Genomic DNA, 144,179 nt, shown 5'->3' with positions numbered 1-144,179 from the left:
CTGGATAGACTGGTCAGATCAGTCTGTCCTTGTTTTTGACCTTCATGTAATTTTGTTCTCAGCACCGGTGTATTGTGAATGGAGTTCACACAGCAGAGCTCAGCTCAGGAGGTTAGATGTAGTCATCATTTGGGGCGGCAGGCTAGTGGTTACAGCATCTGAGTCTGAAAGGTGAAAAAACTGTCTCTGAGCAGTTAACTCCAGTTGCTACCAAGTTGTTGCTGTAAATGAGAATGAGTTCTCAGTAATATTTCCTGGGAAAATATGTAATAAAATAAAAAGGTTATAAAATCCATCCATGGCAGCAGTGATGAGCAAAATATTCTGTGTTAAACATATTGACCTACTGTATTTCCTTTACTCAAAATATATGGATATGTAACGTTAAATAGATCTGTATATAATTCATATTTTATTGCATTGGTATTTGAAATGTGTTTTAAGACTATAGAATGCTATAACAAGATGCTGCAGTATTTTTGCTCTGCTAATGATATTTCAGATGTACAGTAGACTGCAATGAAACAGTCGGTGGTTGAAAATAATTTCTACTTCTGACTTGACTCGAAGGATCAAAAGGAGTGTTCTAACTAGTTAAAACCACGTCACTGTCCCCCATCTGGGCAGTGTAATAAACATTTCCCCTTGATGGTTTTTATTGTACTCTGTATTTTGGGGTGGAATGTAAGCCTGGTGGTTAGAAGGTCTGACTAGTAACTGAATGGTTGCTAGATTTAATCCCAGAGCCACTAAGGTGAAAAAATATATCGTTCTTATGCTAGGCAGCTAACCTAAAATTAACACCAAACTACACTCACCTAAAGATTATTATTAGGAACACCTGTTCAATTTCTCATTAATGCAATTATCCAATCAACCAATCACATGGCAGTTGCTTCAATGCATTTAGGGGTGTGGTCCTGGTCAAGACAATCTCCTGAACTCCAAACTGAATGTCAGAATGGGAAAGAAAGGTGATTAAAGCAAATTTAACCGTGGCATGGTTGTTGGTGCCAGACGGGCCGGTCTGAGTATTTCACAATCTGCTCAGTTACTGGGATTTTCACGCACAACCATTTCTAGGGTTTACAAAGAATGGTGTGAAAATGGAAAAACATCCAGTATGCGGCAGTCCTGTGGGCGAAAATGCCTTGTTGATGCTAGAGGTCAGAGGAGAATGGGCAGACTGATTCAAGCTGATAGAAGAGCAACTTTGACTGAAATGACCACTCGTTACAACCGAGGTATGCAGGAAAGCATTTGTGAAGCCACAACATGCACAACCTTGAGGTGGATGGGCTACAACAGCAGAAGACCCCAACGGGTACCACTCATCTCCACCACAAATAGGAAAAAGAGGCTACAATTTGCACAAGCTCACCAATATTGGACAGTTGAAGACTGGAAGAATGTTGCCTGGTCTGATGAGTCTCGATTTCTGTTGAGCAGGCTGGTGGTGGTGGTGTAATGGTGTGGGGGATGTTTTCTTGGCACACTTTAGGCCCCTTAGTGCCAATTGGCTATCGTTTTAAATGCCACAGCCTACCTGAGCATTGTTTCTGACCGTGTCCATCCCTTTATGACCACCATGTACCCATCCTCTGATGGCTACTTCCAGCAGGATAATGCACCATGTCACAAAGCTTGAATCATTTCAAATTGGTTTCTTGAACATGACAATGAGTTCACTGTACTGAAATGGCCCCCACAGTCACCAGATCTCAACCCAATAGAGCGTCTTTGGGATGTGGTGGAACGGGAGCTTCGTGCCCTGGATGTGCATCCCACAAATCTCCATCAACTGCAAGATGCTATCCTATCAATATGGGCCAACATTTCTAAAGAATGCTTTCAGCAACTTGTTGAATCAATGCCACGTAGAATTAAGGCAGTTCTGAAGGTGAAAGGGGGTATTAGTATGGTGTTCCTAATAATCCTTTAGGTGAGTGTATGCTTTGTTATTTGACTTGTCCAGTTGTTTGGGAATTCCCGGGTCTTGTCTCTTTCTTGTCTTCTCATTTTCTGATCAGAACAACCGAGGCCCGGCTGTTCTGATTTGTTATTTATCCACACACAGGATTGCACAGTGGTCATCTGGCTAGTCAGCTGATCTGACAAATGTCACTCTGGCCCAGCTGCTCTCACATGACGCAATACTGATGGGTCTATACAGTCAGAAGCCAGGTCATTGAAGTGACATTGTTTTTCTCTGGAATAATACTGAAGGATTTTCTTTACTGTTTAATTTAGAGTAGTTTGTCAAATCTGTTCTCTTTACTGTCTTATCATGCTGGGTTAGAATTAGTCAGCCAGCTGTTTAAAAAAAAAAAAAATAGAATTCAGGAAGGTAGACTCCCTGGCCTGTAGTAAACCAGTGCTGCCATCTGAGACGGGGGGGCGCTGTTCACCTGCTGCCATTAGCACTACCGGCTTTAGTCTGCATTCAGATGGAGCCAGTCTCCATGACAACCGTTCAGAGGAAGGGAAGGGTGAGCAGAGGAGAGAGGAGGGGACAAAATGGCTCTATTGACGAAACCGCTTGGAGGAGGGAGGAGCATGCCCCTGTAGGCTTTGTCTATTGGCTGGTGGTCCTCTACAGGCCCCTCCCTCTGTGGTACAACCTTGACTCACCACGGGGCTGCAACACATCCTGCTGCCTGCCTGGGTTTGGGTTGTGATTTCTGTCTCTCCTCCCCTCCTCCTCGGGTTCTGGTGGTCAATTGTGCATTTTCACGTTGTCTCCTCGGCATGGTTGATTCCCAGAGAAGTCTCCGTTTCAGAAAAGGATGGGCCGGCTGTCACTTGACCTCCGCAGCAGGATTGGAGAAAAAGATGCTCCTCTCAGCTGAAGGGGACTGAGTATGCAGAAATTTGTGGAGGCGGATTACTATGACCTAGACTGGTACTATGAGGAATGCACAGATGGTAAGGCTAATTGTCGCGGCTAATGTGTGGTGTTGTGGTGGCTATAGGGAGATGACACAGGAAAGAGAGGAAGTTCCCGGTAGAGATGGAGAGGGTGTGATTGCATGCCATTGACAGGGTTGGCTGTATGAATGGGCCTCCTTCAGGTCCAGTGTGTATTGCGTCAGTCACATGATGGTGGAGCCCTGGATCTGCTGTGCTGCCTCAGCTGCGCTGCCTCACTGCTGCCTGATTAAGTGTGTGGGTCACAAACTTGACTGTGGTCAGAGACGAAGGCTGTCCCGTGACATTTTGTTGGCGAGCCTGTGGCTCGTCGTTGTCTTCTGTTCACTGCTGCTGGTGCCAGCGTATTTCATCAGTGATCCTGACAGCTTTTGGTGACAGGAACCTGGACGACTTTGTGGGATACTGAAAAAAGAGGCTGCTTATTGAAATTAACTTTGGTGAGCTGTAATTACTGTGACTGCGCGCCACCCTTTAGGATATATTTGCGAGTGTGAGTGTGTCTCTGTGTGAAGAGTGATTCACGAGTGTCCCCTCAGCGTTGAGTCCTGTAGGGTCAGTAGGTGTGGGATAAACGCATGTGAAGCTGTTGGGTGAGTCATGTGACCAGCTGGAAAGCAGCACGTTGCATGGCAGCCACAGCGGCATGTGGACATGGGATAGAACAGCTCCATCTACAGTCAGAGCCAGGCCAATACCCTGCACCCTTTACCTGATCATCAGGGGATCTATGCATTATGTACAACCTGACCTGGGCCATATTCCCCTGGCTGAAGGGGATGTGCTAAAACCTTGATTTAGATTGATGATTGTGGTGTACGCGGGTGGTTATGTTTCAGACGAGGCCTGTTCTGTCAGTGTGGTGATTATGTAATACGGCACAGAGGATGTTCCATGTTCCAGTCCAGCAGAGGATTACATGGTGAGGGCCTCCTGACATACGGTTCTTCTAACGGCCACGCCGAGTCTACACCGGACGGGTTTATATTTAAGTGATGAGCACGCTGCAGTGCTGTACTGTCGATCTATTAGGGCTCCTCTGTAGACGTGCACCCTGATTGGACAGCCAGCCAGAGATGGCGTAGTCACCTGCCAGGTCCCATATTGTTTGGGTTGCAAACAATGGCTCCAGGCCAGGGGTAGCCAAGGACAGCCCAGGCCAGGCTCTTAGATGGACCTAGCATCCTAGTCCCATGCCTGACTGGGGAGGCTGGCTGGCTGGGACAGAGCCCTGGTTGCTGCGAAGGGCAGTGGGTCTGCATATCCCCACAAGAGTTTGGAGGGAAAGCTGCCAACTAAACTCCTTCAGCCCCTCATCTCTCCCCTTCCATCTCCTCTCTGCTCACAAAGCCCATGGCTTCCTGTTCTATTGGCCTAGGTGGGGGTGGTGGGAGGGGCTCCTCCCATGCTGGGAGCTATACAACGTCACACAATAAAGGCCTCAAAGAAAGGAAAGGGGGCAGTGAGGTGAGGGAGATGGGGGGGGGGGGTCAGTAGGTGAGGGAGTTGGGGGGGCTGGGGTCGGGGTCATTCTATTGTTTGTCTGGCTTTGTCGGCGGTACATCCGTAAGAATGGGGTGCATTCAGTATGCCCACACATGCATATAGTACAGCCCAGAATCGCTGGAGGACCTCAAAGAGTTAATTGAAATGAATTAAACTCATTTGGACATTGGATAGTTAGTTATGTGACATATTTGCTGTATTCTTTGTTCATGGAGGGTTACAATGGTTGTTTTATGAATAGGGTTTTTTCTTTGTCTGGCAGTATTGGCATTGGGCTGTATTTTAGTCTGAGGACTGTAATGTTTTAGATTATGTACTTGGTTTGTTGCAAGATGGCGCTTGAATGTTGCTAGTTTTGCTTTTGTTGTGCTCTTACTGTTACCAAAGACACCGGATACCACAGTTGACCAAACTTTAATTGTTAGTCTTTTCAACTGGGTAGGATATTTGACAATGATTTACAGGCAGTGGTTTTCTTTAGTTAAACCAGCAGCAGTTACGATCCTCATTAAGCTGTATTATTTTCTCTCTCTGCCACTTCATCAAGCTCTGTATTTCTTGATGGTTGCCTTTGTGTAGTTTGCATGTGTGTATATTGTCACCTGTGTATGTTAGTGGTAACTCAGGCTGGGCAGCTAGCCCTACAACAGGTGTGCTACGCCTTGTAGTGTTTCCATGGAGCTTTGGGCGGAAGACACCATTTCGACACCTGAAAAGGGGTGGTGAAGGGAGCGTGTTCAGACTTGAGCTTCGGTATAACGAAGATAAAACTGCCACACTGTATTGTTTAGTTCATATTCACATATGTCATTTGATTCCATGCTACAATCTGAACATTCAAAGCTATGTCTGTCTTATAATAGTCCCCTACCACTCCCCTACTCTGGTTCATACTAGTCCTCTGGTCAATAGCCAACGAGCAATGGACCATAAAAAGCAGGAGGGTGTGTCTGAATGACTGTGCTAGCTGTCTGTGAGTGTGTGACAGTCTCCCCTTGCTGTCCACACACTGAGCCATGGTTCTGGACTTGAGACAGCCGGGTTAGCATGGCGCTCCAATGTCCCAGCACCTCTACGGAGTGCTTGGAGTATGTCTGTTCACCTGACCACAGTGATGGAGAGGTGCAGGAAGAGGAAGATGATGAAGAGGAGGAGGTGGATGATGAGCAACGTATCCTGTTTGAAGGTATCCTTTAACTGGACTCCTGCAGGTGATGCTATGCCATTTATTCACACTGTGGTTTGGAACCACAAAAGACTGGTTTTGGTCTCCCGCTCCGTGTTTGTCCTCCCCTGATTTTCAGTGGGTCAGGTCATGTGGATTTGTAGCCTACCAGGAGAACCAGAAAGGCGTGTTTGTTTGTTTTCAGTATCAACATGAACTACAAGTCACTGAATTACCTTCTTAATACCGTGGACATTCACGGAGCCGCCAGGTTAAGTCAGTCACGTTGAGAGGTCTTCCATTGTGGTTGTTCTGCTGGCTGTTTGATCTGTCGGGTACTGTAGTACTTTTGAGTTCCGGTGAGTGTTTCAAGGCTGACACTATCTGGTTCACCAAGACTTGTCAGTTGACTAGGTAGTCCAGTTAGAATCATGGGAAATAATGACTTGCTAGTGAACTGGATCTGTTGTCCTCGTTGGTAGTGTTGAGTTTGACCGTGACTAAAGTGAATATTCTCCAGAAACTCCCCTAAATCTGTGGGAGCCGACACTACCCAGTAACACAGCTGTAGATTAGTTCCTGTTGATTAGTTGCCGAGACAGTCAACCACAGTGTTTCCACACCTTCGAGATAAGGTCCTGTCGATTGTTGTTGAGATTGTGGTTAATAGGATGGTGTATAAAGTCATAAAGGCATTTTCAGTGTGCAAGAATGCGTTTGGTTATGTAACATGGTGTCGTTTGTTTAGCTGTCAAATATGAGATGGCTGCATGCCATGGTGCTCATGGAAATATCTACTTTGCATTGAACTCGTTGTTTTACTGTGTGTTTGCGCTGCTGCAGAAACATATCAGAGATAAGAACTCGCTTAACCACAAGGTTCAAGACCTAGGAGTATGTAGTCAGCAGAAACGAGTCACCATTTTGTCAACATAGGAAGGGTAGGTGTGACCATAGATTTAAGTTGGACTCTGTTAGTCCCTGCTTTGTGTTGCCTCTGAACTGGACTGCCAATCAGTTTTGTCTGTTGGCATGTCTTGGAAGTCTGATATGATACACTCATTAGTAGATAACGTGGATGGAGAGATTTGGAGGAAGAATTTAAAGGGACTGGAGAGCTCATGGCTTCTTGGTAGTTCTACAGTGCTGTGGCTAGTTGTCGCTGATGGTGGTCAGTAGCCTTTTGTTTTTAAAGGTGAATAAATACTGAAACTTCCTAAAGCCACATATAATGCATTTTTATAATATAATGAATATTTTTCCATCACTTTGGATTTGTCTATGACTTCAAAGTGCAAATTATCAGGTTTATTTTGAGGATATTTTCCTATTGCAAACTGTCATTTCTAAACAGTTCATCCACTGTTGAGGAAAATGGCCTCACATTAAAGGTAACCACAACATTTCATAACGAAAGTGGCATACAGAGATAAACAAGCCATGGGTCACTGTTTGAATACTATGGAGTTCACTCTGTATGATGACAATACTTAAGCTGCTTCTCTGGACCACCTCTGCAGTGTCCACAGGATCTGAAACAGTGGGGCAAAAAAGTATTTAGTCAGCCACCAATTGTGCAAGTTCTCCCACTTAAAAAGATGAGAGACGCCTGTAATTTTCATCATAGGTACACTTCAACTATGAGAGACAAAATGAGTTTTTTTTTTCTCACCAGAAAATCACATTGTAGGATTTTTTTATGAATTCATTGGTAGATTCCTCCTGTAAAATAAGTATTTGGTCACCTACAAACAAGCAAGATTTCCAGCTCTCACAGACCTGTAACTTCTTCTTTAAGAGGCTCCTCTGTCCTCCACTCGTTACCTGTATTAATGGCACCTGTTTGAACTTATCAGTATAAAAGACACCTGTCCACAAGCTCAAAAAGTCACACTCCAAACTCCACTATGGCCAAAGACCAAAGAGCTGTCAAAGGACACCAGAAACACAATTGTAGACCTGCACCAGGCTGGGAAGACTGAATCTGCAATAGGTAAGCAGCTTGGTGTGAAGAAATCAACTGTGGGAGCAATTATAACAAAATGGAAGACATACAAGGCCACTGATTCTCCCTTGATTCGGGGCTCCACGCAAGATCTCACCCCGTGGGGTCAAAGTGATCACAAGAACGGTGAGCAAAAATCCCAGAACCACACGGGGGACCTAGTGAATGACATGCAGAGAGCTGGGACCAAAGTAACAAAGGCTACCATTAGTAACACACTACGCTGCCAGGGACTCAAATCCTGTAGTGCCAGAAGTGTTCACCTGTTTAAGCCAGTACATGTCCAGGCCCGTCTGAGGTTTGCTAGAGAGCATTTGGATGGTCCAGAAGAGGATTGGGAGAATGTCATATGGTCAGATGAAACCAAAATAGAACTTTTTGGTAAAAACTCAACTCGTCGTGTTTGGAGGAGAAAGAATGCTGAGTTGCATCCAAAGAACACCATACCTACTGTGAAGCATGTGGGTGGAAACATCATGCTTTGGGGCTGTTTTTCTGCAAAGGGACCAGGATGAGAATGGGGCCATGTTTCATGAGATTTTGAGTGAAAACCTCCTTCCATCAGCAAGGGCATTGAAGATGAAACGTGGCTGGGTCTTTCAGCATGACAATGATCCCAAACACACCGCCCGGGCAACGAAGGAGTGGCTTCGTAAGAAGCATTTCAAGGTCCTGGAGTGGCCTAGCCAGTCACCAGATCTCAACCCCATAGAAAATCTTTGGAGGGAGTTGAAAGTCTGTGTTGCCCAGCGACAGCCCCAAAACATCACTGCTCTAGAGGAGATGCATGGAGGAATGGCCCAAAATACCAGCAACAGTGTGTGAAAACCTTGTGAAGACTTACATTAAATGTTTGACCTCTGTCATTGCCAACAAAGGGTATATAACAAAGTATTGAGATTAACTTTTGTTATTGACCAAATACTTATTTTCCACCATAATTTACCAATAAATTCATAAAAAACCTACAATGTGATTTTCTGGAATTCTTTTTCTCATTTTGTCTCTCATAGTTCAAGTGTACCTATGATGAAAATTACAGGCCTCATCTTTTTAAGTGGGAGAACTTGCACAATTGGTGACTGACTAAATACTTTCTTCCCCCACTGTAGGTGTGGGTTTAGAACAGAGCGCTATATGTGGCGGGATCTAATGCCTCCCTGAGTCATGGCGTTGCTGATCATCTGTTGAGGATTGCAGAATGTAATAACGGAGAATAACTGCATGCTGGCCTGGTGTTACCAGCTGTGTTTGGGTGGTGTTGAGATGAGTCAGATTCTGCTCTGACTCTCTAAATGCCTCCATCACAATAGTCTTTCCTGATGTCTCCTTTTTCAGTTCTACTCTCTGCCGCCTTCTGAGAGGATTTGTACTTTTTTTATTTGTGCTGGCTGCCTAGAGAATTGAACCTACAACCCTGTGCACTACCAAATGAGCTACATGGGAATGAAGACTCTACCTAGAGTCCTGTCCTGTCCTCCCCCTGGTGTTTTGAGCGAGGACATGAGAGCAGTAAAGGACACTGGGGTTTAGCAAAGACTATTAGGGCAGACAGTTTGTCAGTCTGCCTGATCAGAACAACTTGTTTAAGGTCTCTGATATCAGCAGTTCATCTGTGACATGCAGTTGGTTCTCTGATAACTATATCAGCCATTTCAAATATCTACCCTGCTCAGGGTGTTTAGCTGTCCAACATACAGTACATGTGTGGCTGCATTTCCTAGTAATGGTTTCTGTATCTGTTTTTAAAAACTGCAATCTTTCCAACTCCACAGTTCTATGTGCTGAAAGAGTGGGCCAGATGACTAAGACGTACAATGACATAGATGCTGTTACACGTCTGCTTGAAGAGGTAAGAAACATGGGTTATTAATTTACAGTGATAATATTAAAATCTACTCTGATATTATTTCTCTGCCATGCAAAGTTAACCACACCATACAAAACCATAGAACAATGTCTTACGGTAGCCTCGGTTTTCCCTCCGTCTCAAATCCACATCATAACATCTAGCAATATTCAGCCGCTCTAATTGGCCTCCTCTGCCTTCCCTGCAGAAAGAACGGGATTTGGAGCTTGCTGCCCGCATTGGCCAGTCTCTACTGAAGAAAAACAAAACCCTCAGTGAGAGAAACGAATTGCTGGAAGAACAAGTGGAGCACATTCGAGAAGAGGTGAGAATGTTTTCACTCGTGCTTCATCCCCATCTGTTCTCACTCTTGTGTCCCCCGTCTCTCACACTTCTGCCCCCTCTCCTCTTGCAGGTGTCTCAGTTGCGCCATGATCTGTCAATGAAAGATGAGCTTCTCCAGTTCTACACTAGTGCAGCAGAAGAGAGCGAAGGAGAGTCCTGCACCTCCACCCCGTGAGTCAGCTAACTGCCCTGCTGGCCTCTTTCTCTCCTAATGTTGTGGTTTGCCAAGGGAACTCATCCCCTTTTAATTATTGTAACAAGTCTCCTTAATTTTACTGTATTCATTTCCCAGTTCAAAGTTTATTTATCAAATGCACCGAATAACACAGCGTCGTCCTGCACAATGAACTGCTTGTGACATGGCACCCGACATCTTCGTAGGAAGAATTTAAGAAAGAAATAAAGCAGAAATATTGTGATAATATACATAATACTATAAACTTGCAGCAATTTAAAGAGCACTGTAAACTAGCAGCAATATGGGTAGTAGTATTGAATATTATAGATATACAGTTAGGTCCGGAGATATTTGGACACAGACTCAATCCATTTGAAATGAAACAACTGACATGCAAGTGCAGACTTTCAGCTTGAATTCAAGGGGTTGAACAAAAGTATTATATGAAACGTTTAGGAATAGCAACCATTGCCCTTTTTAATTGATGAATATATAATGAAGGAATAGCCCACACCTGTCCATGAAACAGCTTTTGAGTCAATTGTCCAATTACTTTTAGTCCCTTGTAAAAGAGGGGGGCTACATATTAAAGATTTGTAATTCCTAAATCCATCCTCCAATTTGAATGTGAATACCCTCAAATTAAAGCTGAGAGGCTGCAGTTTAAGCAAATATTCATTATTTAACTGTAGCTTGAATATATAAACAGTCAAAATAACAACTTGTGTCAGTGTCAGAAAGAGTAGGATGGGGAATATGAACAGTATGGGTAGAGTATTAAATATTATAGAGACAATCTGAGTGTAATATGCTAATGAATGGTATATGCAAAGGAATATTCTAAAACACACAATGTACATGAAATGACATCAGAGCATCTGGAATGGTCATGTGTGATCAGTATGATCATGGATCAGTGTTGGTGGTTGAGGAAAATGTGCTGTTCTGTTAATTGGACACGTGTTCTGGACACAACAAACTAAAATAGAACACCGCATTGCTCTCAGATTTAATTATTTTCTAGACCTGGAGGTAAAAATTAGATTTTCAATGTGTTCATCCTTTATTTTACCATTACTTCAAGAGGCCTTCTAATATCCCTCTATCCATTTACTCATAAAGACTAACCTTTGATCACCCCACACTTCAACGGGCAGATTTCCTCTGAACCAGACATGTAATCAGGTTAAGAATTGTTACATAAATATTACATAGGCCCCAAGATGGGGGGGGGGGTGTTGGCTCAGGGCTTTTAAACAGACCTGATTACATCACACATACAAAACAGTCAGGTGTAAATCGAGGCTGATTAGTATCATATGGGCACACCCAACCAGTGAGACTCACCCAACCAGTGAGACTCACCCTACCAGTGAGACTCACCCTACCAGTGAGACTCACCCTACCAGTGAGACTCACCCTACCAGTGAGACTCACCCTACCAGTGAGACTCCGTGTAAGCAGCTGGCTCTTGCACACACATTCAGCTGCATCTTGTGCCCCTGTACGGTCCACTGCTCTTTTTCCTCCATCTTTCCACATCGTCCTGTCAAATAAGCATAAAAATCCCTGAAAGTCATAGTGATTTTTTTCCCCCAAAAAAGTCCAGTAATACCAGTGTCCTTTTGCTATAGTGGGAAAACGCCAATCCACTGTGCTGTCTATCCTTGTGGCCTAAATGATGTGGCGGGTCTGAGGACAGCTGGTATGAGTATTGAGTCAGACCCTCTGCCAGCTTTGGACAAAGTCATGTCTCCTTGTGGGATGTGACACCCTGTTCTTACAAATGAATGGCTTTCCCCCAAATTGCACCCTATTTCCGATGTAGTCTGCTGTGTCTCAACAGAGGCCTGCAGGGCCTTGGTAGAAAATAGGGCCCCACTACATGTAGAGAGGGTCTCTTGCTGACCAGACTGTCACCGTGTGTCTCCTCCGCACAGCGTCTGCCACAATGACTCCACGCTGCTGGTGCCAAACTTCTTTCCCCTGGACTCACTGCAGAAGAAACTCAAAGACCTGGAGGCGGAGAATATCTCTCTGAGATCTGAGGTAAACTGAATTCCCCCCCAGCTCCGCTTGAAGCAGCGCCCATTAGGGTGTAGCCCCTGGTGTGGGGGCGACGCTGTCACGGCCTGAACCCCGCGGCGTCGTTCCGCCTGAGATCGCCATGAAGGGGTGGAAACGCATGTCGGTTAGCTTGTTTTCGCCTGCTGTGGATGGCTCTCCCCGCCCAGTCTCCTGCCGTGGCTCGTTGTTGATGCGCGGCTGTGTCCTGTGATCCCTCCCCAGGCCTCTCACCTGGAGACCGAGACCGAGGAGTACGAAGAGAAGGAGCAGCAGTTGGTCAACGATGTCGTCAAGGAGCTGAGTGAGTTCACGTTGTCACGGACCTCTTAGCCTGGGCCTCGTTCAGTAACGCCAGGGTCGTGTTCGCTACAGAGGACTGAAATTCTGTTAGCCCAGTTTGAGCACGCAACGTGTTTTGCTACAGCGTGCCATTCTAAATATAACCCAGAAACAAGCTTTGGTGCCATACCCCATGGTGCCTTGAGGCAGTATGGCTAACTTTGTCACACCCTCCAGGAGATGCCAACCACCAGATGTCCACCCTGGCGGAGGAGCTGGCGAGGAAGACGGATGATGCGTCCCGCCAGCAGGAGGAGATCACACACCTTCTGTCCCAGATTGTGGACCTGCAGAAGAAGTCCAAGTCTGTAAGTGGCCAAACTAAGCCAATGGGAACGTTCCAGGTCGCCATTCTGGCTGTTGCTAAAGAAACTGAAGGTAACGACCTGGAACACAACCAGTGATGGCCATAGCTATCATTTGTCTGTCCCTGTTGTTGTGTGTAGGCCATTAACCCAGGGGACTGGGGGTTGTTTTTTGCAGTATGCAGTGGAAAACGAGGAGCTCACCCAGCACCTAGGGGCTGCCAAAGATGCTCAGCGCCAGCTCACTGCTGAGGTATAGTAAGGCTTGATTAATCAATTACCAGAGGAGTGTTCACTGCCGAGGTACAATAAGGCTTGATTAACCAATTACCCAAGGACTGTAATTACCTCTGAGGTTCAGTAAGGCCTGATTAATCAATTTCTCCAGGAATATGCCTGGCTGAGGTACAGTAAGAACTGATTAATCAATTATCAAAGGGATATAATGATTGCCTAACTAAACCCACAAAGTTGTCTTTAACGTTGTGTTGTTACTGAGGCTGGGTGGGTGAGGCCTGGGAAAGGAGGTAACCAGAACCACAACAGCCGTGTCGTCTGCTGCTTTTGTAATGAGATCATCTGTTTCAAAGTTCTTCCCCACTCGAGTTATATTGTTAGTCCTTTCATAAAAACTGAATAGAAACCGTATTTAATAAATAGATGCTCTGTACACTGTCATCTCATGTTCAGTACTCATGTTCATGTAGTCTCTTGCTCTCTCTCCCCCCATCTCCGTAGCTGAGGGAGTTGGAGGAGAAGTTTGCAGAGTGTATGGAGATGCTCCACGAGGCACAGGAGGAGCTGAAGAACCTCCGGAATAAAACCCTGCCGCTCAGTACACCTCGACGTTTTCACTCCCTGGGACAGTTCCCAATGGTGAGACACACAAATTAACCTGATTTCTCAGTCCAGCTTCCATTCCCTGGTATGTTTGACTAGACGGGAACACTCGCCCATTTTTCCCCAACCAAGAGTGACTGATTAATGACTGCAATGTAGAAATGGGGAAACATTCATGGTTGGGAGGGAAGAGAGAGGCAGCGCTGGTAAGGGGGTGGAAGGTTTGCATTTCATCCGGTTTTGTTTTTAACCCAATCCCTCAGGTGTCAGATGCTAGCAGCATTGTTTGTGCAGAGGGGGTGAGTGGACAATCTACAGTACCTCTATTGACTGCATGTTGAATTACCACACCACTTACCAGTGAGGAGTCAGGAGGGTGCCCAGATCCCAGGGCCTAGTTCGGTGCCGGGCCTTGGCCCTCAAATAACTGCCCCAGATCTCTGGAGGAACTGGAACGTAAAGACAATGACAGAGAGGACCGTCTTAATCTGTTTCTGTAGTGAAAATTGTCTGGTGGGGAAAAGGTGACTTCTGTTGTGGACCCTGGAGAGTGTGTATGCAAGACTACTAATGACCTGGGGTTGGTTCCCATGGTAACCCTGGTGTGTCTGTGTGATGGGGTGCGTCTTGTCCCCGTCCCGTCCCCCTCCCCCTGAATCCATTGGTTGTTTTTTGCGGGGCTGGAAGATTCGCTAAGGAATGAACTTGTGTTTCCAGACTCATGTTCAGTCCCATAGTAGTTATTTGGTCTGTTTGTCTTCCTAGGACTCGCTAGCTGCTGAGATAGAGGGTACCATGAGAAAGGAACTGGCCATGGATGATCCAGAAGTGGAGGAGCAGAAGTATGCCCTTACCTACTTAATGAAGTCTTAATGAAGTGTCCCAGTCTTAGAGCTGCGCTAATATGGTGTGTATTCTTCTGTCTGCGTGCGTGTGCACGTGCACAGGTTGCACCCCAAGCGCGTGTTTGAGACTGTGAAGAACATCAACCTGATGCGTCAGCGCTCCTCTCTGGCTCCATCTCCCATGAACATCCCCGGCTCCAACCGGTCATCTGGGCTGAACTCATGCCGCTCCAGCTGCATGTCGACGCCGCGCTCCAGCCTGTACGGGGACGTGAGCTCCATAGACAACCGCCACAACAGCATCATGCCGGAGACCCCGGATGACAGGTACTGGGATGGACGAGTCGCTCTGCTGGCCTTCCTGTCAATGTCAACTCGTTCTCTGGTCCTCTCTGAATCTCTCAAAATCAATCCACAGGGCTTTATAGGCATGTGGGAAAAAGTGTGCGCGCTAACTAACAAACGAACAAACTTAACCAAAGGCAGACATTGAAAGTAGACATTACCTAAAAACATTTCAGCCTGACTTGGACTTCTAATTGCTTATTCGTTCGCAGTTAAACAATGTGTCCCTCGCCTTCACTCTCTCTAAGTTCTGTCTGTTCAGTCACCTTGGTAAGAGCTCAACTTTCCCTGAGTAGGTTTATAGCATTGTGTCCTGTCCAATTAACCCTGTCAGTGTGAACACACATTGCTTATGGTTCCCTGAATCTTCAGAGACTATAGCAGTAATTTCATGAGAGTTGCTGTTAGAGTTACTAAGCACTTTGCAAGCTGTGCCACAACAAACCTCCCATCAATGGCCTTGGCGTTACTAGTTAACTGGAGATGAGGAAGTTTGTGTTTACTGGTGTCCGATAGCAACCATAGAACAATAAAAGCCAAACAGTACCTATTCATAGAGCCAAATTCTTTGAATGTTAACCATTTGGGGATGTCAGTTAATGGGAAAAAAATAAAGACTGGTCCCTTTTCCTCCCCAGTCAGACTTGATGCTATGAACGTTATGTAAAGACCCAGTGCAATTCATAGAGTCCTACAGACAAGGTATATGTCCTATTTGTCAGACATGATGGTACAACATTTAGTGAATAATTATGTACTAATGATGCACTGATCAACTATCCAGCAATCAGAATTGGATGATTTTCCCTTACAAAAGTCTTCCTTTCTGATGGCCAACTGGATGATCCAATATCTGATCTAAAACATGCAAGCAACAATTGTTCTTTGGTTGCATTTTTTTCAATGTTATTTCTTTAGATTACTGATTTCCTAAAAACAGTAAAACATTTTAGTAGACTATAAAAATAGTTGATTGTAGGTAAATCATTCAGCAATCAAGGCCAGTAAAAGACCCTACGTTAATTGACAAGTAGTAATATTCAACAACATGGCTAATTTTGACCCCATGCCTCCCCCCATAAAAATGTCATCATCCTGTGAATTGCAGGCCCCATTGGCAAACAATTGATCAGTCTCATCCTGAAAAATGGGGGGGGTTGCGGTTGGTGGGTGTCCCTTTGGTTGATGCCTGGCAATGTGGCCTCCCCTGGGTAGGGCCACAGTGTCACCGGACCCCCCCGTCTCAGTTCCAAGGTGTTACGCTGCTATATTATTGTGCTGGGTGATATGAGGAATGCACTTTCTAACTTTTCTTAGTCTCCTCCAGTTTAAAATTTTAGGAGGAGATGAGGTCCTGGTCCACACCTGCGGAGTACCTGGTTTGGGGGGCCCGTTGCCGTCCCTGTCCTTGTCCACCTGGTCATACTTTTGACCTAGTCTAAAATCAAATAGACTCTGGATTTAGCCCAGCGAAATTTATAAATTATTCCAATTGGACTCTTAATATCTCACCCGGCACAGCCAGAAGAGGACTGGTCACCCCTCTGAGCCTGTGTCCTCTCTAGGTTTCTTCCTAAAATTCGGCCTTCTTAGGGAGTTTTTCCTAGCCACTGAAATCCAACACTACTGTTGTTTGCTCCTTGGGGTTTAAGGCCGGGTGTCTCTGTAAAGCACTTTGGGACAACTGCTGTTGTAAAAAGGGCTTTATAAATACATTTGATGGATTGAGTGCATGCTTCATACACAGTTCCTCCCGTCCTCAGTGAATGCAGATTCATAACTAATTTGGCATGATTGTGTATTTTGGTTTTCCTGTTTTCCACTACCTGGGGAAATACTAATATCCTCTCTCTGCCTCTGTCTGTCTTCTCGTGCTCTTTCGGTCTCCCATTTCCTTCCCATCGCTTTCCAGCATCAACGACTCCAACAAGAAACCAGGGACCCCTGGGACGCCGGGCTCCCGGGACCTCGAAGCGGCCCTCCGCCGTCTCTCCCTGCGGCGGGATAACTACCTGAGCGAGCGGCGCTTCTTCGAGGAGGAGAGGGACCGCAAGCTTCAGGGGCTGGCGGAGAAAGGAGAGCTGTACGGCGGCAGCGTGACTCCCACGGACAGCATCATGTCCCTGGGAGGCAGCCACTCCTCCTCCATCTGGTCCGGATACTCCTTCAGCTCCCGCTCCTACCTGCCGGAGAAACTGCAGATCGTCAAGCCGCTAGAAGGTGACTTCCCGTGATGCCGGCTGACACACTGTGGGAGGTGGGGGGGGGAGCCTCTCCCGCACACAGCGCTTGCTCCACTTCTGTCACGGCCACGCCCGCCGCTGGTTTCCAGCCTAGTTGTGGGTTTAAAGCCGCCACCCAGCACCGGACCTGCCCGACAGGCTAGTTCAGCAAGCCACTGGACACGGCGACCTGTCGTTGGCGTTTTCCCCCCTCTCAGGCCAATGAGGTCCCGTGGGGCTCGACCTGTTTAATCGATTACCGCACAGCGTCTTGCTTAGTCTAGTGGCCATTTCAAAATAATATACCTGGGATCAGCAAAAAGCATTTAAAATTGACTGTAAAAGTAAAAACATGTATGCAACTGTTTGAAATATGAGTCTTCTGGATATAGTGTTAGTTTGAGTTCGTCATCTTAAGAGATACTTTAGGTTAAATCCTAAGGTTGTTTTGCAAACATGTTTTGCTAGTAGTAAATAGTTTTAAACATGTAATAGTGCTATATCATCAGACAACATGTAATAAATCCAAGCGTCTATGATTTAGGGACTTCATAACCTATTACCTATATAGTGCTCTACCAAAATGCTCATGGTTTTCTTAAAAAGCTGTGCACTACTGGAAATAGGGTGCCCCAGCTTGGAGAGTATCCTTGTTCTCTAGTGACACCTAGTGACAACACCATAAACATGCACAAACAAAACTAAATTGTGCATTAGAAACATTTGTTTCTGGTCTATTTTAAGGACTTGCTCGTCTTATGCTCTTTATTTATAAGTGGCGTTTGATGATGAATTTGATCGTTTGTATTATCAGATGTTTCACATCCAGATGCATTTCAGCGGTCTGGACAGGAAGGACCCCTCTCTCGCGTTTCTCCAGCCGTCTTTCATCTGATGTGATGTGTGACCATGGAAACCGATATGCGAGGAAGGCAGGGGTGCGTCTAACGTTGTTCCTCTCTTCTCTCCTTCCCCTCGCTGCCTCAGGCTCTGCCACCTTGCACCATTGGCAGCAGCTGGCGCAGCCCCACCTGGGGGGCATCCTGGACGCACGGCCTGGGGTCGTCACCAAGGGCTTCCGGCCTCTAGAACTGGACCTGGAGCATGTCTACCGGTTCACTGACTTTGAGGAGGACTTTGAGGTGGTGGCGGGGCCCGACGACCTGTCACTCCAGAGCCTGCCGACCTCGGACTACGGTGGCGTCGGTGTCCTTAGCCGGCCGGGCCTCCGCTCCCGCTCTTCCTCGTGCTCGTCCTCCTGCAGCGGCGGAGCCGTCACCAACCACCTCCCTGAGGGCGGGCCCGGCGCTAGACATGAAGCCAGGGGGGAGGGCAGGACTCTGGCCCAAGGCGACGGCCCTCTGTCCCCGCCCCGACCTCCCAGCTGTGAAAACCACGGGAACCAGGATCATGCTGCAGTCGCTGATGGGGTGTCCGGTGAGGGAGCCTACTACACGGGTCACACAGGCGGGGGACATCCTTAACCACCCCCCCCCCCCCCAACCCCCCACCACCTACCTCAGGATGTACAGGCGTGCATTGGCCATCGCCATCCCCTCCTGTTCAGCGGTCCCTGACCCCAGGCGCCTCATCCATGCACCTGCACACCGACCTCATCCAGACACCTGCACACCGACCTCATCCAGACACCTGCACACCGACCTCATCCAGACACCTGCACACCGACCTCATCCAGACACCTGCACACCGACCTCATCCAGACACCTGCACACCGACCTCATCCAGACACCTGCACACCGACCTCATCCAGACGTGCTTTTCGGCCAGGCCCCCTTTGAGTATATTGTTTTGATTCATTTCAGTGTTACCTTCAATCTCTGTCTCTCACATTCATAAGTTTCCGATTATCTCAATTTCCTTCCTTAGAATTCCTGATTAACGTTAAATTCTGAATGTTTTTGCAACATCCCGTTCTGACCTTCTCTTCTCTGCACTGCAAGTCATTTGTTCAAAATCCTTCTGGTGTCAAAAACATTTCCTAGATTTTCTTTCGGCACAGGTGTAAACGTCTACCCCCCAAAAACTTCAAGTATCACAGAAGTACCGTCATTTGTTGTTGTCAACGCTCTTTGTAATGTTGTGAAACCCCCCCCCCCCCCCCCCCCTGACACACACACACACACACACACACACACACACACACACACACACTCTCTCTCTCTCTCCAAATTTAGTCTGAACAACCTATGACCTGCACCCCACATGCAGCTGACAGAGGTGTTTGTGTCACAGCATCAGGTGATATGGTTCTATTAATCACACTGTATTCTCGCGGCTGCCGAGGATCTCACAACACTACTGCTAAGATAGGGACCGAAATGGCCCCCTATTCCCCACGTAATACACTACCAGGTCCTATAAGGCTAAGCTCAAATGTAGGGCATGGGGGGGGGGCTCGCTGTTTGCCAGGAGTCATTACTGTGAAGTGGTCTGAGTGTCCGCACCTCTCCTGTCATTGATGTTGATCCTCAGTGAGGATGCAGACCACTTATCCTCAAGAGGTTTAACACAGCAGCAGGTTCCCTCTGCACAATAATCAGGGCTGTGGTATCGGGGGGGGGGGGGGAATTCCACTATCTGTTATTTCCATATCTGATCAGCTTTTCTTATCAGCTTTGGTTGAACTGCATTTGGAGTCAGTTCATGATTGGGACGGATGCCTCTTTAAACTATCTATTCTTTGGGTGTCTTTGGGTGTTGGAATGACATTGTCATGTATTTACCTTTTTGGTGTATCTGTACCCAGTACTAATACTCACCTATTTCGGTCTGCCTCTGTCTCTCCACCCCCCCCCGCCCTCTCTCCCTCCCCCTCTCCCTCCCTCCCCCTGCCCTCTCTCTCTCCCTCCCTCCCCCTGCCCTCCCTCCCTCCATCCCCCTGCCCTCTCTCCCTCCCTCCCCCTGCCCTCTTTGTGTGCGTGTGCGACAGCCCACTATCCTGGTAAATGTATGTCCCATACAGGGTCCACCTACACCTTCACCACCTGTCGAATCATGCACCCCTCGGACGAGCTGACCAGAGTCACCCCCAGGTGAGAAAGCCACCCACCAACTCCCCCCGCGCTAGTTGACCCCCCCCCACCCCACCCCACCCACCGTATTGTAGTGCACCGTTCAGTCCAAATGGATGTTGGGTTAGAGACCATGGGACGCCTCCTGCCGCTGCAGGTTCCCTATGAGGCCACAGGGTGGCAGTGCCTGTCTGAAACACCAACTCTGGCAAACAGGCTCACACTGCTGAAGGGACTGCTTACTACCGAGTCATTCGCAGGGAGGCTGTTTTCTTTTCTTCGTAGTGCTTTTGCAGGTCCCTGGCCTGGCCCAGCCCTCCTGACCATGTTGCCACTGTGACTGCCTGCCATTATTTAGCCTTCTGGGGATGAGTACAGAGTGTTGTTGATTTGAACTGCCCCTCTCCAGGTCATGTGACGAGGAAGAGGAAGCGGCTGTGTATCATGTGGTTCTGAGGGCTGACATAGAGCAGCAGGCCCACTGAAGCCCCCGCCGGGCGGGTGAGACCGGTCACATGACTCATTGTAGGAGCCCCGGGGGAGGGGGGGTCAGCTCCCGAAATCCGGGTGTTCTCACCGGGGAATAACAAAGCCTGCCTCACTTTCTCCTCACTAGCCCCCCTGCTCTCGATCTCTAAACCGTCTAACACTCCTTCTGTTTGCTTGTCAGTCAGACCGATCCAGGAACAGCTCCTACCCAAATGGTTGACCCTGACTGTAATCAATCACAGTCACATCAGAAGGTTTCCCATACTCTTAAGAGCTTCTGGTTCTGGCATTGAAACAAACAACTTGGTTGTATCCCGATTTTGTAACTGAAGCTGAGCTTGTTTGTGTGCTTTGTAACCAACTTTGGAACTGCTTTTGCCACATAATTTTTTATCATTACTGGTCTGTTAGGACTATGGCTCTGATATTAAATTATGCCCAACTCCCTTTGGTGGTTTCCTCGGAAGTAGAATCTTGGTTTGAAATGGCGTGTGTTGGGGCTAACCTCCGGATTACCTCATCCGAGTGACTCACTCATTTCTGTTCATTAGATATAAGCACTGATTTATTTGACATGCACATTTTTAGTTGGAATTTCCACATTATTTTGCTAGTCGGCATGAGAGTGTGGACTAAAAAAAGCTAACTAACAATGGTGACCACTCAGAGATTGTCCTAAAATCAACCTATTAAAACAATTGTGCTCTAGATCCTAGGAGATAATGAGCGTTCTTTTAACTCTCTCTTGACTTTGAACAGCCTGTGCTGAATGAACTAAACGGTTATCATTTGGAGTGCAGAGGAATTCGTATAGCTGAATATGTCATTGAATTAAGTGGTATACTGTAGTTGAATATATAGCTAAACTAACCTTGTCCGTCGTCTTCACCCAGCCTTATGTCCGGCCCTAAGACCTCCTGTGTCGTGACCAGTAGCAGTGTCAGGTCCACTCCCTGCTCCACCCCCTGTACCCCCCGACGCCTCAGCCTCTCCGCCGAGTCCTTCACCAACCTGAGGGACTCCACCAAGACCATGAGCACAAGCGGAGGCCTGGTGCGTCTCCTCCAGGAGCGAGGCATCTCTGCTGCGGTCTACAACCCCCAGAGCTGGGATCGGGCAGGGAGCAGCGCCACCTCCGTCCCTACTTGGGGGACACCATCGATTCTGCCTCCCCCGCCTAGGCCCCCCGACACCCTACCCTCCACGCCGCCAAACTCCCCGACCCGCCGCCCCCGCCCCTCCAAACCGAGCAGCCCCATGGGCCTCTTCGACCTCAGCCCCAGTAGCCCGCCCTATGACAACTTCCTGGCGTCGAAGCCGGCCAGCTCCATATTGAAGGAGGTCCGAGCGGAGGCCCAGAGCAGCGAGTCGTCGGATGGTGGGTGTCAGACTGACGTCAGTGTTTCCAACCTCAAGCTGGTGGACAAGCTGAAGCGCTTCAGCATGGCCGGGGACACCCACTCCCCCTGCCCGGGGAATTCGGGGCTCGCCATGCTGGGGCCCCTCAGTGGCCTCCACCGGCCAGGCCCCGCCTTCGGCCCATCCGCGGGGACCAGCTCCATGGGGGGCATCCCAACTCTGAACACCGGAATCCGCCGCAACCGCAGCTACCCAGCCATGGTTGGGGCCAGCATGGCTATGAAGGGCCCGGGGCCCGACGTCCACACAGACATGCTCCTGGCTTCTTCCTCCACGCGCCCCAGACAGACTAGTCTCAACGACGAATGATGCGTTTTATTCTGTGTCCAATGAATCGTCGTTAATGTCTATATATGGCTACCGTAGGATCCCCTCGTTTTGTGACGAATCGGTTCTGTGCCTGGAAGAGAGTAGCTTTCTTGTTCAGTGGATGTTGGTATCAGTGCTAACTACGTTGTTTTCCTTTCGTGTTACTCCCCATCTCTCTGTCTCCCTTGGCATCCCTGTCCTCAGTTAGTAGGACCATGACATACTATAATTTTATTCTTGATTTGCTCAGCAGATTCAGTCGCCTGAAGGACATGTACTGTAGCACCCATTATCTGTTCAGGGGGGAGAGTTTCCAAGCCCAGGAAAATGCCTATTAAAATGCACTTTTTTTTTTATTCCCAGGTCTAAATATATACGTGTGGTGATAAAACACTTTAAAATACCTGGCAATGGTGTAGCTTTTCAGCACTGATCCTATAAGTCCATAACACTGTGGTCTCTAACTGCTGATTAGCCAATAAGAAAAGCAGTTACAATAAATACACCTTAATGTTATAAGGGTTACAGTGGCATCCATTCAAACTAGCTAGCATTTTACTCTGAAATATTATTCAACCTGAGTTTTTATTCAAAAAGAGGGATGGTTGGGTGTTTGTCGTGAATGATTAGAGTATGGTTCGACTTTGAAAACCCGAGGTTAGAATTTTATTGTAACAGCCCAACATGATATACAGACATGGAATATGGAAACGTGTATGAAGTTGTTGAAGGCCTTACCTACAGGCTGAGATGGTAGCAAATATTTGAATCCGTTTGGTAAACATGCAAGACATTTCACCCAGACTCTAGTAATTGCTCACTCCGAAATTCTAAACCTGTGTATGAGAATCTGTTTAGATGGTGGCCAATCAAGAAACACATCATTTTTACTTTCATCATTTCAGTAATAGTACGGCTTTAGTGATTGAACTGTTAGCTTTAAACTAACAGTACTGTAAAGTACTGTAAAGTACTGTAAACACAATTGGGAAAGAGGGAGAAAATAAGGGGATGCATCCTACTAGTGCCTGATACTTTATTTTATTTCATTATTGTCTGACTCTCTGACCTCTCTGTCCACCATAAGGTCGGCCTTCCTCCAATATAATCCACACTGATATTAGCCATTTAATTGGATTATGTTTAGAAAATATCCTCATCACAGGGTTTTTAACTTTGAAGTTCAAAAAGCAAAGACGATTATTTGATTGTGGATGTCTATATTTTGAGAGAAGCACATGAAGTTGAGTTGTACTGTATGTGTCGAAATGAAGAATACAAGCCGCTTATTTATCTTTTACTGACAAAAGTAGAATATTGTCTGTGCGGATATTCTGTGGGCACTTTGTGTGTAACTTGAATATCCTCTGAATGTATTAATATGAGAAAATGTCTGTGTATATTGATTGAAATGATTACTTTTGCTGCATTTCAACCACAAAGGGAATTATTATGCTACTTGTACATGGTAAGTATGCAATGAATTTAGCAATGTTACCTATTTTTTAATAATCTAGAATATATATATATATATAATATACAGAACAACAGTGTTAAGACAATGAAGTGGTCAGAAAAACATTGTATAAAAAGAAAAAATTGTGTTCTGGAATTTCAAGAGCTCCTTTTTTTGCAGAAACCGACATTATCAATAAAACAGTTTATATGACCTGCATGATTTCATGTTTTATTTATTTAATGCCACAGAACGGAAAAGAGCAAAAGCTATCATAATGATTTGCCATTTTAAACCAAGAATCAAATGTACGAGCCATATAGACTTAAATTAAAGTTAGGAACTTGCAGCACATGTTCAGCATAAGAAAGAGCCTGGCCTCTGATACATGCAATTAGAAGACTAGTTTAGCACTTCAGCTTTGTTGAAACAAAGTGAATTTTGATGAGCTGATATAAACTCACTACTCATTCGGTTGGCAATGTACACCTACGTGCCCTTTATGTCCAAGGAAGTCCTCTATTATTCACAGTGACTGGGTGCTTACTGCATGATCACACCATAGGGAAAAACAAATCACGTCTTATTCATACAAAATCCACATTACTCTTCAATGTAACCGTCTAGGTTATTTGCTCCTGATGTTGAGGCACCTTGCCAGGAAACTTCTTATCAAGGGAAGGGTTTTCATTTCATGGGCTTGATGGTACATAGGGCTCGCTGTGAAGTCCGGTAACAGCGCAAACATTCGGCTGTTGAGATTCGAGAGTTGTAGAGACAAGTGAGAACGTCTAGCTAAGTTAGTTATATGCCAATTAACTTTTTCTGTTTTGTTCGTTTTTGGTTTTGAACTGAACAAATGTGCTTTTGCGTGTTTCCCGGATGCTCAAGCCCCTTTGGACTGCAATGATTTTTGATAACTATACTAAAGTGATTAGCATCATGTTATGTTAAATGTTATGGATGAAGTGTGAGTGGGATGAGACAAGTGGCTGTAGCAATTGTTTGTTTTTATTATCATTGATTGGAAAACGGTACACTGAGTTCAGCTGCCAGACAGCATCCCCGTCACTTAGTGTGATGCGCTGTTTGCTCTGGATAAATGCTAGCAGGTTAAGCTCCACGTCTGTGGCGATGCTGGGGGAGGAGTTGCCCTGTGATGTGTGTAGGGTCAGAGATGAACACCGCACACAGAAACAGGAAACCAAAATGTACTTCCTTTAAAGAGACTAAACTGTTTAACCAACCAAAGGGAAATATTGCTAGATCTAGCGAAAATTAGCGTAATTCGCAACCATTCAATATTGTAGGCATGGGGCAAGTTGTGAGCCATTCCTTCAAACTGTCATTTTTCTCCCCACTGAGATTTAAGCCACACAGTTAGGGTATATCCTGTAGAATCTGAAACATTTTACCCAGCTAGAAATATTTTTAGAGCCATGCCCCACACCCACAACATGTGAAAGGATTTTGTCTTTTCAATATGTCAGACATAGGCCGCGATTGGGTGGAGGGTTAATGAACTATCGTGATGCTCTTGTTATTAAAATGTTCACAGGGGAACATCTGATCTCTTTCTCAGGGCAGGCTCTAGCCTTTTGGGGGCCCTAAGCAAAATTTGATTTCGGGGCCCCCTCTTCCCTGGTGCCCATTAGCGGACTGGGGCCCCCTAGATGTCTGGTGCCCTAAGCGATCGCCTATGTTACTTATGCCTAGGGCCGACCCTGCTCTTGCTAACCTTTGACTGACGTTTGCTTACAGAATGCCCCAGAAAGGGGGATGTATAAGCAGAAGATATTGAAAGTACATATTTTTGGTTAAAACGTTTAAAATAAGTAAAAAATATGATATTGCTGTTACTAGACAATCTGTCTCCTCCCCAAACATGGCATGTCCTGACAGCGGTCCACAGCATTCCGAGCTGAGACTTAACAGAATTATCACACCTGTCATTTCTCAGGACTGTCAAATGAGTGGCTGTCTGAGGGGCCTCACCAACATGCTTGGGAGTAACTGACTGAATGTAACCAGTTACTTGAGTATGTAAGATAGTAAGATAGCCAAAGGCTTCAGGAGGCTTCAGGGTAGGGAATTGCATTCCGTGAGACATACCCGTCAAGCCCTGTAGCTTCTTTCTACACTGAACAAAAATGGGAACAACATGTGAAGCGATGATTCCATGTTTCATGTGCTGAAATGAAAGATCCCATATTTAATTTATTTATTTCAGTTGACTGATATCTTGATATGAACTGTAAGTCAGTAATAATCGTTGCATGTTGTGTTTATATTTACCTGTCTGGACCGATATACTGAGCGATGAATGCTACTCTGGCTGACAACTGCAATTATCTGGCACGCACCAGACTTGCCTGTGGGAGTCACTAGAGCGCAATGAGAAGAGTAATGTTTCACTGCCTAGTTCCCACCTCACTTAGCCCAGAGCGATGTGAGGCTAATTTGCAAAGCTAATGTAACTGGATCCTAAACATGGAATCAGAGGACCAAGTAACTATAATCAGTTACATTACCAACCATAATGGAATGTCACAGGGATATGTACTTTTCATACAACTCGATGATTACTAATGGGATTGCTTTTATTTGAGAAAGGATTTTGAAAACAAAAAACAACATTAAAACACCTGTTTCCATTGACTTTCAATTCAGTATGAAAACAAATAAGTAGGGCCTCGTAAGTGGCCCAGTTGGCGTATGGCACTACATTATAGTGTTGTAGTGCTGCTACACCCCAGGTTCAGTCCCACAGGGTGTCACAGCTAGTCATGACCGGGAGGCTTCAATGCCTCGTCCCGAGCGGATGGAGATGGGAACTAGGCAGCATACACTGCTATCCCGCCTGAATAACGGTGAGGCATTCTGGCGCCTCAGATTAGCCTTCTTATTATCTGCCTAGTTTAAATTATTTGACTCTTTCTCGTGACTCTCTAACACCCTTTTTTACCCACACAATGTTTCATGACCCCTATACCCTGTCTTAAGCCTGTTCTGGTGTGGCTATAAGCAATGCCGAGATCTTTTTCCTGGGTAAATGACCCTTAAGGCGGCAGTCGACCACACTCCGTTGATGAGAGTGGGTTATCTTTCCAAGGAGCCTCAATGTCAAATTTCAGTGACAGTTCTCATTCTCATTGTAGAGTTACTAATACAAATACAATATACATTGAAAAATTACAACTAGAACGGATGTGTTTTAATCACTAAGCCTAATACATCTGGATTAAACTGACAGTACATATTTAAAACCTATAAGTTATATGTAGCTATTCCATACCCTGATCAGCAACACCAACCCAACATCAAACTGCTATCCCTTTGTGAGACAAACCTATTTGTATGGCTGTAAGCAGCCTATATGCAGGGTTTAGTTGTATATGGATTTAGAAGACCAGCTGTGTTAGAATTATGTCAGTGACTGAGCAGGACAACCGAGCTACTCATCATTTGAGCGACTGACTAAATTCAACAAACCACTGAGACTAATGTGGACCCCCAGCCCCTGCCGCGCCGAGCCCCACAACAAACACCTGTTGCTCACAATTAAATCAGCTCATTGACAGACACCTGTGCTAGCATTAGCCCTTTTCCTGTGCTAGCATTATGCTCCCGCCAGTGCAATCCAAGCCATGCTATTGTCTCTCCCATGCGCCCAAGTGGTACTCCAATATTTGTTGAGCTGCATGTGGTTGCCTGATGTAAAAAAATAAAAACAAGCTTTATTTGTCTCCTCCGTGTTTTTGTTTTCCGTTTAGCGACTGGGATGTGATATTGCCTCTGTTATTGCTGCCACCAATCGCCGCCTAAGGCCATGTCTGAAAAATGAGATTTGGAGAACAGCTCATTAACAGTAACGCTCTTGATCTTTAATCCCATCAGTGAGAGTGATGTGATGGGCTTCTGTACTGTGGGTCAATTATTAGAGAATTTGCTCAGGGAGGTATAACTTTCAGGCCAAAATTCATTAAGCTCTTATAGAAACTTTCTCTCGCCATCTACCCCCTTGTACCAACTGAATTCCTCTCGCTGTGGGCTGCGTCTACATTGCTCAGTGATGAGAAGTCCTTGGAACAATGTGCGGTCCAACATAATGGGAGAGCAAATATGAGCCGGACGAACCGTTGAATAACATGCATTTGTCAATGACAAAGAGAGGGAGCAATCGATGGGCAACTAAATGCAGCGCCAGCGCACGTGGCACTTAGGACTGTGATGAACCCAAGGCCTGAGTATGTGGACACACTGTTGAAAGGGATGCGTGTATATGCAATCCTGGTTTATTCTACTACAAAATCTGTCTGATTAGTGATCTCTGTGTACGGTACACATAAGAAAGCATGAAACAGAAAGAAAACAACCCTTCTCTTGATTTTCTTTTCTTCAAAAATCTGTTTACGTACATACAGTTTGAGTGTATATATACACACACATATATATATATATATATATATATATATATTTATATATTGCTTCATATCCGTTAAACAAATTTACATCAAATACATTGTAATAAATATAGCTTTTTGGGACAATAATTTTTGTTTTCCAGTGATGACATTATGATAATAGAAATTAATATAGTAGCTAGCAGTGTATGTGTTTATATCTAGGAGGAGTATTCCTCATACTCCTCTGCACTGCGGCGTCCGAAGTCCATCCAGCCAAGGTAATCCCTGTCCTTTATTCTGTGGCTGGGACCCGGTCCACTGGCTCTGCTGTTCAAGGACAAGTTCTTCTGGAATGAACCTGGAAGCAGAACATTTAAAATATTCACATTTCACCGGCCCAGTCCCTCAGCTTTTAAACAAAGAAGGGGCAGTTGCCAGACAAATTACTATTATCCTTATGACTAACTAATCTGGGACTAATCTGAATATAAACGTGAATACGGACAGAACATGTTATGGTTGACTAAGTGTTTTAATTTCTCATCCGAGACAAGAAATATTGGATTAAAACCAATAAACATGTTAATTGACAAATCAGTCAAGCCTAGCCATCTACTGAACCACTCAGCATTAGCCAAAAGGGGCTGGTGCCCGTCAGTCATTAACAATTCACTGGAGACACTTACTGCTGCATGCTTTGGCATTTACTGGTCATTGTGTTCTGTGTGTGATTGTTCCAGCACTTTAGACCCGTTAATGATACATTAACTGCAAACCGCGCTACAACACACTTCTTCTGAACAGCTAGCAATTTCTTTGACTCTTCACGAAAACCCCTGAACGCAAGTTTAGAGCTGGGCCGGACAACGGCCACATGAGAAATCCAGAAACCGGGTGTTGACAGTAGACAGAGAGACGGATGATGACAATCTTGAGGAGGAAGCATAGAAAGAAAGAACCGAAGAAGGACGGGGGCGAAGGCTTTCTTTCTGTAAAGTTGTCAAGTTTCTTCATCTCTCTGTTGTGATGAAAACCACTGCAGGGCTCTTCTCCATCATATTTCCATTGATCTCCTCCCTGGAGGTCTGCTAGTTATTCTCTTCCCTCACAGAGGAATTGCCATTTTTAACTATAAAGCTACCTGATGGGAGATGATGCCAATCCAAAATGAGTACAGACATTGGGTGTGTGTGTGTGTGTGTGTACTTATTCTCAGACACACAAATGACATTGTCATTGGGTTAGGGATATTTGGATTGGGATAACGTAAAACCCTAGAATACAATATATTTAAAACCAGCCTTTAACTATTTTATTTTAAATAAAATAAAAACATTTAACCAGTGGTATTGCTTACCTTTTCTGGATATCAACCTGGCGAGTAACTCACTCAGACTGGTGCGGGTTTCTCCCTCGTCCTCCGTCGGTTTGGAGAACGTGGTGAGCTGGCTGCTGAGGGGTGCTGAGCGGGCGTGGCGGGTGTGTTGAGGGGACACGGCGCCGTCCAGCCGGGGTAGTGCAGCCTTTCCCTTGTCCTGCGGGTGTGACGGGCGACCCATGCCGCTGCTAGAGAGGGCAGCCAGCAGTACACACACACAGATGCCCACATTCATCGCTGAGGGAGGGGGCCACAGAGATGGAGAGAGGGACAGGACATAAAGACTTGTTAGAATGGAGATAGACCATTTATGAACATCTGGGTGAAGACATATGGAATGTGGACGTCTCACGGTCACATGAAACAGTTACAGCGGCTGCACGTCAAGCTGTAATTTTTGGCATTCGCCATCAGGGACAGAAGAGCTAATTAGACGTTAAGCCTTTCGTTAAGGAAAAGTGCCCTTTCCCGCCCAATATGACCACCAGTAGAACTGATCCTGTCATGATGTAATCCTGGAGGAAACGGCCAACGCGATTAGGCAGCGATCCGTGTTATTGGCACCTTCCGCTTCCAGTCACAAGAGCCTTCACTTTCTTTGCCGTAAAAAAACAGAGCCACGGAGAAAGTAGTCTCCAGGGGGAAGGAGACGTGTGTGGTTTAATACCGCTGTTCTACTAACACATTACTGAATAATTCAAGGGGATACAGCAAACGAAGACTGGGTTGCATAAAATTAACACAGGTATAAAGGGACCTCAATTTAAAGTGAAGTGTCTCTGGGTAGCATTGTAACACGGATAAATGTGACAGGGACAGCAAAGTGATAAAGTATTCAAGACAGGAGATGAGACACAGGATATCATTTCAAAGTATGGGTACAGTGAGTGACTGTTGATACATTCACTCAAGACACACATATACATCCTCACATAATTCAGTGGAACCCGCTCTTATTATTCCATTCCTGGACCTGACCTAAATTCAGTACTTGCTACATTGCAAAGCGTCCATTGTTGCACAGAGGTTCTGCTGTTGCTTGAAATAATACTACAGCTATACAAGTGTTAACTAAACTTATTTAACGACGGCTAAACACAATGTAGATCAATAAAAAAAAGTGAACTAAAATGAATTACCTTCGATTCAGTCAATCCACAGCCTGGGCTCCACAATCAGAGAAGAGGAGTGTGGTCTCCGGTAGAGGCTCCAGTTGAGGGAGGGCTCACTAACAGACAGAGGGAAACTTCTCCAGTGGGTGCAGGAGTGGCACTTATATAACCGGAGTGGGAGGGTCGGCCCCTTGCTCCCTTCTGACCGTGTGCTTGCGCATCTCTGACGCAGTAGCAGACGATAGATGCGCTTACTTGGATAGAAAATAACAGGGCGACGCTATTGACCCAACATTGCTCTCCACGTGACCCCGCCCTCTCAGTCTCTCAGTCTGCCCCTGACACAACCGAAAACAAGAGGTGTCAAAGGTCATAACGTCCACGCCTCCACCCAGAACACAAGCCCCTCGTAATATCTGTCCCAGCACCAAGTGTTTGTGTTTTCTAATTGGGCGCGTACAGGTACAATGGAGCCCCTCACAGTTTCAAACCATTGTCTAACCATTTCGAGACTGCAACACCCTCCAAGCCCCAATGCCGCTTCAGCCACAGTGGCCACTGACTGGTTAATCCTTCTCCTTTGTAAAAGAGATTGCTGCCTGATTAGTATGGGGACGCATGGCATGCTCTGTGTCCGGGAATTAAACACAGGGGACAACCTCTTAAAGGGCTTTTAAAGTTGTCTAACTGAAGCTGAAGGACATGGAGATTCTTTTTTTTTTTTCTTGATTATGTTTGTTAGAGAATGAGTTTTCGATTGGATTTTTCTTCTGATTTGACACTTGCATCTCACATAGATCAACTGGACTGATGTTACTATAGGGTTGTGGTGAAAGGAAGGATTTTGTAATTTGGGTTAGGCTTTGGTCAATTTAATCTTCTTCAGTGTACATCTAGGATTGGGCAAAGCAACATTCTTTCAGTGAAATATTATGGTTACAATTGACACCTTTCCTGTGTACTTCTCAGTAGTTGGTATTCCGACGTACCCAATTCAGGCAGGTAACACATTCTACAGGTGTGGGTACCTTGCCTACACTGAATGCATGTATATGAACCACTGACAACACTCCTACATTCAAAAGGGTTTTCAGTACATTCATTTCAAGAATTTTTTATGTACCTTTAATTTGATTGTTTTTCCACTAAAATATTATTAATAATGAATGAAAGAAAGACATCTAAATAGTAATGAGTCATTTAGCAGAACGTCTTATCAAGAGCAACTTTTAATGGATACATTTTATGAAGCAACTCAGTAATAGCAAGTATACTCTTAATAGGTTTCGGCAAAAATCCTTGCTAGGAGGAAGTCAGAAATATTAATAAACATAGCGTTATTTCACAAAGCCAATAGAAAGGCTTGCTGTCCTTGTCTTATGTACTCTTGAAGAGGGAGGGTATCTGTTTTCTTTGACAGTTTGGCAGAAATTCTGCTATCCAAGCCTCAAGGGGAAGCTGATTTGACCATTGGGGGACAAGGACAGAAAATAATTTTGACTGGGCAGATTGGAAGGTACTTTCCCATAGGGGTGGGACAGCTAAAAGCCCAGAAGTGACAAAATGAAGAACTTACTGCTTTCACAAGTGAATTTGTGTATAGTAAGTAGAGGAGAGGCCCTAGAATAAAGCACTGGGGAACTCTAGATCCTCTCCACATCATCTGGTAAGAGCAGCCTGCCAGGTGGAATGCAATCCAAACATGTGCCATGCCCAGATCTGAAAGGGTGGAGAATAGTATCAGATGGTTCACAGTGTCATGCTGGTATCTGATGGTTCACAGTGTCATGATGGTATCTGATGGTTCACAGTGTCATGATGGTATATGATGGTTCACAGTGTCATGATGGTATCTGATGGTTCATAGTGTCATGATGGTATCTGATGGTTCACAGTGTCACGATGGTATATGATGGTTCACAGTGTCACGATGGTATATGATGGTTCGCAGTGTAATGATGGTATCTGATGGTTCACAGTGTCATGATGGTATCTGATGGTTCACAGTGTCATGATGGTATCTGATGGTTCACAGTGTCATGATGGTATCTGATGGTTCACAGTGTCATGATGGTATCTGATGGTTCACAGTGTCATGATGGTATCTGATGGTTCACAGTGTCATGATGGTATCTGATGGTTCACAGTGTCATGATGGTATCTGATGGTTCACAGTGTCATAGGCAGCGGACTGGTATAGAAGAATAAGAACAGAGGTTTGCTTGAACATTGTGAAGAGTTTCTGTTCCATAGAGCAAAGTAGTCTCAAGTGGCCATCTTGAAGCCTGACTGTCTGGGCTCGAGGAGATTGTTCTGAGAGAGAAACGTGTTGGTTGGAAACGTCACGCTCCAGTGTCTTGGAAAGGAAAGACAGAAAGGAGACTGGGGTGTAGGTGTTCTTGCTTTTGGGTGGGGAGCTCCATCTTGAAACACTCGCACATTCATATCCTTTTCGGCCGGGGAGTGTTATCTTTTTGGCCATTCAAAGTTGATGGCTCTTGCATATGTTGTATTGACATTGTTTGCAACACATGTACCACTTTACAATTTGCCAGGCCACACCCACATGCAGTGGTCAATAAAGGCCATTTTGTTTTTTGGTGCTAATCAGAAAAATATTGTGTTGAGTGACAAGGGAGCAGTCGGTGGGATTCAAACCTATGCTGTAGCAATGCAGGTGCTCAGAAGGGTGCAGCTGAAACCACTGGACCATCCGAAATGTTGACTATGGATGTAGATTATGCTGACCAGGCTTAAAGGATGTCATGGTCATTTACATCAATGTAGTGTCTATTTCTTCTGAAAATCAAATGAGCGCTACAGTTACGCTGTCAACCAAATGTTCTGTCACACATGTGCACTTACTGCACAATGTGTATTTAAAAAAAAAGTTTTTTATTACTTATTGACAGTGGAGAGAAAGTGGGAAAGATAGAGGAGAGAGTGAGCCAGAATAGAACCCACGCTGCTGTATCATATACCTCCAAGGCAGGGGTTTGGTTGCTGGACCACATCAAGCCACTTATTTTGTTGTTTTTTGATTTAATGAGAGGAAGAACTTGAAAAACCAGTAACCTGGAGAGAGGAAAAAAATGTATAAAGTGGGAGAAAACCAAAAAACCTTAAGACACTAGCTTCTGTTCACAGACCGCTCAACACGTAACATGCAATGGGCAGGAGAACTACAAAACTCAACTCTAATTGGACATTTGTCACTTAAGCTGTATCTGTTAACTGTAATTCATCAAGGCACTGAGACCTTGTTAACTTGAATTGAGGAACATGAGACATTTTTCTTGGGACTTGACCATTATTACTTGGTCATCTGTAACAACGATATCACTTGTTGTTGTTGTTGTTGTTGTAGAATTCCTTAATCAGAGGCAACTCAGGCTGACACAACAAAGCAGTGGAAAATAACGGGCAAACGTAACGGGAATAAGACGTGACGTTTCCCTTTAAATTTCAATTATTTCCTAAGCATGTTCGCACTATCTGTGCCCTGACATAAGATGATGAGATCTGTCAGACCTTAGGTGCCAGCCAACCGCCTGGATGGGTTAGGGATGAAGGAATGTGATCTGATTCCCTTTCAGCTGCAGTGATGAAAACATTGCAGATACAAAGAGGCTGTGTCCCAAATAGCACCCGTTTTCCCTATGTAGTACACTCCCTTTGACCAGGCCCCATGTGACTCTAATCAGATGTAGTGGACTGTGTAGGCAACGCACACACAGAGTTGTCTTGGTCATGATGACTCCATCCCCCGCTCACAACAAGTTCCCTGCATCATCACCTCCAGCTTTTCCTCTTGTCAAAGATATCAGACCACGTAGGCCACATCACCTTTGTTTTATACACCCGTGTGTTCCGTCCGAACGATGGTTTGAGAAAGTCGTATTTCTCCGAGGCGGTTATATATTGGAATGCTCTGACATCACTGGGTTGCGTCACCGACGTCCGACTGAATATGTGTAACTGAGTGTCATCAAAGTTGTGGGTGTAGGCGTATGGTTTATGACTATACAGCAGTCATATTCAAATCTGATCCTGGTGGTCTCTAGTGTGCCACCGGTTTACTTTCCTCATAATTCATTGCAGCCACCTGATAACTCATGCCTAAATCAGCAGTGTTACTGACATCGAGGTTCAGATTCGAATGTACTGTATGTTATTCAGAATAGACTGATGTACTGTATATTGCTCTCCTATAGTGCCTGCCCATATCTGATCTTTAAGGGTCCATATTGTCCTACAGTATTGGAATGAGACCGCAGGCCAACAATTAGGTGTCAATGGAGCTGGTCTTAAAGGCCCACGCCGTCCATAATTCATAGTTTTATGACACAAAAAGGATTTATGCATGGTTTAGTACTATGATTCCAAACCTTTTTGTTCGGTATGTGAGGTATACTATTTTATTTACTCTTAAAATGATGGAATAAAGAAAACCTTAGGATTTTCTTTAATGTAACACATTCATTGAGTCTACCTATCATGAATTTAATGCTATACCTACCAATTTCATGATATCAAATTTATGAAGATGTCGCTGCTTCATCACAGCATCTCCCAGGCCACTCAGGATAATCCATGTCCAAATCTTTATCTCCCCAAGTCAAGACACTGCTAGCTCAACCAGAAATCTTTACCGGTATCCTTATGCGCCAGAAGTACACTTTGGCTAACAGGCATGCATGTCGCACTGGGCGTCGCTAGAACCTAGACCGTGCTTGCCAATTTCACCACTCTCTGCTGGGGGTCCTCAGCTAGTTTGCGAGCAGGATTTGAACCCTGGTTTCCCAGTGATACAGCTGAGGCAGGGGCTTTACCACTGCACCATTCAGGGGCTCCTTGATGTGGACAAGACCTTGGTCTTTTATTTGCCTCTTTTGATCAACTATGGAAAACTATCACTTCCTTAGAAGTAACATCTTCAGATATCTACAGATTACATATAGTAATAGGAACGTACACATGGAACAGTCACAGTATGTGTTCAGGGCCCTGGTGGGTGTTTTATTATCCAAAAAAAGGGTTGGGGAGGACATGTAGGAGTAATCACAAATAGAAAACCAACTTCTGTATTAGAGAGCCGTCAATATTTCTGGAGCAACCACCTGGTGGTGGTTTGGCAGTCCTTTCAGGCAGTCCTTTCAGGCAGTCCTTCTCTCACTGGCCTCTCTACACTTCCTCCCCATACTCTCCTACTCCCTCCTTGGCTCCTGTGGCACTGGGGGAGAGCCACGATGAGGGCTTGTAGCTGCCCTCCTTCTGCCTTCCGGAGCCTCTTCTTCAACTCTTTTTCCCCCAATTTTTTCTCAGCTTGCCTTTCAGCTATTCCCCCAAGATTCCTCTTAGGAGCTGTTAAATACCTCCCCAGATGAGGTGCCGATGGGATGCAGCTGTGCAGAGACAGGCCTGCTGGCTGCCCTTGGAAGGTTCCGGAAACTCCAAGCTTTCTTCCATGAGGAGGGGGTTGTGACGCGGATGTAGCAGGTGGGGTTTAGACGTGTTTGCACCACAGCATGTAAACTTCCATGCATTCAAAAATACCCAGACCCTCCAAGTTTGTGACCTGCATAAAGCAAATAAATATTCTGTCTACTGTATAAGACACATTTCAGTCACTCAGCCTGTCCGCAGAATCTTTCAAATCAAATATGTAATATATATATATGTAATAATATGTAATAACCAGGCTATGAAATACGTGTGTCATACTGAATTGATAGTTTGGAATAAAGTCACACCTGCTCAATAAATTCAATTAAATGTCTCATAGAATCTTATATGGTATATGTTACACAACTCTAAGACTAAGCTTTATAACATATTCCCTGGGACCTCTTATATCTATGTCAAGCTTCTAAGGGCACACATAGTACATAACTCCATCAGAGTTGGGGAGTAACGGGTTACAAGTAATCCATTACATGTAACAGTAACTGTAATCCATTACGTTACCATCAGAAATATTGTAATCAGATTTAAAATACTTTTGAAAAAATTTAGAATTACTTTTGGATTATTTTAATTGAAAAAGAATAGGTGCGCGAAATAATTATGACACGTTGCATGTTTGATTTTATTATTTAATGTTTTTAAAACATTGTTATTTGAACCAAAAAAAGAATTGCGCGTTGTGTGTGATCATCATGCACGCAAAGGTCTCGCATAAACAGATTAGTCACGGATGTAGTTACATTTTCTCCGGTTTTGGTTGGTTGGATGGCTGGTAAAAACAGAGTATATCTACGATAATATTAGCCAAGCCATATAAAATGTTATTTAGTTATCTACTCAACGCATCTTTCTCATAACAATAATAGAAGATAGGCCTACATGGTGCTTTTTCATGTTTCAAGGTTTATTTGTCAAATGCACCTAACAACAGCTGGGACGAGTTGCAATACAGTAAGGCCATGCATTGCTTTGCATTCTCTGAAAATTGGGTTCACTGGTTATCATTGGCTATACTGATGTCATTTACTTCAACCTAAGAGTGCAGGTTTATAATCACAGCTTATTTATTTAATTTGCGTTTTGAAAATCCATGGTGGCCCTAATAATCGCAGGTTATGCTCGCGCGGGTAAATCTTATTTCTATTCGGATGTTCACGATTGCAAATGTGCATTGGCATGCCTGGGGTTTCTGCAACATTTTGACAAGGTTGTTGGTTGTGGAGCAAAACATCAGACTACTGCAGGTTTAGTTTAAGCGTGAAAAGCTACGGATATCTTGATTTTTATATACAACAATACCTTTTATGAATAATTTTTCAACAATGTTTTGAAGCAATTAAAAACATGAATAAAACCCAAATAACAGAATAGGCTAACGCATCATTAGATTTTGGGTTATGTTCAGATAAAAAGTCAGATTCTGGATCAAGGGTTATTGAATTAATTGGAATGGATATCTAACAGAACTTTAGCGTGTAATGTAGAGATGTAGCTGAATCATATTCAAGTAGAAAGCAATGGTTTAGAAACCCTTTCCAAAGGTACTGTACACAACCCAAAATGTAAAATGCTAATTCAGTTTTTGGCCAGCTATGTAAACTCTAACATTGATTGATCCTGCAAAAGGTGTTCAATTGGTTATAGGCTACTCCTATTTGTCTTCTAATGCCTCTTAATATGTAATATAAAAGACATTCTTGTTTGAGTATTCAAAACGTTACGTTACCGATTACAAATGTGGACCGCTAACTTGTAACTGTAACGGATTACATTTAAAAAGTTACCTACCCATCCCTGTATGCCATAACCTACACATCTTCTGGTTGGAAAACTTTGGGATCCTCTCTGAGGTCACTAGACTCAGACCCCAAACTGATTATCAGTATAACTGGGTGTAAAGACAGCCAGCCAGCAAACTAGCTAGGCTAGTCCATCAGTATCAGCATTTCCCATTGCTCTGACAATGTTTGGCTGAGCCATGGGGAGCTGAAAATAACTGTCAAAAGACCTGCGTAACAAGGTAATGGAACTTTGTAAAGATTGAAAAGGATAGAAAAATGACAATGATCCTAAGCACAAAGCCGAGTTGACCCTCCAGTGGTTACTGAAGAAAAAGGTGAAAGTTCTCCTCCTCTTCAACTCTTTTCCCCCCTTTTTTCCTCGGCTTGCCTTTCAGCTATTCCCCCAAGATTGGAGACTGTGTTGGAGTGGCCATCACAGTCTCCTGACCTTAATATCATCATGCCACTCTGGGGAGATCTCAAACATGCAGTTGATTCAAGACAACCAAAGGCTTTGCATGACCTGGAGGCATTTTGCTAAGACAAATGGGCAGCTATACCACCTGCAAAAATTCAGGGCCTCATAGGCAACTATTACAAAGGACTGCACGCTTTCATTGATGCTAAAGGGGGCAATGCACAGTATTAAGAACTAATGCAGACTTATGAACAAGGGTCAGTTTATTTTTTTCTTTGTTGCCATGTTTTATTTTATGATTGTGCCATTCTGTTATGACCTACAGTTGAATGTGAATCCAATAAGAAATAAAAGACATGTGTTTTGCCTGCTCACTGTTTTCTTTACAAATGGTACATACTGCTCCAGAAAAAATTAAGAGACCACTGCGCCTTTTTCTTCTTACCAATTCTCCAAGGGTATGCAAATACCATAAATACTGTATAGTCATGAATAGAGTTACAAGTTATAGAGTCATATATGTAGTCACATATAGTCATTATTGTAGAGTCATGTATAAAGAAATATACTGAGTCACAGATAGAGTCATATATAATGTCATACATAGAGATATTAGATATAGAGTCATATAGCCATAAAGATTTCGGTCAACACGTCTGAATGTTTTCTAAGCGACAATGAATGCCACTGGTGTGAGGTGGGAGGTTTGCGAGTGCGTAAAAATGTGAGGTAAAAGGAAAACCACCAAGCGACAACGACACCAAGGTCAGGTTTTAGCTTCTTTTGAATATATTTTGTTGAAAAAAGGCATAGCACCGCGCAGTTGACAAACACAATAATCCGTGAGGTGCCTGTGAAAAGAAGAAACACATATACACGACATAATTGGAGATGGGGAGCAGGTGTGTCCTTGGAGTACTCTGCAGCCATCAGTCTCCTGCCGGTGGTTAGTATGCTGACGAGGTGGAGCGCCGGAGAGGGAGAGGGCCCGCAGCGCCACGCGGGGCAGTCGTTACAGCCCGGGCTGGGTATTTCTGATTGTGTTGAAAACAATGATATCCAGTGAAAGCGTATACGCCAGCTAGCTACTTCTTTGATGCGGAGGTCCCGCAAACAAACAGTAGAGGAAAGTCTGTCACTTACTGAGTTGGAGCTCCGTGTGTTAAATGGATGATCCAGCATCGTTACTCAATGCTTTTGCTCTTTCATTCTTTTTTTCCCCCAGAAAATACTTGATGTCAAATTAGCCGGAGGGGGCTATGAAATGCAACAAAAGATGATTGCTTAATCAATAATGGATGGGCAGAGGCTTAGCAAAGCTGTTTTGGTTCAAAGCTTTGTTAAATTGACGAAGGCTGCATTAAACTGTAGCAATGACCAATTGTTTGTTACACTTTATTGTTGGTGGGTTTTAGTGCGACTGAAAACAACAGCCAGATTAGTTTCCATAAAGATTCCCACCTACACAGAGAGGTTCATACCTGGAGCTTGATGTAAGGACCTCCACTTCACTGGCTGACCCTTAAAAACCTGTCCACATATGCAGTACGTATTTGTTAGTGAAGTACCATAGTTAATGTGTTTTCCACTCCATTGTCCAGTTTTGTATTTCTTCCTAGGACAGCTATGCGTGTACGAAGTACAGGATAAAACCAAGTCTTTGTCCACAATGAGAAATAAAAAAAGCACAATTTGTTTAAATGGTTCTATGGAAACCAATAAATAACTAATCTGGTTCTCTACCCAATTTTTACTACAGTCACATGTGAGGATGGATTCAGGATTGTGATCAGCTTAATGTTTTTCTCGCTTAAAAAATATTTAGTTATACAGTGCTCATTGCGTAGAGTGGACGCAGTTTCAGATTAGTCTACTTAAATCTAGCTAAATATTCTGTTTCATTCTCTTTCATTTTGTTCTTTTCAGAATTCAAATATCAAGAGAGGGCAGCTCTCATTCTGTGACAGCTATTAAAAACCGCCCCCAACACTGCTATTGAACAAAGCCCTGTGGCACAGACACGCAATAGTCCAGCAACCCCCTCAACTTCATTATAATAACACTGCAGTATAGCGACAAGTCCTTAAAGAACACCCAAATGGTCTCGATCAGGAGGGAGTGGGAGAAAAAAATCCAGATTCATTAAAACCCTGATGCCACTGGATACATATTTTTCAAGTGGGTTCAACACGCTGGAACATGAACATTGCCAATTACCTGGAGTGTCTGACTCAGTAGAATAATGGACTTCATATTTGGTAGACATCATAAGCACAGATACATATAGGACTCCACAGATTTGATAAGCACAGGAGTAATTTCTGTGGTAGTGGAACTAGGAGAGCAGTCAGTCCCCCTTATCCAAGATACTCAGGAGACATTGGATAGTTTAAAAGGAGGAGAAATGGACAAAGATGTTATGTTAGACCAGTCATTTTTTCATGACATGGGCAAGTGAAAGGACTTGTTTGAAATATATTTGATTGTAATCTTATTGTAGCAAAATATATTTATTTTTTTTGCGAACTGCTAGATTAGTCTGAGATAATTTAGTCGGACTACTGGGCTTGACACAGTAAAATGTAATAACTACATTTTTAATGAAGAACTGTATATAAAGGTCATTAATACAGCAAAATTAGATCTGTATATAAAATATTTACATCTGACATTTTAGTCATTTAGAAGACGTTATTTTCCAGATGACAAGGTTGAACATTGAAGTATGCAAGTCTGAGATTCTCTACACACGTCTGGTAAATATTTGATTACAGACAGACAATATGCATATACTATGTATTCCAAGTGTTTTTGGTTATTTTGTCTCTTCGTTCCAGGAGTTTGGATTTGAAATGATACAGAAATTGTAGGTACATTTATTTAATGTCCATTATTTTGTATTTTATATATAATATACAATACAATTTATAATACATACTTTTTTATAGTCAATTTCGATAATTTGAAATAAATTTTCATTTTTATTCTGGTTCGATCATGCAAATAGGGAAGTACACAAAATGATTAAATTAAATTGCATTTTTAACTAAGCTATTGTAGGAGAGAATGGGTAAGAGGACTTAGTTTAAGAGGGAAGTCAGCGTACTTGAGATTATGTTGAATGCATCTCCAGACCAGTTGATCTTCCTAACCCGCAAAGCATGAACCACACCTTCCCCAACACTACTAGTTCTCTGCCCATTAAAACATTTAGTCTGATACTACCGTGCTATCTTCCATGAACGACCCAACTCACTTGTCCACAATTAACATAGAGTTTAAGGCTAAATTCTCTGGGGAAATGTATTCACTCAAACACTGAAACATCAAGATAGCATAATTCCGGATGAAGATTACATATGAACTAATGCATTTTCAAAGAAGGTGGAAGAAATATGCTCCAATAAACTTGAAATCAATTATCAGGTGAGGCCCCTGGTAATGTCTGCAGAAGACTGCAGAATAGGATAATTAAGAGACATTGATCATGAAGCCTTCCACTTTTATGTCCGCATTCTAAAGGTATACTGTTGTTATGCACCAACTGGATGTGGAGGACCAAGTAATCAGGAAAACTGCATGAGCTCATAAAACCATCTCAATCACAGACAGAAAAGTACAGACTAATACAGTGTACACACTTCCACTAACTAACTATACTTCACATTGTCTGTAGTAGGCTAACCCTGATTACTCTTGTAACAGCATTTTGTAAGTGTGTTAATTTTTCTTCTGTATTTGCAAATGTTGTAGGCACCACATCAAAGATTTCGAGAACTTTGGTTGTGGCATTGCCATGTGACAACATTATGACAACCAGGTAGTAATATTGGCATGTATTCCAGATTTCCAAATAGGTGTTAGCCTTTTTTCCCAATGTAATATACACATTTGAACTGAAATTTCCTAAATAAATAGGGAATAGGGTGTCATTTTGGACAAAAACATAATTATTACAATATGAATTCCTTCTTGGTGAGAATATTACCATCGGTCACCCTACCACTACCATTCTCCTCAGAAAAGACCAAGCTGATTTCCTCTCAGAGGCGTCGCTAGGATAATATAATATTAGGATCATACCCCCCCCCCCCCAGCGACACAAAGGACAAGGTTTTGAATGTACATGCGGAAAATGTCAATGTACACGCTAGCGATGTCTACATTGCCATAAAGCGCGATTACTACATCAGTAATCAGTAATTAATAGATATGGGGCTATTCATAAAAGAATAGACCCCCAGGGCTAACGACGCCACTGTTTCCTCTTCTTTCCAATTTTAAATTCACAGGAACACCAAAGTCGGCTTTCATCAGGACGATGATGTTCTCTGCAACTAGAAACTTTCTCATGTACCCCTTATTCCTCCAATCCCCCAGACTCAGAGTCTGAATGGAAACTTTAAATCACCTCTCCCTGCGTTTTCATCAAAGTAACCAGAAGAGAAAAGCTCCCACAAAGGAAAATCTGGTAGAAAACTAATCTTGTTTTTTAAGCTTTTTGAAGATGTATCTTATCGTGACATCGTATGAAATACATTATAATAGGGCAAAGCCTATCAGTTTACATGAGCAAAATATTGATGTTGTTGTGTTTTAATTTGAGTTTGTATGAATCATTCTGAGATTAGAGGGGCTTTTATCTGTTGGTCCTGTATCATTGACTGTTACATTATATGGGCCAAACTTCATAGAGGAGTCTTGAAAGAATGAATGCAAACATCAATTGAATGGATTATGTAAGTGAATTACTGTATTATGATGAAATCCACTGTTATCTTTAACACTTTAGAGTAAGCAACTGCCTCTGAGGTTAATTGGTTGAACAAGAAAGCGCAGGTTATGAAAGGCAGTGAGGCAATATACTCCAATTACATTTTTCAAGGTCCAGAAGTGACACATATATTACATGCCAAAAGGCATTTTGTGACTTCCATCATAACAGGAAAAGAAGGCTTGCTGCTTTATGCTTCAACGGAGTACATGCCCATTAGAGTATACACAGACATGGCATTCTCAGACATGTCCTGGGCACCGCTCCCACATAAAGATCAACCTATTCTCAGCTAGGCATCATCACAAATAGACGGAGGCTGTTGTTTGTCATTGTGTGTTTTTACACTCTTGGCTTTCCACAGCCATGGGCTTTTTTCATGTTGATTCTGTTTTCCTACAGGTCATGGTATCACACGTCAGGAAATTGATCTGAGAAATCATCCAGCTTGCTGACTCAGTGAAGGGTAACCCGAGCAAGCGTCTGATCGGCCGCAGGTGAGATGGCTCGGCATTCTCCATAGAGCACTTCTTTTAACCAGGGCCTATGGGGTTTGTGCTGTAAAGGGAACAGAATCGGGGATGGAGCCAGGTTGACCACACAGCCAGAAATAACAGAAAGCAGCAACAAGGAAACAATAGAAACACAGAAAACAACATCAAACACTGACCGTCTGCATACAGTAGTGTTGTATATCTGACTGTTTGTGTTCTCTATCTGGCCCTACTAGCTATGATAATAAAGCTTTGTATGCTGGGACACTGAGGCCAACTGTACTACTGGAACAATTATGCCATCCGAATGGGGCTGGTAATTATCTAGCAGCTGCTGAATACTTGTGATTCATCGTCATGAATCATCCATGGGGAGGGTGTGGGCCACAGTTGAAATGAAGCGTGCGACGTGGAAAAGCAGCATGCGACGTGGAAATGAAGCGCCTGTCAGCTCTCGTTATGTGCATTTCATTGACACGCTCATATCACATCTATTACTGCCCTCTCACAAAAAACACTAGAGGATGACCAGAAAACATCCATCTCTAAAACCTCAAAAGCTTGGTTCTGGTTACGTCCCTGGTTGTGGGCTACTATCGATCCCAAATGTCTAATAACGATGACTGCATGTCAAAAAGACTGACCAGCCAACTGAACAATAATTATTTTTTAACCAATGCATTGAAAGAACAAGTGTTTTTATTATTTATTATTCCATGGGTGTAGTCGAGATATCTGAGGACCATTTTTGCGACAGTGCATACATCTCTATGCAGCAGTAAATCACTTACCTTACGTTATTTGTAGTTTCGAAATCAATAAAGTTTCTCCTGTTTGTGTTCACCATCGCGTGATTCACATCACATGTGTTTCACATTTAAGCTTTTGATAAAGCAAAACAATTCCCATCAGTCAGGAAAACATATACTGTATCTAAAACATTGACTGTAAAATGTAATCAGACTTCTGTACTTTATTTAAGCGTGTGTGTTTGTGAATAATTCATCTTCTTGTGTAATCACACACAAAGTCACAGGAATCCCAGTTTTGACATCAGTAAGTATTCCATAAAGGGCTGCACTCATATTTCTTTGGGTCAGCTGTTAGAAAGTGCACAATAAAAAAGCATTCCTCTTCATCAGAGGAAGCGAGAAGCCGTCTTCCTATTGGCATGCCTTTGTCTTTCCCCTTCCCACACTGTGACAGCCAACCCAATCTGAAACTAAATGTTTCTCTAGCAATCACAAGACTTGACCTAGCATCTGAGAAATATACTGAAACCATAGCTGTTCCCTTCCATTGTTAAACAAAAAATTACAGCATGGGAATACACGTAACATAGAAACTTACAGAAGACAATGAATACAAGAGTGAATATATACTATGACACATCAGAACACATCACTTCATGATTGTTTGCTCCCACTACAACCTGACCATGTAAAGGATCTCATACAGAGGGGTCACACAGTGGAGGAGAGACATTTTATTCAGCGCCCCCTGCTTTGGCTGTTATGAACTCTGTCACAACCGACTCGTGTAGCAACCAACCCCGGTCTCTCCTGGTCCGAAGAATGTGACAAGACAAGACAGCCATGTCTGACAACCACCCAACTCCTCCAGGCGGTGTCAAGATCATTCCAATAAACAGTCAGTAGTTCCCATTTTTTTATTCTGATGTGGAAAATATTGCTTTAAGCATAGATGCACATATAACGTTCTGTGTCTATCAGCCGTTCCATGCAAGAAAGGTAGCATTTTAACAGTTTTTCCCAAAAAACTTTGTTTCGTGTGGGTAATGGGACCATTGTGCAGAATTCGGTGCCCATTGCGAAGCTTGCATTTTAAAATGCTCCTCTGTGGTTCTGTCCCAAGAACAATCAGTGCAACTGTCACACCCTGATGTGTTTCACCTGTTTTGTCCCCGCCCCTCACCAGGTGTTCCCGGTTCCCTATTAGCCCCGTGTATTTAAACCCTGTTCTCTGTTTGGCAGTTGCCAGATCGTCTTGTCCCGTACAGTCGTTTCCAGCGTTCTATGTGTTCATCAGCCAGTCTACCTGTCCTTCTATTCCCCGGTTACGACCCTTGCCTGTTTTCCGGATTACGAGCCTGCCTGCCCTCTCCTGTACCTTCGACCATCCGAACGCCCGAGAACGAACACTGCCTGTCCCCCACCACGAGCCTGCCTGCCCTATCCTGTACCTTCGACCATCTGATCGCCCGACAACAAACCCTGCCTGTCCCCTACCACGAGCCTGCCTGCCCACTCCTGTACCTTCGACCATCTGAACGCCCGATAACGAACCCTGCCTGTCCACCACTACGAGCCTGCCCACTGCCTGGTTGTTCAATAAATACTTTGGACCGCCCTCCTCTGCCTCTGTGTCCGCATTTGGGTCCCCACCCGTTCATCGTTGTGATAGCAACCTCTGTACAGTCTCAGATCTGTACAGCAAAACTATCCCCCAGATTTCATCTAAACCTGGCCAGTGGTATTACACATCAAATATTGTATGCACGCATATACGGAGAACAGTCCACAGTTCCTTACCAATGCAATTGTGGGGGACAACAAAAGATGACAATCTCAAAAGAAAGAGACCAAAACCCTTGGCACAGTACCAGTCAATATAACAAAGACCATACTGCTCCAGTACTGGAGATATGAGCAGATGTGGAGATGACATGTGGTCCACCCTCCAAAGCCCCTTAGGCAACATGAAACCAATGAAAAGTAAAGGGAAGAAGTAAATCACAGGCATAGAAGTAACAAGTGTTGATTGCTCGATTTTCCACCGGGGACTCTGCTATAGCCCTGCCTCAGGAGGCATGGTCATTGTAGACATTGATAATTTCCTCTGTCTAATGTAGCAGAGTGTGAACATAGCAGAGCTGTAATCCCCTAGGAAACAACAAACAAATAAGTTTATTAAAGGGATACTTCACCCATGGCATTTTGTCATTTGTTTTAACTATTCCTTTAACTAATAATAACTAGCCACTTCACTGTCTAGGTGGCACTACTGGTTGTGTAAATCATGCTGGCTCTATCTCTAAACTCTTGGGACAAGGATACAATCAGATGACAGCTAGGTTTATGTGAATGTCTCTTTTGTGATAAATTCTACCTATTGGTAAAAGTTTATATTAAATATATTTCAGTCCTCCCATAGCTGATGGGAGACTACAGAGTAATGGATGCTATTATTGTTGGTAACATCAATTATCCTGAAACTCCCATTAATACAGGTTTTCACATGATTCATACACAATAGATTTTTATTCATTCATTCATAGTTTTCATATTTCAGTCACAGTTCACTTGCCCTGAGCTTCCCATAGTCAACTGAAACCCGGAACTGTCTGTCGTAATCCAAAGCATCAAAGAGAACATAGCTCCCCTGTCCATAAAAAGGAGCAGGATATTTTAATTGGTCACATCTCTCTCCATACACTTGGCTTGTCCTTTATTATTCTCAAGTTGTCTGACAATTAAGTTCAGAAAAATAGGCCCCATACTCAAAATAAAGAGCAAGAAACATTGATCGGACAACCAGAATTGTAAATTGAACGCAAGCAGATTTCTAATTATGTTAATTTATGACCTCTTTGAGTAAAAGGGTCAATGTAAAATCTCTATTTGACTACATCGTAGGATAAGAATATAGGTACCCTTTCTAAATCCTTGAAAACCAATTAAACAACAAGATGTTTACAACAGTTGGACTATGGATTAAGGAGGATTTGAAGTAGGGTTTGTGTCACACTTGTTAGAGTCCTTTCAAGTTTGAGATTTGTGACACGCAGAGTCAGGCTACTGGAGACTTGCCTCTGTTGTGTGGTTATTGGCCAGCCAACATGCGTGATCCAGATACGGCATGAGCTCCAGAGAGCTAACTAGAAGCAATCAAACATCATCTTAGCTCTGCGCATATTGTTTGGACAGACAAGAGCTGTATGTCATTGACAGACAGGTCAACTAGCACTGACAGTTATTTTGCATTATTCCTTATTATACTTAATGTTCACAAATTACATTCAACAGTTAAAACCCTACAGTATACTTCAGTTAGATTTTAATATATTCCCCTTTGGTTCTTAGGGACAATTATGTTATTTGGAAATGTTTAGAATAGGTCAGTATGAGGGTCTGCTAAATTATGTAAAAGGTAATTGTCTCTATTCGCTTTATACCCTGGGGTCCGACCAAGGGGGTGTTTTTGTACTGTACATCAAACTGCCTATCAGAAGAAAGGCTCTCCAGGCTAGTCTGATTCAGACAAGACTCACCTGTACATTAAATAGTTATTTTTGGGAATCAATCAAAAAGAGGCTCTTCCAATGTATATGGATTCTGACCTGAGAGGCTGCGTTCTTTTTTAACACTTCTTTTGCCAGGTAGGTAGACTGAGAACATATATGTTTACATCAATGTCCTGGAAACAATTAGTAGTTAATTAATTGCCTTGCTCAAGAGGAGGATAATAGATATTTCACGTTGCTGGGGAATTTGAATTACCGGTCAGATACTGCAACGCTAGGCTACCCATTGGCCTTATAGACAATACTCTGTGGATGATGACTCTGACTAAATAAACAGTACTCTGTGGATGATGACTCTGACTAAATAGACAATACTATGTGGATGATGACTGACTAAATAGACAATACTCTGTGGAAGATGACTCTGACTATATAGACAATACTCTGCAGATGATGACTGACTAAATAGACAATACTATGTGGGTGATGACTCTGACTATATAGACAATACTCTGCGGATGATGACTCTGACTATACATACAGTACTCTGTGGATGATGACTCTGACTATATAGACAGTACTCTGTGGATGATGACTGACTAAATAGACAATACTATGTGGGTGATGACTCTGACTATATAGACAATACTCTGTGGATGATGACACTGACTACATAGACAATATTCTGTGGATGTCGATGACACTGACTATATAGACAATACTCTGTGGATGATGACTGACTAAATAGACAATACTATGTGGGTGATGACTCTGACTATATAGACAATACTCTGTGGATGATGACTGACTATACAGACAATACTCTGTGGATGATGACTGACTATACAGACAATACTCTGTGGATGATGACTGACTATACAGACAATACTCTATGGATGATGACACTGACTACATAGACAATACTCTGTACATGATGACTGACTAAATAGACAATACTCTGTGGATGATGACTGACTATACAGACAATACTCTGTGGATGATGACACTGACTACATAGACAATATCCTGTGGATGTCGATGACACTGACTATATAGACAATATTCTGTGGATATAGATGGTCACTATCATGATGCAGACTAGATAAGCAGAAGCATGGGACATGTCATGGAGATGTGACTTGAGTTTGACTGGCCATGGTCTCCGCTGTCTCTACTGCTAATTGTTGTGCTGGTTTGAGTGTGTGTAAAAGAGATGACAATCTGACAGGGCTTGCATCGTCAATATTGCTGGGCTTGCAAAATATTGTTCTAGCATCTGTCTTTATGTTCTATCAGCTATGGATTCAAAACTTAAACATTTTACACAAAGGAAATCAGTCCACATTATGAATCTGGTCAGACACCCAATATGTAATTTTATGAGACTGTCTCAGCACATCTTCTCAGCCAGCAATGATTTGGCTTTTGTGTTGTAAATTAATTGTATAAATAAATGGCATTTTGAGAGGGTAAAAGGACTGATGAAGAAGGTATATCATTTAGCCTGCAGTCTGAGTTAAATTGGATTCCAACCTGCAAAGCACATAAAGACAAATAATAATTATCTGACGTCATTATGATACAATAGAAGTGTTCATTACACAAGATAGCTAAGAACATAAATAATACAAAGTGTGATAGTGAAATGCTATGTGTTCATGGCTGGTCAAATGCAGCTGGCATTTGAAAATACTGCAATCATCATACAAACAGACATACAAACAACCATTTATATTTATTGCTCTGCTGAGCAGACCTTCTTATCAACAGTGGCAATAATTAATAAATATGGCCATCACGCTAATGATTTCAGTCTTGCATTGAACTGATTGAAGCACGAGAGGTTTGGTAAAGGCTCAATGTTATCATAGTAATGACTTCCTGGAAAAATAAAGAACGGTATTCTGGGTAAAGGGGATTTTCGGGAGCAGTGCAGCCTAGATGGTAAGTGTAATAAATCACATGTAAACCGACATTGAACATACAGCTCATATTGTGCTTAGAAACTCAAAATTTTGTCTGATGTCCAAGTCTACAGCTCCAGAAAAAGTTAAGAGACCACTGCACCTTTTTCTTTCCTTTCCAAAAAAGTTTAAAAGGAATTTTTGAGTGAGGAAAATACTTCTGGACACTCCAGCTAGGTTGCAGAATATGGTGGCACTGGAGGATAATGGGTTCCTGGTAGCTTCACGTATAATTCTTCTCAAGTCTTTTGCAGTTAATTTGCATATTTTCTTCTCCATACATTTTCTGCACCCCAGTTGACTATTTGCAACAAAATGATTGAGTGTCCAGTGGTCACGCCTCAATAGTTTACCTATTTCAAGAGTATTGCATCTGTCTGAAAGGCATTTTACAATTTATGAGTTTTCAATGTCATTTAAATCTCTTTTTTGGCCCATTTTACCTGAGGTCATGAAGCTGCCTAATAATTATGCACACCTTGATATAAGGTGTTATTCACTGTTGCCACACCCTCCCTCATTACACAAATACATATCACCTGAAAATTATTCAATCCAATGAGCATTCAGGTTTATATGGTTTGGAGTTGGAAAATGTGCATAGAAATAATGATACGATCAGAATACTCAAATGCCTAATAATTGTGCACGCAAGTTCCTCAAACAGTATTCTAATCTCTTTTCCCACAATGCTTTGCATGCCTGCAACATTTGTATTGTGTCAGCTTGTCCAAACAGCCAACGCAAAAATATATTTATCCTCATTATAAATTGGGTTTTATTGTGGCTGACACATTGACATTTGTAAGCCACATCAGAAACAACTATAGCCTTCACTGAAAGTCTGCCTCATCCTCAATAACAGATTTTCCATTGTTTTTCTAGGCTTTAAGCTCACTCACATACAGCGCCTCAGAGGTGGTGTTCTCTTATTAGGAGTGTCACATCCATTTGTGCCTTTTAGCTAACATTATGTCATTCACCACCACCTGGCTTAGAGAATCTGGCCTGATTTAGAGATGTTATTCTTCCAAAACCTCAGACAAGCGTTATTGATGTTTCAAAATGCTGGATGATTGATCTAAGTTTTGACAAAACACACAGCAGCAGTCTAGCACATCTAGTACCTCTAGATCCATTTAATCTAATCTGTGAAAAGCTGAACGTCTCAACAAAGAAGAAAGAGGAGCGGAATAGACAGACGGGCCTTAGGCAAGGCGCAGGTTGTCAGCAGATTACTATTGCCTGCCGATGTCACACATCTAATCGTGACACCCTTGAACTCCAAGAAAGGTAAAGTGCCAACCTTCACGTGTCTCATGTCTAAACTGGCCTAATGTTTTCCTCATAATTGTTCCACTCACATCCTTTATGAAGAATGCCCTTACAAATTACAGCTCACCCACACGCTATTGTTAATTATAGTGTCAAAGCTCATCATGCATCACATACTGGCTTAAGGACACAATTAAACAAGCCCTGAATTCTGGATCAACCCTGGCAGCTAATCTTTGTGAGCGGTCAATTAAATCATCATCTCTAGCTTAAAGCTATAGCAAAAACTATCCTCACGCAAGTCATACATGTTAAAAAGTCTAATTCTGATGTTTTCAGTTGGTATTCATCACTGTTAGGTTGTTAATATATACCCCAAGCATGCAATGAGAGGGAGAATTGAATCCGTTAACATGTGTATAGCTCAGCTCAGAATAATTAATTAGACATTGAAACATCGGTTTCTGGTCTCCAGCAGGCTCCTCATACTCATCTTCTCCATTCTATTTTCATCAGTGACATTCTCATTGGTGATTAAATAGTTATAAAACCATTAGAGCGAATGCCCAGTCATAAACCTGACTCATAAAACCACCCTTGATCATTGGTTATGACTTCAAAATAGAAACAGCCATGATTGCTGCCTGATTTCTATTAACCAAACTGGTTTAAATCAAGTATACATATATTCCAGCTACTTTTTTTACAGTACATTATCTAGGGAATAGGGTGTCATTTGGAACGACTGCCAGGAATTTCTGTGCAATCTGAGGGAGCGGTTAATAACAACACAAACATGAATGCGATTACTATATATTCATGTGGTCTGTTCATTTCCAACAGCTTTCAGGCCTTGTGGACAGACATTATTTCATTGTTCCATGGTACCCTATTGATGACAGAGTGTCCTGTGGAACCTGGTCTAAATTAGAGCACTACATGGGGAACAGTGGGCCATTCCATGTCGTGTCAACTTATCGTACGCAAATAAATACATCCCTTCCTCCAACCTCCAACTACTGATTCATGATAAACATACACAGTGCCCTCCAGAATTATTGGCACTCCGGGAATGCATGAGCAAAAGGCCATGAAGAAATGTTGTTTATCAGCTTGCTCTAACATTATAAAAACGCCATAAATCGAACCTTTAATTCATGTAAAAAAAAAACTAAGAAAACACGAATGTATGATATTACTCTGCAAAATCGGTTACAATTCGATGCCAGAACTTTAACACTTTGCACAGCAGCCACAGAACGGCATCTCCCCCGTGATCAACTATTCTGTTATCATCCTCAGAACGGTCACCTCGACACCAACCACTCAGACGTCGAGACGGATCTGGCAGCCGAGACCGCTCTCCTCTTTCCCCTCTCTTATTATTCTCTTGGATGCATCTACGGCCTTCAACGCTATGAATCATTAGATACTCCTCTCTATAATCTCATGGCTGGCCATCTCAGCCTCTATGCACCCTGGGGTTCCATCACCCCTGGCAGAACCCTGTTTCCAGGTGAGGTGTCCTCTCAGTGGGCTGGTTTCCGCCAGGGCTCAGTTGCCCTTCCTCTTCTCTCTAAACGCCCTGTCACTTGGCTCCATCACAGTCTCTCCTGAAGGCTGGTCTATGGAGCAGCAAGGGAAACTGCCCATCCACAACTGCTCCAATCTAAAGCAGCAATCCCTGACAATTTTCTTAAAATATATTTAGCCAAATGTAGCTTAGAGCAAGAAGGTGGAAACAGGGTATATTTACAGGGTTGCTGGTGTCAGGTCTTGCTGGTACAGGGAATATCTCTACCTTGTATCTATCCATGTAACAATCCATATAAACTCACCTAAAGGATTATTAGGAACTCCATACTAATACTGTGTTTGACCCCCTTTCGCCTTCAGAACTGCCTTAATTCTACGTGGCACTGATTCAACAAGTTGCTGAAAGCATTCTTTAGAAATGTTGGCCCATATTTATAGGATAGCATCTTGCAGTTGATGGAGATTTGTGGGATGCACATCCAGGGCACGAAGCTCCCGTTCCACCACATCACAAAGATGCTCTATTGGGTTGAAATCTGGTGACTGTGGGGGCCATTTCAGTACAGTGAACTCATTGTCATGTTCAAGAAACCAATTTGAAATGATTCGAGCTTTGTGACATGGTGCATTATCCTGCTGGAAGTAGCCATCAGAGGATGGGTACATGGTGGTCATAAAGGGATGGACACGGTCAGAAACAATGCTCAGGTAGGCCGTGGCATTTCAACGATGCCCAATTGGCACTAAGGGGCCTAAAGTGTGCCAAGAAAACATCCCCCACACCATTACACCACCACCACCAGCCTGCACAGTGGTAACAAGGCATGATGGATCCATGTTCTCATTCTGTTTACGCCAAATTCTGACTCTACCATCTGAATGTCTCAACAGAATTCGAGACTCATCAGACCAGGCAACATTCTTCCAGTCTTCAACTGTCCAATTTTGGGGAGCTCGTGCAAATTGTAGCCTCTTTTTCCTATTTGTAGTGGAGATGAATTGTACCTGGTGGGGTCTCCTGCTGTTGTAGCCCATCTGCCTCAAGGTTGTGCGTGTTGTGGCTTCACAAATGCTTTGCTGCATATCTCGGTTGTAACAAGTAGTTATTTCAGTCAAAGTTGCTCTTCTATCAGCTTGAATCAGTCGGCCCATTCTCCTCTAACCTCTAGCATCAACAAGGCATTTTCGCCCACAAAAGCGGAAGAAGATGTATATGTATGTATATGAACAGGTGTTCCTAATAATCCTTTAGGTGAGTGTATATCCTCCATTTTATCTGTAGGCATGTGGGAGACTCTGGGACAAAGTAGAAGAAGATTATGTGGCTAATAAGACCGAAATAGTACTTATTGGCCTTAATGGCGAGCACTATACTTCGCACAGCACACCACAATGAGATGACCATCCCTACTGTGAAGCATGGTTGTAGCAGCGTCATGCTATGGGGATTCTTCTCTGCATCAGGGCCTGGAAAGCTTGTAAATATAGATGTCAAAATGGATACACCAAAATACAGATAAATCCTGGGAAAAATCCTGATGAGGTTTGCAAGAGACCTGAGACTTAGTAGAAGATTAATCTTTCAGCAAGACAAGGACCACATACAGCCAATTATTTTCTATTTTGTGTTTGGGTAACACTTTATTTGAAGGTGTGTCCATAAGAGTGACATGACATTGTCATGATACTGTCATAGCCATGACATGACACATGTAAGAATCATTATGAATGTTTATAAATGTTGTCATTAGGTGTCATTCGGTTGATTATGTCATTTTTTATGGAAAGTTGACATTGTTTGGGATGTCTTTGTTATGACAACTTGATATTAACTAAGTCAACACAACCTGTCAATGTCTTTGTTATGACAACTTGACATTAACTAAGACAAATATCCTGTCAATTTCTTTGTTATGACAACTTGACATTAACCACGACAACAATGAAATTGAAGGAGTAACTGAAATGAAATGCAGGGATAACAGCAATGAGGTTCCCAAGGTAGGCATGTACCTGTAACAACTGAAAACTTCAGACTTTGCAAGGCAGTGTCAGAGTCCAGTAGTAAAAAAGGTGGATATGGTTAGTGATGGGTCACGGAGTTCAGCAAGAATACAGCAGATGGAAAGGAACTGTTCCTGAGACTGCTGGTGCGGGAACGAAGAGATCTGTACAACCTGCCTGTTGGAAGGAGGGCAGTTTGTGGCATGTATGTGAAGGGTCCCTGATGATGTTAGTCAGAAACATTACCTGTCATAAACATGTCATAGCAGGCCTGATTATCAAACTTGAAGAAACTATTTAGGTTTATGTGTTAGCATTAAATATAACTGTCATATGTGGTTGGTTTTGACATTGGTTGTCATGAGACCATTATAATTGTGTCATGAATATTTTTCTTGACCTCAAGTAAAGTGGCACAATTTGGACTTGTCATGACGTGTTATAACACTGTCAAATGCTTTCATAACAGTGTCATTAATATTTTTCTTTACCTCAAGTGAAGTGGTACAATTTGGACTTGTCATAAAGATTTCATGACACGTTATAACACTGTCAAACACATTCATAACAGTATCATATTTTTCTTGACCTCAAGTACAGTGGTACAATTTGGACTTGTCATAAAGATGTCATGACGTGTTATAACACTGTCAAAGACTTTCATAACAGTGTCATGAATATTTTTCTTGACCTCAAGTACAGTGGTACAATTTGGACTTGTCATAAAGATCTCATGACGTGTTGTAACACTGTCAAATGCATTCATAAGAGTGTCATGAATATTTTTCTTGCTCTCAAGTACAGTATTACAATTTGGACTTGTCATTAAGTTTGTCAAATACTGTAAAAAATATGTAATTAATATGTCTGTCAAATGCTTTTAAATACCTTAACAAAAGCAATACATTTCCTTCATTGTTTCACTACTTTCAACAATCCTACTTTGGTAACAATTTCCGATAAGGGTACATGAACAACCATTAATAAATGCAGTAGTTACCTTGGATGAACATTGATGAACAATGACATGAACAAGACATGACATGAACAAATGGTTAACAATGATAACCCTTACTTTATTAATGGTTTACAAATGCATTAACAGAGTGTAGTGTCATTTGTTCATGTTGACACAGGACATAAACTCATGTCGTTTTTTGCAAGAACGCAGTTAGTACTGTAATTTCTTAAGGTTGATACAGGACATCCATTCCTGTACAGTAACTAGTTCTTTGCATGAACAATAACCTAAGTAATATAAACTATTCATAATATAATCACATTGAAAACATGATTTATAAAGTAGGCTAGATTGTGATAGTTTAAGAAATTACCTTCATGTTAACACAAATAGAATGTGGCTGAGCAAGTTAGCTAAGTGCTACCCGGAACTGATAAACACTTGACTGGAGCTAGCATACAGCTAACTGGAGCCAGCTAACAACCAACCGAAGCCAGCTAAAAACAAGGAACAAGGGAACTAGCTAATCGCTAACCAGGGGAAGATCTGTACTCAAGTAAAAGTACTGTTACACATCCTAAAATGTAAGTAAAAGTTGAAGTACCACCTGAAAAAACAACCCAAGAGTAAAAGAATACTTGGTCAAAAGGGTACTTGAACACTCGTTACATATTTTGTTCAAGACATTAGCGCCATAGTAACAACAAGGAAAAATTCTTTAAGAAATAAAAACGCTAACTGCATTTTTTATGTTTGAATAGGCATTTGTTTTATAGTCATGCAGAATAGAAAAAAAATATTTAGCAAAAATAAATATTACTGTATTTCTATGAATCTGTGTTGCAAATAAGATTCTTGCAAATTAAGACCATCATACATGTTACTGGTAAAAAAAAAAAAATAATATATATATATATATATATATATATATATATATATATGGGACAGGTTATGTTGTCTTAGTTTCTGTCATGATGTCATAAAAAAAGACACTGACAGATTATGTTGTCTCAGTTAATGTCAGGTTGTCATAACAAAGACATTGACAGGATATTTTGTCTTGGTTACTGTCAAGTTGTCATAACAAAGACATTGGCTGGTTATGCTGTCTCAGTTAATGTCAGGTTGTCATTATAAAGATATCCCAAACAATGTCAACCTTGCATAAAAAATGACATAATCAACCGAATGACACCTAATGACAACATTCATAAACGTTCAAAATGATTCCTTCATGTGTCATGTCATGGTTATGACAGTATCATTACAGTGTCATGTCACTCTTATGCACACCCCTTCAAATGAAGTGTTACCAGCGTTTGTATTTTATTTAGAACAAATTATAGATATCTATCTACAGTGACAGCCAGAATAATTAGACACTTAAGAGAAGATAATCAAAAAAGACTTGTTTATCAACTTGATCTTACACTCAAATTATAAGAGGAATGTAATTTTCAAAGAAGAAAACTAAAATGAAATGTTCAAAGAAAAATGATTGAATGAAAAATATTTTCTCAGTGATTGTTGGTGATGATTATTGACAACACTAGAAATTCCTATGAACCAAATCTCAATTAAAAGTTAGATTTCTCTCATATTTGAGGTTAAGATCAAGCTGATAAACAAACAACAAAATGAATAGCCCGATGGCGGCCTATAAATCTATTTATTGCTCTATTGAATTCTATATATCAACAATCTATTTATCTTTTTAACATGACTAACGCTTTCATAAATAGTTTTTCTTTACTTTTTTCTTTCAAGGCATACTCTCAAAGAATATATCATGGCACGTCCCTGCCATTGTCTGTGATTACAGTGACTGAAATGTAGAGTATGGCATCTGCCAGTGCTGATATCTGAGACTACAGTGACTGGAACAGGCAGCTTTCCCTTTGGGGCGCATTGACTGGCACCACTCCGCCAATACAAATGGACTTGCGGTGGACTTCACTTCCGCGGCCTGCGGTGTAATGCCAACCTCCCTAACACACTCTCAGACAGGTTAACAGAATACAGAGTGAATGGGGTGGAGAGGGAGGATATCAAAGGAGCCAAAACATTCGAGACTCCTCTTTGATGGTTTTTCCAAGCCACACTTCAGTCAATACTCAGGAGGCCACACTGCACTGGCTGCTTATTAGCCGCTTTCAGCTTCCAGACTTTAATAAAACATTAGCCGCTGCCGGAGACCCCCACAGGCCCTTATGGGTCCCTACAGATGGTCAGTCCCCTGGTGCTGCCCCTGGTCAAAATGCCTGCGTCAGACACCCAACCTCTTCCATCTTTCTTTATACTCTGTCCTCAGAGGATTAAGTCAGTGTCCCTCAGAACAGTAGAACAGTAGATTTTCCATCTCTTCACTTGAATGGTGCAGTTCAGTTGGAGAAGCAGCTTCAATAGCACCCGGGGCATCATAAGTATACTTTGTAGTGAACTGTCTTGAATCCTATATTGATGTATCGGAGCCTTTCCCCTTCTTCATGTATAGGGGAAGGTTTTAATCAGGCTGACCTGACTTTCACAAGACAGCCGGAAATTAGATCTTGCACATTGTTGGGAAAGGCTTTTGCACAATGAATTGCTTCTATCTATGAATTGTGCTATATAAATTAACTTGCTTGCTTGACGGACCTACGGTATGACGGACCAACGGTATGACGGATCAACGGTATGATGGACCAACGGTATGAAGGACCAACGGTATGAAGGACCAACGGTATGATGGACCAACGGTATGAAGGACCAACGGTATGAAGGACCAACGGTATGACGTCCCAACGGTATGAAGGACCAACGGTATGACGTCCCAACGGTATGAAGGACCAACGGTATGACGGACCAACGGTATGACGGACCAACGGTATGACGGATTAACGGTATGACGGACCAACGGTATGACGGACCAACGGTATGACGGACTAACGGTATGACGGACCAACGGTATGACGGACCAACGGTATGAAGGACGGTATGGGGCCACCCTCATGCTCAGTTGGTGACGGGATTGTGATTTGCTGGTGACGGGATGTGTTGAACTAGAGCAGAGGAGATGGATCACATTCTCCAGGAGTATTCCTTACTGAAGGAATCCAAACATACTACCAAATCATTCAGATTTTACGTACAGTGAATCACAAATAAGTGACTGTTATTTACACTTTGGAATGTCTTAAAGCACTTTCTTGTAACTAGCTGTTGCACATAATTAATTTCCATTGCCGTGAAAAAAAGGTGAGGGGTCACAAGCAGGTACATTTCCAATTTAACCTCAGACAGTTATTATTTTATTATAAAGCTCTGCACACAAATCCACCTCTTGTGTGAAGATGGCAGGGCTGACCTATTACTGGTAAACTGTTTGACTTCAATAAATGCTTTTTTTGTATTTTACTAAAATGTGAGTTTATTTCTTATTACTTTCAAGTCTTTGACAACAGGTCCATACTTATGTATAAGTGTTGTGTATTTGTAAAACATAAACTTTACAGTATGAAATTTCCACAAGCTAATTTGGAAAACAGCGGAGTGCTTGCAAATCAGGCACTGTCTGTGCCTATGTCTTAATTAATAAGTGATTATTTCTCTATAGGTCTGTGCTTCTTTCAGGAATAGCTTGCTAGTGCCCTATTAAATGTACCCTTGTTAAAGTTGGACAGCCTACAGAGGGTCATGTGGACGCCTTAATGGCAAAGCAGTAAACACAGAAACACACCATCTCTATTAAACAACAACTGTCAGTTATGTTTGATCAAAGCACTTGTTCTATGGAGACGTGTTTTAATGGAAAATTTTACTGGAACACTTACTAATGGCTGAAGCCGTGCACAGATTCTCCCCGGTGTAGTGTGTGTTTCTGTGTGTGTGCATGTGTGTGTGTGTGCCTTCTCAGTTCAAATACCCTCTGTGCCCAATAAAAATGTCACCTCTGTTCCATAATGACTTCCTTGTATTTTGCAGATGACCATCATTCCGTGCAATTGCCTAGATTGTAAATTACAACAGAAGTTGTTTGTTGGCCACGCTTAGCCTAGAGGATTATCTGCCGTCATTGATTTAATATCGTAACAGTCACACGTTCAAGTGTAAGGCAAAGCATTTATTAGGTTGGATAAATATCATCTGATACGAGTGTTGTCCTGGAAAAACTGTTTCCCTCTTCCCGAAAAATGTGCAATTACTCAGGAACATACAAATCCAATTAGACTTTAATGAAACGTATAAAACAATGACAATCACAAAAGCCCTTCTGCAGATACACCCATTGTTTTAAGACCTGGACCATTACTTTTATACAGTAGCATCTTACATGCCGTGTTCTTACCATCCCATTAGGTTAATCCCCTGGGCGTGTGCCTCCTTTGTTCCACAACTTTTAGGGGTCCATCCTCCAAACCATTAAATCATCAAACACTGGTGGCTCAGGACACATCCACAAAAACAAAAGAGCTGTTAGGGCCATTGACTTTAAGGCACATGATGGTTTGCTGCTGATATTTTCCAATACAAGACATATACATTATATATTGATGGTTATACCGTTTACCATACTGATTATCTGTGTATGTGATTGACATATTGATATATTCAGTGTGAGAGTATAATGCATTCTTATAAAAATCCATCCACAGTATCTACCCCCTTCAATTAACTGTGTATAATGTAATTTTGTAGATACACACATTTTCACCTATTCTGTGCTTTTTCGAACAGGAAAGTGTTGAAGGATAAAGGACAGATGTTTTTGTGCAAAGAGAAGTTGGTGGGATTCAATCCGGAATCTACAGCTCAGACTTCCCAACCACCCTAGGCCACCACATAATGCCATTTTCATGTTGTATGCACGTTCACACCAAGTTATAACCCATAATAATCATAGGTGACATAAAGGAGATCTGTTTATGTGGTCAGAGTGATTGAAAACATTCTCCAAAGGTGGTCCAGCAGTCTAAACCATGGCTTCTAGTGCAGGAAGGATCTAAATGCAGACAATAATTTTTTAGGAAAACCTCTTTTCATCTTCCCCTACTTTATGTCCAATAACGCATAAAGAATGCCTTAAAAATATATAAAATCACTGATAAATGTCCTCCTCCTCCCTTTGATGATGTGAATAAACCTGGATTCAGAGGAATACTTTTTTAGATTTGCCACAGAGTAACTACTTTCAGGAGAATACACATCAATACATCTGCGTATATAGATTCAGAGGGTTGCACAACAGTTCTATCAAGCCTTTCACTGACTTTGTATATCACTGGTGGGTTTTACATATGCAGAAATTAGACATGTTGTATGGAAAGTACAATCATATGTAAGTAGATGGGGTGTCATATCTCAGCAGGGCACTTATCTGTCAGAATCCCTGTCACAGGTCCCCTTCACTCGGATAATATGGAGAGCTTTCAATTATGTCTCCAGAGAAACCTAGTTTAAAATAAAAGAAAATTAAAATTAAAATGACCCCCAAAAGGACCTATTGATACTTAAACACAACTCTATATTAATACATCAACAACAGAAAACAACAGTTTAGTTTGGTTAACAACAATTTGACTGACATTTCCTAATGTTACGGACATTGAAGATTAAGTGCATGCTTCAACACGGGAGTGTTTCACAGGAACTGAAGCTGTGCTGGCAGCTTGTGCAGGCCCAGCACACTAGGTGTTCGTTTTGTACATTACCAGTTGAAAACCGATCAAAATAATAATTTTCAGTAGAACACAATATTCTTTTTGACTTTGCCAGCCTTTGGGGAACATATATAAGCCTATATAAATAGGGAGCATATGTAAAGTTTCTTTTTGGTGTACATAAAAGCAGATTTTGCTAGATTTCTATGTTGTGTACAATAGAATAAAGGTGAGTTTTTGTGTATTTAACCAAGCTAGTCTTTACTAACAGGCCAAATGTTAATGATGCTGTAGCATCAACATTTCTTTTTTAATGATGTACTGTAGTTGTGATGATAGTCTCAGGGGAGATGTCATTAGGGCTTCAGTGTACTGTCTCATGACACACAGACGCAAACACACACACACACACACACACACACACTGCCTGGTACTGGCCCCAAGCAGATACCTGACAGAGACAAATGGGATCCTTCGCTTGGTGAAATTGATTACCAGACCACCAGAGCCACTATATCCTAAGAAGTGATGTAACTGCATAAGAAAATACATTTTTGGAGTTTGAAGCTAATATTGGTGCAACAATGACTCGAATGTCTCAATTTCCTTTGTGCCCAAATAAACAACAATTTTATACCTCTCCTTTTACCAAGCTCTTATCAAGCTTCGGAGGGAAAATAATTTCAATCAAGCAATTAAAAGAACAATTGATAACAAGTTTCCAGATAAATTTCAGTCTCAGCATAATCATTTCCTTGAAGTCATTATTGCAGGTAAAGTGCAGCAGTTTCAGAAGATATTGCAGTTATCTTTCCCAGTGACAATCCACAAACATGTTTTTGCCCTCCTTTTCAAAAATCTACTACACTGTCAGAAATGTTATTGAAAATTGATAAAGGGGAACTAATGTGCTATCCAGTGAGTAGAAGGAAACTCTCTACAAGTAATACTGCAGCCTGTACTGGAATAATGTCGATTCAAGGAATACCAGAATTACCCTTGGGTAATGCATAAAAACATGGCCATCATTGTGCTGCTATTATAGAGGAATATTGCATATGCTTTTCATTATTATGTGACTTGCTATTGATATTTTATGGGGGATTTCATGAAATCTTATTCAACACTTAGGAGAGTGTTGAAAGATAGAAAACAGAGTTTTTGTTGAAGTCATGCTGCAGCAGTACATGTGCTCTGGAGACAGCAGACCAGACCGGTGGACCACCCCAGGCCATGTGACATGTTATTGACTCACTAATTGTTATTGACTCAGTCTGTTCACTCAGTTGTACTTACCTGCAAACAATTTAGCCATTTTTCTTTTAATGCAAGATTTGTTGTAACGATGCATTAAATATTTATATTATTAGCACACAGCAGTTGCTTTACCTTAGTTAGCTGTACTTCTTTCTCTAGATGATACAGGCTGTGTGGAACAGTAATTTTTATACAGAGATATTCAGTAAATTCTTACTATACTTAACAGTGTCGAATGCATGATTTGCAACAAAGTAGCATAGGTGAAACGGTGGTTACTGTATCTATTCTTTTCAACCAGTCTTCGGGGACCTGAAGTGATCAATCTAGATTTTGCCTTTGAGATTATATTAATTAAAATATAATAAATAGAATAGACCATTTTCTAACTTGAATGGTGGAAAATTTACATTCCATTTATTCGATTTCCATGCTTTGAATCAGATGAAGTCAGGTGAAATTCAGACACTTGGGCATCCTTTTGTAGCCTGTCAATAATTATAATGTACTGCCACCCTGTGGCGATTAAGTAAATTAGGTGTATGTCTGAGAGTTATCAATTCTCAGAATTCTTTATTTGCTTTGGATTTTTAGATGTATGTCTTCCAATAACGTGGTAATGCACAGTAATACATAAGAATATTTTAGTTAGCCTCCTGATTTCTGCTGTTGAGGATGACAAATAATTTAATGTGGGGGCCACAGGGCTTCTATGCACTTTTCTTACATTACCCCTCCATACCGAAAGACGGTGCTACTTATCTGCAAGGGCAGGCCTGGTAATCACAAACTCAACGTCTTTTAGATTTGTTTACTTTAGCGTCATCTAAATGGCGGAACAGTGAAAAGAGCAATTCGGAGTGGTCTGATTTCGGATATCTCTATCAAGCAAGTGACGAACTAGCGGAATACTTATATTTATCATTTTGGCTAGCATACTTAACTAACGGATTGTTTTCTCCCAGTATTTATTCTAGTAAATCTGGTAAGGGTACTTCCATCATTTAAAGCACAAGATCCCCGAAATGGCAGATAACAACACAGGTAAGGTTGCTAGTTAGCCATCTAGCTATATAATGTTAGCTAAAGTGGCTTAACTATATACCATAACAATAGATGGTAAGGTAACTACCAGTCTAGTGTTGTTTAGTGCACTAACGTTTACACTGGATTTACATTCAACCGACCATAGGTTGATTGCTGGCTAGTTAGCTAAGTGTTAGCTAGCTAATAACGTATACCAGGCAACGTCGGTGTTGCTAACCATCTAATGACGTACAGAGTACTAGTTTACTGCTACTACTGGCCTTGTACTTGCTGTACATGAAATACTAGTAGTTGGCTTAATAGTAGCTGTCTAGTTATGGGCTGACTTTTACTAAGTAGTTAAACACTGAAATGCATTTATGTGACCCAAATAAACAAGTGGCTGGCTAGCTGCTTTTAGAGTTGTGCGACACGGGTACACAGTAGTACTGCTGTACTTTTTGCGTTAGCTAACTCATGTCAACAATCTTGACTGAGTAATATCAGTTGTCAACACGCCCACCACCAGTTGGACTGCATTAGCTTAGCTACGTTAGCATTTTTTTTTAAACATTGTGTGAACTTGTTAGCGAGCAGTTTGCATGAGTAGTTAGCTAAATGGGTTTTATATTGTTTTTATTCAACCAGAACAAAATGAAGTCAAGCTTGATAACACTTCCTCCCCTGGGATTTCAGACCAAGAAAAAGAAATGGCTGCAAATGCGTTCGAGGCTTTTACGGTAACCATCACCATTATATAATATCAAGAAAATGTGTGCTTTAAATTGTGCAGTCCTACCGATCTAGCGAACTTAGCAACACCCCCATCTGTCCAGCCTGTCCGATTATAATTATTGATTTACATTTGTTGATGCTTCCATTCCCCTTTTGTTTTTGGTTGTTATATTTGTTTTTTTCCCATCCTGTTAACTCAGGCTGGAAAATATGACGAATCTTTGAAACACCTTGGCAACCTGCAAGAGCTGAACAAGGAGGACTACAAAATTGCTTTGAATAAAGCAATAGCTGAATTCTACAAGAGTGGCCAAACCACCACAGGCACCCTGAAACAGACTCTTATTGCAATAAAAAACCAGGTAACGGTCAATTAACCTTTCATTACTTGTGGACAGGTTTTGTTGGACAACTGTCAAGGCCTACATAATGAAATCATTTTGCACACTTTTTGGAGACTGCGGTAAATTTGTATTGTACATAAATAATTATATACAATAACATAAAACAAATTGTGCAGGAGGGGACAAAAACGGTAATTGCAGCATGATGTGTTTTTGATGCCCTTTACTGCATATTTTTTTATTGTAGGGAATGTTGTTATGAAAGCAGCTGTCCTCAAGGCAGAGTTTTGATTGGTTGGTGCAGTTTTGAGGGTGGGGCTTACATTTCAAATGCTCAGAGGACGTTTGACCAGAGCTTGTGCTTTACATGAAACCTTAACCATAGCCCCTGCTTATTTTAGCAATTAAAAATATGAACTTTCGTTTGGTGGCTTCGGAGAGAACATTTTTGCCGACATGCGTATCAGTACCTGAAATACGATCTGGCACTGTGCTTCGTGAGCTTTGGTATTAGTAGTTGACCTTGGGCTCACTTTGTGTGGCCATGGCTGTGAATTACGGACCAACACCAAAAGTATACTTAAAGAAGAGTTATTCCAATAGTGCTTAATAAATATTATTTATGAATCACATTTAATGTGATGTATGTTCCAGTTTGTTCAGCACAGATACTTTCTGCATTCATTTTCTTTCCCGGAATCTCTGAAAGTAATTTTAACATAATTTTGGGTCTGACTCATTGACCTAATTCAGATCAAATGCTCTCATCTTTCTAGTATGTGTGGGATCTGGTCGTCAATGGATACCAGTTATATTGGGTATAGGTTCCGCCCAAAATAACTACGCACTGTAAGGGTTGGATTCCATGGGTAGAATTTGTCTGTACAATTCATCTGTATTGAATGGCGTATTACGCAATGCTCCTCTAGTGCTCTTTGTTATATTCTTAATAAATGTTTTACATATTCTAAAATAATGTATTTCTTAAGCCATATATGAATACATGAATAGAATTGTCTAGAATTTTTTTTTAAAGCAATGTTTCCCAATCCTGGTCCTCGGGACCCAAAGGGGTGCACGTTTCTGTTTTTGCCCTAGCTATCACACACCTGTTTTAAATGTTGCCCTGCCACTTATACACTTGATTGATTTAATCAACCTATCATCAGGTCTTTAATCTGAATCAGGTGTGTGAGTGCTAGGGAGAAAAAAAAACATGTCAGGGATTGGGAACCGCTGCTTTACAGTTTTGTATTTATTTTTTTCCCTGAAGGTTCACACTTCAATGGAAGATATTGATGGTTTGGATGATGTAGAAAACAGTTTGCTGTACTACAATCAAGCTATCATTCACTACCACATGAGGCAGTATTCTGAAGCTATTGCTATTGGGGAGAAGCTGTACCAGTTTCTCGAGCCGTTTGGTAGGTTTTAATGTTTTCTGTGCAAGTTTGTTTGTCAAATTAGACACATACATGCTGAATAATGATTATGTTTTTGACAAGTAAACCTTTGCAGCTCAACAGTTTGGCATGGCTTGATGATTTTATTTGTCCTAGAAGAGAAGTTTGCTCAGGTGGTCTGCTTCTTGCTGGTGGATTTGTACCTGCTAACGTACCAGCCAGAGAAGGCCCTCCATCTCCTCGCCGTGCTGGAGAAACTGGCTGTACAGGGAAATAACAAGAATGGCAAAGGAGAGGTATGTGTGTCTGTCTGCAATGGTGCCAAATGGGCACCCTCCGTCACCCAAGTTGGATGACGTGAGCTCCTGTATGGCTTTGGGTCTTTAGAAAAGCTCTGTCCAATGAATTACAATTACAAAACGTGTACTAGTTTACCCGTTCTGGGGCGTCTTGTTCCTTATGCTGGCATTCAGTTGTGGAGATTTCTTTGTGCCTGAGATTTGAAATGTTTCCCCCTTATTGAAATTACTACTGTTGCCAGATATTTCAGTTGCTGCGTTGAGAGTAAAGCTGTGGTACATGTACTTACGTTGTGGTTGTCTGTCATGTCCAGTTGATGTTCCAGGCAGAGTGCAACTTCTACATACACAGAGACCTGGTAGTGGAGGCAGCAGACCTCATTCAGGATAATCTCAGGGAGTTCACTGGAGGACAGGTAGTGGAGGCAGCAGACCTCATTCAGGATAATCTCAGGGAGTTCACTGGAGGACAGGTAGTGGAGGCAGCAGACCTCATTCAGGATAATCTCAGGGAGTTCACTGGAGGACAGGTAGTGGAGGCAGCAGACCTCATTCAGGATAATCTCAGGGAGTTCACTGGAGGACAGGTAGTGGGGAGACACCAGACCTCATTCAGGATAATCTCAGGGAGTTCACTGGTGGACAGGTTACTGGGACACCTCAACCACTCCCTGACACACCGTTAACCAGCAGACGCCATCATTGCACTGATGTGCCGTTGGAATTGGTGTCTGTTGGTTGTTGTGTCAGTCAGTGCAAAGGTGCCTTTAGATCAAATACAATATAATCATACTCTGGTTGACCATGTCACCCCTCCACCACCAAATAGAAACCTGACATCAAATACTTTAGGGTGTGCAGTTACACACTAGTTTCATCTGAGCACATTATTTCACAAATTAAGAGATCAGAAATCTAAATTACATGCAATGTGGTCAATTCATAGTGGTGGTGTCTGTCTTGTTTATTGCAGGGTGCCAACAGCTCAAACAAAGATGGTGGGAACCAGAAGGCAGAGTTCATTGCCATGATCGAGGCAGCTAAATCAAAAATGCACCAGGTAAGTTTTTGCACCGGTGGATCAAATGAAGAAAAATATGAGGAAAGAGAGAAATGAAACTTTTTTGTTTTGCTCCCTGTGTTTCACACTTGGCGTTCTTGTCCACAGTACAAGGTGCGAGCGTACATTCAGATGAAGTCATCAAAGGCATGCAAACGGGAGATCAAGTCTGTGATGAACACAGCAGGGAATGTGAGTCTCGACGTTGGTGTCGCTACACCCTGTTACTGAAGTAGTCGGTGTCTTGTCAGTTTGATCTGGAACCAGGCTATTACGCTGCTTATGAAACCTGCTCCTTAATTCTCTCAATCCTACTTTGAAGAACTTTAGTCTCATGCATTGATTGTGTGTCTGGATCAGAGCTAAACGTATCAAGTGGAGAGGTTTCCCTTCCAACCTGTGTCCTTGCCCCTGTCTTTCCACAGTCTGCTCCCTCACTCTTCCTCAAGAGTAATTTTGAGTACCTGAGAGGAAACTACCGCAAAGCAGTGAAGCTTTTAAACAGCTCTAACATCGCAGAGCATCCAGGAGCCATCAAGACCGGTACGACCCCCACCCCCCCCCCCCCCCCCCCCTTGTGGTTTGGGCTGGCCTGCTTGTCTGAGAAGGCCGGCAGCAGCTTGCGCATTAATTGAGTGTTACGTGTATGACAGTGAACACGAGTTACGTGTTTCTCGTCTCTTTCTGTGATCAGGTGAATGTGTGCGCTGTATGTTCTGGAACAACCTGGGTTGCATACACTTTGCAATGGGGAAACACAACCTCGGCATCTTCTACTTCAAGAAGGCCCTGCAGGAGAACGACCACACGTGTGCACAGCTGGGGGATGGTGGAGCGACGAGTAACGGGCAATGTGAGTGAACAGAAACCGAGTTAACCGTTAGAACGTCGCGGCTGCTCTTTGTGAAGAATTCATATTCCGCGCACATTTAAAGTGCGTTTTGGTACAGACTACGGAACCATATGTCTGAATCATTGTTTGGAAAACCGGTCCTCTTTTTTTTTTTACTTCTTGATACCCTGGTGTATCCTGTCTAGCTTTGTTGTCGCTCGGTTTCCTTTCAGCTAAGAAGTTCTCGGGCATCCCAATGTGCGCGCTGCTAGCCAACAAGCGCTATGAGCTGCTGTACAACTGTGGCATCCAGCTGCTTCACATTGGCCGGCCATTAGCGGCCTTCGAGTGTCTGATGGAGGCTGTGCAGGTGTACCACTCCAACCCTCGTCTCTGGTTACGGCTGGCTGAGTGCTGCATCGCAGCCAACAAAGGAGTACGTTCGGACACGCACAAGCGCGCACACAACTACTTAGGATGAAAATGTCCTTATGGTAAAAAAAATTAAATCTACATGTTTTTTCAGAGCTTAGAACAGGAGAACAAGGGTCTTCCCAGTAGAAAAGGGATCGTTCAGGCCATCGTGGGGCAAGGTTACCATCGCAAGATCATCCTAGCGTCACAGTCCACCCAGAACACCGTCTACAGGTCAGTATTTATTTTTCCTGCCGGGATATACCGAACCCAGGCTAACCAGCAGATGGCGCTAAAAACACTGGCTCGTGTTGGAGTGCAGCCTGATATTACACTACATAGGAGAACTCCAGACGTCCTTGTAACAAATCCATTTCTTGGTTTACTTGTCGCGCCGCTGTGTGTAGTGACGGCCAGTCTGCGGCTATCCCGGTGGCCAGTATGGAGTTCGCTGCCATATGCCTGAGGAACGGCCTGGTACTCATCCCTGAGCACCCGAATCAGGAGACGAAGGCAGAGAACGGCTCCAAGACGCCGAGTCAGTCGGGCAGCACGGAGAGCGGCTCGGAGAACAGCGACGCCTGCAGGTCAGTGGGTCGTCTCATCCGGAAGTTGACTTGAGTAAACCTACCGGTCGGAACCCTGAACGTTGATTGGCTAGAAGCTGTGATGTGTGTGACCAGTAAGGCCCAGATGCGGTGTATGGCTGATACACTGCCGACAAGAGCTGTACTTAGGCATGACGCATTGTGTTGACGATGTGTCCGCCTTATTGCTCTTATAAACTGGTTACGGTCACAATTAGAGCAGTGACGTGATATCGCACATGTGCTATATGGTCTCATATAACACGGCAATCATCCAATAAGCTGTCAGCATTCAGTCCACCTGGTTTATAAGACAATGTATTTAACTGTTATGTTTTTCTGTTCTAAGTTCGGGATAAAATAGTTTCATTGCCAGAATCACCAAGCATTAAAAGAACATTTTGGAACATTGCCCCTCACTCAGATGACTGTGTGGTTTGTTTGACAGTGGAAAGGGTCAAGAGGGGGACAAGTTCCTTTCTGCAGCGCCATCTTCACCTCTTCGTAAACAGGAGGTTGAAAACCTCAGGTAAGAGCCCCTAAATTCCATCCCTTCTTTGACTCCCCCATCTTTCCCTCCTCTCATTCTTTCGTTACTCGGGGCGGGGGTTGTGGCGTTGGTTGTCTGTGACCGTCCGGTGTGCCTGTAGGTGTTCCATCCTGGCCTGCAGTGCCTATGTAGCTCTGGCCTTAGGAGACAACCTGATGGCCCTGAACCATGCAGAGAAACTCCTTCACCAAACCAAGCTGTCTGGATCCCTCAAGTAAGATATGTCTCCATCCTCGTCCTCCCCTCTCTCTGCCACTCAGGCATGCTCCGTAGGCCAAGCTGTTAGCCCAGAGGTAAGGCCTGACACACTGTCTGGGATTAAAATCGTGGTGGACCTCTTGACTCGTCTATTTCACGATTCCGCATTCACATCAGTCCCGCTTTACTCGATTTAGACACACTTGGTTGTTTTCAGTGCGTAAAATGTTGAAATGGTCCTTTTCAAGTTGATAAAGATTCTCAGTGTCGTTTATATTTTCAGAAGCTGGTACCATAGCTAGCATAAAGAAGTGGTGGTGGTGGTGGTGGTGGTGGTGGTGGTAGTTTTTACCTGTTGTACAGGTGGAGTTACTATGATATGAATGTACTTTATGTATAGTGGGTTGACATCCACAGAAGCATCATATTGAGAATGTTGCCTTTAACGTAGGCACAGTCACGTGAAAAACAAAGTATACCCCCTGGAAAGTCGTCTAGTTCCATGTAGATATGTAATCTTCACTTTTACACTAACACAAGTTCTATTGAAAGGCAGTGGTTTTGTTTGTGCTAAACATGGAATTTGACATTGCCGCCAAACAATTCCACCTTTGACTCATCTTTGCAGAGCACATCTAGTTGTTTTGGTAAATATCAGGCGTATTTCAGCAAACCAGTACCGTAATTTCCCGTCACACACACACACACACACACATTACAAACCACTCCTGAAAAAAGGTCTATTTTTTTTTCCTTTCCAAAATATTCAAAAAGGAAGGTTTTGAGTTAGGTACAGAATGGTTCGATTTGTGGTCTTTTAATTTTAACCCTTCTGATTTTATGGAGAGTTAACAAATCCCCTCAACCTTTGGTTCTCAGCCTTGACTGTGAACTCTTAACAGTTAACCATGCGATGTTTTCACACTAAGCCATTATGTGAGCAGCCAGAGACCTTCTCCTGGTCCTAAGTCACAGCTGGTCCGCTGAGGCCAAGGCCATTTTGGTCAGGGTGGTGGAAGGTCCACCCATGTGAGAAATGCTTGTCTACAGCAAGGGAACCCCCCCTGCAGGAAGTGTGCTGTATTTGTCTGGACATGCTGCCCTGTGTGTACTGCAGGTTCCTGGGTCACCTGTACGCTGCTGAGGCACTCATATCTCTGGACCGGATCTCCAAGGCCATTGGTCACCTCAACCCAGAGAATGTGACGGATGTGTCCCTGGGGGTTTTGTCCAGTGACCAGGACCAAGGTGAGCCCCCAACCTTTGACATTTTGACTGCTCAGCTGCCGCTCGCACACTGTAGTATGGGTTCAAATCCGTCCCACTGCTCTTTCAGCAAGTACTCTCCCGTGTTTTTCCCTATTTCCTTAATCCATAAAGTGTAAAAATCCCAAAAATGTTAAGAGATTAATAATACTTAATTGGCAGCGAAAGAGTGTCCATTTCAATGCCAGATTCCTTTGGGGTCTACCGGACATATTGGGTGGGGGAGCAAGTTCGTTTCTCCCCCTGGTGACCATCAAAGGCAGTGATGGAAAATGCACTACGTTACCTTCCGTTGGTTTGACGTTCCATGTACGTTCTGGGGAACACGATGACCTGATCACCGCCCTGACTAGGTGTGTTTGTGTTCCACAGGGTCAGATAAAGGGGATCTGGAGCCTGTGGAGTCGTGTGAGTGCCCTCCCTGCTTTCCCTGTAGATACTGTCCATCTGAAGGAGGTGCCGGGACTGTGTTTGACAGTGCGTGTTGTTACTGTGTGTCCATAGCAGGGAAGCAGACCCCGCTATGTTACCCCAGCACAGTGAGCTCCGCCCGGGCTATGATGCTCTTCAACCTGGGCAGTGCCTACTGTTTGAGGAGCGAGTATGAGAAGGCCCGCAAATGCCTGCATCAGGTACAGCACACACACTTTAAAAAAATAAAATAAAAATCTATTTTAAACTGTCCTGGGTGTTTGTGTGTGTGTGGTATGAGCCTGTTACTCACGTCCCTCTCAGGCGGCCTCCATGGTGAACACAAAGGAGATTCCTCCTGAAGCCATCTTACTGGCAGTCTACCTCGAGCTGCAGAACGGTCAGGCACTTGAAATCTTTTCAAATTGCTCTGAGGTGTTTAGATGGGGTTTGGGGTTAAAATAACCTGCGTTTGACAAACGGCATGTGTTGTGTCTTTCCGGGAGTCGCAGAATTCCAGTTTTCTAATTGTCCAGTGACGGACAGGAGTAATGCAGGCTGACAGATAATTGATGGCTTACTGGGTGATTCAGAGTGGAGGGGTTAGAGGTCCAGACAGTCTGGTCTCACAAACGGCTGTGAATGAACTGTTTCTCTCTGCCGCTCTCTGCTTCCCCCCCCCTCCGTCTCTCGTTCTCTCCTCAGGGAACACACAACTCGCCCTGCAGATCATCAAACGAAACCAGCTCCTCCCCTCTGTGCTCCAGACGCCCTCCCCAGACACGCGAAAGAAGCCTACTCCCTCCTCCTTCCAGCCTGTTCAACAGCCCATCCAGCAGCCACCCATCCAGATGCCCTCACCCTTCACAACAGTCCAGCGCAAATAATCCCCTCAGCCCTCCCCCCAACCCCCCCCTCCCTAAACCATCACTGTCAGCACTCGCCTGTGGACCCCTATTAACTCTCAGTGTATTATTTATAGAAGACCGGCTGCCCCCTCCTCCCCTCCAGCGCCAGTGCAGGATGACGTTCTCCCTTGAAGCTGATCTTGGGTCAGCCTTTAATCCCCCACACTAATGGTTATGGTTCGGTGTGGGGGGGGAGAAGCTGACCCTGGATCTTTACCTAGGGGAAACGTTAACCCTCCGTGGCCAGACCGAGCTCTCCAAGCCAGGCCTTCGTAGTACAAATGTTCTCCCGGAGGGCAAATAAAGGATGAGTTCCAAATGGCTCCCTATGTAGTGCACCTGGTCCAAAGTAGCACACTAAGTATGGGGATACTTGGTATTTAGGACACACCTTCATTTGGTTTGGTAGTGGTGTGGATGGGGTTGATCACCAGCAGAGTCTTTGGAGCAGATCTGTCATTTCTCTGCTCTCTGAGAGTTTTCACTACCCATTCATGACCGCAACACCTGCTATATGTAATGACTGACTTCTAAGGCAGATGGATTAAATACCTGTATGAAAATAAATTTTATTTACAGAAACCATTGGCTGTTTTTGTTTGCTTATGCTTATCCAATAGCGTGTGGGTCTGGACTGGCTTTTCAAAGAGGATAAGCATGGTTAACGGGGATGAGTGAGCTGAGGTGGGGCTGCTGTCAGGAGGAATGTGGGGGTGAGTTGGGAGGGTTGAGGGGGTAAGTTCTGCCTGCAGGGGGAGAGGTGGTTTCTACTGGTTTCTACTCCAAACCAGGCTTTAACATAAGGCTGAAATATTGACCAGGAAGAAATACACATGGCAATGCAAATGGTCATGCCTATGGAAACCAACCAGCATTTGTGCTGAATAGTGCAAAATGATTTGGCAGATCCCCAGAAAATAACGGCACACATTGATTGACCCAATTTCACATGGTCAATCTTTTATTTATATTTTTAAGGGTACATTTACTTCACTGACAGAACTAGCACTTATGTTCCATAACAAACTGGCAGTGGCCATATTGTAGCAATGGTCCACTTAGGGAATTGAATGTGAAATGATTCCCTATTGAGGGCACCATTTGTGACCTGGGCTCATTGGGTCATTGTCAAAAGAAGCCTGATACTAAGGATTATCTGGAAGTAGGTTGCCATGTAAGGGAACTGGGGTTCTTAGGTACTGTGTGGTCGTAACATGAGGGGAAATGGTTTTACTGAGGTATGGAGGCAGGTAGCTGATGGAAAAAGAATAGTAACTAGGTATATTATGTCTTTTCCCCCCACGATTCTGCTTTGAATGTAGCATTTTAATATTTAACTACATTCTCAGATTCATTCGTTTTTGTAAACATTCATAATTATAGACCATTTGCCCTGGCAGTGCAAATAAGATTTTAAATATATATAAATGTTAAACACAGCTTTTCTCTAGCATTGAGGTAGACTGATTTTAATCAAAATGTTACTGGCTAAACCCTTACACCAAAAAATAATTACATTCACACAAAGATAAATATGGTAGGTATGATACAGAGTAAATATTCCTGGAATGCAAAAAATTCCCAGAGAAAATCATTAGAAGAATATATTGCCAGCACAGTAGTGCTACTATAAGGAAATCATTTTGATGCGTATCAGGAAAAAAAATCCCTTTGAAAACTAGCATAGACTAGAAAATAAGGATTCTGTTGTTTCCAAAGTCCGCTACAACAATCCTTCCATCAGGCGTTACAGCCAAGAAGGACGGCTGGGCCATCTGTCCCAAGCTGCTACCCTGAGACCCAAACTTGCACAGTTGGGTTGGAACACCTGGATCCGGTGGTTCCAGGAGTCGGCCACCACAATGCGTCCCTCCTGGTCCAATGCTACACCCTGTGGCTGCAGAAACTGACCACTACTAGCACCTTCTGATCCCAGGAAGTGAGCTGACTGGCAGTCCGGATAATTAGCACGCGGTGGTTGTTGAAGTCTGTCACCACTAGATGTCCACGAGTGAAGACCACACCCCTGGGGGAGTCGAAGTGTTCCCATAGCGATCCCCTGAAGCCGTACTTGTTGAGGAAGATGCCGTCCTCCCTGAACAGCTGGATGCGATGGTTCCGGGTGTCAGAGACGAGGATCTTTCCCTCCGAGCGGACCGCCACATCCCAAGGGTAGTTGAATAGACCATTCTCGGTTCCCTTATCCCCAAACTGGAGAAAAAACTGGCCTTTGAAGGTAAATATTTGTATGCGGTGGTTGTCAGCCACAATGATTCTCCTCTGGCCATCACAGGCCACACCAGCCGGTCGGTGGAACTGACCGGGTCTACAGCCCAGGGAACCAGACCTGTGATGGAAGGAGCAACACAGCCTGAAGACCTGCACCCGGGTTGTTGCTACGGTCAGCTACGATTATGTAGCCCCCCTCGTCCACACACACACCCCCCAGGGGCGACAGAGCTGCCCGTCCCCGTCCCCCTCCAGTCCAAACGAGGCCAACTGCGGGGGGGGGGGGTCTGGCCGTAGCTGCGGCAGGACTTGACGAGCACTTTGAAAGGGCTGCCCAGACGAGCACAGACACCAGATGTCCTCCCTCTGCTTCAGGGAGGTAGCAGACTGTGTACGACCCATTCTGGTGGTCGGACACCTCAGCAGTCAGTCAGTTACCGTTGGGCGCAATCACCACCGCCGACACTAAATCCCCCCCAGGACCGCCTGGGCTCTCCGTAATGATCATACCCTGACACACTGAGAGACGCGCGCCTGCCCTGCAAGCCCCGATTCACACCCTCTCCCTGGGCCTCGGAGAGGGGGCGAACGCCCTGGAGCTGACCAGGCCCCAGGGACTGGATGGCAAGTAGAATCTGGTTGTGGTCAGCGGTGGTGAACATGTTGCTGTCAGTGTCCTGCGGCAGCAACAGCCCCCTGAGGGTCTTCAGCTCTGTGGTCTGCGTGAGCATGGGGGGGGGGGGGCCTACAGTCATTCAGAGACCCAGATCTGTTATGTGCAGGTGTGGTTGTGTATTATATGTACTGTACAGTACGGTAGTACTTCTAAATAAAACCAACTCACTTTCTGCCACCACTCCATCTCTCGTTCCTCCAGGACTGCCTTATAACGCTCCATGATGGCTTTGACCTCTGACTGGACAGCCTTGGTCTTCTGTTCCACCTGCTAAGCTGCAGATAAATCATTAAAAAGGAAAATCTACACGTTGACTTAATGTTCTACAGCGGTGACCAGTGAAACGCCCCCATGTTGAGAAACGACTGCGGACAGAGTCAACCGCAGCTGGGTAGGTTGCTGCGATGAGAAAGATTTTGCACATACAGACGGGTGAGAAATTAAAGGAAAAGCCAACATGAAGTATCTTGGTAAGGTGTTCGGCCAGAACAATTCTACACGTCTATGGAACTCTGCCTGGAGGGATGGACCACAATCTGACACGCTGGTCCAAAATGGTTCATAGCATATGATTCACGTCATTTTCATAATCATCAAACCGTTCAGGGACCGCTCGTACACTGTGGATGGGGGCATTGTCATCCTGGAAGCAATAAAATCCTTTCCTTACTCAAAAAGTCTAGGTCAACTGTTTTTCTACATGCCACAGAACATGACAGGATGTTACTTGTTTAATTGTATCATGCAGTACACCAGTATGGAACCATCTAAATTGTGTTCCTCCACTCATCTTTTCAGGTGTATCCTTTAATAAGTCATCCGTCTGTATCTGCATTTTTATTTTGCAACTTGGGTCCTGGAACAACTGGAACCAGAGTATTTGATGCCTGAATGGCTGGATAAAAAATAAAAAAAAGAAGGGATAAAACATTTGGTAGACATCATGGCATCAATGACATTTCCCTACATAGGTCAACTTAGGCCAGTAAAGGACTTTGACTAATTCAAATTCAAGGTTTAAATCAGGGCTTTCCAACAGATCAACTGATCAACCGACCATAGAGGACCCTAAAAGGTTGCATTAAAACACTATCAAATTCAGTGCCATTTTCCCAGTCAGTCTGTCTGATGCATCTCTGTCCACCCCTTTTTATGCCAGGATAGAATAGGATAGATTTACAGGTCAACATTATGTAGGCAATGTTACATTTTATACATGTGCCGTGTTTTTCACGGTTTGTTTGAATTATTTTGGCAGAGCCTGCATGTTAAAAAAACGTTATAGTTTTTTCCTGCTATCACAAATAAAGACAGCAAACAGCTACTACTAGTTAACGTGCAGCCATTAACGCATCTATGGTCCCGACAGATATGTAACTTCAGAAGTTTGTAATGCTGCTAAAGGGAACCCCCCCAAAATGTTATATGATTTTGAAATGTTCCCATTTAAAGTCCAACCATTACTCGTTTTTGAGTGGTCATTTTTGTTAAGAAAACGGATAGAACAGAGGCTTAACTTAGAGCTTGTGCCGTAACCCATATATCCATCACTGCAGCCTCCAAGATGGTTTCATTGTGAGGTCTGTCCAGAGACTGGCTGGGAAACAGCTGCTGTCTTGGCCTGGGGCCTACTTGCTGTAGTGCAGGAGCTACAGGAATACAGTAGCTTTCTGGTCCGAGATACAACAAGGATGAGAAACACAGATGAGACATGAATGTTTGTGTTATGTTAGTTCTGTTTTGGTTGGATTATTATTGTTTGTGAGGACTGATGTAATTATTTTATGTTTTTATATGAACTATATTAAACCATTACACTATTTGGGGCATTGATTGTGCCGATGACGATCAACTGCAAGCTATTGGCAACTCGTAGCCCATTTGTAAGTAAGTCACAAAAAATTGGAGAATTAGCTAGCCAGTATAGCCTCTTGTTAACCACTACTACAAGTCCAGCTGATGTAGGGAAGAAAGAGATAACGTTAGCAAGTGGCTGGCCATCTGACAGATAATATCAGCAGAGATGAGATGACTGACTTTATATTTGATGATCATAATATTATTTAATTAAAGTAATATACAACTCATCATCATATTTTATTCATGTGAATATACAGTATTATGGTGATCAGCACTGCCGTCATCGGCACAATCAATGCCACAAATAGTGTAATGGTTTAATATAGTTCATATAAAAACATAAAATAATTACATCAGTCCTCACAAACAATAATAATCCAACCAAAACAGAACTAACATAACACAAACATTCATGTCTCATCTGTGTTTCTCATCCTTGTTGTATCTCGGACCAGAAAGCTACTGTATTCCTGTAGCTCCTGCACTACAGCAAGTAGGCCCCAGGCCAAGACAGCAGCTGTTTCCCAGCCAGTCGCTGGACAGACCTCACAATGAAACCATCTTGGAGGCTGCAGTGATGGATATATGGGTTACGGCACAAGCTCTAAGTTAAGCCTCTGTTCTATCCGTTTTCTTAACAAAAATGACCACTCAAAAACGAGTAATGGTTGGACTTTAAATGGGAACATTTCAAAATCATATAACATTTTGGGGGGGTTCCCTTTAGCAGCATTACAAACTTCTGAAGTTACATATCTGTCGGGACCATAGATGTGTTAATGGCTGCACGTTAACTAGTAGTAGCTGTTTGCTGTCTTTATTTGTGATAGCAGGAAAAAACTATAACGTTTTTTTAACATGCAGGCTCTGCCAAAATAATTCAAACAAACCGTGAAAAACACGGCACATGTATAAAATGTAACATTGCCTACATAATGTTGACCTGTAAATCTATCCTATTCTATCCTGGCATAAAAAGGGGTGGACAGAGATGCATCAGACAGACTGACTGGGAAAATGGCACTGAATTTGATAGTGTTTTAATGCAACCTTTTAGGGTCCTCTACGGTCGGGGGGGAGGGGGCGGGGGGGGTTTACAGCTGAGTCTTTGTGCCATTGATGCCTATGGCCTTGAATGCATCCCAAATTGCACTCGCTTTTCAGTACTCTACTTTTGACCAGGGCATAGGAGCATAGTCAATGAAGGAAAAGTGCATCCCGATGTGCAATTCAGAATGCACTTGAGTTATTTTAGTGGCATGTAACGGAGTTGGTGTGCGGTGTATGTAAAGGGGAGAGGGTCATCGGAGGCATCTTCCTGGAATTCCACTCTGTTGTGCCAGTCCTTCTAAAGCTGTCCTATTCTCAACAACCTTCCCTTTCCATTCAATTCACAGCTGGATGAGCCAATACCCCCCAGGAGGGGCCCTTTTATCAGAGTGGTTGTCTGCACCCCAAATGTGTCCCCCTTCTTTAATAAGGTTCTGGGGGAGATATTTCACAGTGTAGAAAAAAGAGGTCTGTTTTGGCACAGAATTGGGGGGCTATAAATAAGCTATTTGGCCTTCCCTTCCCTAACTCTCCTATTCCCCTGCTATAGGCCCTGAAGAGTGACAGAGGACGCTAATGACCCAATCAGTTCCTGATACCGTGCAGTCTCACAGTCCGAGTGCCTTGTGAGACACACACACGTCTTTCTATCCTCGTGGGGCCCAGAAATCCATGTTCCCTATTCCGTAGCGCTAAACCTAACCCTCATGCCTAAAGTTAACCTAGCTGTAAAACCTAACCCTCATGCCTAAAGTTAACCTAGCTGTAAAACCTAACCCTCATGCCTAAAGTTAACCTAGCTGTAAAACCTAACCCTCATGCCTAAAGTTAACCTAGCTGTAAAACCTAACCCTCATGCCTAAAGTTAACCTAGCTGTAAAACCTAACCCATCATGCCTTAAGCTTGAAGTAACCCAATTCTAACACTATGCTGTACTTTTTATCTAATACTTAACCCCAAAACTGAAATCACATCTTCCCTAGTGGCCAAAGACCACATGTCGGCCAAAGAAACTATGGGGACAGGTTTTACAATATTTATAGGAACATCAAGTCCCTACATGTACACATAGAGGCAGATCTCACACATACACACACACACACGCATACACACACACACACACACACCATTTAAACTACCAGTGACAACAAACCTTGAGCGCCCCTGCTCCCACTATACCGTATCTTCTCTGACCACAAGGATTTAATCCACTCATTTAGAGAACACATGTAACCTGTAATCAGTTGAGTGACTTCTCCGCCAGTCACAGATCCACGCCAGCACCCACCTGTACGGCGTGCAGGCCCTGCCTGGGATCTACCAGCAGCTGGACAGTGAGGGTCCTGGAGTCCTGAAGGATATCCTGGAGGTATCTCAGGCTGTGACTGGTGTGAACACCCACACTGCATTTCCCATAATGCATTGAGCATTTGTCACAGCAGAAATGCACCACCTGCAGGGGGACGGACACAGAAGTACAGTCACACGTGCAGCTAACATATACAGAGAAATGGGTAGGATTAAAGGGCTATAGTGTGCAGAGAGTACAGGACAGGAGGGAAGCCACAGTACAGGAGGGAGACCACAGGACAGAGACCACAGGACAGGAGGGAAACAACAGGACAGCAGAGAGACCACAGGACAGCAGGGAGACCACAGGACAGCAGGGAGACCACAGGACAGCAGGGAGACCACAGGACAGCAGAGAGACCACAAGACAGCAAAGGGACCACAGGACAGCAAAGAGAGCACAGGACAACACACGTCTTCATTATGTTCAGCTCCATACATTCACGTTATACTATAGTTCACAACGAGAGTGTTCATGTAACTTCTGAACTGTGAATGTTCAGCTCTCCTGAGACTGAGTCACTCCTTCCAACAAAGCCACAGCCTGGTCCAGTGATAGATGGCTAACAGGCAGATTGCGGACAGTTGTTCCATCCTTCATCACAGTGGTTTTAGTTTGTGTGGTGCTTTTTAGTTGCTTCCCTTTACATGGCAAAACCACAGTTCAATAAGACTTACCTCTCACTGAAACGCTTTCATGGAAATAGATCAGTATGACTTTTGTAGGTAATTCATAAATAAAAAATGTATTGGTTGATTCTACTTTGATGATTCATAACACACTACTTGTGTATCTGTTGGCCCGGAACTGTGCGGCAATCATTTTCCACTGAAATGTCTCTCTCAGTAGGCTACACTCTCCAGTCCCTAAAACAACACAGTAGAGTTCATATTGGGTTGATGTATGTAAAAGAGGGGGAGGGGGTTGATAGGGTCAACTAGGTTGCTGATAAACTGTGTATTCATCTGGCTGAAAAATATACAATACGAAGAGTGAGAGAATAAAGAAGCCCGAACTGCTAACTCAAACTCACAAAATGCCCATGCAAATCTTGTTTCACAAAAGTCACATGGCCTTGTGCAGAAAAAAACACAAATGTGTGTGTGTTAACATGTAAAAATATGTCCAATGGTCAGTTGGTTTGTGAATCCTTTCAGGAACATGCATGATTTTAATAAAATGCATAAGCGCAGTCTTTTACAAAGATTACCAGGTTCATCAGCTATCCTGGTTGGAGGATTCCTAGATCTATTTTCCCCTTCTGATTCCAGTTATCGTCCAACCAGGATTTCTAGAAAGCTTGTTGGGAAGGATACCAGAATTTGGAATTGGAACCGTGACAGGGATGGTGACTCATTTTGGACTGACCATAATGTCTACAGTACATCTAGTACCCATCTGACCCTATGCCAGCCCCCATCCAACCCTCCACTGGGTCTCCTACTATACAATACCCTTTTGGCGACGGATGGTTTGGGTTCTGTCATACCTTGTGTGTATAGTTTAGTGTGGAATGTAAATTCTAACATTAGCTTGAATCTGCGTGGCAGCTGATTAAGGTGCCTTTCCCACAAAAGCCTTGAGATGCTTGACTACAGACTTTATGCTTGGCTACGGTGTTGTGTCTGATTACGCTCACTGCAGAACAGTCCTTCTCTCTATGTAAACTGGTTGAATTTGGGATTTTCATATTGCAGACATCAGATAAAGAATCACTCATTTGAAATCTAATACAGACCACTTCTGAGAGATGCCAATCATATTTTCCAGGCCATTTTAGGATTTGTGGGCAGAATAACAAAATGTTGCTAATATTTTTGATTTGTTTTATTCAACTGTAAACCAAATTATAATATACAGTATGCGGATACCAAAAGACAGTTGAATTTCAACAGTTTTTGTAATATAAATGAGACAATATTTGAATTAAGTGCAAGGGTGCCAATACTTTTGGCCACAAATAATTCAAATGCTTTCATCCTTTATCCTTCTGAAATGCTTATGTAATTTCTTTCATTACTGTGATGTATTGCTTAATCCACTGAAATGTGTATTTTAATAAAGTATAGAACAATGCAGTGTAAAACCAGACTAGTGGATTCATAGTAGCTTGTTTAAAATCCTGTTATGTGTGCTAGGCATGCAGTCAGTCAGGACTCCCTTCTCAGTCCCAGTCCTGACCACATTCCTAATCCAGGTCTTGTCCTACCATAATGGGAAAGAACCCCATTAGAGACACCTCTCTCTGGCCTGGTCCCAAACAACACCCTATTCTTTACATAATGCACAACAGACCCTAGGCTACAAGAAGCTCCACAACCCCAGATGCTCCCCCCCATTCCAGGTTTTGGCAGCAAGTGCTTTTTCCCCCCCTGGCCTTGTCCACCTGGTCATACTTTTGACCTAGTCTAGAATCAAATAGACTCTGGATTTAGCCCAGAGAAATGTATTATTCTAATTGGACTCTTAATATCTCACCCGGCACAGCCAGAAGAGGACTGGTCACCCCTCTGAGCCTGGGTCCTCTCAAGGTTTCTTCCTAAAATTCGGCCTTCTTAGGGAGTTTTTCCTAGCCACTGAAATCCAACACTACTGTTGTTTGCTCCTTGGGGTTTAAGGCCGGGTGTCTCTGTAAAGCACTTTGTGACAACTGCTGTTGTAAAAAGGGCTTTATAAATACATTTGATTGATTGATTGATCCCCTTTTGGTCCCACTCTGAGCCTGAGCTTGGCTTGTGTTGTTTTAAGTACGTGTCCTTTGCTGCCAGATTCACTATCAAAGCATCACAAGGGCTCTCTCACATGAAATTAGTTAAAATCTCAAAAGGGGGGCACATTGTTGAGGAATAGGATGAGAAACTAAAAGCAAGTAATATTATATATTCTGACTGACGGGAAGGCTTCTGGGATTGGTTCTCAGCAAAACAGAATTCCAAACCGGCCACAAGATCCCTTAAATCATCAAGACATTGCTATTGATACTGATTTATGTTCCCTTAGATCATCATGACATTACTATAGATACTGATTTATGTTCCCTTAAATCATCATGAAATTACTATGGATACTGATTTATGTTCCCTTACATCATCATGACATTACTATGGATATTGATTTATTTTCCCTTAAATCACCATGACATTGCTATTGATACTGATTTATGTTCCCTTACATCATGATGACATTACTATAGATACTGATTTATGTTCCCTTAAATCATCATGACATTACTATGGATAGTACTGATTTATGTTCCCTTACATCATCATGACATTACTATGGATACTGATTTATGTTCCCTTACATCATCATGACATTACTATGGATATTGATTTATGTTCCCTTAAATCACCATGACATTGCTATTGATACTGATTTATGTTCCCTTAAATCCTCATGACATTACTATAGATACTGATTTATGTTCCCTTAAATCATCATGAAATTACTATGGATAGTACTGATTTATGTTCCCTTACATCATCATGACATTACTATGGATACTGATTTAAGTTCCCTTAAATCATCATGACATTACTATGGATACTGATTTATGTTCCCTTAAATCATCATGACATTACTATAGATACTGATTTATGTTCCCTTACAGCATCATGACATTACTATGGATACTGATTAATGTTCCCTTACAGCATCATGACATTACTATGGATACTGATTAATGTTCCCTTACATCATGACATTCCTACAGATTTTACTTAATGTCCTGCATTGTTGTGGCAGCCTGTCCACAAGCACTTAGCTGAACCTTCAACATAATTTGCTTATGTGATAAATACACTCGCCTAAAGGATTATTAGGAACACCTGTTAAATTAATGCAATTATCAAATCAACCAATCACATGGCAGTTGCTTCAATGCATTTAGGGGTGTGGTCCTGGTCAAGACAATCTCCTGAACTCCAAACTGAATGTCAGAATGGGAAAGAAAGGTGATTAAAGCTATTTTGAGCGTGGCATGGTTGTTGGTGCCAGACGGGCCGGTCTGAGTATTTCACAATCTGCTCAGTTACTGGGATTTTCACGCACAACCATTTCTAGGGTTTACAAAGAATGGTGTGAAAAGGGAAAAACATCCAGTATGCAGCAGTCCTGTGGGCGAAAATGCCTTGTTGATGCTAGAGGTCAGAGGAGAATGGGCCGACTGATTCAAGCTGATAGAAGAGCAACTTTGACTGAAATAACCACTCATTACAACCGAGGTATGCAGCAAAGCATTTGTGAAGCCACAACACGCACAACCTTGAGGCGGATGGGCTACAACAGCAGAAGACCCCACCGGGTACCACTCATCTCCACTACAAATAGGAAAAAGAGGCTACAATTTGCACAAGCTCACCAAAATTGGACAGTTGAAGACTGGAAGAATGTTGCCTGGTCTGATGAGTCTCGATTTCTGTTGAGACATTCAGATGGTAGAGTCAGAATTTGGCGTAAACAGAATGAGAACATGGATCCATCATGCCTTGTTACCACTGTGCAGGCTGGTGGTGGTGGTGTAATGGTGTGGGGGATGTTTTCTTGGCACACTTTAGGCCCCTTAGTGCCAATTGGGCATCGGTTAAATGCCACGGCCTACCTGAGCATTGTTTCTGACCATGTCCATCCCTTTATGACCACCATGTACCCATCCTCTGATGGCTACTTCCAGCAGGATAATGCACCATGTCACAAAGCTTGAATCATTTCAAATTGGTTTCTTGAACTGTACTGAAATGGCCCCCACAGTCACCAGATCTCAACCCAATAGAGCATCTTTGGGATGTGATGGAACGGGAGCTTCGTGCCCTGGATGTGCATCCCACAAATCTCCATCAACTGCAAGATGCTATCCTATTAATATGGGCCAACATTTCTAAAGAACGCTTTCAGCACCTTGTTGAATCAATGCCACGTAGAATTAAGGCAGTTCTGAAGGCAAAAGGGGGTCAAACACAGTATTAGTATGGTGTTCCTAATAATCCTTTAGGTGAGTGTACATATGATTTGATAAAGAAATGTGCTGATAGGTTTAGGTCTGAAGTAATCTGAAACAAAGATTATTCATTCTGTAGTTTGATTAATTACATTTTAGAGGAATGCAACTGAGGTGTGATTCAGGGACCCTCCCACTCATCCTTTACTCTTACAGGGTAATAAGGGGTTGGTGGTTAGAAGAGAAGCTCATTAGGTTGAGGTAACTAGTTGTCTGTATATCAAGAGCTGGTTGATGTGTTTAGCATGGCCAAACTTGCCTAACACTCAACATAATATCATAACACCACCCACTGTAACCTCTAATCAAATGGCATGGTGTGTTGGTGAGATGTCACTACAGATGAGGTTAATGTCTTATCAGATATATTTGCTCAGACAGTGAATTGAATTAAATTGTATGACATTTTATTTTTAGGAAAATGTCTGTGTGTAGATCAACTGAACCATTACAATTATTGATCAATAATTTGTATTCCTTTTATTTTATATATTATAAAATATTTGTATTTTATTTTCTCCTGCTTTCTCTTTTCTTCTCCCCACAACCTAAAACGTCTCAGTGGTTGTTTTATACACCAGACAACAGAGCAAATTCCATGGCATGGGGAAATAAAAGATCAGTTTCAAAATGGACTTGAGTTCTGCACAAAATAGCTGTATATTACATTGTTAATACTGTTAATTCAGTTTTTGGTATATAGATTCTGCTATTTTGGCCACATTTTCTAGCCACATCTCATGCTAGACGTTTTTTTGTATAACTAATTAATGCTTGGGCATTATGGAACAAGTGACATTGGCCGACCCATGGATTAATGTTTCAGCATGATCTCAAGAGATAATTTTGTCACACATCATGCCAAGTTTGAATATTTCGCTAGACACCATTAAGCATTGTGTTAAACTGACTAACATTTCTTAAGTTTACTTCCACCACAAATAGAATCTATGAACCATGTAGCTTTTGCACTGGCCGTTTTTCGTCAAGTGAAAAGACGAGAGAATTGTGAGAGTAGAAACCCCTACTCTTATACTGCCCAAGGGGTTTTGATCTAGCCTATATTACCCCAAAAAGCATGCACGGATACGTACTTTCCCCAGAAATAGTTGCAATATAAACTTAAACAGTTTTATTTTAGGTTTACTATAACGTAGCTACTGAAGGTTGCAGCAAGGGAAGTTTTTGTCCATCCCGAACAAATCCTAATACATTATTCGTCTTGATTGTGACGAGCCTCGAACGCGGGACCTCATGTTTCGGGTAGCCTACGTCTCTAACCACTACCACGACTCTAACCATGACTATGTTATTGTTTACATAAATTGTGTGGGTAAGAGACTAATACTGTTCCGCGCTCCGATTCTCTCGTGCACAGCGTAAGGACCGGTGTGATTTTTTTATGAACATCCACAACTAAATTACGTACATGTTTGTTTTTTTGCACTAAGTATCCATCCAGTGATTCTATTTCAACATCCGAACCTATTCGAATATACCGCGCGCACCAAATATCGAGTTAATCGAAAACAATAATGAATCAATCTATTAGGTCGAAAGTTAGCTCGACCGCATACTTGGGTGGAGGATATCAAACAACCTGCAGCTGCTGAATGGCATCCAAACATGTTTTCTATTCTAAACGAAGCGATCTATACGAAACATTCTTGTTGCAACATTTCTTGAGAAATGTAGTGTTTTCCACTGGCGTCCCATGACCATCCGCCAGTGCTGAATTAATCCATTCGTTCCGTGTCATGAAGTGTTCCATGGAATGTGGTAATTTGCAGTTATGTCCTTGAACCCAAGTTTTACGCGTGCTATACTATACCTTATCTCAAATATGTGCCATGTAAGTTGCAAGCGTGAATTCGCGCAAATGACCCGAATGTCTTACATTATACAGGCGTTTAGTGTAGCTTCCGCCTCATCACACGGAAGGGGTGGCGTGAAGATGTAAGGACAATTTGCACCCCGGCCAACTACTCCAAATACGTGAAACACAGCCCCCAGGGCAGAAATTAAAATCTCACTCTGAACCACACGTCAATACAAACAATGAGTCTAATGAGAGAGCTCCATCTAGTGGAGAGTTCTAATCCTGCAGTCATTGTTTGAGACACTTTGATGCTGAGGCATTGGTTTTTTACATTTTATGTTTACTTTCTTTAAAAAAAAAAAGAAAGGCAATGTCTGTTTCTGTAGAATTTAAATTCAAGTGCAACATTTGAATAAATGTTATATTTGTAGTCTTGGGGGATTACTTCAGAAATATCACCCCAGGTGAAATGGTGATCTCGTGATCTCATTATCATGAACTCCTTCCACAGGCCAAAATAACACTAGAAATAATACAGTAAAACCGTGTTATTTTCTGTCCACACATACGATATTGTCTTGAACACTGGTTGAGTTCAAGAAAACAGGCCTTGGTGGGGGCTCATAATACTAACCCTATGCACTGTCCAGGTTAACCCTTTCCACACAACTGGGCCTGGTTACTTATTCATCGTGGTTTCTTTAAACCGTGCTGGAAAGGACAATGTAAAAAGCAAACATCCAAGCCGGTCCATGAAAAGGGTATCTGTCTATTTGTCTGACCTCTCCTGCAGAAGGATAAAGTGCTTGACCCTGTGAGTCAGTTGGCTGGCGTGTCTGTCTGGCGGCAATAGCATAGCCTGGAGGTCCACATGGTGAGCACAGCATTCAGTTAAACCAAGCTGGCTGCGAAGCGTCCCGTCCACCCCTCATCCCTTCCAGTCCCAGGGGATGCACAGGTCTCCGTCCTGCATGACAGAGTAGAAGTGGGACACCTCCACCCGGAGACCCTCCATGAGAGGTGAACGCTCCTCCAGGAGCCGCCTGCAGCAGGGAATCATCTGGGTGTGACTGACGCTGGGCTCCTTGGAGAGGCTCCTCAGGGCTAGAGCCTCCAGGCAGCGGAGCAGAACTTCTTCTTCCTCCACCCGGAGCCTGAGGACGGATATGGACAACACGTGGACAGCCGGGGTCACACACACACACCTACGGGGGGGATGAGTAATGCAACAAAAAGGCCATGAGGACACTTACTGGTTACTGCGTCTGATGCGTTTTCGGGCCTCGTCGGCCCGGCTCTGTAGGAAGGCCTGTAGCACTCTGGGCTCGCAGGTCGTCGGGATGATGAAGTGGCCCATCTCGTGGAGACCGGGGCTGGAGCGGTCACTAGGGGAGACAACACAACTCTGCACAGACTGGCATTGTGGTCTCTCCAAATGGACGGCCAGGCGCTTAGGGGATGCGGGAGTGTTTTGGCCCCCCAGGTAGAGGGTGTGTTTCTTACTTCTCCACGGTCATGACCAGGCCCTGCAGACTCCTGGGGTGTAGGGCCAGCCGTCTCGGCAGCAGTCTCTGATGAAAGCTTTTCAGGATGCTGTAGTGTTCCTCTATAGAGCCCAGTCTGTCTACGTGGATGACTTGGATCCCCCCCAGTACGTGGCTGATCCTCTCCTTCAGAGTCTCCGTCTGCTGGTGGAGGCTGCGGTAGCTAGGCAGCCGCTCAAATAGCTAGGACAGAGAGACACACACACACACACACACACACAGAGGCACACAGACGCACACAGACGCAGACCTGAGCAGCGTGGACATAAAGGGGCTGGTCACTTTCCCCAACTTCAGCTCAATGAAACGCTCTGCCTTACTTTGGTCCATTGGTGATGAACGTCCATTGTTCCCAGCATCACATGTCCTGACGCATTCATCCCTGATTGGTCAGTGAATAATATTGTGTGTCCTGAAGGAAAATAATACATATAAGCATGCACATATACCACTCCGGCATGGGTTTGAAACCAGCCCACTGCTCTTTGAGGAAAATCAACATTTGTATTTTTTCCCTCTTTCCTGTCTAATAAAGACAAGTGCACATAATTCTTCATACATAAGTGTCCTCACTGAGTCAATTCTAGCTGTATATACCTCGGAGGTTGAGCACAGCCTCAGGGCTTTGCTGGGAGAGTCGGCTCAGGCTCTGGAGCTGGCAGCATCGGTGAGTGATTCCCCAGCTGCGCTGCCATCTGCAGGTAGGACGAGGTGTTGTCACCCTCATGTAAAACTCTCAAGAGGAGACAATGTACTGATAACAAGGAGAGGCACGTTTTAATTTTCATTTGTATTTTGCTTCCACTGATCCTGGGGCCCTTGTTAAGCTAAAAGGTTTTGCGGTTGGTTTTGTGGAAAAAAATAAAGACGTTTTATTAGTATTTTGTTTTTATAAGGGTTGAATAAACATTCCAGTCACAAAAGTCTGAATAAAAATTGAAAATATGTTTCTATGTTAAATTTCTAAATCCAGTGTTCCCTTGAGCCAAAACCTTTCCCCACCCGGCATGAAACGTGTTCAAGGGCACCTCCTAGTGGGCCGATAACCTCTAGCACTTATAGAGTCCAGATATGCTTAATAGGCCACAGAAATCGATTTGTATAGTCATGTCAGTCTCCTGATGTGAAACTGGTTGAAAACCTTCAGCATGTATTGAAGAGGGCAGTCCACAAGCAGAGGGTTGGAGTATCAAGGATCTGCAGGGATCTGTGTCCTGGCAAACTAAATTATTAAAAGGTATGAAAGAGAAGTTGACATGATTTTGACCCCTAAGTGTTACACAATTTACAAAATCTTTCTCTACATAATTGTATTAGTGTAAAATTGAATTTCCCAATTTCGTAGTATATAATAATACTCAGTATTTGAATATGTTTTGTAAATATTTATTAATCTTGTTAGTACGGTCATGCATTTTATGTACATTATCTCACAAAAGTGAGTACACAGCCATTAATGTCTAAACCGCTGGCAACAAAAGAGAGTACACCCCTAAGTGAAAATGTCCAAATTGGGCCCAAAGTGTCAATATTTTGTGTGGCCACCATTATTTTCCAGCACTGCCTTAACCCTCTTGAGCATGGAGTTCACCAAAGCTTCATAGGTTGCCACTGGAGTCCTCTTCCACTCCTCCATGATGACAACACAGAGCTGGTGGATGTTAGAGACCTTGCGCTCCTCCACCTTCCGTTTGAAGATGCCCCACAGATGCTCAATAGGGTTTAGGTCTGGAGATGTGCTTGGCCAGTCCATCACCTTTACCCTCAGCTTCTTTAGCAAGGCAGTGGTCATCTTGGAGGTGTGTTTGGGGTCGTTATCATGTTGGAATACTGCCCTGTGGCCCAGTCTCTGAAGGGAGGGGATCATGCTCTGCTTCAGTATGTCACAGTACATGTTGGCATTCATGGTTCCCTCAATGAACTGTAGCTCCCCAGTGACGGCAGCACTCATGCAGCCCCAGACCATGACACTCCCACCACCATGCTTGACTGTAGGCATGACACACTTGTCTTTGTACTCCTAACCTGGTTGCCGCCACACGCTTGACACCATCTGAACCAAATACGTTTATCTTGGTCTCATCAGACCACAGGACATGGTTCCAGTAATCCATGTCCTTAGTCTGCTTGTCTTCAGCAAAATGTTTGCAGGCTTTCTTGTGCATCATCTTTAGAAGAAGCTTCCTTCTGGGATGACAGCCATGCAGACCAATTTGATGCAGTGTGCGGCGTGTGGTCTGAGCACTGACAGGCTGAACCCCCACCCCTTCAACCTCTGCAGCAATGCTGGCAGCACTCATATGTCTATTTCCCAAAGACAACCTCTGGATATGACGCTGAGCATGTGCACTCAACTTCTTGGGTGGACCATGGTGAGGCCTGTTCTGAATGGAACCTGTCCTGTTAAACCGCTGTATGGTCTTGTCCACCGTGCTGCAGCTCAGTTTCAGGGTCTTGGCAATCTACTTATAGCCTAGGCCATCTTTATGTAGAGCAAAAATTCTTTTTTCAGATCCTCAGAGAGTTCTTTGCCATGAGGTGCCATGTTGAACTTCCAGTGACCAGTATGAGGGAGTGTGAGAGCGATGACATCCAATTTAACACACCTGCTCCCCATTCACACCTGAGACCTTGTAACACAAACGAGTCACATGACACTGGGGAGGGAAAATTGCGAATTGGGCCCAATTTGGACATTAGGAGTGTACTCACTTTTGTTGCCAGCGGTTTAGACATTAATGCTGTGTGTTGAGTTATTTTGAGGGGACAGCAAATTTACACTATTATACAAGCTGTACACTCACTACTTTACATTGTAGCAAAGTGTCATTTCTTCAGTGTTGTCACATGAAAAGATATTATCAAATATTTACAAAAATGTGAGGGATGTACTCACTTTTGTGAGATACTGTATATCAGTAGATCTATATCATTTAAAGGACTTTGGATGGACATTTAACACATTCTATAGAATCATAGGAAACTACAACCAAGTCAAATACTAAATCAAACATCCACCCTCTGAAGCTTTAGTGTCCATTTCTTACGACCAAGAGTCTGACAATTTTCTTCAGTTCAGTCACTTCTTATTATTTATATTTTACAAGAATATAATCTATTCCATGGGTTGATGTTACCTGATATCTTCTAAGGCAAATTTCTGACACAATTCCTTCTTGAGTCTCTTCAACTCTTCTCGTCGCGGGAGACTTGCCTTCTGCTTCTTCACGGCGTCCTTCTCATTGTTTCTCAGCCACAAGCTGCAGCAGAAAGACAACCCTTGAGACAGTCAGTCATATGTCTCACATAAAGAACAGAGGCATCACTTTTCAAGTTCTGTTTTGGAATCAACCTGTGTATTTAAGTACATAGAAGAAGGCGTTGCCTATAAGCTAAAATTATACTACTCTCTAAAGTGTAATTGTAAATAAGACATTTGCGTCACCTCGGCAACTAGCTAGGTATTTATTATCCCAGCTTTTTTTATTTACAGTGGCTACTATATCAGTCTGGATGTTTAGCTGTCATAATAGCTGGATGTAATTGGTAGACAATATAAGAGTACCTAGTCCAGCTTCTAGACAGAAATGTTACAGTCTAGTTGTGCAACATTTGGACTCAAATGTAAACCAGTGACTATTGCATCCATATAATCATTTTGGGAAAGTATATCTGAACGTGCATGCTCCATTCTACTTCCTGACTGCTGCATTTATGTGAGGCTGATAAGCTAGATAAACCAGTGTTCAGCAAAGAAAGGTATGTCAAATAAGGAAGAAAGCATGGAATCCATGTATGCTTAGAATTTCTTAGGCGGGGTGGTGGCATTTAACAATATAACTGAAGACTTTCTTGGGCACTACTTGGTTACTTAGACGATGCACTTTTGGTCAGAACCGTCTACCAGTTACAGATCATTTCCAAAGCAAGACACTGTTGCAAAATGGCTTGTTTCATAACTAGAATGGTGTCTCAATGTTATGCAACTAGACTGAACAATCTCTGTCTAGAAGCTGGACTAGGTACTTGTATAAGGTACCCGAGTGTGGGCTCTACTCTCATGGCCTGCTCCAGCTCCTGTTCTGGGTCTCTGAAGCCAGTGAAGCTGTAGTAGGTTTTGTCCCACTTGATGGGCCTGTAGAAAGGATTCCCAGACCCGGCCACTGGTTCCCGGCCCTGGGGTGACTCTGCTGGGCTGGCCTTCAGTTCCTTCATGTGCTCTATTGACAGACTGCAGGACAGGAGAACATCCATCACAGTGCTCAGGACATCTTTGGTCTGCAGAGTGAAGCTGACTGAACGGAACCCTGGGAATTGTAGTGGAATGCATTACAAATGTAAACAGTCAGTCGCATGCATTAGTCAGAATACGTAATGGCAACCTAGTCACTATATTCAGCACTACTTCTGACCAGTTCCCATGGCAACAAGTCAAAAGTAGTGGTCTATGTAGACAATGGAGTCCCACCAATACATGAATAAAACCCAAAGGAAAAAAAAAACGGTCATCAAGAAACAGAAATAAGAGGCTAAAATGAAATTACCAGACGGAATGATGTCTTGCTGATATTCAATCTTCTCCTTTGTTTCCCTGACATAAAAGGTGAGCTTTGTCGGTTTGACAGAGCGGGTCCCAGGTTTCTGAAGACTTTCCAAATAACCATTGAGCCTCTTGAGGGAATTTTCATTCACTTCCTGTGGAGAAGGACACGATTGCTATGCAATTCCATGGTACATGTTAATTAGTGCTCTTTTTGCCCACAACAGGGCAGGAAATAATCAATTACCCTTTCTCTGGGATGCTGGCCAAAGAAGTCTGGGTGGACAGCAAAGTAAAAGGGCCTAAGTGCATTGATAGCATCTGCCCCTGAGAGGGTTCTCTGCTGAACCCAATGTCTGTTCAGATGTCTGTTTCCCAGTCTGTCAAAAACAACAGTGAGCAGAGAAAGTGAGGATACAATGTGGACGTGATCACCACAAGCTCCAAAATGGCCTGCTGTACTGAAAATCACAGATTGAAGATGCTGGATGTTCAAAGAGTGTTCCAGTCCACAAGGTAGTTCTGTGTGCATAATAATAATAATTTAACATTATAATGTAAGTATAGTACGTTATTTACCTCATGGCACTTCGCAGGAGAGAGGTCACAGACATAGCTTTAGCTAGCTCTAGTTGGACACCATCAAATCAATGACTTGTGACATCCACAGGTCCAGAATCCCTCCTTAGTATTAGGTTATAGATTATAAGCTGACTGACTAACGGATCCAAACTGACAAGTCTCAAAGAAGACACGGTTTACATGAACCCTAACGTAGTACTTTACAGCAGTTATCTAACTAAAGAATTCGTGTGTGGGGCAAAATTAGGTCATATTTACTGTAGCCTATTTCTGACATTCGCATGACTAGCATGCGAGACAAACTGAAGACCACTGAGCAGGCAAATTCATTCACTTTATTATAGCTAGCACAAATCTGAGTTTTACATCGTATGATTATTTATAGCTAACATTAACACCTTCAATCAGAACAACCAAGTTAGCTAGCTTACCCTTGCCTCCTAATACAGCTGGCGAGCTGTCAGCTAAAAATAAACAACACACAGCAAGAAAAAGACTCTACCAACCACATGTCGACTCGACCCAGAGAGATGATGTGGATTATTAAATATATAAATCAAATAAAATCAGATAAATCAAAATGTGTTGTAAATATTGCATTGCTTAGATGATCCATTGGCATTAATTTCAAAAACAGATTTTGTAAGGTAAATGAGAATCCAGTGTCAACAGACAGAAGCAATTGCACGTCGATTTGGTATCACCACCTCTGCTGGTGAGTTAAGGAAGCTACAACCGAAGTCAACCAAACTGATTCGGTGGGATGTTCATTTTTTCTCATAGAACTGAAAGCGATTAACAATTTCTTTAAATGAAATCGTTTCTAATGGTGCCTTTGTCAGTGTTTCAGGAATTTGCCTGACATGCACAATTATTCTGGGAATATTACTAATAGCTTTTTTAGTGAATGACATTTACCCGGCTGTCTATGTATCAGTAGGAAACACCTTTCGTTTTAATATTACTTGCGTATCAACGGATTACATTGTTGGAAAGAGCTTGTAAAATGAGACTTTATTTGTAAAATGTGATTATCAGGATTGCAAAAATTATCTGAAGTCTATTAAAACATATATACTGTGTAAGCTATATGCAATATTATATAGATATATATAGATATGTAGATCGATTATAAAGTTTTTAACACATAATACCATATTTAATTTTAACAAATATTCCAATTAAATGTTTTATAGTAATAATGTAATATATTACACAACATACATTTTTAATAGCCTAGACTTCTAAACAAATTTAACAAAATAGTGTATAGACACAATCAGTTTAATCAAGCCATTGACCATTCAGTCTGAAAATAAATACCATTGTAGAATAAAATTAAAACAAAAAAAAAAACCCACAGCTTTAGTTGTTTTTGCTGTATCTTTATTATTGAAAACATTTAGAAAAATGTTTTTGTCACATCCTAGCACCCCACAATATAGACCTCAAATTAATTCCATAACAATATAAAAATCCTTTGAAGTGTTAATTACAAAATAAAAGCAGCACACAAAAAGATGCTACCAAAGCTTACTGATAGTAAGACTGAAAATACCATTCTAAATACTGTTTCATTTTCCTCACAGACAATGAGCTTTCATTTGCCTTGCTTTTATAACAACAGTAACACATTTCATTATAATTTATAATGTATTTAATGTTTCTCCCATTCCTGTCTTATAGTTTGGGTGTGTTATGCTCTGATAGCTTATTGATGTGGAATAATAGTGCAGACATGCAGAAGCAGCCAAAGGGCAAGTCAGTACAATAAACCTAGTTTAATCAGAATACACTATTCAGCAGTGCCATGGTAAAAGATGGGTTTTATTTCTGAACCATACTCAAATGTTTCTGAAATATCCCAGATATACAATCATATAAAATGTTTATATATATATATATATATATATATATATATATATATACCTATATACACACACACACACACGTACGTACATACATATAATGCAGGCTCTTGCGTTTTGGGGGCCCTAAGCAACATTTCATTTGGGGCCTCCTGGCAGTCGGGGCCCTTAGTGACTGCTTATGTCACTTATGCCTGGAGCTGGCCCTGCATACATACACGCATCCCTGCATACATACACGCATCCCTACATACATACAGGTAATAAGTTAATTAACTTAAACTAATCTGACTTCAAAAGCCATTTGTCTGGGTTGAGTTTCTCGAATTCTGCATCCATCTTCATTTCGCCCGTCGTTAACCTGGCTTGGCCGGCGCCGAGGGCATGGGGGCCGGGTGCTGTGTTCCTCCGGTGCTGCAGACAGTGGGGTGTGACCCTGGTGTTGGGAAGAAGCCGTGTCTGGCACTGTAGCGGCCTGATTCACAACACCAGCTGTCCCTCCCCACCACAGGTCAAACCAGGCCGGCGCTGCTCTTTTGGAATCCGTTCTGAGCCAGGGGCTTGGTGAGATAGTCTGGAAATCAGATAAAAACGACTGCGTCATTAGTCATGCGTTCGTTCGTTCATGCATTACAGGTAATAGATGAGAAATCCATCTGTCCTATTCAGTGCGTTTCGATTTAGGTTAGAATAATGGTTTTACATTGGTACAACCACTATAATGTCTAAACAAGATACATGCAAATCCAGAGTGTTGATTTGGGTGTGAGTAAAATAGGGGCAGCCTTCGGATGTTGGGGTTGCCAACATGCCTAGTGCAGCAGTTTTCTATTTTAAAGTCTGGGAGTGTATTGAGGCCAAGGCATAGATAGATGATGCTGGGAATAACTAGAGGCCACGGCTGTAATTCTCAATCCACCTCTGTTACTCTTAGCCTCATTGAACAATCTGGATCTCGCAAGCTCACGTTCTGTTTTGCTATCAGAGAAGTTGAAACAAAATGTAAGCTTACAAGATCAAAATTGGTTCTATGAGGCTATGTTAAACTGGATTTTGGATGAGGTGATATAAAATGCAGAGGGAGAGGTTCCACAAATGCAAATGTACAGAGAGTGAAAAGAGGATGCAATTTCTATTAAACCATTTCATTGGGCATCTAGCAATCTAACTAGAGACAATTTACACAATTAACAATCAAGGAGGTTATGCCACCCAGGAAATGAGAAGGAAAGACATCATCCTACAACGCCGCAGACCCATTACAGCGAGATTTGGATAAGCTTGTATTGTCTGTGGTAATTTAATGATTCCCCTAGGACAGTCTGACTAACTGGCCTGGTTTTTACACACAGAGAGAAAGAGAGACTAATTTGGAGACGGAAAGAGCAAGGGAGGAGAGAAAGGAAAAAGTCTTGATGAATCGTCGCTCCGCCATCAAAGCCCAGTGTGTGGAGCGTTAGTCTCCTCTGTGGCCTGTCTGGCACTGTGTGACGGAACTACAGAGAGGTCAGAGGTGAAAAGACAACACTGCGACTGCCAGGGGTGTAGCTGCAAAACAACAGCTTCTGTTGTCTGATACTTCAGAGATCGTGTGTTAAGATTGCGGCCATGTCCCAAATGTGCAGCCTACACCCCTTGTGATGCACCAGCATGGGCCTTTGATTGGAAATACTGAACTAAAGGGAGACGGGCTGGAGGGCATCTGGGGTGAAGTGACCAGCGATTGAGTGAAGTAATGTCGCTCTGGCTTATTACACATCTCACCATACAACATGTTTTCAGCGAGAGAGAGATGGAGAGGAGAGAGGTGAAGTGGTGGCTATCGCTAGGTACGCAGCGCTAATTGAAGCTGCCAACGTTTATGAGCCGAAAATTGTCCAATTTTGAAGTTCTTGTGTGACTCGTCGTTTGCCCTCTCCCCTCGAGACTCAGCAATTATCATCCCTGGGGGGTCAATTCCAGCTAATTCCTCCACAGCTGAACATGTCACACAGCATAATATCCTAGAAATGCATTTATGCCTAATCCTGTTTTATCAGCTCCATTGCCCTTCCTGGTCAATCTAATTCCGACACAGCCCACATAAGGGCTTTTGTGCCAAGACCTTCTTTATGTTTTCAATTAAACGGCTTGGGCACCCAGTGGAAGCTTTTGGATGGTGGCCAGTGTCCTTCAGACAAAGAATATCACTGTGCTTAATAGGCAGAAACACTCTTGCGTCCTGAAAAAAAGCAAAAAAGCAGCCACCAGATGCCTCAGTACTATGCCTGTGTGTGCTTTGTCAACTTTCTGTCAAAGCAACAAAAAGAGCATATATATCTGAACGGCCTCATAGTGGGAGGAAATTTGGGGAGGGCTGTTACAGACAGACAGTACTATGTCTGTACTGATAAAGCAAGGACGGACAATACCTCTCAAACGCGTTGTTTTCAGGGGTACTTAATGCACTCCATTAATGTCCATACGGTCACATTTTCTCAAGTTGTAAAAGTGGCCAGGCACTCACCATTTCCAGCAGTAATGGTCTAAAGAAATTGTCAAGTCTAGGTTACTGAAATCTTAAAACTAGATAGTGAGTCAAATCTAATAAAAAAAAAAATATATAGTACTTATTCCAGTTATTATCATGTAAAATACTAGAATTTCCTAAACAACAGTCAGGTTCTGCATAATTTCAGTTGCAAAGTGACAGACACAATCTCTGCCACTATTTCTGAAACTTCCACATTGTCTAAAAACAAATCTGATTCATTTTAATCAGATCTCTATGCAGTCCCCATTCAGTACTATCATGTTGTGCTGTATTCCATTCTGTGGATTCCGTGGTTGGACAGAGTGACACACCTCCTTGTCAGTTTCTATCATATATTTCTGGAATTGTTTTCCTTATCACCCATTCATTACAATATTTGCTTAGCAGACACATTTAAAACGATTAATCTAGCTCACACGGCTACAATGTGCTTCTAATCCTCCAAGTTCCCCTTGCAGAAGTTCAGGAACAATACATCCTCAAGGTGAAGATGGTTATCCATCCAGTCTGGCTAAGAAACAGTGTTCTGTGGCAACCATATTGTGTGGCAGAGTGCAACTAAAATTGCTCATGTGTAAAGGCTAAACCAGTAATTTGAGAGAAAAAGAAAAGAAAAGGATAGGAAAAAAAAAACAATCAAAAAACTGAGAAGAGACATTCCTCAGAGTGAAGATCCTTTGACAAGCAGTTAAGGGCTTATTCATTGTCAGGGTCGGGGCTACTTCCTAAACTATGGGCTGTGCATTAACGGCTTCTCATAGTAATTAAAACTACTTTCTTAATTATCTTGATGTCTGACCAGACGGTTTGCAGTGTGGCCTCCGTGTTTCCGGACCAGAATGCCCTTCCTCCCTCCTCCGGCCATGTTCTCTCTGCTCTGGCCCGGGTTTGTGCTGATGGACAAAACCATTCCTCACAGTCCACTCAGACTCAGAGACAGCTGTGCTTAGCCTGCAAAATGGAGAGAGAGACTTTCAGACTTTGCTCACCGAATAAAAAGCAAGCATTTGTTTCCTAATGGAAACTTCAGCCCACCCTGAAGATCAATCATCTACTGTACACGAGAGAAAAAAACCCCTGGCATCATCATCGTCTTGGTAACTCATCTCGATCTGAGGGTTTGGCGTCCCTGGCAGTCTGCAGGTGATACAGCAGGCAGGAATTAGGGGACCAGTTGATGAGAATGTGACTAATAATACATTGTGCACGTATGTATGTTAGCAGTGTTACTATCTCATTTGGTCCATGTGGATATTTCTCCCAAGGGTATGTATCATTCTAATCTGTCTGAAATTGTTTTGCCTATCTTACACATTTTCATTTCCAAATACTTAACAAACCTAATAGAAACCCGTTTCGGCATGGCTGGAAACATCGACTGCAATTTCTGACAGGAGAGATAGGAAGACTGACAGAGTCGAGTCCTTTTATCATGGGTGCAGCTGTAAGGGACAGACCAGGTGATGGAAAATCTACTTCTCATCCACCTTCCCAAAACTAGAATGTTTCTGGGAGGTTCCCATCCGTCATGGAAGTCTGTTCATTATGTTATAGGAAGATGAGAGGGATGTCTGTTCATTATGTTATAGGAAGATGAGAGGGATGTCTGCTCATTATGTTATAGGAAGAACAGAGGGATGTCTGCTCATTATGTTATAGGAAGAACAGAGGGATGTCTGCTCATTATACTATAGGGAGAACACAGGGATGTCTGCTCATTATGCTATAGGGAGAACACAGGGATGTCTGCTCATTATGTTATAGGGAGAACACAGGGATGTCTGCTCATTATGCTATAGGAAGAACAGAGGGATGTCTGCTCATTATACTATAGGGAGAACACAGGGATGTCTGCTCATTATGTTATAGGAAGAACAGAGGGATGTCTGCTCATTATACTATAGGGAGAACACAGGGATGTCTGCTCATTATGTTATAGGAAGATGAGAGGGATGTCTGCTCATTATGCTATAGTGAGAAGAGAGGGATATCTGCTCATTATGCTATAGGGAGAACAGAGAGATGTCTGTTCACTATGCTATAGGGAGAACAGAGGGATGTCTGCTCATTATGTTATAGGAAGAACAGAGGGATGTCTGCTCATTATACTATAGGGAGAACACAGGGATGTCTGCTCATTATGCTATAGGGAGAACACAGGGATGTCTGTTCATTATCCTATAGGGAGAACAGAGGGATGTCTGCTCATTATGTTATAGGAAGAACAGAGGGATGTCTGCTCATTATACTATAGGGAGAACACAGGGATGTCTGCTCATTATGCTATAGGGAGAACACAGGGATGTCTGTTCATTATCCTATAGGGAGAACAGAGGGATGTCTGCTCATTATGCTATAGGAAGATGAGAGGGATGTCTGCTCATTATGCTATAGTGAGAAGAGAGGGATATCTGCTCATTATGCTATAGGGAGAACAGAGAGATGTCTGTTCACTATGCTATAGGGAGAACAGAGGGATGTCTGTTCATTATCCTATAGGAAGAACAGAGGGATGTCTGCTCATTATGTTATAGGGAGAACAGAGGGATGTCTGCTCATTATGCTATAGGGAGAACCGAGGGATGTCTGCTCATTATGCTACAGGGAGAACATCTCTTTGGACGTCTGCATCTCTTTGGATTCATCTGCTGCTGTGGGCACAACACACATACAGACACACAGGCACCTACACTGACACACACACAATTATGCAGACCCACACAGACAAATACACAGTCACACACCCTTACCTATGCAGACACATCTCTTTCTATGGCCAGCACAGTTCCTCAGACAGACACAAAACACACAGCTAACAGTGACAGGCAGACATCATTGAGCTGCCCTCCATTCCTGTCCTGTCCCTCATTTCTCCCAGCTACTCATCCGATAATGGACAAATCATTTTTCGTAATTCCAACATATTCCGTGGGCATCTGTACTATTGCAGACACGCTGTAGCGTGGGACCTCTTTGTCTGGCTGCAGCAGAGGAGGATGGTGTATAAGTGTGTATGTATACATTTGACTGCCTGCTGCTCTGAGGGTTTGGCAGGCGTGGCACTGCAGCACTGCAGAAAGAGGAAACCAGCTGGTTTTCATCGACAGGCGGACAGACAGAACAGACAGAACAGACAGAACAGACAGAACAGACAGAACAGACAGAACAGACAGAACAGACAGACAATATAGAAGGATGGGCGGACAGATCAGACCGACAATATGGACAGATGGACAGCAGACGTACGAATGCATGGACAGAGACAGATACAGTACAGACAGATGTCTGTACTGACAGACTTACATGCAGTACGGTCAGATGGATAGAAGGACAGAAATATAGAATAATATTTGGACAGAAATATAGAGGGATAGATGGACAGACATGTTGAGGGATAGATGGACAGACATATTGAGGGATAGATGGACAGACATATTGAGGGATAGATGGACAGATATATTGAGGGATAGATGGACAGACATATTGAGGGATAGATGGACAGACATATTGAGGGATAGATGGACAGATATATTGAGGGATAGATGGACAGACATATTGAGGGATAGATGGACAGACATATTGAGGGATAGATGGACAGACATATTGAGGGATAGATGGACAGACATATAGAGGGATAGATGGACAGATATATAGAGGGATAGATGGACAGACATATTGAGGGATAGATGGACAGATATATTGAGGGATAGATGGACAGATATATAGAGGGATAGATGGACAGAAATATAGGGGGAAAGATGGACAGAGATACATTTCACAAAGTCACCAAAACGTTATTGAAGCAGTGAGGCTATGCAAGGTATCCCAGGTCATATACATTTAAAATGCATGCCATCTGGAAAGCATCTTAACAGATAACCAAGAAAAAGCTGTTGATCAGAGCCTGTGCTCGTGATGGGATGGATACATGAGAATACCTGGTATGTTAACTGGAAAGGGAACAGATGATGGATATGGCATTTTAGGATACCAAGAGAGGACATAAACATGTGAGTTCTCCCGTCCTTTACGCCCCAGCTGGTTATTCTAAATATCCCATTTCTCTCTGTTTGTGACTCCTAAAATGGGATGTCATTTATAAAACAGAGCACCAATGGGGGTGTATTACTAAGACCATTAAAGCATCGCTTTTCTTAATTAGCTTCAGAAGAACCTACTAATCTTCTGCCGTCTAAAATGCAGGTCATTCTTCCACACGTCCAATATAATAAAATCCAAAAGCGAGCACCTAAGAGTCATTTCTTGGCCACATTAAATGATAAAATCTGTATTTAAAGCAGAATGTGGGCTTTCTTTGCTCTTGAGCGGGTGTTCTTAAATTTTCCAAAGGATAACAACACAAGGGAGTGGAATTAATTAACTGACTTAATTAGAACATTATAATTTCATTATCAATTGTGTTAAAAAAGTCAACGTTTTACATAAGGTCGGTACTTTTTGTAGGACATATATTCAACTCAGTTGCTCTACATAAAATCACATTGCACACAGGTACTTCAGGCCTAAATAAAAGACAGATAACTGAACAGAATATTACACACCCAATTTCAATCAAAATGTATATATAATAGGCAGTCAATATTAATTAAGAATAAGTAGAACACAACATCAGTTGCCAAATAGTGTATTCATTATCTCCACAAAGATCACATGCCTGGGCTTCACTGTATTTGATAACCATCTATGCCTCTTTGTAGATCTAATTAAACATATCTACAGTATGTGTGCATTCTAGATTGCTACAAAGATTTCCCCCGGGGCTATAAAGGGCCGTTTGGTTTATTTCACCAGTTAAACTTGAATGTAGGAGCGCTGCCAAGCTGCTCAGGGAATTAAGCAGGGTGAAAGGCAGAGTGGCGCTGCTGAATAGGCAGATTGGCAGGGCCAGCCTGCCCTTCTAGTACACTCTAACAATTCCACACAATGGACACACGACCAGCCCGGTTACCCTCCGCTGCGCTACGGTGAAGAAACTTCAACAGGGGCTGAAGAGGAAAGACATTTTCCTAACCCCATCGCTGTCTATTATTAATTGATCCCTATTTTGAATATTGACCTGTTAATGTCCACTCATTTGAAGTATACATTGTATATTTATATAGTACATATTTAGTAAATATATATGTGTATACACACACACATACACATATAAATATATATATATATATATATATATATATATATATATATATATGTGTGTGTGTGTGTGTGTATGTGTATAGTTTCATAGAATCTTTAACAAAGTGATAGGCAATATGCATTGTATATTTACTGTATAAATAATACTTTTTTTGTTCTTAAATATTGACTCTCTTCCAAACATTATCCCCCACATTTTGTGGAAAATTTTAAAAACATTTAGCTGCAACTAAATGGTGCAATGTGTAGTTTGTGAGAGGACATTTTATTTCCAATAATTATATTTAATGTAAGTGAGTGGTGTTATCCCCTTATCAGTGCATTGTACATATACATTGTCTTTGTTGGTATTTAGCAACAATCTGGTTCAGTATATTTGCCTGTGAAACATAGTTATGGTAGCCTGATTTAATGCTAGTTGAATGGCTGCTCACAAATTAAAATAAACATCATTGTGAATAATTACTTATGAATATATTAGTTTACTGAAATCATGATATCTGGAACATTTGCTTTTGCTGATATATTTGGCTTGAATTCCAAACATTCCTAAAATGTAATTGCAAGTGTAAGATTGACATTCTGTCCTTGCGTTTGTGCATTTAAAATGAAAAACACACATTTAATGTTAATGAATACAGATGTGTTAATGTGAAAAGAAATAACATGGCATGGACATTAGAAAGAAGGCACATATACCTCAGGACTTGTCAGTTCTTCCCACATTGAGAGAGACATCATGACGGCACTAGGATTCATTTCTGTCGAATGAACAGCAGCCTGTAAAAGAAAAAAAACAACACTTACTGTCCACTTTATTAGGCACACCTAATAAATCTACCATCGGTTCGGACCAGCTTTTACTTCCATCCACTTCAGGATGTCCTTCAGCGCTCCACTGTTGTAAAGATTTGAGTATTTGTGGCCTTTCTGTCAGCTCGAATGAGTCTGGCCATTGTCTTCTGACCTCTGTAATTGGCCAGGCGCTTTCGCCCACATAACCTCCGCTCACTGGATGTTTTTGTTTGCTACACCAGTCTCTGTAAACCAGAAGAGACTGTAGTGCGTGAAAACCCCGGGAGGTCAGCGGTTTCTGACACGTTGGAACCATCTGGCACCAGCCATCATATCGCGGTCAACCCCCATTCAAATGTTTGGTTAAACCACTACAAAACCTCTTGACCACATCTGCGTGCTTCATACATTGAGTTGCAGCAACACGATTCAATCTTTTGCCACTTGCATTCACAGGGCAGGTGCACTTTTATCGCGCGACAATCTACATACAGTATCTCAGTACTTTAGCAGGCGACCGAAACGTTGATATATTGTACATGTGACAAACACATACTTTATATTTAATTATGTCTTAAGTATCAGTATCGATCAAACTTAGACCTTAACAGAACAGTGAAATGCTTCCAAAAACCTCCAGAGGTCTATCCAGTAGCAGTCGGATAAAGCAGAGTCTACTCTTCATCACGAAGAGGAACTCGATGGTCGGTTTGGTGGCCGGGCGGCACCTCTCCTAAGCAGACAGTAGACGGCCGGGGCGGTGACACCGTGACACGGCCCGCTCTGCTCCACTCTGCCGCCGCCTGGCTGGTAATGGGGTCATTAATCATGCGTCCACAGGCTGCACTCTGCATCACACGTAAGCCCCATGATTATGGCCATTGACTGGGGTGAAATAGTCCCAAGCTAGGGCGCCTGGTCCAGTCTCGTTGGGCTGCGATTGTTCATAAATTGGCTCATTGATTAAAGGATGAGCACTAACAAAATGGAGTCTGAGCGATTTTCCTCTCCCTGGAATGTGTAGAAGAGGATCGGGTCTGTTGCTGTGTGCGTCTGCTGTGCAGGACATACGGTGTTATACATTATTGTGTGGTGTCAGTATTGTATAGTGTAGTGTGGAATTAGTATAGTATTAGTGGAGTTTAGTATTAATATAGTGTAGCATAGTTGACTGTTAGTATAAAATGGTTTAGTATTATTATAGTGTACATAGGTTAGAGTAGTATTAGTAAAGTATTAGTATACTAGTCGCCAAGGACAAACCCCATACATTTCAATTATCGTTATTATTTTCCAGATTTCTGATGGATGTCTGTTGTCTCCGTGCTAATGTCCTAGACAAGATATCAGCTGTAAAATCCTTGTATATTAAAAATATAAAGTACCATGTGTAAACTACAGAATTGCCAGTTGATTAATGAGTAGTCTGTAATTACAGACACAATTCACAAGTTGTACAGCACAAACCGTATCTAATTCTCCTGAGCAGCTTCTTCGTCGTCCTCACATTTAGTGTACTGTCTTCCATCTCCACGTTCAATGTGACTGCATTGTCAGTGGGTGTTGAATTCAGTCCCAGTTAACTGTTATAGCTACTATAGATATGTGTCTTGGCACAGATACAAAAACACAGATTTTCTTTCTGCTGACACTGCCAGATATATTGTGTGAAATAATAAGAATCATATAAATCAATATAAAAACATGCTTTAGAGTATTTTAAGCATGATATTTAAAATGTAAGGAACTGATTTTTTTGGACTATTTCTATTTTGTAATTTTTAGATGACAGAACACATTAATGGATTTGCGGTAAAGATTTTTAGAGTGTTTCATGCAAATGTGATTGATGCAAATCTTGTCTGTTATGATGACTCCTGTCTGCCAAGTCTTAAAATGTTAATATACGCTTCAATAAATAAGGTGAAAATGAGCAAGGAAAAGAGAGAAGTGTGTGTGTGTGTGTGTGCATTTCTTAAGCTTGCTAAAGCACCCCCACAAAAGCTCCAGCAGATAAAACCCATAGCGAGCTTCTGTCACTCAATTAATTTTTCTTTTTTTATCTCTAGCTAGCATACAGTACCTGCCATCCTGATCGAGGAATTAAAGCACAATCTCTTTCTCTCCTCCTCTGTCTCTCTCTGAGTGGGGGAAATCGAAGCTAAGAAGAAGGCTGGATGGGATGAATTAAATGGCCAGATTTGAGTTTTTTCCATGAAGTGATTATATTTTAGTGTACAGTGGATAAAAACATGAATGCTTTTTTGTTGTCTTTTAAACACCACTATGGTGCGATCTATAACGGGTCAACCGCCATAAACTTACTGGGGCATCCCACCATGTGAACCACAGCTCCAATGGAGGCATGGAAATTGCTGACATTTTGTGGAAGAATTTTTATCACTTGCCCCTCAGCAGAAAAATCTCCTGTTGCGAGGACTTGAGTGTGAAATCCATTTAGGACAGATTCTGTAAGAAAGCTTTTTATCTCATTGAAAAGATGCCCCTTTCAAAATATGGAACTAGGCCTATAGGTGTCAACTGAATTACATTCTTTGCTAGGCATTCTGCTGTTTCTTTTGTTTGTGTAGGCAATGCAGGCCAAGGCAATTGTTTTTTGTTTGATTTCCTATCTATGTGTGGCAGTGAAAACAACGATATCCTCAGGTAGCAAACAAACATGATTGCGGTGCCAAGGTTACTCTATCAAAAAGAAAGGTTATTAAGAAAATGTCTGAACGGAAGTACATTAGAGGATTCAGTGAGAATGTCTCAGAGGGTGACAGACAGTAAAGCAGGCCCCAAATCAGTTTCTACTGTGACCATTCTACAGCAGACTCGCTCCTGGCGTTGCCTTGAAACACGACAACTGATTCACCTCCAATGTCTTCATTTACCCAGTTTTGTTTCTCTACTAGACAATATTTCACCCACCCATTTATGTAATTTGACAAAACCATCCAGACTCAGCGCTGCCGATCTGATCTAGACGACACAATATAGAATTACAAAAACCAAATTCTAAAAGCGCCAGGATTGTGGATATCTCTGGGCCATGAGGGACTCCTTGATCTACTCCCGCAGTGTGATCACCTGAGAGGGGGACCTGACTAACGCCCTGGGAGACATTCCCATGGAGACGTAGACTAGATGGAGGTTGGATGTTGGCCCAAGCACAACCAGAATATAAAAATGTCCAAAAGAATAGCCCTTTATGGAATATTAGGTTTATAACACGACGTTGTTTTGATTGTGAGGTTAGAAGTGTACTCCAGTCTCATGATCATCCATCTGAAATATGTTTCCAGCTGAAAAGCCCCACCTCGCGAACAAATCAGTGGCGTAGAAGACAAAATAGGAGTTGCATCGTGAGAACAGTGTATCCTCTTCCCCTAACCACTAGCTGTGCAACTGGGATTCTGACTGGTGACGAGACAAGGTGAGACAAGGTGAGACAAGGTGAGACAAGGTGAGACAAGGTGAGACAAGGTCGGTTCACGTTCTTAAACTGTGTTTCACGTGGCACCCTTTACAATGAGGTGATCATGGTAACAGAGTGCAGATTTAAGTATTGCTTTGAGCATTATTTTCTACCTCAACATTTGTACTTTAACTCTATGGGGTTTAAAACCATCAGTGTGAGAATGTTTGTGAATGACTATCTGTTACACAGTCAAATTTGCCAGTTTTACCAAGTGTTGATTTTTGTGTGTGTGATGTTCAAGTGTAAAGAAGAGGTAAATGACCATGCACAACCATAGTGTATAACCCTGAAATTCCACTTTGGACATAAAGACCAGTTCCACATGTTGTTTCTTTGCATCACTCTAATCAGGGACTTATTTACACCTCGGACAGCATGTGGGTGCCATTAACGCTGAGGTAAAACCAAAAACTACCATGTTGGGTAAGAGTTGAATCCCTCTGGTGTGGAATGTCTGGGGCTGATACAGAAATGTAAGCCCTCAATGCTGTAACACTGGATAAGATGGCTTAAAGACTTAAACGTGTCAATGTGTATAACCAGAAGTTATTGTGATTGTCATTTTGTCTCTTTGCACAGTAAAACCCTCCGTACCATGACCAATATTAGCATATTTCCCAGCATGCTTCTTAGAATGTTGATTTCCTGTAGTCTTTGTTTCAATGTCCGTGTTTCTGTGTTGAGTGATTACACTGATTGATTGGTTAATTGATTGATCATATGCTACACAGAGATAAATAATATATTTCTTAACTAATGAATAATGATTAACTAATAATGACAAAACAACCACATGGTTCTCCTACACAAACTCTTTTTTAAAGTGTACTAGTGAACGTTTGCAAAACTGACAGCAAAACACAAACAAGGAGCTTTGAAGAATTAACTGTCCCACCACTGAGAGACCTTTATAGATTTAATATTTTTAGAGTGCAATTCCCCAATTTTAGATCTCGGATTCATAGCAGAATATAGCATTAAGTAATTATTTGACCTCCACCTATGAGCTTTCCCAAACATTCAGTATAAGATTCTGAGAGGAATAAGGGTTTATCCCAAATGACACGCTATTCCCTACATACAGTAATGCCCCTTTTGGGACTCAGCCTAAAGCTTAGTCGGTATACAAGTAACATCTCACATTTTCAAAGGTTTCACAAACAGTCAAATTGGATCCTGACTGTGACAGGAAAAAAAAACATGGAGGTAAAAGCTAAAATTGTCAAAAAAGAGAGGCTTACTATTATACTTCAAGAAACAACACGTTCTACAATCCACATATCATGCTCTTATTTAAGAACGCAAAATCTGAGTGCTGTCTCCTAACAGGACAATGTCCAGCGACCGTGCTCATAAAAGGTCTCAGAGTAGGCCAACTGACATCGGTTCAGTTTTAATATTTAGATTTTAAACAAAGTAAATGACATTGACATATCCAAGATCGGCGCTGAATACAGGCCCAGAGCTTGCAGCTCCGCGATGGAGGAACACTGGTGTATATGTCAAACAAAGACCCGTCACTCTTCCTGTCCTGTGCCTGCTGAGGCGAGGAGAGAAGAGGCGTCTGCCTGTTCTGTCTGCAGAGACCAGTGAGGCGTGTGCAAATGACTCTATGTGGAGTCTGTCATACTCTGTCATACCATCTCCTCGGTTCTGTCCTTTTAGATGTCACCCAGCCCACCGCCAGAAGCTAATATTAGCCTGCACTGGAATTATTATGGGGAGTTTATGGCCTATAATAGCTCCTTAAGTATGATGGCACCTTTGATATGGAAATATCCTACCTACTACCATGGGCAGGCCACGAAAGTCTGGGAAGACAATGAAGAATCGAGATTCCTTTTCGGGGACCTTGTTTTCTGAAATGATTCAACAAATTGGGGCAGAGAGTGAGTCGCGTTGAAGCCGTAAAACAAATATACACATCATATTGACACATTATGAATCACACAAGTCATTGAACTGGATGGCGAGTGGTTTGCTAACACAGCTTACTGAGCTGTGTGACTTTCAGCCAGACTGGTTGTCAGAACAAGATCAGAGAATTTCACTTTTTACAAAAAAAATTGAATTTTGTGGGTGATTGATGATCAAAGTTATTGAAATTATGTCTCAACAGAAAATGCAGTTAATATTTTGAACGCCTATGGAATGATATGCAGACATGAATACCATCAGTGTTGACAACATTAACAACCTCATAACTACGTAACAATATGACAACAAAATACATTCATTTGAACAGTTAAATGTAATCCTTTCATAAAGACAAAGACGGCAAAATTGGTAATTCAACAGAGGGCAGCCCTTTACGTATCAGCCAAAGCCAGTACAAAGACATGAAAAGGAGTCTTACCTTGCTGTACTATAACGCACACATGTGAACTGGCAGACGAGAGAGACCATCATTGTTCTCCAATAACCCCTCCCACACACTGTCTGGAAGGAAATATGCAACAGCAACTACCCCACTACTCTACTGTCCTCCTCTCTGTTCTCCTCCTCTCCTCTCTCCTCCGCTCCTCCTCTACTCTCCTCCTCCATCACTGTTAAAGAGTCCAGCCTGTGCACACTCACTCTCTAATGCTCTCTCTCTCTCTCTCTCTCTGTCTCTCACACACACACACACACACACACAATTGCTTGCGCATCACAGAGTATGGGCTCCACACAAAGACTTTCACTCACAGCCCATGTGATCATATGATTAGTGTGAGGCTACACGTGCATGAGTCTGGGAGCACATGGGTGTCTGTGAGTGTATGACAATGTGTGTGTGTTGTGTGTGTGTTTGCGTGCGTACTCGTGCATTTGTATCATGAGAGTTCGCCAGCACAAATCCGTACATATTTGTGGCTGACAATCAACGCATGCATGTTGCGTGTATTTTTGTGAACGGCATACGAGTGTGTGAGTGTGTGTGTGTGTGTGTGAGCAGGACTATGTGTCTTCATGTTTCACCAGAGGGTTAGCTGCTAGCGAAAACAAACAGGCGCCTTCCCAACACCCAGCCCCCCAACACTCCAAACCATGGTTGACAGACAGCAGGGAGGGGGCACGTGTTTAAACACCCCTGGGGGAGCCCACGACTCCACTTACCCTGATCCATTATTAATACATCATAATGGTGCGGGGAATGCAATAGGGGCTTTGCTGTTTTAACTCGGACAGAGGAGGTGGGAGGAGGTGGGAGATGCCATGGGAGAAGAGGGCAAGCGTGCCGCTGACTGGGGGGGTTCACCCCGTCTACACACCGGCTGACTTCCACACTAGCCTCCAGGCAGGGCAGGAGGGAATGGAGGAGCAGGCCAGGATACAGGGAACGGAGGAGCAGGGCAGGATACAGGGAAAGGAGGAGCAAGGGCAGGATACAGGGAACGGAGGAGCAGGGCAGGACACAGGGAACGGAGGAGCAGGGCAGGATAAAGGGAACGGAGGAGCAGGGCAGGATACAGGGAACGGAGGAGCAGGGCAGGATAAAGGGAACGGAGGAGCAGGGCAGGATACAGGGAAAGGAGGAGCAGGCCAGGATGCAGGGAAAGGAGGAGCAGGCCAGGATGCAGGGAACCGAGGAGCAGGGCAGGATACAGGGAAAGGAGGAGCAGGCCAGGATACAGGGAAAGGAGGAGCAGGCCAGGATGCAGGGAAAGGAGGAGCAGGGCTGGTTACAGGGAACGGAGGAGCAGGCCAGGATACAGGGAAAGGAGGAGCAGGCCAGGATGCAGGGAAAGGAGGACAGCGTGAGAGGCAGACTGGTTGTAACCAGATCATTCAGATGGAGGAGGCATGTAGCTGTTACAGGAAGGCAAATACCTCCAGTACCCTACTGACTGGTATTTCATTTTGTATCTTTAATTGTTACATAACGGCAAAAGATGGACAAGCACAAAAACATCTGCTCGCCCACACACACACACACACACACACACACTGGATAGATGATGAAGAATGTATAGAATTTTTTGTATGTCCTTTTTTACATTTAGTGTCAATTATTTGAAATGAAATCACCTATTAATCTACAGTTAATTCACAGAATTGACTTTATATGATTTTGTCAACCATACATGTGTTTTTATCTGAACTACATTTGTAACATTTCATGCAGTTCATTAAATTGTCATATTGCAATGAAATATTTGGAGTATATCTCAGTATTTTATCATAGGAGAATGATTTATATATATTGCATTCTGCACCTTCTGCTGTACATGCCATTCTACAAATGATGCACAATCCCACAATAACAATTTGCTGAGGTGTCATATCTCCATTTAAATGTACACTATTTCACAACATGTGTATATTTTAGGTAACCCAGTATCTCAAGCGCAGAGACAAAAGAAACAGTGTTGAAGCACTCCCATTAAAAATCTAATTAATTTGTTCCTAACTGCCTTTGTTATCTAGTCCCTCTGAGAGAACAAAGGATTTGAACCCCCACCATAACAGACTGGGACTCAACCATACATCTCCCCAGTGTTCACGCTTGCTGCTTCCACATAGACTTATAATGAGGTTCTATGGAAGGATGGCTATATTAATATATCTATATCTGTAGGTGTTTTCATTTCATGGACCCTAACTCGATGCGCCGTGCGTAATAGGCATCGTTTGAAATGACAAACGTTGCAGGGGTCGTTTCTCCAGTAAATTAGCCTGTTATGACAATGCACAGGCCCGCCAAGGTTTGTTTAAGACTACAGGTAAACTGATGACACTTTCTAGTTAGTAGATACATACAGTGCTTCGCAACGTCCTTAATAAAGCTTTATAATATGCTTGTGTAACTGGCTTTATTGCGTCGTACATCCAACGCGTCCAATTTCCTCTGGGCAAATGTGAGCAACGCCACCACACCCAAAGATTTCTCAAGCATGTAGCAGTCCAAGCACTGCATAGAGCGGAATACTATGCACAGAGATGCGTTACGACGAACTCTGCTTGGCAAGAATGAGAGGGATATGTAGCAGTATGTAGGCTATGGGGGGATTAGAGGGATGACAAAGCATTTAAGTGAAGATGATTTTAATGAAATGACAGATAATGTCCTATAAATTTGATAGTTACATGTGATGTTTGAAACATTTCTTGTTTCATGATCCTAAACAGACCCGTTCGACATATTAATTTGTCTAGAATTCACAAATCTGGTAATACAGAGATATGGGATATCATTTTGCTAAGATCTGGCCTGCTGGTTAGAATAATGAATATGTATGCAGGCAGCAAAATACAGAAACAAGAGGACTGGGGTTATCAGTCAGTGTGTAAGCTTCAACATATTTCCTTATAGATTTTATTTTATTTTAGACTTTATAATATTATCTGCTGTATTTGTTGGAACCTAATAATATTGGTGTAATGTTTGAAGCCAAATATATTATTTATTTATCAACTCTATATTGTTCTTTTACTGTACTGATTCCAGTTAGAGATTGATTAAGTAGAGTCTATTTCCTGTAATACAAAGAAAATTGGCTTAAATTCATGTCTGTTTATAAATAATTACATAAAAATATATATAGGTTTCTATATATAGACACTTTTAATAATGTGATTTTTAATCCACGTGGATTAATGGCGGATTACTGTGCCTATATTTGTATTTGTAATTGTTCATAGCTGAAGGGGTTGCTATATTATCTAGTTCTTTGTTAACGAATCAGATAGAAGGATTTTTAAATGGTTTGTAGACTGTGGTATTGATATGTATTCAAATTCCACTCCCTTTGAGCCTTTAATTACGCATTTTGCTCAAAGGCATGTAAACGTAACTGACCGTCTAAAGTCAATCTCTTTATCAGATTAATAGGAAGGGGTAAAAAGGAAGAGAAGAACAGCAAAGGAGGGTTGGACAAACCTGTAACGACATAGGAGAGAAAAGGGGGACAGGAAGCCCCCCCCCCCCCCCGTAACCTGTGAGAGTGGGGCTGCCATGGCAGAACACACACCTGCTCTGTTTGAGCCCAACAATGAGATATTCCAACTGTGACATCACACACGTAGGCACACGTGTGCACAAACACCCACACACGCACACGCACTCATGAACACTCATGAGACACGTAATAAACATGTATTTCTTAGCTGAGGGCCTGTGACAGGAGCCAGGGAGGTTATTGCCACAGTGACACCTGGATCCGGGTGTCATTCACCTCCCCAGCAGGGCCACTGTCCCTGCCTGCACCTGGAGTCGCCCGTCAGCTATCTCGGCCCATCAACACTCTAAAATGGCCGCCATTATGTGTCATAGAGGCGTCGGCCACCGCCGATTTCCACAGTCCACTGACATGAAACACACAGCTGAGGTAGTCATCCAAAGGGACTTCCAGGCGTCCACGGTGGGTGCACGCGTTTTCACACAGCCCGGCTCCAGCGGGAATCCGACCCGCGACCCTGCCTTTGCAAGCGCCTCGCCCTAGTGACCGGGACCGCGCGGGACCACCGCTGACAGGGGCACGACGGCGGTGACTCCGCCTCCCGCCACGGACGCGGGACACGACGGCGGTGACCCCTCCTACTGCTGGCGAAACGGGCCTCCCACTCCGTCTAAGACAGCACACCCTGTCTGCTGAATCTACAGGGTTAGCCGGCCCCCGCCCGCCTTCCCTGGCGCCGCACGAACCCCACTGGAGAGAAACCCTCTCGCCCCGTCATGTATTCGGTTGTGGCCGAATGCCTTTGAGAAAAATTCCCCAAACTGGTTCTGTGTTTCAGGGCAGCACGGCCCAAATGCGCAGATATTTTCAGAGCGAAAGTGTGGAAGGCGGATGTGATTTGTGAGGGTAAGTGTCTCTCGGAATCACATTGAAACAAAGTGAATGGAGCCTGCACAGACCCCCCCCAACCCCCCCCCCCCCCCCCCCCCTCGTTGGGGCTCTTCAAGCGACTCTTTGTCTCTGGAGGGTTCTGCGTACTCGCGTGTATATTCGTACGCCTATTGATTCCGTGACAGCTTGTCAGGCACTATATGAAACTGATCACATGCAGCAAAGGCTTCTCTGTCTGTCAGTGTGTCGTGTTTGCCGGCGATCGCCTCTAAGCCACGGAGGCGTCTCCTTCTGATCTCCCTGAAAGACCTGCACGCAGCGTGTTCCACCAAGCCGTGGGAACAAAGAGAAAGGAACGTGGAAGAGGAAGCGGTTCAAGCACTTCAGGAAAGGTCCAACTTAAACTCAGCTGATGCCATTCAAGTCAAAGGAAAGGATATCTTAAAATGGTCCCTGTTTGTGTTTTACAATATTTTGTCACAAGATATGCCCGTCACTCTGTGTGTTTATTTAGCCGAGGCTGTCAAGCTCCACTGACAGAAGTAGGAAGGGGAATGCAGAAATGCACAGTGTTGCAGTATAATGTGTGCAGACTTACCCCTGGTGATCCTGAAGAGGAGGTGCAGCACACCAGACACTGGTGAGGGTGCAAGGTCCTGGGTTTTCTGGAGACCTCCTTACGCTGTCACCTGGAGGTTGCTTCTCCTTTCTCCTTTTATCGTGTTCTCTCTCTCTCCCTCTCTCTCTCTCTCTCTCTCTCTCCCTCTCTCTCTCTCTCCCGATCACTTTGCCTTCCGTGTTCATTCCCCGTGTCTCTCGCGCCGCCGCCTCCTCCTCTTTGACACGCGCTCCAGGAGAATCAGATCACTCTCTCCAGTCTGGCACAGGGAGCAGCCAGGCACATGGGAGGGTGTTTTGTAATCTACCAGGTTGTACCACCCAGGAGAAAGAGATGACAGGGTGGGGGGGGAGCAGATGAGGACCAGCCTAATGCTCTCCAGCCACGGCTGGCCCACATCCCTCCGTCTGCACCGGGGTTGGTCTCTTCCCGGTCCACTGCCCTGATTGGAGGTGCTGATTCCTCACAATTCCAAGCATCTTTAAAAAAGACAGGAAAAGAAGGAGAGAGACAAATAATGAGAGAAAAAGGGAAAGAAAGATAAGAGAAAAAGGAAAGAGACAGAGAGTGAGAATAGAGAAGGATGGGATGACTTAAAGCACTAAAGGCTGATTCTCTGTTGATTCTGGTAAAAGAACATTTTACACAGGCACTGCAAAACAGGGACACTCTGACTCCAAATGGTGTTTATGCAGACTTAAACTGTCTTTTAGGTCGCACTCCTCTTGCCAGTAGACTTAAACCAGAAATAGAATAAATTTATTTGTGTGTACACAAATCTCCTCATGTGAAGCCCTTGCTGCCAAAACCCCACTATGTGATTACCAATGGAATTGTGTCTTTGGTAGTGTGTGCACAGACTGGAATTCTGACAGTGAATAAAATGATGCTTTTATAAAAACGACTGATTCCAGAACCACTGTTCTTTGAAGGATGTGAAATCCTTTGCTGTGAAAAACCTTAATGTTACGTGACGTCAAATCTCCATTCGCCCCCTACTTCAGTAGTTGGTTCTTAACTCTAACAGCTTAGTTGGCTAATCACACACCAGGGTGACTGTCTAACTTCCTCTGAGTTTGGAGGCCTGTCTTTCTACCTTTCTGCCTGCCTGACTGTCTGACTGTCTGCCTGTCTGTCTGTCTGCCTGCCAGTCTGTCTGTCTGTCTTTCTGTCTGTCGGTCTGCCTGTCTGTCTTTCTTGCCTGCCTGTCTGCCCATCAGTCTGTCTGTATTGTATTTCTGTCTGTCTGTCTTTCTGCCTGTTTGTCTGCCTGTCTGTCTGCCTGTCTGTCTATCTGTCTGTCTATCTGTCACTGTACACCTACCTTCCATATACCCTCCTTTATCCACTTCTAATACATGCATTGTCATCCAAACATAATCTGCTCTTCTGGTTACAGTGTGCTACAATAGCCTTCTTAAGAAGTTGGTTATGCAAATGTAGATTTGTGACATTACTCAAGGAAAAGAATTATCAGTGAACCATGAATGAAGGTGAGCCAGAGGTGTTAGTCATTCTAGAGATAAAAGCCATTTCTTTAACTCTACAGAATTCTTTAGTTCTTTAATGTTTCACATTGTATCGGTCATGTGACCAAAGGATTTGTTGGGTAAAAGCTGTTAAACTATTTGCTTATTTGCAGGTGTCTTCAAGGAGATGCAACAACAACAGAAATTAGATAAGAATGTGAACACAGTACAATAAATGGCTCAGTGAAGTATAATGGATCATTTGGTATATTACTCAAAGGCAACATTTATTTCTTTATTGGAAAACACAGGGGATTATGGGCATTTAAACAGTGTAATTTTTATAAATAATAAGTAAAAGTCAGGTAGCAGTACTTTGGATGAGGTTTTAGCAAGAATGTGGAATATGTTTCTTGTAGTCTCCTACTTGCTTGGTAACAGTACCATCCTACCCACCCTAAACCACCCTGGACTAGCTAGTACTACAATGGTCTCCTTCAGTAAGACGAGGAGGAGACCAGTCGTGTTATTGTTTAGAGGCAGGATTCTACACAGTGCCCCTTTAATTTTAGGCATAAAAGTTAGGTAATCAAGGTTAGATTGCGGTTAGGGTATGGTTTAGGGAAAATAGTCTTTGGAATGGTACTAAATTGTGGTTCTCACTTTTGAGAGTAAAAGCAGAATGTATCTGTCTATGGGTAGGATGATGTCACAGCTCCCATTTGTATTCTGTGTTTAACATCTATAGGTCCCTAATCAATAGATAAAAAAATGCCAGGGTTGGGCATTAATGGTTAGGTATGGATATTAATGTTATGTTTAGGCAGGGTCAGATAATGAAGGGTCAGCGTAACAAAATGAATTGTCAGGGTTAGATAATGAAGGGATATTGTTAGATAATTAAGGGTTATGTTTATGTTCAAGTATTAAGGTATCCAGAGTCAGAGCAGGTGCTCAGTCCAGTACAAGGGCTCAGCAGTTTGACGGCTAGCGAATAGGAATAGTCTCCGTTGGCGTCAGACCCTCATTCTAACGCCTGTGTGATGGTTACAGAGGGAACCGTGAGCGGCTCTGGCGTGTGGGATCCTTGGAACTGCTGCAGGACTTTCTCAGACCACCATTATAAGCAGATTTCCTTGGCTGTTGTATGCACGAGGCCAGATATATGTGCTGTCCACCACCAACTGGAGGGCCTCGCGGCGTTGGGTGAAACGGTTCCTGTATAATGGTGCCGCGGTTGTATTGGAACGGGAGCTTTGTCACTTTTCAACTAGGCACCGTGCCAGCGTGGCACTGGACATTTTGGTATGTGATATCTATCAATGCCAACCTAGTTGCCTTCAGCATGGAGACAAGCTGTTGCAATGATTCAGGGCTTGCATTGTGAAGTCGTCATAAAAGCAAAATGTACTACCACTTCGGTGGAATTTAACCTCCCCCCGTATTCAATCAAAATCATTTGGCTTCATCCTGGCAACAGAGCACTTAAGGAATCAAACATTCCATTACATGGAATTTGGACCAAATTCCTCCAGGCAAAATGTGTCCAGAAGAACGCTTTTGTTTTGGGTTGGGTCCCGCTGTTTGTAGCGACCTATAGCAGAGCTCAATGGTGGTCAGGTGCCATGTCGACAGGCCTTTTGATTGACAGCCCATCGCACAAAGGGACCGTGTCCTTTGGTTAGTGTGTGGGTGTGTGACTGCATTCATATTATGTCCACATTTATGGCACTGGTTTTCAAACGGAGGTCTGTGAAGATACTGCAGATAAATAATCTAATATAAATGTATAGCATTGCAGGACATCGGCTTCAAAACCACAAAATGTTCTTGCTACGTGTCCGGGGATGAACATTAAAAACGTTCCAGGGCCAAAGATATGGCTGTGTACTACTAAAGTTAAAGTACCAGTCCTTGTATAATATTTCTCACTTCAGTTGGCGGTCCTTAATTCCTTAATGAATCGGGGGGATGGCCTTGATGAATTAACCATCACAAAGGCACCCCAGCCTACATCACTTTAGGAAACACTGTGCTATGGATTATTAATGCAGAAACACACAGAGGGCTCAGACAAACATGCGACAGTATTTGTGACATAAAATACATTTTATAAGGATTAATAAGAGGAGTTTTTTGGAGATATTTGAATGCATGTGAGGGAACTATGCAAATACATCCTGAAAAATAGGGATTTGCGTGAAAGGATGCTACATCGAATTCCCGAGCTGGCAAAGTGATACAAATACATCTGTCGCTCTGACCTTGAGCAAGACAGTTAACCCTAAAGGCTCCTTTGTGCCACTCTGGATAAGAGCATCTGCTAAATGACAACATTTTGAATCTAGGTTCTTTGTGTGTGGTGCAGCTGTTTTGCATGCGTTCCCTGACACGTCTCCAGCCCGCAAGTCCTCTCCCTCTGCCTATGGGAGCATATGTGTGTGTTTAGTCTGCACCCTGCCCCCATCACAGCATTGTGTCTGTCTGCCTGTCTGCTGACTTACGCTGTACACACACACTCACCGGATGTGTGTGCGTGTTTGTATGCGTGTGTGTGTATATGTGTATGTGTGAGAGAGAGTATGTGTATGTGAGGTGGTGCCCATGTTCTGGGATTGGGTGTCTATGCATTCTCTGCATGTGTCGCAAGCATCGTGTGTGTGTGCGTACGTGTGCGTGCGTGCGTGTGTGTGTGTGTGTGTATTTTCTGATGCTCCATACTGCGCATGCACCAGTATAGCTTGTTCACTCCACACACATGTAAATATTGATCAGTGTGTGTGTGTGTGTGTGTGTCTTTGTCTTTGGCATGTTTAGCCATTAACTTACTACTAACTGTATTTCTGCTGACAACTGTAGGCTAACTGGGCAAATCATATTGACATTACAACAAAATGTCTTACCCGTTAAAATAATACGGAAGCAAAGCCTTGCTCACTCTTGATGCTGTGGCATCCCTGTGGGCTGTGTCTTTGTTTCTGTGTGTGCTATGAGATGGGCATTATTAGAACATTTGCTGCAGAGCAAACCTCACAAAAGTCCCTATTTTCCAGGCTCCACTGTCCACTGCAGCAATGATTTTAATATGAAAGCATTTTAAGCCTGTAAGACCTAGGAATGGATCCAAATGACAAAATAAATATATAACCTTTCAGAAATACTTGTTGTCTGATAATAATTATAAAATGTTTTTAAAAAAAATGGTTCGTAGAACCATTGAGTATTAATGGTAGAGAACTTGAATTTGATGAAAAGTATTGTCTACACCTCAAAGCCTAAATGATAGACCAGAACTATCCTCATTAGTCTCCTATCAAAATCATTCATTCAAGATTGAACAAGTTTTCTACATACTGTATGAAGAACATCTCACTTACATTTAGTTGGGAGAATTTCTGAGTTACATTAGAAGGCTAAACCATGTTATTTACCAGGTCTTCAACGGTAATACATTGCAAACCATTGCATTTTTAATTGGATGTGTAGTATATACATTGCAGTCTTTTTGATGTGTACAATAGGAGGAATGTTTTTTCTTTTAAAATGGTTTGCTGTCCGTATACAGTGTCTTGCAGTAGTCAGACTACTGACCTTGTTACCATTAATCATTCAGTAATACGAAAGGATTGGTGAGATGTCTGAATGCCTTTCTATGAGGCAATCCCTATTGTGATTTTGTAACCCTCCCAAAACTAACTAACTCTGGGCTTGGAAAGTGTCTTTCAACTTTTATTCCGAAAACATTCACACATGCTTCACTTTGAAATAATTTATTTTCACAAATTGTGCAGAGAGAAGTTAACACTCCTAGGTCAAGTAGCTGGTGTGGCCTCCTGTGGCAGAAGACATTCCATGTAGGCATTTCTTACAACTGTCTCTCTGTCTTGTTTATTGACTGGGAGTCATTTTTGAAAATGTTTTCCTATAGAATGCTGGCTCTATGTGATCTTTGGGGGCTTTCGTGCCCGCAGGACCCCTTCACCATTTCTACAGGATTAAGATCTGGGCTTTTACTCTGCCCTTCTGTAAACCTCAATTCCATATTATAATTTTTTTTGCTATTCTGTTCAGGATTTTCTGTTGTCTTGTTGAAAGATCCATTTTCCTATTTAACAGATGGCCTCATATTCTCCTTAAGTATTACCTGGTCCAAAATGCAATTCATGGTTGACTTACTGTTAGCAAGCTGGCAGCAAAGCAGACCTAAATCATAATGCCCCAGAAACCATGCTTTACGGTTGGTATGTGGTTCTTCTGTTCAAAGGCAGTGTTGCATTGTGGCCAGAGATATTGGATATAATGACAAGATCCTAATTTCTCTGCCCTAACAATGGATTTGTTGTCCAAGGCAGAATTGAGTTTCCACTGGATCCTGTCGACACAAAGTTCCACAGGTACAGTATTCAAGCCCCGTCCTCTGCTCTCTTGTCATTGATGGATACATTTTTATATTGAAATACATTTTAAAATATTGTTTTGAGGGTTGGTAACGTCAGCCGCACATTTTCAACGAGGAGGGAAATGCTGTGTTTCACCAGCCTACTATAATGCAGAGAACATCAAACATCTCAAATGGACAATATTTCTTTCCCCTCAGATCATGTCAATGGCGTCACACATTTATCACCCTTCACCACTACATTTTGTTTGGAACAAATAAACCTCACATTTCAAACTAGCATTTTCTATTACTTTTTTATTACATTTTACACTTTCTAATTGCCCTCATCTGCTTATGTTGACTCATGATGTTTGATATAAATTGTGGAAAGAATGTAGATCCTTTTATGTTGCCCTGGATTTCGTAAAGTTCCCTGAGACCCTTTTGTTCAACTCTTGAGTTACATTTGATGGGAGGCCAATCCTAATTTGCCAGTGGACTTTTCTCTGTTGGTAGAGTATCCCTTGGACAGAGGAATAATTGACTTGATAAAATACCTTGAAAATGTCTCTGTATATGCTCCCCTATCACGTTTTATCTTAGCATGACATGCAACAACACACCTGTATGGTTTTGATAGTATACATTAGGTGTGTAGTCTCTAAACATATTCTACTGATCTACACCTTATTATAATGTAAGCAATTTCATGTAATGATAAAGGTATCGTTGTACAAAGTTACATTTTGGTTCAATTCAATTGGTCACCATTGTGGAGCAGACCAGTGTCATTTTAGACATTGACACTTGTCAGGACGTCTGACACACAAGGACCTAATGTTAAAGAGGTTACTGATGTCACAGTAAGTATACTAGCTCTCAAGAAATACTAATCAAGACACATTTTGGTCGGTGGAGTGTTTGGTATTATTAAGTTTAGTACCTTTACAGAATGCAATCTAGGCAGCCTTGCCGTTTTGCAGCTGTGGGTCTTACAGGATTTAAAGGAAAAGATAGAGATCAATACTCTGTAGTATAAAATAGAAAGAGAAATAGATATACTGTAGAAAGAGGCAGCATGAAAGGAGCTTGGCAGCAGTGTTGTTTTAGAGATGAAGAAGGGCTTTTAAAGGGGAAAATGAAGAGCTAGAGAGCAGCAGACATCATATACTGAGAAGTAATGCATTGAAAGATGAGATATGAGGAAGCAATAGAGACATCAACATATCTCTCAGGAGAAATGGGCTGGCGTGTGTGTGTGTGTGTGTTTGTTTGTGAAAGAATGACAAAGAACAAGCAGAAGTAAAGATTTAGGGTTATAGGGAGATTGATAATAGTGTGAGTGTGCTGATGTCATCTGATGACCGAACTCTCCCTTCGTGTATATCATGTGATGCTGCCTTCAGGCAACATTTGACTGTAGCGGACCTTTCCCAGACTAACATTAGAAACAATTTTGGCATGTGTCTCAGCTTCACAATACATCCTCCTGCTCTGGCGTTGAATGCAGACTTCAGGGTTATGGGCACAGTCAGCTGTGCACAGGCTGATGGGACAAAGTACTGCAAAGAAAGATAACGTATCCTAGCTACATAATATTCCTCTAGTGTGTGAGCGAATGTGTGTGTGGGACCATAACGTATCAGCCTTTTGATTGGTCAAGATTTTACAGGAAAGAAGCTATTAGAGCCAGAAGAACACTTCTTCCCTTTTGTTTTGATTATGTAACCAAAGAAGTGCCACTTTTAGCACAGTGAAACAATGCTAATGGGAGACTGATGCAGGTAGAGGTCCTGCTGCTACCATGGAAATGATCATGTTTTGACGCTAATGTACTCCAGTTATGGAGCTGCTGTGCACGGTTTTAAAGCTACATTTCTATTGGAGGGGATGTAGTGTTGCTTAACCATCTTTGAGCAGTGCAAACCGATCAGATTAATAGCGCCATGTATGGAATGGGAGGACACCTGGTTACACAGTGAAATGTGAGCATGAACATGGTCCTACTGATTGGCAGAAGAACAGGCATAGGACAGCCACAGATATTACTACCCCCGCTGTCAGCTGCGGGTTGAAGAGGCCATGAGTAGGAATCAATTATTTCCTTTTTTCCTTTTTAATATATATATTTTTTTCACAATAAGAAATAAATCCTTTTGAATGTGTGCATTATGGTGTGTAAATTAATGGGGTGGGGTGGGGGGGGGGTTGGGGTCTTAATATGAATGCCTGAAACACGGAGGCACTGACATGACAAAATGTGAATAAGTTCAATAGTGTATAGATCGTACAGACCTCATAGACTCCTATAGCCATCTGATCAATCACTTTTGTTGAGTCTAAAAACCCCGACGGAGACAATCAGAAGGTTCCTGAAGGTTCCTTTGGCCAGGCTACCACCCCACCCCAGTCAGTGGAATATAACCATGCGCACCCATCACCGTCCCTCCCCCTGACTGTTGCTCTTGGCCTGTCTTCCACCAGTGTCCAGATGCCCCCGTGCTTTGCTCGTAGCAGTGACCCTCTGTCTCACGCGCTGACCACCCTCCTTGTCAACGCTCCAATTGACTGAGCTCCACACAAGGTACAGTCAAGCTTTACAAATGTCACCAACTGAGACATTTAAATCTAGCTTTCCAGTGAGCTTAGCACATGGTTTTAATTGCACCTCCACTTATACACTACCCTCCCCCCGAATACCTCCACCACTTACCCACAGCCCCCCCCCCAACCCTAACCCTAACCCTAACCCTAACCCTAACCCTAACCCTAACCCAACCCTAACCCTAACCCTAACCCTAACCCTAAACCTAACCCCCCCCGCCTCAGTACCACCTCCCATCCATCCTCTCCAGACCCGCCCCTTCGTTCCCAGACACGGACAGCTGAACCAGGGTCCTATCAAAGGTCTAATGAACCCACTACATCCTGACACCATTACACAGCTACTTCCCCTTTACTGCCAACACATGACTCAATTGTAACATCATCACTGACTAAAGGCCACTGAGTGTCCGCTGCATCATGCCCCGTCTCTTTCCATTTTTATCTGCGCTTGTAGTTAGAAAGACAGACAGGCTGATTTCATGCCAGCAAGTTCATTATTTTTCTTTCTAATATCAAGTTTTTCCGGCAGTTTTCCTATAGAAACCTAACGGCGAAGGAGGACATCTGTAACAAAATGAGTACTTTAAAAAAACCTGATGAAAGATTTCATTTTCCAACCCTCGGATCCACGATCCCTGTGATCCAAGCATCTCTTATTAAAATCTTAATAGTATGGTCTTTAATTAAGATCATGTCTAGATTGGGTGAAAACATGTATTCAACATTAAAACTAATATTAATAACTCAAAACCCCTGTTTTTTATTTTGTTTATTTTTAAACTTACTTTTTGGAATGTCATTTTAAGAAAAGAGATTAACAAAAATGAAATTAACAAAAATGAAAAATCAAATAATAATCTATCTCACACAAACTTCTATTTTAAACAGAATGCAGGTAACTGCAGTTACCTGGGTTGGTAGTAATTGTATCATTACAAATATTGTCAAATAATTTGAATGCAAGGATAAATAGAAATTCTTCATATTTTATAACACAAAAAAGGATATAATGACATGAAGATGTAGCCAGACTAATTTGCGTCTGCTTAAGAGAATGGGCATATGCTGGGCTAAAAATGACAGTATCATTGTGTGTGATTCAAATGTAAAATGCATATGATATATTCGCAATGAATTACCAGAACAATCTGATATACCAAGACAAACGTAATCTCCCACTGGTGTGGAATCATCCAATAGGGTTCATTTATAGGCCAACAACAGTTTCAATACAAACATGAACCCAGATTAACACGCTATCATAATGGACAGTATAATGGCTTAGCAAATATTTGAGATTGACAATCAATTAACCTAACTCAACGTTACTGTATCTAGCTGCAAGGACTTAATGTCTCTTGACTTTTTACTTGAATGACGCATTGCATTAAACACCCTGGCATTTAAATCATTAACATTTATGCTTAGCAAGTAGGGCTGCAGTCTTGGCATGCGAGGGGGAAGTGGAAGTGTATGGTCGACACAACATAGGGCCTGGACAGTGAGCCTACTGTGTAAGGGACCCAAATTGTACATTACATTTTAAACAATTTATATATTTTAGTAATTCAGCATACATTCTTACCCAAGTGCACGCATTCTTTGATTGCATGGTGGAACAACCATACTGCTCATTAGCAGTAAGCACATCCAAACAATTTGAAGTATCCACCAGTAAAAGTATGCGCTGTGAAGAAGACAAGATGAGCAATATAAATTGCAACTGGACGCGTTGCTTTGTGCACTGACCAAAGTGACCGTTGTCTCAGTGTGGATTGGCCCAGCACACTGCTGCATCCTGGGGAGCTAAACAATTGGCTGAATCATTGAAGCCTGTTGTGGTGCCAAGGAAATACAGCCAGAGAGAACGGAGAGGCAAGAGAGACCAGAGGGTCCAGAGAGACCAGAGAGGCCAGAGAGGTCAGTGAGTCCAAAGAGGCCAGAGAGGCCAGAAAGGGAAGAGAGACCAAAACACAACCAGAGCTGAGGTAGGAAAAGGAGCAGAGGAGATGAGAAGATACAAAAAAATAAAAAGTCTAAAAATACAAACACGCATTAAGAAACGCATACACATCAATATAAAAGTTTTGCGCCTTTATTTACTAAATATTTCCAGATTGCAATGTTTGAGCTTATTTACAATAAGAAAGTGGCAATGTAATTAAATAATATTTGTATGGTGTTAAAATACGTCTTTGTTAATTTATTTAAAAATGTTTGGACAAAGAGAGAATTGTCTTAACATCACAACACTGCCCAGCATATCATCAATGTGAAACAACCCAAAACAGACAAAATCATAGTGGATTCAAACATCACTACAATTGTTATGTCCACCAACATTCAAAGATACAAATATAACTTCATCCACACAGCAAGGATACGAATAACTGCTGACTTGAAGTGGGTAGCCTCTTGGCTTTTGTCTTCTTTGCTAGCCTCTTGGCTTCTGCCCTCTTTGCTTTTGTCTTATGCAGGCCGGCAATCTAAATGCCAGGTACAGCCAGCCTGTAGCCATTCTGAATACATGCGCTGCCAGACTGCATCAAAAGCAAAATGAAAGAAATGAGCACCTCCCTCAAATAACAACTGTATCTGGTATATTTAGGATATACAGGAGAAAACACACACACACACACACACACACAAACAGTTACCCAAATAGGATAATAGTGTTCATTCAACTAAGTTAATTGAATCTAATTCTTTAATATTTCAGTGCATTTTGATTATTCCAAATGCTAATTTCAAGATGTGTGTTTTCAAATCCCATTGTTTATGGAAATCAAATGTATGTGTTTAAATCAATTCAATACACTGTTTTGTAGTCTCTCCATCTCCTGTGGGAGACTTAATTTCTCCCTGTATTTCTCCCAGAGGAACAAGCTATTTAAAGAATGAATGTAATTTCCCCATTACAATAACACAGAATTTATCAATATTATAAACCGGGTAGACCGGGATGCTGATTGGCTGAAAATGGTAGTAAATATTACAACATTTTACATTTTAGTAAAAATGTATTTACAGTATTCATCTTAAGATAGCTAGGTCAGACAACTACACAACATATTAATAGCAAGTACATTTTACTCAACAGTGTATCAATCATCAAAGTTTCAGAAAATGTGAGAAGGAAGAAACATTAAAACATTTGAAAAAAATATAATAAATAAATAAAAAATCATGAATAGAAAATGAAACGGCAAATGGCAAAAAAGGGGGTTTTGTGCGCTGTGTGTTGATTGGATGAAAGCTGGGATGTATCATTTCACACATGGGTATGACAAGAGGTTTTTGGGAGTTTATGCAGTATAGCCAATATAACACACCTTGGCTAAAGACTGTATCCATACACTCCATATTGCATCATGCCTAAGATCTACCTTTATGATTTATTGCTTAAATATACCATTGGTATAAAAAATTGCTTAAATATACCATTGGAATAATAAATTGCTTAAATGTACCATCGGTATAATAAATTGCTTAAATGTACCATTGGTATAATAAATTGCTTAACGTTTCAGTTTCAAGGATTATTTGTCAAATGCATCATACTGCACAATGAAATACTTGCGACATGGCACCTGACAGTTACGTAGTGAGAGTTAAGAAGAGTATATAAGCAAAAATAATAAATTAAAGCAACAATATACATAACAATGTACACTAGCAGTAGTTTAAAAAAGAGAACTGTAAACTAGCAGCAATCTGGGTTGTGTTATTGAACATTTAGATATGGCAAATATGGCAGTAATATACTTAACAGTGTAAACTAGCAGCAATTGGAAGGATTATTGAATATTATAGATACATATGAGTGTAATAGCTTATGAATGGTGGCATAGTACAACTACGTGGTGAGAATTTAAGTATATATACCATTATATACCATTGGTATAATAAATTGCTTAAATATACCATTGGTATGACACAAAATAACTTGTTTACTGTGTACTAGTTTATTAAAGCAATTCATCCCATTGGGGGTTTGTGGTATATCAAAACCATGAAAAAGGAAAGGAGATGCTGAAATGCAAAGAAAATATATATATATATTTAATCCATGCTCGAAGAATACAAAATAAAAAAAACGTAAAGATATTAATTTCAGTCGGAATACAAACCCTCAAACTGGCTTTCTAGAATATATCAATGTATCACAATTAGGCCACCACATTTTAGGCCTAGACACAACAAAACAAATATGAATAGTTTAGATCTAGTGGTTTAAAAATAAGTTAAACAAAAAAGACTATAACAGCAAAACTGTATGTATTTTGAATAACACAATAATTAATAGAATATTATGGTCGACATATTATATTATATGAATGACTAATCTCGGCATTACACCTAGAACAAAATTTGCTGTGTTAGACACAAAACAGACCAATCAGTGCATTGAGTGTTGGACACTTTTTCCATGAAATTGAGTAATTAATCATTATTAATGTAAAAATCAATGTTATTCACAATACAATATTCACAACACTAATTCAGATAAAACATACATTTATAGAAAGTCTGAGTTCAGTATGTATATATGTGGCAGTGCTCATTTTGGTTGAAGAAGAAAAGGGAATCTCTGCAGAAGGGTGGGAGCTAAACTATGGGTTTTAATTGCTGTAAAATGGCCTGTACGCCTTTCCTCCCACATCATCTAGGGTAGTTAACATGCTATTAGTCTCTTCTCCCCTTGGCCCCAGTGGACAAGTAAAGGAGAAATTCCTTATTTTTCAACTTGATGTCAGGTGGATCCTTACCCTGTAATCAAACAGTGTCCTAGGGTGGTCAAGCGTTTTAAGCGGTTGAATTTGATGCACATGTACTGCTGCAGCATTTAGGTTCAAATCTGGCCAACTGCGCTTCCTGCAAAAACAGTCCTCTATCACTCCCAGTTACCCCATGTAATAAACCTTATAACCTTACATGTTTTAAAAGTAACATTATCTCCATAGGTTTTGCATTGGCGAATGTTTGCTCAAGTATGATATGGATTGCATTTGTTTCAGGTTTAGAAACCACCAGCAAGAAAAAAGCCAAATTCCACCTTTACAAGGCTGACAGTTTGGCCTTAGCAGGAGGGCCGTGGCCTGGGAATTGTTATGGTACTGCATCTCGCCACTTGTACCTCACACCTCAGCTCCCGGGCCGCGCAGGCCGCCCCACACGCACTGTGCCCACCATGCAAGGAGGGAGGACTTACGGCAGTTCACACAGAGCCTCCCTATATCTCCCCAGGTTCCCTTCTCACTCCCCAGCAACTCAAACAACCTCCAGCTACATGGCAACAAAGACAGCAACAAAGACGAGCTAAAGAGGATTGACGAGCTCAGCAGTGATGCGTACGTCTTCATGTATACCACACCACAGTTGTCCCATAGGGGATGTTGCAGGGATAATTTAGCTCATATTTGTATTTATTCATTGCCAGAAAAGCTAGTAGCTGAGGTATCCTCCTATCTACATTTTAGGGAGAAAGCTAATTTTACATGAAAACCAATGATGTACTGTAATGTTACACAGTATTGATTAATTGCAACCAATTCCAATTGACTAAGTTACTCTAAAATGCATGAAAAACCATACCCCACTGGAATGCATTAGATCATATCACACCAAAACGATTTTGCTGAACCAGCAGAGAGAAACTGAGAGAGAGAGAGAGAGGGAGGGAGACACAGACTATGTATACTGTATGTGAGAGAGAATGTGCATGGCTGTGTGAATATGCATTTGTGTGTCTATACGTGTGTGTGTGTGTGTGTGTGTCTAGGTGTGTGTGTGTGTGTGTGTGTATATTTAAATTGTCCAAAATGTGAATGTATTTACCCCTACGCTTTTTTCTATAATTATAAACCCCATGACAATTCAAGTGCCCAGCTGCTGCATGGTTGTTTCCCTGCTGTACCAAACAGTCTCAAATAAAAATACAACAACTGTACTCTTATGTGTGCTTGGCTGTGTGTTCCCGGGGAGAAAGAAAGAGAAACCCCTGCCTGGCAATGCGCTTTTCTGACACCTCATCATAACCCAAACTAAACCCCGGCACACATATTGTATTCATTATCCTCTGTCTCCATCCTCCGCAGCCCAACCTCAGCCTCCCAGCCTTAAATCCTGCAGTCCTCATCGCGAGGGGAGAAATCCCTTCTTAATGCTGCTATTTCAGATTTAAATTCCTGCCATTAGTGCACCTCTCCTGAGGGAGAGGGCTCATTGTAAAACAAACTGTCTGGCTGTCGTTGGCTCTGTGTAGGTGTAAATGTTCACATCGAGCTGGCCTGAGGACATGAATATTTCAATGCGTACATTAGCTCGGTGTACATTACCTTGGAATGTACAAAGTCATGAGACGAGAGGGGGTTCTTGCATCCCCAATATCTCGACAGCGAGTGGTTTGGAAACAATCAAAATTGCCCTGCTCTGTCATGGAGAAAATTGGGCGAATTTGAGAAAAGGAATATCCAACTGACATCTTTCGTAATGCCAATATTAACTTGCCCCACCGGGAAAAAAAAATCCACAATGGTCAAATGCAGAGCATTGGCATTAAATATCCTAATCAGCGTCACTGTGGAGTCTGGGGACAATGTATGGAGGCTGGCTGTGCTGTGGTGTGCGTAGGCTGGCTGACTAGCTGCAAATTGCAGGTCTTCCTCAGAGAAAAGCCTAACAGCTCAGAAAATAACAGTCTGTGACAGCTGAGTTCTACAAGCTTGTCAGTATGGAACAAACAATAATTTTGTACAACAGAGCACAGAGTAGGCTGCAGATGTACATTTGTCATTTACAGTATACAGCATTTCCTATCTTTGTATAATAATCTGTTTGAATGTGTGTTCTTGTTTGTATCATTTACATTCTGGAACAACTGATTTGTTTGTTGGGATCCTTATTAGCTGTTGCTCTTCCACATGTCCACAGATAACACAAAACAGGCGTAAAACCGCTGTAAGACCTGTCATATTCAAAATGTTGGTCCCATGTTTCATGAGCTGATAAAAAAAGATCACAGAAGCTTTCCTTGCACGCTTTATTTTGTGAAAAAATGTATTTGCATCCGTGTTAGTGAGTATTTCTCCTTATCCAAGATGATCTATCCACAAGACACACGTGGTACTTTAAGAAGCTGTATGGACAGACTGGTCATTTACCAGGTAGTCCTTGTGCTGAAGGTGACTACGTCACAAAGAGGTTTTCTGGTTGCGAAATATTTTTATTTTATAGTTTTGTCTACATCTTCACTATTATTCAATGTGGAAAAAGTCAAACAAAAAAAAGTTAACCCTAACTTTTGACTGGTACTGTACATCTCAACATTTACTGCAGCAGGAACATACCCACATCCCAAAAATCAGCATCACCAACGCCCCCAACAGAAACAGCTGGGCCAACCCTCCCCTACACACCTACCTCCAATTGGGACCTCATCAGAGGCGGTATTCGAGGGATATTGCTGCCTGTCTCGTCCCTGTGTCTCTCTCCATTACATTATATAGCAAGTTCTTTAGGTCAGAAAAGATAGGGTGGAGCCGTGTCTTAAGCTACTGTTTTACAGATGTGACAAAATATGAAAATACCCTTTCATTTTCTGTAAACCCACAGTATTAAAAAAAATCTAATGTATTTGTTTGGTGAGCATTGTTAGATGACATTAGATTCAACTTTATTTTAATTGAACAAGTACAAATACAGTACAACCAAATGCAGTCAGCATATCTAACCAGAAGTATAAATAGAAGAGGGCAGAAATGTACAAGTATTAAGTATATGTATATTACAAGTGGAATGTATAGATGTGCAATGAAGGAAAATGCAAGTACAAATGGCCATAATAGGGCCAATTGAGGAGGGCAGAAAAATGTACAAGTATTAAGTACAGTGTATGTACCATGTGCATGTACAAATGCCAATTCTAAATGTACAATCGAGGCAAATTGAAGGAGTTAGATAGCGTGTGCAAATGGCATGTAGAGATGGCAGCAATTAGGGCCCCGAGGTAGACATGTATATGTAACAACTGAACTAGGCAAGTATGATGGCAATTCTAAATGTGCAGTGAAGGCAAATTGAATGTGCAATATTGGTAAATATATGTCAAAATGTTGGAAATTGGCCGCTTAAATATATTTATAAAACATTTATTTTAAAAGTCTATAAAATGTGTTTCAACACCTAAATGTGATATAATCAATACGTCGATAATTACATTATCTTTTCACTTTCACAGGAACTGAAAAGTGCATATAAATATGGGCTTCAAAATAAATTTTTTAATGTATTTTCTATAATGCATTACAATTGTAATGAGAGCATTGTTGACAGGGAAATACATTTGGACGAAACTGAAATTTATTTATACATTTTTAAATACATTTCAGAGTAAAAGGTGAAATACATTTTGATACCTGAAATGTATTTTGAATTAATTTAAATGTATTCAACATATATTCATCAAACATTCTACATACATTTTGCATTGCAAAATAGATTTATTTTTGGGGAGGTAGCCAAGTACCTGTAACTACTGAAAACTACTATTATCAGACTTTGCAAGGCAGTGTCAGCTTAGTAATGGACATCATGTTATGGATTCTTCCAATTTTCTACATATTGTTATTCCCAAATGTTACTCTTTAATAAAAAAATACAGACAAATGACATGGACAACATTATAGTTATTTCCTGGTTGCACAGACTTAGACCAAGATAACTACAAAAGATACAAACAAATGCAGGCTTTCATTTTTAGCCTTTCATTTGGAACCATTCCAGGGAGTTACATTGGTATTTGTGGGTGTGGTCCTCCTGGAAGAAATATAACCTCCAACAGACACAGTATTTGAACAAAGGTTCCTAAGATTACACTACAATACACCATGTTAATCCACAGAGTTCCAAACCACAATCAAGGCTCCTTGTACCAGCAAAGCAACCTAAAAACATTTACAGAAAGAATGCATTCCCCCGTGAACAACCATGATTGAGCTCACAGATGCCCAGACTACCACAAGGAGTCACTAGACTCTGCTTGAGTAAATTGTGATAAAAGGGAGTTGACACCCACAGCTCTTCGTAACACTGTGCATTGCCTTAGGAAACCCCTGGAAACATGTCTGGTGTGTCTAGTCTGTCTTTCTGAATTGAGGTTTATTAAACAAACAATTTGGGATTTTCAACACAGAGAAATGTCTCACTAAAACAAGAAGTGATTCAGTCAATCTCTCCTCTACTTTTAGCCAAGAGAGAATGGCATGCATAATGTTGATATTAGCCCTCTAAGTACAGTGAAGGGCAAGGCATGCTGACAGTGAACATCAAAGTGAACATGAAGAGCTCACCAGATATGAGCCACAGCACTACAGTCAGTAATGACACTTAGAAAAGCTCCTTTGCTCCAGTCCTCTTCCATACAAAGCCATTAGAAAAGCCCCGTACTTACATGTGCACGCATACACTCTGCCTGGGCCGGACACGCCTTCCACTCTGGCATTTATAAATGTGATTTCCTCTTGATGTTGTTACCACTGAATAGACAGAAGGGCTTTTAGCCTAGCTGCATACTAAGCCGTAGAAACGGCCTACATCCCAAAAGGCACCCTATTCCTTATATAGGACACTGGATCTTATCAGGGCCCATAATGCTCTGCTGAAAGGTAGTGGACTTGGTAGAGAATAGGGTGCCGTAGGGAGGTCGTTCAATTTCTTCCTGCAGATGCACTCATAAACACAGCAGAGCAGAGAAGACCGGGTTTATGTTACCCTTCTTGAAGGCATGTCATGTTAGCTGGTGTCACTGCTGGGTTTTATTTAAAGGTTTAGGATTCTGAACTTATGACGGTATTAGAGATGAATACATATATGTACTGTACATGGATCCCTCCAGCACAGACCACCAAAGCCTTTTTCAAATAAATAGTGGGGGCAGGTAGCCTAGCCGTTGAAGCACCGAACAGTAACTGAAAGGTTGCCAGATATAATTCTGAGCTGGCGAAGAAAATCACATGTAGTTTTGTCCCTAAGCAAAGCAGTTAACCCTAATTCCTCCCAGGTCTTTGCTATAAATAAGGAAGTGTTCTCTTATTTCTTTTTGGACTTTTGCTCTAACAACACTCGAGGCCCAAGACATCAAATTGAGTACACAGGCTTTAAATAAAGGACTATTCACCATTAAATGTATCTAAACTTCATTTCTACAAGCAAGTTATACCAACATTTCATTGATCTGTGTATTCAGGCAGATTCCAGCACTTGTAGCCAGCTTCCTCCGGAATCAAATTCACAGTTAATTACCCCTGATCTTATTTGGCCACATGTGGCTCCTCATCAGATGTAGCAGACCAACCTTTACACAGGCTGTGGTGCCAGGGACTTGTCACTTTATGATCCTGAGACCTGTGATTTGGGTGAAATTATAAGGCTATTGAGTGCAGAAACAGTGGAGTTTTATTGGATCCAGCCAAGCACAAAAACAGTTTCCTCAAGACGCCCCCCCCCCCCTTTTTCCCTCGTCTTACCTCACTCTTCCACTTCATTGTCTTAGGCCTATCCCCTCTGCCTCTCTTCCTCTGACTAGTTTTATTTCTATCTTTATTCCCGAGCACTCGCATAAAAATGTCTCTTTTTGTGTCTTTTATATGAAAAAGCCATTATAATTCATTTGGGCCTAAGGACATCAAACTGTGCCCATTCCATCACTCTCTCTACAGTATATCATATACAGTGGGGAGAACAAGTATTTGATACATGCCCGATTTTGCAGGTTTTCCCACGTACAAAGCATGTAGAAGACTGCCATTTTTATCATAGGTACTCTTCAACTGTGAGTGAAGGAATCTAAAACAAAAATCCGGAAATTCACATTGTATGATTTTAAGTAATGATTAGCATTTTATTGCATGACATAAGTATTTGATACATCAGAAAAGAAGAACTTAATATTTGGTACAGAATACTTTGTTTGCAATTACAGAGATCAAACGTTTCCTGTAGTTCTTGACCAGGTTTGCACACACTGCAGCAGGGATTTTGGCCCACTCCTCCATACAGACCTTCTCCAGATCCGTCAGGTTTCAGGGCTGTCGCTGGGCAATACGGACTTTCTGCTCCCTCCAAAGATTTTCTATTGGGTTCAGGTCTGGAGACTGGCTAGGCCACTCCAGGACCTTGAGATGCTTCTTGCGGAGCCACTCCTTAGTTGCCCTGGCTGTGTGTTTCGGGTCGTTGTCATGCTGGAAGACCCAGCCACAACCCATCTTCAATGCTCTTACTGAGGGAAGGAAGTTGTTGGCCAAGATCTCGCGATACATGGCCCCATCCATCCTCCCCTCAATACGGTCCTGTCCCCTTTGTAGAAAAGCATTCCCAAAGAATGATGTTTCCACCTCCATGCTTCACGGTTGGGATGGTGTTCTTGGGGTTGTACTCATCCTTCTTCTTGAATGACTTGAGCATGGGGACCTTGCGTGCGCTGCAGGATTTTAATCCATGACGGCGTAGTGTGTTACTAATGGTTTTCTTTGAGACTGTGGTCCCAGCTCTCTTCAGGTCATTGACCAGGTCCTGCCGTGTAGTTCTGGGCTGATCCCTCAGCTTCCTCATGATCATCGATGCCCCACCAGGTGAGATCTTGCATGGAGCCACAGACCAAGGGAGATTGACCGTCATCTTGAACTTCTTCCATTTTCTAATAATTGCACCAACAGTTGTTGCCTTCTCACCAAGCTGCTTGCCTATTGTCCTGTAGCCCATCCCAGCCTAGTGCAGGTCTACAATTTTATCCCTGATGTCCTTACACAGCTCTCTGGTCATGGCCATTGTGGAGAGGTTGGATTCTGTTTGATTGAGTGTGTGGACAGGTGTCTTTTATACAGGTGCAGTTAATACAGGTAATGAGTGGAGAACAGGAGGGCTTCTTAAAGAAAAACTAACAGGTCTGTGACAGCCGGAATTCTTACTGGTTGGTAGGTGATCAAATAATTATGTCATGCAATAAAATGTCATGCAAATTAATTATTTTTAGAAATCATACAATGTGATTTTCTGGATTTTTGTCTCACAGTTGAAGTGTACCTATGATAAAAATGACAGAATTCTACATGCTTTGTAAGTAGGAAAACCTGCAAAATCGGTAGTGTATCAATTACTTGTTCTCTCTACTGTAGGTCACTCAACAAAAATGATGCAAATTGGGACCTGAAAAGAAAGGTAATTTGTATCTTATTTTTCAAAAATATCAACTATTGTTCTCTGTCAAACTACATTTTGATTGTATAAAACTGAAATTTGCTGATTGACACTTGTCAAGTGTAAATCGTAAACTAAATTAAATACAATATCTGACATTTTCCTGTTACAATGCATTTGCATTGAACTTTTGTTTTAATTAATAAATAAACAGCTAAATAAACAGTTGGACATAATGTTCTCATGTACAAAATCAGGTTTTCACACAGAGTGTTGTGTAAAACTGTGTTTTTGTTACCAATTCAGGCCAACTGCCAAATAATACATTTGCAGCACAGCCACTTGACTCTCCCACCTACCCTTTTCATCCCAAGTAGGCTTAACCTGCAACATAAAGTAGCGTAGGAAAGAATTGACAAATATTTGCCATATTCAACTTATTATGATAAGCCAATATTTTTGCAACAATCAATACCACAGTGAAACTCTAGATCTAAAATAATTTGTAAAAATCTAGGTTAAACTTCAGATAAACCTACTGACTATTTCTCAAATGCCATTTTCCACTTCACATAGTCTAGTTTTCTCAGTAAAATGGGGTTTGCATAGGTCGCTTGGTATGTACTGTTTTTCCGTTGGGGCCAATGGAGTGGGCGGATTTGAATGTCTCGCTAGACATGTTATCTGTATTGACCCATGAAATGACACTATGTACAGATTCTTCACAACTTTAATTTGATTAAAACAACATAAAAATATTCACTGATTACAATTTACTATCTTTAGAATGAATTACACCCATTGCAATGCATTATACACATTGCAATGCATTGGTTTCCTCATTACCATACGTCATTGTTAGTGCTTCTGGCAGAATACTAGTAAGCTTCAGGCATTCTTGAACATCAAGACAATCCTTGTTTTACATAAAAACATTATTTTTATATCTGAAAAATATAGTGGTGCTTATAATTCTGTGAGGAAAACACATTCTCTGCAAATATATTTTATTTGAAAAGCACAACTGTATTACCATTTGTTGCAATAGAATAATTTAAATTTTTGGGGTAAAGTTCCACTTCCCTTTTTGCTGAATGGGTTGACATTATTTTATGACAATACCATAGGCAGACATATCTTCAGTAAAACCCAACCAATGGCAATCTGCCCCCTAGCCTAATTAGCCTACATTAAAGCTATTATTTGTATGTGTATTTCAAACTATGTTGAGGTATAAATTGGAGTAAGATGCTTTTCAATCCCAATATATGTTAATGTCATTGTCACCAATCAACTGCATTGAGGCAAGAAATAAATATTTAAATATTTTTTATGCTAGCTATGCTACCAGCTGATATGAATGGGTGTTCCTTTTAGCTCTAATTAGAAGAAAAAACTATATAAGCAGTCACTTCAAAATCAGTTGCACATAGAGGAATACCCACATGAGTCTATTACAAATAATACTATTAACTTTGTTAAAACAGAGTTAGTTTCTGTGCACCAATGACTGAGTCTTCTTGACCTGTACACCTCAGGTTTTGCAAGTGTATCCATAAATAAGGTAATAAAGAGCACAATGGATCTCAACCACTGCTACAGATGTTTTTGTAAACAAACAGGAAGCGCACAAAAAAGGTTTCTACCTAAAAACCCACACAGTGTGCTCCAACCATAAAGTAGACACCCCCTAAACACTACGCCCTCAGCACTTGAATTCTGTTTTTACATTGTCACGTCCCAGTGTACATGCAAGTGCATTTGCCCAATCAAGGCAGGGTTATGATTGGTGCTAGCAAACTTGGAATAGAGTTTGCTTACCAGCTATAAAGCTCACAAGATGTCTGACCGATAAGGTAAAACTCTGACACAAAAATGTTGTTTGGATTGGATTGGATTGTGGTGATATTCACCTGGCAAGAGAGCAAGGTGTGTAATGGCCCCTCAAGTTAAATCAAAGGCAGAGGGGACTGCATCCGGTTTTGATGGGGATTACCCAGAGAAAAAGTGGCAAGGGGGATTTCTTATTTTGCTGTCTATTTTGCAATTGGAGACCAGCTGGAGTGATTTATAACAGACCATGATGCTGTTAACAGAACATCATGCTGTTTTGTAGACAAAGAAATACACTTCTGTGGGATTATCTAGGAATTGAGCCAAGATCCGTTCAAATTTTCTCTATTGGCAACATTTCAATCTAGATGTGAGCTTACGATACCTTCCTAATTGTTACAGTGGATCATATGGGGTCTGTATTAAAGCATAGCATCTTATTTAGAGGCTTAGAGAAAAGCTTGCAGACAGAAACTATCAGATTGCTGCACATGACCTGTCTGACCACCTATACTGACTCTGCTTAACTGGGCTCACATACCACACACACACACACAATGTATTTTATGTATTTTCCAATACATTTTAACTTTTGATTTGGACGAGCAGGTACCTTGTGTATGTTGTGAAACAAATTGACAGTCGTCATTAAAGATGCGTTCTGCAGTTTTTCACGATTAGCAAACACGTTCTTAGACCTCCCACTTTAGGCATGGTTGAAATATTTTGTTCACATCTTCATAATGTATCTAGGTAGAATTGCTATCTCATCTCAGTCAGCCATAAAATTCCAAAGCAGGAGGTTTCACATTTCTGCAAACCACCATTTTGCTACTTCAGCAAAAAGCGTTCTCTATGGGAATGTCCACAAAAGTGGATGACTACTGGCTCAGTATGGTTTCAAAGTGTTAAAATCAGGCTCATATAGGCATACAAATAAAGTCAGTGAAAACTCAAATTTGTTTAAAGATTAAGTACGTAACTTTGAAGAACAGGAAGTATTTCTGCAAAATATTCCCCAAAATCTCATCTGTCGCTGATGTGATGTCAGTTCACTCTTAAAGCCCACATTTTATCTGTTCACTTTAATCAGCTCATCTAAAACATTTCTTCATCCGACCAGGTGAGTTGACATGCCATTCTTTTAATTATATATAAAAATGAATTACTTATCTTACAGAAGAATCACCACATCAGCATTGCCGTGTAATGCATTTTGCTCCTTGACTTCCATCCATTGTGGATAAGCCAATAGCATCCAGCTGCAGACCCAGACCGCCCAATAGCATCCAGCTGCAGACCCAGACCACCCAATAGCATCCAGCTGCACCAATGTTCACTCGAGTCAAACGGGTCAATCTAACTTTCTTTTAGCTGATTTGCTTTCTTTTGATCTAAAACATATTTTTTCTTAGGTACTGCTACATTCTGAACTTCTTCCATTTTTATAAAATTGGCTCGCTGCCACAGTATCCACATATGGAAACCCGCAGGTTCAGAGAAAACCCCCACCAGGTCACATGGACACCCACCTGTGGCAGTGGGAGAAGCCGGAGATGCCGGAGGAGGAGCTTCGTGGTCTCCGAGCTTACTGTATTTTGGCTACTCCCCTCTGATGTCGCAGACGACAGGAGAGTACACCAGCCAGGGGGACTGGTTCTCCGACCCGCACGCAACTCGGAGATGGACTGTGAGTCCCTGGACGAGGACGCAACGGAGGGGGTGCTCAGGTGGAACTCCGTTCTGTGCCAGCTGGTCCCAGCCTTCCCAGAGGTTGAGGGGGTTACCCACGCGCTGGCAGGATCCCCAAACTGGGGTCCACGGCCCATACCTCCGTCTGTCACCCCCCAGAGACCTCCCCCCCAAAACATTTTAGGGGGGGACTAACAGGGTACCCGGAGGGGGCTTCTTCTGACCCCCACGGGGGGTCCCAGTGTACCGGGTTCATCCGCCCGGTCACCCGGAGGTGTGAGGACTGGAACAGCTTCCATGACCCGCCGTACCAGTTCTCACCAGGGACTCGGGAGACAACACCCTCCAGGGTCCCCATGGCACCAGTGATGGAAACCCCGACCAGCATGGAGCAGCCAGCCACCACTCTACGACCGGTACCAGCTCCAAGGCGCAAGGTGTTCCCTGCTGCCCAGGAGCCCCAGCCAACACCACCGCCTGAGCCTGTCGCCCTGGCCAGTCCCGGCTGCTCCACCCCCTCGGCTGGTTTATGCCGGTGGGGGTTCTGCTCTTCCCCGCCCCACCTCCCTTGGGCCGTCTGGCAACCAGGCCTTTGGGGGGCGAGGTACTGTTACGTTATGGTGAGGATCAACGCCAACATGTCGTGCACTCCCAGTGCCCGTCACTCCACAAACTCACTCCAGACTCATTCATTGTTGTCTCCCATCATCACGCACACCAGGTCCCAATTATGCAATTTGTTGCTGTGTCACGCGTACGTGGTGAGTGTTCATTTTGCTGTGAAACTTCAGCCCTTTCCTTTCATTCAGTTTGTTTTGTTCTTGGTGTTTGTTTAAATTAAAAGCGTACATTGACTGCCTGCGCCTGGTTCCTGCTCTCCACCACACCGCCGTGACACTCACCAGAGTGTCTCACCACTTGATCCACAAAATGAGATTAGTCACTTCCTTATTTATTTCAGCTATTTTTTGATTCGTCGAACACATAACTTCCAGTGGACTGGAAAGTTTTTCCCGCCAGTGTGCAAGCCGACGACTTTTTTCCTTAGCGGTGGTACATGGTATACAGAGGTTTTTGCGGACCTGGGACCATCTGATATGGTAGGAAATCCATGATCCAGGTTAATAGAATAGCAATGTTTTAGTACAAAACACTTATGTACTTCAGCTTTAAAAACACATTAGCTGCTTATCATACTGTTGCATAACAAGTTAGCGAGTCAGCTAGCTACCTTCCTTACTATCATGCTACTGAAGCCACGTATCCTTCGTAGCATCTCAACCCTTGTATTACTTGCGAGCAGCCATTCGTGTGTTATAAAAATCATCTGTAATTGGCCAACAAAGAAAGGCTCTCTAGTATCTGTGAAATGGATTGACTACACATTTTTATGCTGGGACAAGACCTTCCAAAAATGGAGTAACTTCAAAGTCACTTTACGTTGCCTTGCTTTGACAGTAAAGGATGCATGTAATGTGATTTGACTTAGTAAGTGAGGAATCCAATAGACAGAAAGCTTTTTTTCACACTTTGTAAGATGTTTTTAGAGCAAAACATTTTTATAATAAGAATTAACATTAACGTTTGTCCTTAACTTCTGTTACAGAAATGGTGAACGGATTAACGGTTAACAAAGTTAACTCTTTTGATTAACTGTGCCCAGCTATGTTTAAAACCCATGTAGGTATTTAAAAAAAATTCTTTAAAATACAATTGTTTGCCTTTGATGCTATTGTCTATACATATACATTTAATGCTATTTTCTATACATATAAATGTACACAGTAGTCATAAGTCTGAATAGATGATTCTTAACGTAGCAAACTTTAGTGTAGCTAGCTTCAGCTTAAGTTGTTTTGAAGCAGTCAAGACCACCACAATGTAATAATAATGGAGGATAAATAACAAGCAATATGTTACTTTACTAAACCAGCGTGTTTATCAGACTAGCTGTTCTGTTTCCTTCATGGCTCCAAGGTTGATGACTCAGACACCTAACCACACTGTGCCCCATCCCCCGTTCCTTGCTTCAGCTGCTTCTTCTGCATTGAAGCTGTTGCTAATGAAGTTGCTGCTTAAATGCTATTTCTTAGTACTCCCGTCTCCACATTCAGGTATTAGGTAGTTATATTAGGTACTGATGATTTCAATCTTGAAAGTATATATTCAAGCTTGAAGTCACTGTAGGATATTCGCCTTTTTGTTCACGAGCCACTCCAATGTGCTTGGGATCCTTTCCTCCTATCTTTTTAGTTGAAGTGTCCCTGTTCTTTTTCCATCTATTCATTCATTTTTCTATTTTAACAAGATGCCCAGACACTGTTGAGCTTTGAGGGATGGTCTTACCTTTGCAGTGCCTGGGTTGTGTGATGCTGTTTCTAATTCCTGATTATTAATCAAAATGATGTCACTGGGATATCCAAACACCTTGATTTTATACCTGAATTATCCACATTTTTGCATTACTTAATCTCAAATTTTAGTAGAATGGTCTTTGGTCTTCATTTCCCCCCAGATTCACAGCCTGACCTTTTATTTATTTTAATCCAAAAAATGTGACAGCCACTTCAAAGGTTGCATGTGGAGGCCATTGGTTAATTAATTGTTCCAGGCAGTTCCTTTCATCTATGTGAAGTTGGAGCTTCCACCATACAGAGGTTGAATGCAAGCAAGATATTTCTTTTTTTTTTCTTCTTACAAATATTTATCAACATTTAACCAATGTCACTGTGTAATAATGGATTTTGTGTGTCCGTGTTCTAAAACAAAATATCAAAGAACTCAAATATCAAACTGTTGTATGTTTTTATTATTATAAGCAATAATAAAATCATTCAAATATCAAATATAAGATACAATAAAATACACTCACAATTCAGACAAGCTACTTTTAACATCTGAGTTTTGGTGGTGACACCAAAACATTTGAAAGCCTTAGAGAACGATGTTCAGAAAGATATACACGACTACTGTTTAGATCAGTATCTTACAATAATACAAAAACTCAAGATGTTTTGAGATGTTTGGGTTTAAAAACTCAAGATGTTTATTTTGAAAAATAAAGTTGTTGAGTCAGGTTTAGGGACAACCACTTGTTATTAGAAATAGGTTGATAAACCATGATAATAAATGAACACCATTTTTGTTAACGTCTAGTGTTGAATAAAAACGATTTTGTGTATTTTTTTGTGACTGCAATTTCTACCACTTCCATCACCTATAACATGACTTCGTTTAGGTTTCCCCATTATCTAGGACAGCCAGCTTTCCAATTCAAGAAATCCATCTAATTCTTTTTTTTTTTTTTTTATCTATATGGTTCACATTCCTGAGTAAATAAAAAATTTCACCTAAAAGCATCAATCATAAAATGTCACATTACTGACAAATTACAGCATGCTATTATGTTCTGCAGAGTACTCTGAGGCGGCAGGATCTGAACCATCACATATTTTCCCTGAGTGTTCCATGATGAAATTCAATTGTGCGCATCCACCCAGAATTGCAAAACGCACAGAACACACAGTGAGACAAAAAAAAAAAAAACAGCCGCCGTAATTACCCCATTAAACACTAATGTGCCTAAATCATTTGGGTACGTCTTTCCCGTGGGGGCTTCCAAATGACCCCCCTAACTGCTACACAGTGCACTCGTTCTGATCGAATTAGCAATGAGGTGTTGAGCAGAGTTATTTGTTTAATTCCCACACTAGTAATGCAATGTATGCTGCAGTCATTTCCTCCATTCAAGGTTTCGGCTTGGAGTACAGCCCCCCCCCGCCCACCCCGCCCCCGCCCCACTAACTCACTCAGCAAAGGATCAACCCCAGCCCAGCCTGCCTCTCCCTCATTACTCCCAGTATCTTCCTGAAAATGCACTTTTAAGCTCCTTAATTGCATTTGTGAGATAACCCTGTGGGTTAGTGACAGGAAGCTGGCGTCGGGGCTGGGCCGGGCCTCTTTGCTTTAAATCAATGGCCCATCCAGGCCTAATGCAGCTCTGGGCAGCTCCTCAGGAAGCATTAGGCCTATTAGTGCAAGGCTGGCAGGAACACACACTCGGATATTTATGGGTAACGGCTGCAACGGCAGCAGGGTGGGGTGGTGGGGTGGTGGGGGTGGATGTTTGGTGGTGTGTGGGGGTGTGTGTGGGTGTGTGTGGGTGTGTGTGGGTGGGTGGGTCAGAGAGAACTTGTTGCCTCCCACAATGTGTCAGTGCCTGCCAGGGGTCCCGGGGTCTGGTTTAGGAGAGACGGTGTGTTGCCAGCCCGCCTGCCAGCCCGGCAAGATGCACCCAAGAAGCCCGCTCAGCAGTGCAGATGGGCCCCCGCGTCCTGTGGTCTCAGCACGCCTGGCAGGGGCAGGGCGCACACATCCGCAGCGGGTGGGGCTTACGGGGGGGGGATACACTAGAACAACAGCCGACTACAGGCCTGCAGTCCGCCCCAATCACAGGACTGCCTCTAGCAATTAACTCGCAGGGAGACAGGGTGGGGGGGAATTTAGTGTTTTTGTGTTTGACTGTGTTTGACTGTGTTTGACCGCGTGAGCACATTTGTGTGTGTGTGTGTGTGTGTGTGTGTGTCTCTATGTCTGTGTGTGTGTGCTGAGTCAAACGGGGTCATCATTGTAGATGAGGCATCGCGTCTCTACTACTATTTCTTGTACTTGAGACTAATTTATTGATAGGACTGTATTACCTTCCAGCCTAATGGTTGATTCCTCTTTTCTTCCTCCGAATGTGATGCAGCCTGACTGAGAGCGGTTGGGCGGGTTCGGACAGACAACAGGAGAGTATAGAACGGCAGCAACCTCTAAGGCCTCACAGGAAAGTCCCAATGTGACGGAGCAACCAGACCCGTTGTAGAAGTCTGTGAAAACACTATATCTGATAATAGCTTTGAACAGGTATTGGCCTAATGTGTCTACCGTATTTCCGCTGAAGAAATCAGAGCCTATTTGCTAGACTGTCACGCGTCACCCGCTCATGCCAAGGGTTTTCCTTGTCACAATCACTGCGCTTGTCACCTCACCTGAACACTTCCACACAGTTGGCAGATGTTCCTGACACACACGCGCACACAACGTGCATTACTCCAGTCCCACAGACCCTGGTGTGTGCTTGGAGTATAAGTGTCAAAACAACCCTGCCATCCCATTGGAACTATTTCCCTTTATAAACCAAGACCAGACACATTGAATGGATTTTCCAGGCCCTGTGTCTTTTGTTTGACGCTCCTGCCCGCAGTAGTCTCCTGTCGCATGTATTTTTAGTTGCGCATTTCCGTGCAGCTTCTGGGAGAACTTGACACGACTAGCCCTGCACAGCGGATAGATTTCTCTCCCTCCCCCTCCCTCTCCATCTTTCTCTTTCTGCTGCTTCTCTATTTTTCTCTATCTCTCTCTATTTATATTCCTTTCTCTCGCTGTTTTTCGTTTTCTGTACACACATTCTTTTGTCTCTTTGCCAATCAATCTCCCTGGCCAGTGTCTCCCTGGCCTGTGTCTTCCTGGCATTTGTCTGCCTGTTTCCCTGACCTGTGTCTCCCTGGCCTGTGTCTCCCTGTCCTGTGTCTCCCTGTCCTGTGTCTCCCTGGCCTGTGTCTCCCTGTCTCCCTGGACTGTTTCTCCCTGGCCTATGTCTTACTGGCATTTGTCTGCCTGTCTCCCTGGCCTGCGTCTCCCTGGACTGTGTCTCCCTGTCTCCCTGGCCTGT

The 144,179-nt window shown here is 42.5% G+C and overlaps 5 protein-coding genes and 1 long non-coding RNA gene across 17 annotated transcripts in view; 2 read left to right on the top strand and 4 right to left on the bottom strand.

Moving 5' to 3' along the window:
• trak1a (trafficking protein, kinesin binding 1a) overlaps positions 1 to 23,861 on the top strand; it is a 26,785-nt gene extending 2,924 nt beyond the window's left edge. The window contains exons 3-18 of one of the 8 annotated variants that reach the window (XM_029115617.2): positions 9,380 to 9,456; positions 9,662 to 9,778; positions 9,869 to 9,969; positions 11,917 to 12,025; positions 12,266 to 12,344; positions 12,560 to 12,690; positions 12,866 to 12,940; positions 13,426 to 13,563; positions 13,791 to 13,826; positions 14,293 to 14,369; positions 14,475 to 14,699; positions 16,630 to 16,937; positions 17,927 to 18,376; positions 19,890 to 19,992; positions 20,381 to 20,472; positions 21,354 to 21,442. In XM_029115617.2, coding sequence (XP_028971450.1) covers positions 9,380 to 9,456; positions 9,662 to 9,778; positions 9,869 to 9,969; positions 11,917 to 12,025; positions 12,266 to 12,344; positions 12,560 to 12,690; positions 12,866 to 12,940; positions 13,426 to 13,563; positions 13,791 to 13,826; positions 14,293 to 14,369; positions 14,475 to 14,699; positions 16,630 to 16,937; positions 17,927 to 18,376; positions 19,890 to 19,992; positions 20,381 to 20,456 — 2,102 coding nt within the window. In that variant the 3' untranslated portion in view covers positions 20,457 to 20,472; positions 21,354 to 21,442. Of the gene's footprint in view, positions 1 to 2,647; positions 2,926 to 5,422; positions 5,646 to 9,379; positions 9,457 to 9,661; positions 9,779 to 9,868; positions 9,970 to 11,916; positions 12,026 to 12,265; positions 12,345 to 12,559; positions 12,691 to 12,865; positions 12,941 to 13,425; positions 13,564 to 13,790; positions 13,827 to 14,292; positions 14,370 to 14,474; positions 14,700 to 16,629; positions 16,938 to 17,926; positions 18,377 to 19,889; positions 19,993 to 20,380; positions 20,473 to 21,353 lie in introns of those variants that run through there. The other 7 variants (XM_029115614.2, XM_029115612.2, XM_029115613.2 and 4 more) reach the window with 7 other exon arrangements.
• A 2,727-nt stretch (positions 23,862 to 26,588) lies between these two features.
• ccka (cholecystokinin a) lies at positions 26,589 to 30,695 on the bottom strand. Its single transcript, XM_010884678.4, has 3 exons — positions 30,568 to 30,695; positions 29,408 to 29,665; positions 26,589 to 28,408 (listed from the first exon to the last, which is right to left on the bottom strand). Exons 2-3 carry the CDS (start codon positions 29,661 to 29,663, stop codon positions 28,269 to 28,271), a joined length of 396 nt encoding a protein of 131 aa, XP_010882980.1. The 5' UTR covers positions 29,664 to 29,665; positions 30,568 to 30,695; the 3' UTR covers positions 26,589 to 28,268.
• A 32,503-nt stretch (positions 30,696 to 63,198) lies between these two features.
• cnot10 (CCR4-NOT transcription complex, subunit 10) lies at positions 63,199 to 72,989 on the top strand. 3 transcript variants are annotated; one of them, XM_010884677.3, is made up of 19 exons: positions 63,199 to 63,417; positions 64,096 to 64,139; positions 64,335 to 64,496; positions 65,752 to 65,902; positions 66,038 to 66,177; positions 67,154 to 67,240; positions 67,349 to 67,432; positions 67,666 to 67,783; positions 67,935 to 68,093; positions 68,306 to 68,508; positions 68,599 to 68,720; positions 68,894 to 69,073; positions 69,522 to 69,602; positions 69,724 to 69,837; positions 70,939 to 71,069; positions 71,460 to 71,495; positions 71,592 to 71,719; positions 71,823 to 71,898; positions 72,204 to 72,989. In XM_010884677.3, the coding sequence occupies exons 1-19, from the start codon at positions 63,399 to 63,401 to the stop codon at positions 72,383 to 72,385; spliced, it is 2,217 nt and encodes a 738-aa protein (XP_010882979.2). In that variant the 5' UTR covers positions 63,199 to 63,398; the 3' UTR covers positions 72,386 to 72,989. The 3 variants fall into 3 exon arrangements, with proteins under 3 accessions (XP_010882979.2, XP_010882978.2, XP_010882977.2); XM_010884676.3 differs by having other exon boundaries at positions 64,048 to 64,139; positions 66,041 to 66,177; XM_010884675.3 differs by having other exon boundaries at positions 64,048 to 64,139.
• A 360-nt stretch (positions 72,990 to 73,349) lies between these two features.
• On the bottom strand, positions 73,350 to 79,783 carry LOC105018897 (E3 ubiquitin-protein ligase TRIM71). Its single transcript, XM_020041045.2, is given in 11 exon segments — positions 73,350 to 74,219; positions 74,222 to 74,368; positions 74,371 to 74,794; positions 74,796 to 74,849; positions 74,852 to 74,905; positions 74,908 to 74,972; positions 74,975 to 75,113; positions 75,115 to 75,354; positions 75,480 to 75,578; positions 79,511 to 79,675; positions 79,771 to 79,783. Coding segments are annotated over 10 exon segments (1,482 nt in total). The 5' UTR covers positions 79,646 to 79,675; positions 79,771 to 79,783; the 3' UTR covers positions 73,350 to 74,094.
• Positions 79,784 to 86,615: 6,832 nt separating this feature from the next.
• tcaim (T cell activation inhibitor, mitochondrial) lies at positions 86,616 to 94,052 on the bottom strand. 3 transcript variants are annotated; one of them, XM_010884673.3, is made up of 11 exons: positions 93,486 to 94,052; positions 93,052 to 93,156; positions 92,720 to 92,852; positions 92,477 to 92,627; positions 91,972 to 92,239; positions 91,070 to 91,192; positions 88,530 to 88,627; positions 88,253 to 88,344; positions 87,892 to 88,115; positions 87,642 to 87,773; positions 86,616 to 87,542 (listed from the first exon to the last, which is right to left on the bottom strand). In XM_010884673.3, exons 2-11 carry the CDS (start codon positions 93,084 to 93,086, stop codon positions 87,317 to 87,319), a joined length of 1,482 nt encoding a protein of 493 aa, XP_010882975.1. In that variant the 5' UTR covers positions 93,087 to 93,156; positions 93,486 to 94,052; the 3' UTR covers positions 86,616 to 87,316. The 3 variants fall into 3 exon arrangements, with proteins under 3 accessions (XP_010882975.1, XP_034144692.1, XP_034144693.1); XM_034288801.1 differs by having other exon boundaries at positions 93,052 to 94,052; XM_034288802.1 differs by lacking the exons at positions 92,720 to 92,852; positions 93,052 to 93,156; positions 93,486 to 94,052 and having other exon boundaries at positions 91,972 to 92,163; positions 92,477 to 92,567.
• Positions 94,053 to 94,305: 253 nt separating this feature from the next.
• LOC105018882 lies at positions 94,306 to 114,531 on the bottom strand. Its single transcript, XR_828610.4, has 4 exons — positions 114,266 to 114,531; positions 103,315 to 103,395; positions 98,255 to 98,406; positions 94,306 to 95,496 (listed from the first exon to the last, which is right to left on the bottom strand). It is a non-coding gene; the product is annotated as an uncharacterized LOC105018882 (long non-coding RNA).
• Positions 114,532 to 144,179: the final 29,648 nt, after the last annotated feature.

This window comes from Esox lucius, chromosome 20, assembly GCF_011004845.1.
Source record: "Esox lucius isolate fEsoLuc1 chromosome 20, fEsoLuc1.pri, whole genome shotgun sequence".
NCBI lineage: Eukaryota > Metazoa > Chordata > Actinopteri > Esociformes > Esocidae > Esox > Esox lucius.
This window is presented reverse-complemented; position numbering and strand designations above follow the sequence as displayed.

Excerpts from the sequence above, each read along its gene's own strand:
- ccka (XM_010884678.4), bottom strand. The coding sequence starts at position 29,663 with ATGAATGTGGGCATCTGTGTGTGTGTACTGCTGGCTGCCCTCTCTAGC. Across the intron at positions 28,409-29,407 it reads CAGGTTGATATCCAGAAAAG|GTTCATTCCAGAAGAACTTG; the intron begins GTAAGCAATACC and ends TTCTGCTTCCAG.
- cnot10 (XM_010884675.3), top strand. Across the intron at positions 65,903-66,037 it reads CCAGTTTCTCGAGCCGTTTG|AAGAGAAGTTTGCTCAGGTG; the intron begins GTAGGTTTTAAT and ends TATTTGTCCTAG. Across the intron at positions 68,721-68,893 it reads ACCCAGAACACCGTCTACAG|TGACGGCCAGTCTGCGGCTA; the intron begins GTCAGTATTTAT and ends CGCTGTGTGTAG.
- tcaim (XM_034288801.1), bottom strand. The coding sequence starts at position 93,086 with ATGTCTGTGACCTCTCTCCTGCGAAGTGCCATGAG. Across the intron at positions 92,240-92,476 it reads GCAAGACATCATTCCGTCTG|GGTTCCGTTCAGTCAGCTTC; the intron begins GTAATTTCATTT and ends TACAATTCCCAG. Across the intron at positions 88,116-88,252 it reads TTCATCACCAATGGACCAAA|CTATTTGAGCGGCTGCCTAG; the intron begins GTAAGGCAGAGC and ends TCTCTGTCCTAG.